The sequence below is a fragment of the Erinaceus europaeus genome, chromosome 2 (genome assembly GCF_950295315.1).
Source record: "Erinaceus europaeus chromosome 2, mEriEur2.1, whole genome shotgun sequence".
Lineage (NCBI taxonomy): Eukaryota > Metazoa > Chordata > Mammalia > Eulipotyphla > Erinaceidae > Erinaceus > Erinaceus europaeus.
In genome coordinates, this window is record NC_080163.1 from 88241901 (window position 1) to 88386079 (window position 144179).

The 144179-nt window shown below is 41.0% G+C and overlaps 1 long non-coding RNA gene across 1 annotated transcript; it reads left to right on the forward strand.

Annotated features, from left to right (window-relative positions):
* The first annotated feature begins 62349 nt into the window (after nt 1-62349).
* LOC132536951 (uncharacterized) lies at nt 62350-66187 on the forward strand. The gene is made up of 4 exons (XR_009548476.1): nt 62350-62473; nt 63839-63923; nt 65712-65853; nt 66031-66187. It is a non-coding gene; the product is annotated as an uncharacterized LOC132536951 (long non-coding RNA).
* Nucleotides 66188-144179: the final 77992 nt, after the last annotated feature.

Below are 144179 nucleotides of genomic sequence, written 5' to 3' on the forward strand. Positions count from 1 at the left end.
GCAATTCTAGGTCTTTTCTCATTCCAGATAACATCGCTAGTTTTATTGTTCTCCTCTGCAAGGTATCTACCCAGCTGAACACAAATGCAAGCTGAATCACCACATACTCTGCAACTACAGCACCATAGCTTTCCCCCTGCAGGTGGGGACTGGGGACTTGAACCTGGGTCCTTATGCATTGTAACATATGTGCTCAACTAAGTGCATCACCACCTGGCCCTGAGACTAGTTTTCATAGGGTCCTCCCCCCCCCCTGTAGTTGTTGGTGTTGTTGGATAGGAGCCCCTTGCAGGTGGGGAGGCAGGGGCTTGAATCAGGATCCTTGCCTGATCCCAGTCCCTGAGCTTCACGTCATGTGGCTTAACCAGGTGCACTACTTCCTGGCCCCCATGAATCTAAATCTTAAAGGAATCCAGACACTTGAGAAATGTACAAGTACTACTCTAACTGAAGTTGGAGGTCATCATTTGGTATTTAACAGCTGATAAGTACAGGTAGAAACAGAGGAGGCTTAGAGGCTGTTCTAAGTTGAACTAACTTCACAGACTGAAAGGTGAGTTTTATAGAAATGTTTGTCAAGTATCCTATAGGATTTTTACAGACTTTCCTTAAGTACTATTTGTCTATATATGTGAAGAATTTTTTCCTGAATGTCTCTCCAGAATTTGAAAGTAGTAGGTGCTCAGTGTGCTTTCATAGAATGAAAGAAAACTGGGAGTGGGGTCAAGGATGACTTGGCCACCTATCTTGGAGCTAACTCTATAGGCTCCAAGTCTATGAGAGGTCATATGTCATTTTTACTTAGAGACTTTTCATTTTATTTTATTATTATTATTATTATTATTTGAATAGGACAGAGAGAAATTAAGAGGGGATGGGAAGATAGGGAGGGAGAGAGAAGAAAGACATCTGCAGACCTATTTTATCACTTGTGAAGTGACGCCCCTGCATCTGGGGAGTCCCAGACTCGAACCTGGATCCTTGAGTGGGTCCCCTTGCTGCTTTTTTGCCTCCAAGGTTCCTGGGGCTTGGTGCCTGCACTATGAATCCACTGCTCCTGGAGGCCATTGTTTCCATTTTATTTGGTAGGACAGAGAGAAAATTGAGAGGGCGAGGAAGATAGAGAAGAGGAGAGAAAGATAGACATCCTCAGACTTGCTTCCCTACTTGTGAAGTGACCCCCCCACACACACACACACGCTGCAGGTGTGGGGGGAACCGAGTGCTTGAACTGGAATCCTTGAGCACGGGTCCTTGAATTTTGTACTATGTGCACTTAATTCGGTGCACCACTTCCCAGCCCCCAAGGTTTTTTTTGTGTGTGTGTGTGTGCCTCCAGGGTTATGGCCAGGGCTAGGTGCCTGCACTAGAATCCACTGCTGCTGGAGGCCATTTTCTCCATTTTGTTGCCCTTGTTGTTTATTGTTATTGTTGCCATTGCTATTGTTGGATAGGACAGAGAGAAATCGAGGGAGGAGAGAAGATAGAGAGGGAGAGAGAAAGACACCTGCAGACCTGCTTCACCACTTATGAACCCCCCCAGGTGGGGAGCCAGTCACTTTGCACCATGTGTGCTTAACCTGCTGCACTACCGCCTGGCCCCCAGTCCTTGATTCTTACTGTGTGTGCTTAGCCCAATGTGCCACCGCCTGCTTATTTTGGGACTTTTTTTTTTGCCTCCAGGATTATCACCAGGGCTCGGTGCCAGCACTACAAATCCACTGCTCCTGGAGGTTATTTTTCTCATTTGTTGTTGTTGTTGCCCTTATTGTTGAAGTTGTTATTGTTGTTATAGCTATTGTTGTTGATGGATAGTACAGAGAGAAATCGAGAGAGGAGGGGAGACAGAGAGGAAGCGAGAAAGATAGACACCTGCAGACCTTCTTCACCGCTTGTGAAGCGACCCCTCTGCAGATGGGGAGCTGGGGGTTTGAACAGGGATCCTTTCGCCGGTCTCTGCACTTTGCACATGTGTGCTTAACCCGCTGTACTATTGCCCCAGCCCCCAACTTTGAGACTTTTAAAAGAACTAAAGAAAAAGGGCTGAGTAGTGGCACACTTGGTTGCATATCCATGTTACAGTGTTCAAGCCCCCATTCCCCATCTGTGATGGGGAAGCTTCATAATGGTGAAACAAGTACTACAGGTATCTCTCTTCCTCTCTCCCTATCTACTCCCCACTTCCGGTTTCTCCTTCTCTAGCCAATGAATAAATAAAGTACTTAGGAAAGAGAAAAAAAAAGAACTAGGATGAATGTTAGCATAAACATTGAGACTTTAAGGAAAACTACAGATAGAGGACAGTGTTGCTTTCAGTATTTTGATGTGAAAATCACCTAGAAAGTGTTTTGCAGATTCTCTGAATTGTGTCCAATAGGGGCCTTGATTATTCTAGGCAACTGAGTTTTCCTTTTTGGACTGACAATGAGAGCTTTTTGTTCTGTGCCAATACAAGCAACCATCCTGAAGCAACTACTGTGAGTTTTGGCTTAGAGTATCAAGGGGGAATCTTTCCACAGCATAAAATTCTCACTACTTTACAGGGCGAATTTTCACAGAAAACTAAATGTGTTATAGAACAGGGATCCTTTCGCCCATTGTTGCACTTTGCACCATGTGCACTCAACACTCCCGTCATTTATAAGTAATAATTGAAAATAAAACACTCCTGTCATTTTAATGAATAATTGAAACTTGGGGCCCAGAGGTCAAAGGGAAATGTAAATCACAGGAATGATCTAAACAGATCCCGCTGTCTGCAGTAGTCAAGTTGCAGGCATCAGACAGACCCAATCTGTGCATGGGGTCACTTCCTGGACTTTTCTCCCTTCTTCTCTGGAACAGAGATTATCGCCAACTTCATTCACACTAGAATTTGGCATTTTCTGTTTGTCGGCTACTGCATCAGCCAACATTGGAGCCACTGAAAGCAAATGTAAAGCTTTTGGAGAATTGAGAAGCTCCCACTGTGAAAAGATGAGCATGATTCAGAGGTCAACCCCTGAATGCAGCCCCACACTCATAATTCGCTCCTTTATTGATCTGCCTCCCTAAGCTTGCACCCTCTTATTTGCAGTTTCAGTTCACTGTCTTTATTTTTATGATCCACCTTGCCAAAGACAAATTAGTCTGAGGAGTTATAATATCCTCTTTTACAAACTTCACTGCTTCTTAGAACATTAAGGATCTCTTACTAGGGTGAACTGATGCGACTGGAGCTTGAGCTTGCCTGGCACCAAACTAAAGGGGACCGACCATCAAGAAAATAAGTTTTGATTGAAATGGAAGCTATTTTTGGAAGACTTGCTAATGAGTTTCCTATGGCTGCTAAAATATATTACCACACACAAAAAGTTGGTGGCTTTGTTGACACTTTGGATGAAGAAGTCATAGTACATGTACACAGTACGATGCTACTCAGCTATTAAAAAAGGTAGTCATTTGCAACACTGTGGATAGACCTGGAGAATATCATACTTAGTGAAATAAGTTGGACAGAGAAAGACAAACACCAAATGATCTTAACTCATATGATATTTAGAGAAACCATACAAATGAATGAACTAAAGGAAACTTTTAGCCTATAGACCAAAATAGTGGTTACTAGAAGGGCTCATCTGGGCAAGCTGCTATACCACAGTTTCTTTATGATGATAGTACTTATCTCCTGGGTTTGCTGTGATGGCTAAGGGAGGTAATGCTTTTGAAGCTCTGAGCATAACAGCTGAACCTTTGGAGGTTCATCTGGTTGAGCTTATCATATGTTGATGTGGTTGTGTACCTATGGCCTTCCTGGAGTAGTGCTGGATCCTCATATTACATGAGATAGTAGGGTCCTGGGAATATCTCTTAGGAATTATAGAATAAGACTGACACTTATACAGAAAGGAAATCTGTATAATCTGGCAAGAGTGAATAGTGGCAGAAAGAAGGAGGAGGAGGAGAAGGAGGAGAAGGAGAAGGAGGAGGAGGAGAAGGAGAAGGAGAAGGAGAAGAAGGAGGAGGAGGAGAAGGAGAAGGAGAAGGAGGAGAAGGAGAAGGAGAAGGAGAAGGAGAAGGAGGAGAAGGAGAAGGAGAAGAAGGAGAAGGAGAAGAAGGAGAAGAAGAAGAAAAAGAAAATTCAGGAAGGGCTTCCCTGAAAAGATGAGGTCTGAACTGAATACTGAGTTAAGGTTTAAAGTTCTTAGAACATCAACTGAGTTGAAACGTTAATATATTCATTTCCTAGGACTGCAATAGCAAATTATTGCAAACTTGGTGGCTTATAACTACAGAAAATTGGCCTGGGGAGCATAATGGTTATACAAAAGATTTTTTTCTGCCTGAGACTCTGAGGCCTGAGGTTCATTCTCCAGCACCACTGTAAACCAGAGCTGAGCAGTGCTCTGGCTGGTGTCTCTTTCTCTGCCTCTCTCTCTCATTAAAAATAAATAAAGTATTTTTTTTTAATTACAGGAAATTTTGGGACAGAGAGATAGCTCATTAGGTAGGGCAAATACCTTCCCATATGCTCAGCCCAGGTGGGAATTTCAGCAGCTCATGGAGAAGCCAGGAAACTCTGGTTTATGCTCACTCTCGCCCTCCCTCCCTTCTCCTCTCCCTCCTTCTTTTCCTTTCTCCCTCTTTCTCTTTGAATAAAAATGTGAACATAGGAGTAATCTCCTGTGAGATGCCCCATTCCCACAGGAAACAAATAAACCACATACATTTCTTTTCTCAGTTTTGGAGACTTTTAAGTCTGAAATCAAGATGTCAGAGGTGTATGAATCCTCTGAAGGCTCTAGGGGGAAATCTGGTTCTATATGTCCTTTAACTTTTAGTAAGCATTCCTTGGTTTGTGGCAGCATAGTCTGATCTCTGTTTCTGCCTTCTCATGACTGTCTATGTGTCTCTCCTCCTCTTCATCCATGTTTATTTTTAAAAATATATTAATTGTATTTAGGGCCCATCAGGGTACTCCAGGATGATCTTCTCTAGGGACCCTTAACTTAATTACGTGTGTAACAATTCACCTCTCTAGTAAGGTCACATCTTTAGGTTCTAGATGAGCGTATCTTTTAGGGAACTACCATTCAATCCACTACTAGAAGAAGTAGCATGGGGGGCCGGGGGTGGTGTACCTGGTTGAGTGCACATGTTACAGTGTGTAAGGACCCAGGTTTGAGCCCCCAGTCCCCACCTGTATGGGAAAGCTTTGCTAGAGGTAAAGTAGCGCAGCAGGTGTCCCTCTCCTTTTTTTTTTTTATCACTCCCTTCCCTCTCCATTTCTAGATGTCTCTATTTAATAAAAAATTAAAGATAATAAAATAATGATAATTTAAAAAATAACATGTAAAGCTAGGTGGCAGAGGTGCTGTTAGTAAAGGGATTGACATGAAGAAAATCTAGGGCATGAAATGGCTTTCTGGTTTTGATAATCAATCCTGTGGAATATAGTCTTACTAGGCATATGAGAGGCATGGTTGAGGGGCAGACTAGGCACCAAAGAGCTTAATGTTATTATGTCACAATGGTTCATGTAAAGATGATGAAGTCTTGCATGAGGGTTACAGAAGGGCTGAACTTGTTTGAGAGAGAAAGTCAGCAGGCCTTGGGGAAGAATTAAGCATGACAGGCTAAGAATAAGGAGAATGGCTTCTGGATTTCTGGTTTGGGAATTAATTTGCTGGGTGGCCCCATTCATTGAGATCAGCACTAAGGATAATTGTGCTAAGTTGTACTCCTCTTATCCTATGGTTTTGTCAATCTTTCCTTTTTATAAACAAAAAAATTAAAAAAATCAATAAGGTCATGGGGGTGAGCTCAGGGTAATGGGTACTGGGGTGTAGGGGCAAATTTTGTACATGTCAACCTAAAAGTTTATGTAGACAGCTCACAAGTAGATGCTCAGAAGGTTAATGGAGACAGGAATGAAAAGGGTAGCATCAGCCTGCAGGAGCTCATAGACCATGACAGTGAATGAAATCATTTTGATGAGTTTTTAAGAAAAGTACAACACTTCTGTGGGTACTAAGTGCTCTGTAAATTCTTGTTCACTTAATACCCATAATGAGAACAGGGATTGTGTTTATTTTGTTTATGAGAAAACTGAGGTGTGGGAAATTCAAAGGCACTGAACACATAAGGCACATACCCATTAGGAGATAAAGCCACACACAAGCTACTGTTGATGTAAAAACACCACCTGGTCTTGTTATAACTTTGAGAAGTCATAGGAAAGACTTCTTTTTTTTAATTATATTTTTTTTATTTATTTATAAAAAGGAAACACTGACCAAACCATAGGATAAGGGGGGTACAACTCCACACAATTCCCACCACCAGAACTCCATATCCCATCCTCTCCCCTTATAGCTTTTCTATTCTTTAACCCTCTGGGAGTATGGACCCAAGGTCATTGTGGGATGCAGAAAGTGCAAGGTCTGGCGTCTGTAATTGCTTCCCCGCTGCACATGGGCATTGACAGGTCAATCCATACTCCCAGCCTGTCTCTCTCTTTCCTTAGTGGGGCAGGGTTCTGGAGAAGCAGAGCTCCAGGACACATTGGTGGGGTTGTCTGTCCAGAGAAATCTGGTTGGCATCATGCTAGCATCTGGGACCTGGTGGCTGAAAAGAGAGTTAACGTATAAAGCCAAACAAGTTGTTAACTAATGTCATGAACCTAAAGGTTGGAATAGTGCAGATGAAGAGTTGGGGGGGTACTCTGTTTTTTAGATAGCTAGTAGGCATAGTTTAGTTATATTCCAAAGGACCTTACTATTTTTTTTTTTTTCTTTTTCTTTTTCCCCTGAGCCTGAAGTCTGATATTCAGGTGGATCCAAGTTATTGTCTGGGGAGATGATGTCATGGTTGTAAAAGGACCATAAAATTGGATCAGGGAAGAGAGTAGCTCCCTACTATGGGGAAGGGGTATAAATATTGTTGACTGTTAACCCCATGGATTTGATCTGATCTGGGGCCCATATTCACCTTAGGCGCCTGTATTTCTGCCAGTTTGTGGCCTCTTCTTTTTATGTAGCACAGCTTGAGTTCCTCACTCCTTAACTTTTTATTGACTCCAGAATAAACTCTGCAATCAGATTTACAAGGTTTTATTTGAGCAAAGGTAAGGAATTTGGGAACAAAGAGACCTACCTAGGTGTGCTGAGGTTCTTCCAGGTGAGCATAGATTTGGACCCATCCAGGGTTGTTTGGCGCCCTCTACTGGTTGGGCCTATCCAGCTATTTCTAAAACAGAAACTACCTGAAGGGAGTTGGGTGGTAGTGCAGGGGTTAAGCGCACTTGGTGCAAAGCGGGCACGTGGTGTGAAGTGCAAGGACCGACTTAACCATCCGGGTTTGAGTCCCTGGCTCCCCACCTGCAGGGGTATCGCTTCACAGGCAGTGAAGCAGATCTGCAGGTGTCTCTCGTTCTTTCCCCCTCTCTGTCTTCCTCTCATCTCCATTTCTCTCTGTCCTAAGACAACAATAATAACTACAACAACAATAAAAAACAAGGGCAACAAAAGGGAAAATAAATAAATATTAAAAAATGTCTTAAAAAAAAAGAAGCTACCTGGAGTTCAGCTTTGAATCAGTTCAATCTTTCTGGCTATCATTTCATGAGTAAGTTGGGAGGCTTAAGAGAAGATATCAAAAATAGGGAGTCAGAACAGCCACAAGGTTGCCCCTAGGCCACTCAGATGTGAAATGAAATCTAGGGGCATAATGTCCTGGCTGGACCTCAGCTTGGTCTTTGGTCCTTAACACCTGGCATATTGAAAATGCTCAATAATATTTTGTGGACAGGAGAGAGGGCAAAAGGAAGAGAGATAGCCAGGGTTTAGCTACTGTTTGCTCAGAAAATGGCAACACAAGATTAAGTGAAGTGGAGCTTAGTACTATAGCCCTTCTCATCAGAATGGTCAGTCAAGGGAGTCTGGCGGTAGCACAGCGGGTTAAGCGCACGTGGCGCAAAGCGCAAGGACCAGTGGAAGGATCCTGGTTGGAGGCCTGGGCTTCCCACCTGTAAGGTAGTCCCTTCACTGGCAGTGAAGCAGGTCTGCAGGTGTCTTTCTCTCCCCCTCTCTGCCTTCCTCTCCTCTTTACATTTCTCTCTGTCCTGTACAATAACAACAACAATAATAACTACAACAATGAAAAACAAGGGCAACAAAAGGGAAAATAAATAAATATAAAAAATTTAAAAAAAAAGAATGGTCAGTCACACAGGTATTGTGGGTTGTATGTCACTTGAGGGATAAATAGATGTCTGTATCTTGACACCAGAGCCTTGTGGGCCACCTAGATTTGTTTAGACTGTAAGTAGGATTCCTTTTGCTTGACAGAGTGGAGCAGGGGTTACAGGGAGATGGGAAGTATAGGTTATAGAAAGGAAAGCATTTCTGCCAGTGACCTTTTATTATTTTACTTAAAAATGTCCTTGAAAGATCTCTTTTTTTTTAGTTGAAGCAACTACAAGGGCTTAACTAAAAGTGACTTATCTTAACCTATGATATCAATCTTCTCCTGATACATCATTTCAAGCAGCTTACAATCTTGTCTTAAAACACTTATAGCAGACCAGTAGATAGCTTACCCAGTTGAACATACATGTACCAGGACCCAGGTTCAAGCCTCTGGTCACCACATAGGATCACCACTCAAAGGGGAAACATTACATGTGGTAGAGCAATGTTGTAATGTCATATCTCTCTCTCTCCCATTTTGAAAAAAAAAAGAGAGGGAGGGTTCTGCTGAGAGTGGTAGAGTCACATAGACAGAAAGACCCCAGAGAAATCCTGATGGCAATAAAAATAATTATAGTTTTTTACTCAAATCACTGAACACCTTTTTTTTCCCCACCAGGGTTATTGCTGGGGCTCAGTACCTGCACTATGAATCCACTGCTCCTGGAGGCCATTTTCCCCATTTTGTTGTCCTTGTTGTTATTGTTATTGCTATTGTTGTCATTGCTGTCACTGTTGTTGAATAGGACAGAGAGAAATCGAGAGAGGAGGGGAAGACAGAGAGGGGGAGCAGAAAGATAGACACCTGCAGACCTGCTTTACCATCTGTGAAGTGAACCTCCTGCAGGTGGGGAGCCGGGGATTCCCACTGAAGTCCTTAGGCTTAACCTGCTGTGCTACGCCCCCTCCAACACCTTCTTTACTTACCCACCTTTCAACAGGCAATTCTTATACTTTTATTGCCTTTCTTATCCTAGTAAATCCAATCTACCCTTTATCACCCTGTTCTGCTTCCCAGAACTATTGACTCTTTTTTCTTTATTTTTTTAATCTTTATTATTAGATAGAGACAACCAGAAATCAAGAGGGAAGAGGGAGGTAGAGAGGGAGAGAGACAGAGAGACACCTGCAGACCTGCTTCACCACTTGCAAAGCTTTCTCTCTGCAGGTGGGGACCAGGGGCTAGAACCCAGGCCCTTATGTATTGTAACATGTGCACTCAACCAGGTGTGCCACCACCTGGTCCCAAACTATTGATTATTTAAAAATTATATATATGTTAATCCCTGCTGTATAATCAACCCTTGTGATTCTGATCTCACTGCTAATGCTAGGTGCAGGTACAGTGAAGAAAGCCTTATCTCAAGCCTTCTTATCTTTAATCTCTCTCTCTTTTTCTTTGCCAACCCCAGCAAAGATCTTTCTATCTTAAAAATCAGATAATGTCGCTTTCCCCATCAGAATTTTCCAGTGACTCCACTGGCTCTAGGACAAAACCTGAAGTCCTTGTCCTCAAGTCTTCATAGAGGCCTCTGCTGAACTGTTGTCACTCTTACTCCCTCTGCTCCAACAATGCTGACCTGCTGGCCATGCTCTCTTAGGCCATGCCTAAGACATCTCTCCTTTCTTTGTGTCTCTAGCAAATGCTCTCTTAGCTCAGATGTGCCTTATGAAAGACCCCCAAGGAGATGCTGCAGCCTATCTCCAGTGCTTTTCATTGTGCTTCCAATATAGTGACTACCTTATAGCATTTTTACTTGTTAGCTTGCCTGGCAGTAACCTCCTAGGGAGCACAAAGCACATCTGTTCCCATTTATATTCCATGTTCCCCATCCAATTTATTTCTGGTGCCTGAATAATTCTCAGGGATTATTTTAAACCCCAAAAGTCCTTGTAGTTCCCTTCTTGTTTCCCTTTTTCTTTCTTATTTTCTACAGCAAATACTACCTCTATGTCAGGGTGCCAGAGGGACTGTCCCACATTATAGATCTGTTTCTCTCCCTGTCTCTTTATCTCCACCCTGCCTTAGTTGCCTTTTCTCAAATCTCCTTCCTGAAAGAAAATTTTCTTCCCTCACGTCATATCTTTACTTTTTCTCCATTCTCTATACTAACAGACAGACACCCACCTTGTCCTGTTAAAATAGACTCTAAGGGGCCAGATAGCACAATGGGTTAAGTGCACATAGTATGAAGTACAAGGACCACAACAAGGATCCTGGTCCAAGCCCCTGGCTCCCCACCTGCAGGGGGGTTGCTTCGCAAGCAGTGAAGCAGGTCTGCAGGTGTCTGTCTTTCTCTCCCCCTCTCTGTCCTTCCCTCCCCTCTCAGCTTCTTTCTGTCTTATCAAACAACAACAACAGCAATAACAATAATACGATAAAAAATGGCCACCAGTAGCAGTGGATTTAGTGCAGGCAGCAAGCACTGCACTTGGAGGCAAAAAAAGACTAAAGTCCTTTGGTCAACCCCAGCTCTAGGTCTGGGTCAGAAGGATGTGTGTGTGTGTGTGTGTGTGTGTGTGTGTGTGTGTGTGTGTGTGTGTGTGTGTGTGTGTGTGTGTTGTGTTTTTAACAGAGCACCACTCGGTTCTCACTGTTGGTGGTATCAGAGATCAAAGTTGGGACCTCTCACACACAAATTCTCTACTCTACCACTATATTTTCATCTTCCTGTTGTGGGAAGAGGAACCTGGGACTAGAAATGGACACGTTCTTCTGACCTGGCTTTGCCCTCCTTGCTGGTTTCATCTTAGTTGATGGGCCTTTTGTTTGCTGGGGCCAACCCTTGTAATATTTCTTTTTTCTAGTTTGTCTTGGTTTCAAGTTCCTTCTTCAGACATTGAATTACCAGGAAGGAAAGGAAGAGAGTGGCATAGTTCTGCTGAGAACAAAATCTTTGTGAAATCCTTTGTTCCTTCTGTCAACAGCATGTGGGACCCACAGACTGTACTCCTCCAGCCCTTTCTTTGCTCTCACTTTCACAGCTGAATCTCCTCCAGAGACCAGTGATAAAAAAAAAAAAAAAAAGAAAAAAGAAAAAAGAAAGGAAGAAAAGAAATGTATATGTTGCACCAAAATAAAAGACTCTGGGGTGGGTGGGTGGGTGGGGGGAGAATACAGGTCCAAAAAGGATGACAGAGGACCTAGTAGGGGTTGTATTGTTATATGGAAAACTGGGAAATGTTATGCAAGTACAAACTATTGTATTTACTGTTGCATGTAAAACATTAATTCCCCAAAAAATAAATTTAAAAAAGGAAAGAAATGCATAGCTTCCACCCAAGTTTTCATGTTTCTCATTAAAAAATAAAATGTTGTTGCCATTAGTGTTGTCACTGCCTGATGATGAATTCACCACTTCTGGTGGCCTTTTTTTTCTTTTTCATTTAGAGACAAAGAGACATGGTGGTGGGAATAGACGAGAGAGAGAGAGAGAGAGAGAGGAAGATGCGCTTATAGTACTCCTTCACCACTGGTGAAGTATATCTCCAGCAGGTGTGGGCTGGGCGCTTGAACCTAGGCCCTTGAACATAAATCCCACATTTTTTGTGTTTTTTTAAATATAATTTTTATTTATAAAATGGAAATATTGACAAGACCATAGGATAAGAGGGGTACAACTCCACACAATTCCCACCACCAGAGCTATCCCCTCCCTTGATAGTTTTCCTATTCTTTAAGGTGGAAGGTCTGGCTTCTGTAATTCTTTCCCCGCTGAACATGGGAGTTGGCAGGTTGATCTATATTCCCAGCCTGCCTCTCTATTTCCTTAGTGGGGCAGGGATCTGGGGAAGTGAGGCTCCAGGACACATTGGTGGGATCATCTGCCCAGGGAAGTCAGGCTGCCATCATGGTAGCATCTGGAACCCAGTGGCTGAAAAAGAGTTAACATTTAAAGCAGAACAAATTGTTGACTAATCATGATCCTAAAGGCAAGAATATTGCTGATGAAGATTTGGGGCTTCTGTTTTGGAAAAAGCTAGTAGGTCTGATTTAGGTATATTCCAAGGGACCCATGATTTTACTAGTTTTTGCCTGAGCCTGATATCTAATATACATGTGGACCCAAGTTATTGTCTGGGGAGATGGTGTCATAGTTGGAAAAAGGGCTAGAAGGCTGGATCAGGGAAGAGAGTAGCTCCCAAATATGGGAAAAGTGTATACATATTGTTAAATTTAAACCCCATCGATTTGATCTGGGGCCCATGTTCAGCAGAGGAGCCTATGTGACCTCTGAGATGCCTATTTTTTATGTATATTGATTAGGGAAAAATGACCCTCAGGCAAAGAAAAAAATGATATGTTTAATGAATTTACTTGCTTGATATGCCTTACATATCATTATAATTATACTGAATTTAGTTGATCTCTGGTAGAAATTTATTGAAAAGGAATGAAATCACACTTAATTGGAATTATTCTAGAAAATATTCACTTTAAGGCTGATGAAGCCAGTGAAGTCATTGCAGAAAAATAAGAAGAGTATAAAGGTGATGAAATCACAAAGTCTTAAGTTTTCAATCTTAAGTTTTCTTAAGGAGAGATTTTACAAAACTGAATTCAGCCCAATCTGCTTTTATATCTATCAAGTGTGATGATACATAAAGTTAGCATTTAAAATACTTTTAAATATTTTAGAACAAAGGAGCTGACAGGGTACATGAGAAAGAACTACCAAAAAAAACATTATTAACCATAAATGGGAAATGAGGACAATAGCAGTGTTATAGGCTGAATTGTGTCTTCAGAATGATATGTTGAAGTCCTGTCCTTCAGTCCTAACATTATTTGGAAAAATGGTAATTGCAGATATAATTAAACAAGACTGGGTTAACTGCACATAGTACCAAGTGCAAGGACTGGCATAAGGATTCTGGTTTGAGCCCCCGGCTCCCCACCTGCAGGGGGGTAGCTTCGCAAGTGGTGAAGTAAGTCTGCAGGTGTCTATCTTTCTCTCCTCCTTTCTGTCTTCCCTTCTCATCTCAATTTCTCTCTGTCCTATCCAACAGCAGGAACAGCAACAACAATAACAGCAACAGCAACACCACCAACAGCAGCAACAGCAATGAAAAAAAAAAAAAGGCAGCCAGGACCAGTGGATTTGTAGTGCATGTACCTGAGCCCAAGAAATAACCTTGGAGGGGAAGAAAAAAAAAAGAGAAAGAAAGAAAGAAAAAAGGAAAGAAAGAAAGAAATGAAGAAAAGAAGAGAAAAAAAAGAAAAGAAAAGGACACATCTGGAGAGTATTAAGCTTAGTGAAATAGATCAGAAGAAAATAACCATCATGTGATTTTACTCCATGTGTATTATATATAGAAAACAAATGGATGAATTAAATAAAACAGAAATAAACTTTTAGACTGTAAGACCAGTTTGTGGCAAGCAGAAGAGAAACAACAAAAGAGAGTAGGTAAATTGCTTACAAGGAGTCTGTTCTATGGTAAAAGATAGGATTGGACTTTCAGTGGAGAACTTCACGTAGAAAATACACATGTTGATTTATAATGAAGCATACCTGAAAATTACATGTTATAATTCAGTGTTACTTCAGTTAAAAAAAAAAGAAAGGAATAGGTGATGTGAAGACATAGGAATCGTGTGATGCAGCAGTGGTGGAGAAGACAGAGTTAGGCATCTGCTGGTTCAGGAATGACCAATATTGCTGGCAAAACCAGAAACAGAGAAAGCATACCTGGCCACACCTTGATTTTGAACTTCTTACCTCTGGAACGTGAAAGAATAGCTTTCTGTTGTCTTAAGCAGCTTGTGGTAATTAGTTACAGCTAGAATATAGGTAGGAAATTAATATCTGACATTACATGCTTCTTCTAAGCATATGACGTTCATGCTTATTTTACTTTGTTTATGGCAATATTCTTGTCAACTCCCCTCATGTGAAGGAGGAATTAGTAGTAACTAACCCAGGAATGCTCAGGTTGCAATGGAGGGAATTTAATTCTTGTAAATCATGATCAATCACTATAAAAAATGATCTTTTGCCAGTGATGGCCTGCAATGATTAGGTAGTACTCATTCCTGAAAGCATAGTGTACTCACTGATTTTACATATATTCAATGAAAACCAATTTGCCGATATTTAGTTTTATAGAAATAAGATTTGCCAGTGGTCAGTCCATTGAATTCGCCACATTTGCTTATTTGCCAGATGTAGTATTCAAATTGAATCACTTTCATAGGAAACAGGGTTTGCTGGAAAGGTATAATTAGTAAATATATATAATATGTATTTTAATTTTTTACTGGGGAGATTAATGGTTTACAGTAAATACAGTTGTTGGTACATGTGTAAAATTTCTCAGTTTTCTGCAAAAACTCTCACTCCCAGCCTTGCTCCTCCTCCACCATCATGCACCAGGACCTGAAAGGCCCCCTTCCCCCAGAGTCTTTAAAAAAAATAAACACACACACACACACACACACACATAATTGAATAGAGACAGAGAGAAATTGAGAGGAAAGGGGGGATAGAGAGGGAGAGAGACAGAGAGACACCTACAGACCTGCTTAACCATTTATAAAGCTTTCCCCTTGCAGGTGGGGACCAGGGGCTTGAACCAGGGTCCTTGCACACTATAATGTGTGCAATTTACCATGCTTGGCCCTCTCGAGAGTCTTTTACTTTCGTGCAGTATACCAAACCCAGTCCAAGTTCTGCTTCGTGTTTCCCTTTCTGTTCTCATTTCTTAATTTCTATCTATGAGTGACATCATCTCATATTCATCTTTCTCTTTTTGACTTATCTCCCTTGACATGATTCCTTCAACCTCTATCCAAGATGAAATTTAAAAAAAAGATGACTTCATCATTGTTGTATGCTTTACATTGTTGTATGCTTTACATTGGGTTGTTCTAGCTCTCCCCCTGCCAAGAAAATTGGATCAGTCCTGCTAGTTTTCGCGGGCCCACTTGGCCCCGCCCCAAGGAACCCCGAGAGGGTTCCAGAGTTCCAGAGTTGCAGAGATCGAGAGCACTTGGTGCTGCTGCAGGGGAAAGAGGCAGCAGAGTTCTGTTTGGTGATTAGTTTGGTTTAGTTTATGAATCGTCGTTCCTGAATAAAGAAATACAGCTTCCCTGCCCAGCCGTATGTCTCTGGTCATCTCTGTTACCCACCCGTGAAGCTAGCCCGGCCAGCTGGAGCCTCCGAATTTTAACAACAAATGGCGCCCACGTGGACCTGACCTGCGCATCTCTCAGATAAGTGAAGACAATTTGGCTACCTATGTACTATGGCCTTCTCTTCTGCTTGTGAAGAGATCTCCAAAGGCCTCTGCTCTTTCTTCACGAGACTGTTTTGCTGTTTCTGGAACATTTATCTCTGGACCACTCTGTTGTTTCCACTCACTCGGGCGAACTCAGAACAGCCAGTGAGAATAGCCAGCGGGTGGGAGGAGAGGCGCGGAGCTGCTGTTTCCACCTGGCTAAACAGCCAGCCAGCCGGCTGCGCCCAGACAACCCAGTGCACCGCGCCCACAGCCCCGCAGCCCCACAGCCTGCAGGAGGCCGACGCCACCACACAGGAGCCCGATCCCAACACACTGGAGCCCGATGCCAACATGCTGGAGCCTGATGCCAACACACTGGAGCCCGATGCCAACATGCAAGAGCCCAAGGCCAACACACAAGAGCCCGAGGCCAGCCCACAAGAGCTGGCTGTCCACCGCGTGGCTCGCTGCTCAGCCACTGCAAGCAGGGCAGCAGATATGACAGGGCCATGGGGCTGGGCCGTGGCAGCCTATCATGGCCGCCACCCCTGGGCACCTCGGCCCGCGCCTTCTACAAGGCTGGCCTGCCCGCCCTTGTGCTATGAATTCTGGACAGATCCCGAACCTCCCAGGCTCCCTGCTGAAACTGGACATCCTGGCAGAGATCCTCAGCTCCGGTCTGAAGGCAGACGAGCTAGAGTATGCAGAGATTCATGCAGAGATCGCAACCTGCAATTCCTAGTGTTGTATGCTTTACATCGGGTTGTTCTAGCTCTCCCCCTGCCAAGAAAATTTGGATCAGTCCTCCTAGTTTCACGGGCCCACTTGGCCCCGCCCCAAGGAACCCCGAGAGGGTTCTAGAGTTCAAGAGTTGGAGAGTTGCAGAATTAGAGAGTGCTTGGCGCCGTGGGGGAAAAAGGCAGCAGAGTTCTGTTTGGTGATTAGTTTGTCTTAGTTTATAAATCGTTGTTTCTGAATAAAGAAATACAGCTTCCCTGCCCAGCCGTATGTCTCTGGTCGTCTCTGTTACCCGCCCGTGAAGCTAGCCCGGCCAGCTGGAGCCTCCGAATTTTAACAACACCTAGAAGTGAAGCTGCCTAAGAGACCACCACTGGACAATGCACCCCCCCAACAACTAAGACAGTACATATCTAAATTCGTGTTTGAAATGACATGTCTTCGTAACAAAGGTTTCTCTCTTTATGCATTAATGACCATGTTTATGTGTATGTTTAAAGTTTGGTAAACAGTAACTTTAAGGCTAAATTCTTACTAGTCAAAGTTAAATGAAAAAGGTTTTGAACGTAATTCTCATAAAGATAAAATTAACTTACACTTAAAGTCTGAGGTAAAAATTAGTTAACAATCAATATATTTTAACTAAGTTGGTCTAAACAAAAGGTTAAATAGACTTGATATGTAAAACTCTCTATTACCTTCTCTATTAGAAATGGTAGATCGCACAATGGCTATGCTAATTATTCTCATGCCTGAGGTTTCCTTTCCTGCGCACACCTAGGGTATGACTCCATCTTGAATGGGTGTAGCAAAAGGTTAAAAGACGTTGTTGATATGTAAGTCTCAAATTCCTTCTCTATTAGAAACGTTAGATTGTGCTGTGGTTATGCTAATAACAAGTTTTGTTTCATAGTAAGTAAATTGCAGCCAGCTGCCTTTGGGACTCTAGGACGTTCCCCACCCCCATGCAAATGCCTGTCGAGGCAAGTACGCCCCCCCAGAGGCAAGAAATGTTTTTTTTTTAAGCTGATAAAGTTTTTCCCACAGAGGCAAGAAATGGCCCCCTCAGGCCTTCCCTTGGCAGCACACTGGTTCTTGTTACTTGCTTACATGTTTCTCCATGTTTGTGCCAGTTTCTTTTTTTAAAAAATGCCTGTACGATATAGGTTTCTGTTCACCCCACACCCTTGATACTGTAGTCATTTAGTTAAAAAGAAAAGGGGGAATTGTTGTATGCTTTACATTGGGTTGTTCTAGCTCTCCCCCTGCCAAGAAAATTGGATCAGTCCTGCTAGTTTCACGGGCCCACTTGGCCCCGCCCCAAGGAACCCCGAGAGGGTTCCAGAGTTCCAGAGTTCAAGAGTTCAAGAGTGCTTGGTGCTGTCGCGGGGGAAAGAGGCAGCAGAGTTCTGTTTGGTGATTAGTTTGGTTTAGTTTATGAATTGTTGTTCCTGAATAAAGAAATACAGCTTCCCTGCCCAGCCGTATATCTCTGGTCATCTCTGTTACCCACCCGTGAAGCTAGCCCGGCCAGCTGGAGCCACCAAATTTTAACAACACATCACAATAGCTGAGTAGTATTCCATTGTGTATAGATGACACAACATTTTCAGCCACTCATCTGTTGTTAGACACTTAGGTTGCAATTTCCATGTTTTTGCTATTACAAATTGTGCTGCTATTTTGGATGGGTGTGTTTGGTTCCTTAGGATATATCCCTAGGAAGGGAATTGCAGGGTCATAGGGTAGGTCAATTTCTAGTCTTTTGATTTTTCTCCAGACTTCTCTCCACAGGGGTTGGACCAATTTACATTCCTACCAGCAGTTAACCTTTTTTTTTTCATGCAATTCCAGGAAATTAGCTTCATGCATCCATGGTACTGTTACGTAGCATTCCAGGCCTGATTTCTTGTTTGTTTATTTGTTTTCTTATTTAAAGAGAGATAAACATTTTAACATCATTCCATCATCCACGGAGCTTCCCTTGATGCTATTCTTGGTGCTTCTATGTGGTGTAGGGCTTGAAACCAGGGCCTTGTACATGTTAAGGCAAGGTACCTGCTCTATCAAGTAATTTATCTTCTGGCCAGGCTTTTCATTTACTTTTTCAATTTTGTCTCGAAGTAAGTTTCAATTTTGTGAAAACCAGCCACTATAGGGTAATATTATCCTCTTGTGGAAAAAAAAAAACTAAAAAGGATCCTGTAGGTTTATGATCCATAATTTATCACCAGGAATTCCAGCTTTAGGGATTTAGTTGCAATTCTTTCTGCTAAATTATCAATTTTTCTTTGCCTGGAATTATTCCATACATCAGTTTTAGAATCTTTTCACATTTTTTGAAGTACTTCATCTACTTTTTTAAAATTTTTATAACATTTATTTCCTTTTTGTTGCCCTTGTTGATTCATCAGCTTTTATTGCAAAAATTCTAGTCATTATTAGCAACATTTAAAAAATATTTATATATTTATTCCCTTTTGTTGCCCTTGTTGTTACAGGTATTATTGTTGTTGTTCTTCATATTGTCGTTGTTAGATAGGACAGAGAGAAATAGAGCGAGGAGGGAAGACAGGGCAAGAGAAAGACACCTGTAGACCTGCTTCACCACTTGCGAAGGTCCCCCCCAGCAAGTGGGGAGCCAGGGTTTCCAACCCAAATCCTTAAGCCAGTCCTTGTGCTTTGCGCCATGTGCACTTAACCGGCTCCGCTACCACCCCACTCCCTATTAGCAAAATGTTACAATTGTATTGTTTTCCTATTGCCTTTGTGTTTGTTTATTTTATTTTTATTATATCCACATTTAACTTAGTAATAATTGTTTAATGGGGGGCCGGGAAATAGTTCAGCCAGTAGATTAACACACTTAATGTGCACAGGGTTTGGCCCACCCACCACAATGGAGCACCCCTGCACAGGAGAAGTTTCATGAACCCTGAAGCAGTGCCTCATGTCTCTCTCCCCCTCTTCCCCCTTTTCCCTCTGGGGAGAGAGAAAAGAGAAAGACCATGGGGAACTGAAATTGTATAGGAGTGGAACACCAAGGATAACCCTGCCAGCAACAAACGAAGGTTTGCTTTTACAATTTCATGATTTAAAAAAAAAATTAATTTATTTATAAAATAAAAATGTCAACAAGACCATTGGACAAGAGGAGTACAACTTCAAGCAATTCCCACCACCCCTTCCCTTGAAAGTTTTCCTATTCTTTATCCTTCTGGGAGCACAGACTCAGGATCATTATGGGGTGCAGAAGGTGGAAGGTCTGGCTTCTGTAATTGCTTCTCTGCTGAACATGGGCGTTGACAGGTTTAATTTTTATTCTTTATTCACTGTTCTGTATTTATAGTATAGGTACATTAAATTTGAGACCTCAATCATATTTTTTTTAATGATAATAACAGGGTATCACCAGTTTGACAGATCTTTAACCTACTGTTAACTGAAAAAAAAAAACAACAGAAAGACTTAAGAAAAACTAGATTTTTCAGGTGAATTTATTAAAGAATAAAACTGAAGTCTAGAGCCCAGGAAGATCTTGAATCCTGAACCTGTCCTTATATTGCCCTAAGACAACTGGTTGAATGATTAGGCTCTGGAGAAGAGCTGTTACACACTGTGTGTACATGAAAGGGGGTTACCACTAGTACTTAAAGAATTCTACAACACAGGGGCAATTAGACAGCATTAATCATGTTAGTGCTATCTTTGCATTGAGACAGCCAAGAAGGTCATTTCATTTTATTTTTCTATCCCAGTACCCTGTTCTTTTGGGAGCTGGAGTTCCAGCATCTTAAATTTGCAATTCTCTGTCCTTCTTTGATGGCTGATTTCTTAGACTGCTCCTTCACAAAGTCAGCAAGTTTGGGGAGCTACCTCCTAAGATAAGTTCTAACTTATAACTCATATGTCCAAGAAAGGTGATGGTTTCAGGTTTTTTGTTTGTTTTCCAATTCATTATTACCATCTAGATCTTTCTACAATCCACTGACAATCCATATATCCTATTTTTCTCTGTTAGAACCAGAATGTTGGGAGAACAGAATAGGGTACTCTAAAGAATTCCTGCTTTTCACTTTCCCATATTAGGGAGCTACTCTCTTCCCTGATCCAGCTTTCTGGTCCTTTTTCAAGCCATGGCATCATTTCCCCAGACAATAACTTGGACTCACCTGCATATAAGACTTCAGGATCAGGGGAAAAAACAAAACAAAACAAAACAAAACAAACCTAGTATAGCCACAGGCCCTTTGGAATATAACTAAAATATGCCTACTAGCTATCTACAAAATGGAGGACCCCCACAAGTCTTCATCTGCATTATTCCAGCCTTTAAGTTCATGATTGTTCAACAATTTGTTTGGCTTTGTATGTTAACTCTCTTTTCAGCCACCAGGTTCCAGATGATAGCAGGATACTGACCAGACTTCCCTGGACAGACAACCCCACCAATGTGTCCTAGAGCTCCGCTTCACCAGAGCCCCACCCCACTAGGGAAAGAGAGAGGCAGGCTGGGAGTATTCTTCAACCTGTCAATGCCCGTGTTCAGTGGGGTAGCAATTACAGAAGCCAGACCTTCCACCTTCTGCATCCCACAATGACCTTGGTCCATACTCCCAGAGGGTTAAAGAATAGGAAAGCTATTAGGGGAGGGGATAGGATATGGACATCTGGTGGTGGGAATTGTGTGGAGTTGTACCCCTCTTATCCTATGGTTTTGTCAATGCTTCCCTTTTGTAAGTAAATAATAAAAAAAGAATTCCTGCTTTGCTATGCATGCAACCCAGATTCAAGCCCAGACCACACTGCATTGGGAAAAGCCTAGATGCTATAGTCTCTCTCTCTCCCTTCCTCTGTCTCTCTGTTTTTATTTATTATTATTATTACTATTATTATTATTATTATATTATTATTATTAGTAGTAGTAGCAGTAGTAGTAGTAGTAGTTTACCAAAGCACTGCTTAGCTTGGCTTATGATAGTACAGGGGATTGAACCTGGGGCTTGGGAGCCTCAGGCATGAAGATCTCTTTGCATAATCACTATGCTATCTGTCCTCCACCAGCCACTCTCTCTGTTTCTGTCTGAAAAAAAGTTGTTCTGCAGCAGTGAAGCTCTGGCGATGACAAACAATAAGACATTATTTTAAAGGATTGAAAAGTAAAATAAATAAATAAAGTACAGTTTCAACAATAAATTCTGTTACTTTGATAGTTTCATTGCTTTGTGTGTCTATTTGGTAATATGAGTCTTAATTTAGTAATAATTAAAAAATAGTTGTCTTATACCAGACACTTTGTAGCTATAAATTTCTTGGGTGTTTCACCTTTAAGATTCTGGGTTTTTAAAAATATTTATTTATTTATTTATTTATTTATAGGCTCTTGCTCATACACAATTTTCACATTTCTAATCTAACTTCTTATTCTTTTTATTTCAGGAAGTGAGAAAGACAGATAAACATTACTACACAAGAACTTTACCTGGTTTTGTACTCCTGTGTTAGTACCAGGGCTCGAACCTGGGCCATGTACAAGGTAAGGCATATACCCCGCTGACTCTGTCTCCTACTCCTAGGAATCATTGTGATCATGATCTCCTCCTTCTTCTTTCCATCTTTCCTTTTTTTTTTCATAAAAATACAGGCTACCTATTTTTTATCCACAACTATTCATTCAATAATTTTTAAAAAAAATTTCTTTATTGGGGGATTGATGTTTAACATTTGACAGTAAATACAAGAGTTTGCACATGCATAACATTTCTCAGTTTTCCACATAACAATAAAACCCCCACTAGGTCCTCTGTCATCCTTTTTGGACCTGCATCCACCCCAGAGTCTTTTACTTTGGTGCAATACACCAACTCCAGTTCAGGTTCTACTTGTGTTTTCTCTTCTGATCTTATTTTTCAACTTTTGCCTGAGAGTGAGATCATCCCATATTTATCCTTCTGTTTCTGACTTATTTCACTTAACATGATTTCTTCAAGCTCCATCCATGATGGGCTGAAAATGGTGAAGTCACTGTTTTTAATAGCTGAGTAGTACTCCATTGTGTATATATACCACAGCTTTCTCAGCCACTCATCTGTTGTTGGACACCTGGGTTGCTTCCAGGTTTTGGCTATTACAAATTGTGCTGCCAAGAACATAGGTATACACAAATCTTTTTGGATGGGTGTGTTGCAACAGTGCACAAGGGTTCCTTTGACCCCACAACCTCTCCAGCACTTGTTGCTGCTATATTTTCTGATGTATGAAATTCTCACGGGAGTGAAATGGTATCTCATTGTTGTTTTTAATTGAATTTCTCTGACAGTCAAAGACTTGGAGTATTTTTTCATGTGTTTGTCAGCCTTTTGGATCTCTTCTATGGTGAATATTCTGTCCATGTCCTCGCCCCATTTTTGTATGGGGTCATTTATTTTCTTGTTCTTGAGTTTGGGAAGCTTTTTATATACTTTGATTATTAAACTCTTGTCTGGTGTATGGGATGTAAAGATCTCCCATTCTGTGAGGGGTCTCTTTGTTTGGGTATTGGTTTCTTTTGCTGTGCATAAGCTTTTTAATTTGATGTAGTCTCATAGGCTTATACTTGCCTTACTCATCTTTGTAATTGCATTCGTTTCATTGAAGATGTCTTTAAAATTTATGCAGAAAAGAGTACTGCCAATATTTTCCTCTAAGTATCTGATAGTTTCTGGTCTAATGTCCAAGTTCTTGATCCACTTGGAATTTACTTTTGTGTTTAGTGAAATATAGTGGTTCAGTTTCATTCTTCTGCATGTTTCAACCCATTTTTTCCAACACCATTTGTTAAAGAAGAGACTCTGCATTCCCCATTTAATAGTCTGGGCACCTTTGTCAAAGATTAGATGTCCATAGGTGTGGGGGCTCACTTCTGGGTGAGTTTTATTCCACTGGTCAGTGTGTCTATTCATGTTCCAATACCAACCAGTTTTGATGACAATGGCCCTATAATATAATTTGAAATCTGGGAGTGTGATGCCTCCAGTTCTGTTCTTTCTTCTCAAGATTGTTTTGGAAATTCTAGGTCTTTTCTGGTTCCAGATAAACATTTGTAGCAGTTGTTCTATTCTCCTAAAAAATGTGGTTGGGATCTTGATAGGGATAACATTAAATTTGTATATGGCTCTGGGTAGTATATTCATTTTGATGTTGTTAATTCTTCCAACCCATGAACTTTGTGTCTTTCTCTATTTGCTTGAGTAGTGACTCATAATTTTTAGTATACTAGTCTTTCACTTCTTTGGTTAGGTTTATTCCTATTCACTTAGTGTGGCCCCCCTGTAGACTAGGCCCATGAAATTTGGCCTTTTCTCCGAATTCAGATGGAGACAAACCCCAACTCAACCTTGAATTGAAGTATTAAAGATGTGGATCCAGGGGCTGGGTGGTGGTACACCTCGTTGATCGCACATGTTCCAATGCTCAAGTGGATCTAGGTTCAAACCCCCAGTCCCCACCTGCAGTGCAAAAGCTTTGCAAGTGGTGAAGCAGTGTTGCAGGTATCTCTCTGCCTCTCTCCCTATCACCCCCATTCCCTCTTGATTTCTGGCTGTCTCTATCCAATAAATAAGTAAAGATAATAAAAAATAGAAAAACGGAGTCGGGCAGTAGTGCAGCAGGTTAAGCACACGTGACGTGAAGTGCAAGAACAAGTATAAGGATCCCGGTTCAAGCCCCTGGCTCCCTACCTGCAAGGGAGTCACTTCACAAGTGGTGAAGCAGGTTTGCAGGTGTCTATCTTTTTCTCCCCCTCTTTGTCTTCCCCATTTCTCTCTGTCCTATTTAACAATGATGGCATCAATAACACCAACAATAACTACAACAACAATAAAAAAACAAGGGCAACAAAAGGGAAAATAAATACATAAAGATAAAAAAACAAGTATGGAGTCATAAATTGGAAAGAGCCTTGGTCCCTAGAGGTGATCCTCCCACCCCAGAGGAGAGCTTCCTGCCAGTCAAGAACACATGCTTTAGATCAGACAAAAGCAAGCAAGAAATTTTTGTTGTGTAGTAGAGCACCAAAGGAAAAATCTCTGGGTGGAACCCTGCCCCACTAGGGAAAGAGAGAGGCAGGCTGGGAGTATGGATCGACCTGTCAATGCCCATGTTCAGTGGGGAAGCAATTACAGAAGCCAGACCTTCCACCTTCTGCACCCCATAATGACCTTGGATCCATACTCCCAGAGGGATAAAGAATAGGAAAGCTATCAGGGGAGGGGATGGGATACGGAGTTCTGGTGGTGGGAATTGTGTGGAGTTGTACCCCTTATCTTATGGTTTTGTCAGTGTTTCCTTTTTATAAAAAAAGTAAATCTCTGGGTGGAGGGTGAGAGTGTATGCTCAGCATCACTGAGTGGGTGCAGGGGGAGGATGGGATGGGACACAGTCTTTTGGTAGTGGGAATAGTGTTCATGTACACTCCTATTAACTTTTAGTCACAGAAATCACTATTTAATTAATATGAGAGGGGAAAAATTGATTGGATGTCTCAAACTTTTTAATTCACAGGCCATAGGCTGAGTCTTTGAAATGTTGACTCTCCTAAAAGCTTAGACCAGGGAGAATAGAAGCAACCAGTGGTGTTACTCTATAAGACACAGCTATATACAAATAATGTCAAAGGATATAAATTATGGTGATATTGTGTATGATATAGCAAATCCTAACAATAAGATTTTCAAAGTTAACCCAATTGCCAAATAATGTAATTATAGCAATAACTATCTATTGCCTTCTTAAACCTTAAGACAGGAGGAACCTCCCGCTTCCTCTAGAGAGCCTATATTCCCGCCAGTTCTGGAACCTCTATGGTGGGGCTCACTTTCCTGCATCCTTCTCTCAATTTATACCAAATGATATTGCATCTGCTGACCACAGCCTAATCAACACAAGGAGTACCACCTCAGTATGCTTCACTTCAGACTGTGTCCAGAGACATCAGCTGTGAAATGTCAACCTTTCAGCCTCATTACTTGGATGAGACCTTTCCTTTCTCAAAGAAAGGAAATTCCATTTAGGGTGGTTCATTTCCCAACAAAGTCCCAAAACCTAGATATAGACTAGGTCCCATGAGATAGGGCATATGTTCACATGCATCCATAAATTAGGGCAAAATATATACCTGAAAGTAAAAGTGCACAATAGTCTGCAGTGAGTCAATATATGTAGCAAGCAAGTAGAAAGACCTAAAAAAACACCATAAAGTTCCTGATGAAATTGTTTCTATTTAAACGTAGATAACCTCTTCACCTACTTCCTAGTATACTTCCCTCACTCACTCCAAAGCTAACCTTATAAAAGTAGGGACTACAAAAGCTGAATAAGGGTAAGAGACTGGCATACTTTAATGATGACTCTTTAGTCACTATCAGGCCACCCATCAGCTAGGGCCCTAGTCAGGGAGTCCTGACATTCCCAAACAGACATGATTGGCTTAGACCTCAAATAAATCCCTCTCTCTATTGTTACTGATCATGTCTATCAGGAACAACACAATAGACCCCTTTGTGGGCCCCTATAGGACCTTGCCCTCAATGTGGATCAACAATGGTAGAGAATGTTCCATCCTCTGAAGGGAGGTTGGACAACATACTCTATCTTCCACCTGAGGAAGATGGGTTTTGAAATTGAGGCAGCTTGGAACATTTCTACTTATGACCACAGAATGTGAGCTCAGATCTACAGGGATGCAGAGGTCACATAAGCTCCTAAGCTGAATATGGGCCCAGATCAGATCAAATCGATGGGGTTTACAGTCAACAATATTTATACACTTTTCCATACTTGGGAACTACTCTCTTCCCTGATCCAGCATTCTGGTCCTTTTTTCCAGCATCATCTCCCCAGACAATAACTTGGGCCCACCTGCATATTAGATGTCAGGCTCAGGAAAAAAAAAAAAAACATGAGTATATTCATGGGCCCTTTAGAATATAACTAAAATATGCCTACTATCTACAAAATGGAGACCCCCCCCAAATCTTCATTTGCACTATCTAGCCTTTAGGTTCATGATGAGTCAACAATTTATTATGCTTTATATGTTAAGTCTTCTTTCAGCCACCAAATTCCAGATACTACTGTGATGCCAACCGGAATTCCCTGGGCAAATGACCCCACCAGTGTATCCTAGAGCCTGGCTTCTCCAGAGCCCTGCCTCACTAGGGAGAGAGACAGGCTGGGAGTATGGATCGAATTGTCAACACCCATGTTCAGCAGGGAAGCAACTACAGAAGCCACATCTTCCACCTTCTGCATCCCACAATGACCTTGGGTCCATACTCCTAGAGGGACAAAGAATAGGAAAACTATTAGAGGAGGGGATGGGATACGGAGTTGTGGTGGTGGGAATTGTGTGAAGTTCTACCCCTCTTATCCTATGGTTTCTGACAGTGTTTACTTTTTATAAATATAAATTTTAAAAAGCAGCAAAAAAAGAGAGAAATTTCCATTGTGTCAAAGCAATGACATTTAAGGATTGTTACAATAGCCAGTCCATTCTGACTATAATGTAAAGATTACAGAAACGACTGGTATAAAAAAAATTGGTCATCTTGGGTCCATACTCCTAGAGGATTAAAGAATAGGAAAGCTATGAGGGGATGGGACGGGATACAGAGTTCTGGTGGTGGGAACTGTGTGAAGTTGTACCCCTCTTATCTTATGGTTTAGTCAATGTTTCCTTTTTATAAATAAAAAATTTAAAAAATGGTCATTTAGTGAACAATATTTTAAAGGTGTTATTCCTTTGTCCATCTTGATAATAACCAAACTTAAAATTTTTTTATATTTATTTATTTTCCATTTTGTTGCCCTTGTTGTTTTACATTATTGTGGTTATTGACGTCATTGTTGTTGGATAGGACAGAGAGAAATAGAGGAGGGGAAGACAGAGAGGGGGAGAGAAAGAGAGACACCTGCAGATCTGCTTCATGGCTTGTGAAGTGACTCCCCTGCAGGTGGGGAGCCGGGGGCTCGAACCTGGATCCTTATGCAGGTCCTTGTGCTTTGCACCACATGTGTTTAACCCGCTGTGCCACCACCTGACTCCTGATAATAACCAAACTTTATTGAATGTCTATTCCAGAAATTATCTGAATTTTGATACATTTTAATTCATCTAATAATCACCACTGTCCTCTGACATAGATAGTATTTCTCTTTTTATAGTTGGTGAGACTGAGGTAGAGATGTTTACATAAATTAACTCTGGTCACAGAGCCAGTAAATAATAGAGCTAGGATTCAAAGAAGGTACTCTGGCTCTATATTCCCTTCTCATTAATTCCCATTTAGTGACTATAGAAATTTCATATGAGCATTCCAGTGCATTCGAGACCACATTTTTGGTTACTGAGTTAAAAGGTTTAATTGTGCAACTCAACAACCTCATTCTGAAAGTAGTTACCTGATCCTAGACCTGGAGATCTGGGAAGGTGAGTTCCTTACTTCTGCATAGCCTGTAGCTCTATGGATTTTTTTTCTACCCTAATGGAGAAGCAGGTGAAAGGTTACAATAAAGTGTCCTGTGAGTCGTTGCTGCTGCTGCTATGACACCCCCTCCCAAGTTATTTATTGACCTTTGATTTTCACTTCTGGAGCCGTGACTAAATTTAGAAGGTCAGTGTGACCTTTCAAATGTTGCTTCAAGCCAACTTGGTTAGCATTACTGAGCTGTCCAACATAGGATACCCCAGCTTGTGACTCCAGTCTATCACTTACTGAACCACCACGTCCTGTCTTTCAGAAACCTTTTTTGGATGTCACAAGAAAATAGGCAGCATCCAGCAATGTAAGTCACTTTTTTTTTCTCATTAAATGTTGCCCAAGAAGTTATCTTCAGGGAACAAAATAACATTCAAGCCAGAGACGTTGTCTTCAGCTTACTTGACCTATAAGAAATTCACTACTGACTTGCAGTAAGTTTTTGTAGTTCCATGTGAAATCACTTCCTGTGCCTCAGAATTGAATATATAAAGTGTTTTATTATGAAGCATTGGGATAGAATGTCAAAAAAAAAAAAAGCTATTTAGGACATGGAGGAGAAAATGCATTCTAGAAATGTTGAAATGTTTTATAAGCAAGTATGGCCTGTTCCCATGCAGCTATAACTTGCTTGACTAGCATTTTTCCCAATGGCTAAATTGTGTGATGGTGCCAAGAAAATCAGTTAATGAAAATCATATGAGTAAGGTGTGGTGTCACAAATCAGTCATTACCTACCTCTTGCAATAGGGACAAACTGGCAACTTCTCAGGAGGCTCAGATGTTGTTATCTTTGACTGAAGAAGCCCAACCCTTTCCATAAGAAGCTGTGTCAGAGGGCAACGCACGGAGGAAACCTCTGGGTGGCTCCTTGCAGTGGGGTGACTGAGCTGCACACGTAAACTGTCACACCACCCAGCATGTCCTATCGATGTGATAGTTCTGAGAGAACTGAGAATCTTACCCAACTGACTGTATGAACTTTCTGTTTGCTACTGTGAAATCACCACAGATTTAGTGGCTTAAACTGGTCCAAGCTAATTTTAGTAGTATTGGAGGGCAGATTTTCGAAATCAATTTCTGTGACCTCAAGTCAGGTGTGGATAGGTCTGGTTCCTCCTGAAGGCTCCCAGGAAGAATCTGTTCCCTTGGCCTTTGTGCAGTTTCTACTGGCCACTTGTGTTCCTTTACTTGCAGCCTTTTCCTCTGTCTTCAACATCATCATCATACCATCATCTTTTCTTCTGTGGTCATGTCTCCCTCTGCCTTCTTGTTATAAAGGGCACATGTGATTACACATAGAATTCACCCAGATGATCCTGTATAGTCTCTCCACCTCAAAATCTTTACCTTATTTTATTTTATTTTTTATTATTTATTTGTAAAAAGGAAACACTGACCAAACCATAGGATAAGAGAGGTACAATTCCACACAATTCCCACCACCGGAACTCTGTATCCCATCCCCTCCATTGATAGCTTTCCTATTCTTTAACCCTCTGGGAGTGTGGACCCAGGGTCATTGTGGGATGCAAAAGGTGGAAGGTCTGGCTTCTGTAATTGCTTCCCTGCTGAACATGGGCATTGACAGTTCGATCCATACTCCCAGTCTGCCTCTCTCTTTCCCTAGTGGGGTGGGGTTCTGGGGATTCAGAGCTCCAGGACACATTGGTGGGGTTGCCTGTCCAGGGAAGTCTGGTGGGCATCATGCTAGCATCTGGAACCTGGTGGCTGAAGAGAGAGTTAATATATAAAGCCAAACAAGTTGTTTACTAATCATAAACCTAAAGGCTGGAGTAGTACAGATAAAGAGTTGGGGAGTACTCTGTTTTGTAGATAGCTAGTAGGCATATTTTACTTATATTCCAAAGGGCCCATGACTATACTCGTGTATTTTTCCCCCCTGAGCCTGAAATCTGATATTCAGGTGGATCCAAGTCATTGTCTGGGGAGATGATGTCATGGATGGAAAAAGGACCAGAAAGCTGGATTTAGGAAGACAGTAGCTTCCAAATATGGGAAAGGTGTATAAATATTTTTGTCTGTAAACCCCACTGACTTTATGTGATCTAGGGCCCATATTCAGCTTAGGAGCCTATGTGACCTCTGCATCCCTGTAGATCTGAGCTCACATTCTGTGGTCATCAGTTGGAACATTCCAAGCTGCCCCAATATCAGGACCTGTCTTCCTCAGGTGTAGCATAGAGTATGTTGTCCAACCTCCCTTCAGAGGATGAACATTCTCTACCTTTGCTGATCCAAGTTGAGGGCAAATCTTTACCTTAATTACACCTGTAAAGTCCCTTTTGCCATTTTCAGTGACTTTCACAATTCTGGAGGTCATGACATGAATATCTTTGGAGCCTATTTTTCAGTCTCTACATTGGGTCATGGCATGTTGCCCCATGGTTGCCAGATCACTGCCCCACTGATTATGCCCAGGAACATGCAAGGGCAGATTAAGGCTAGGGAGACAAACTCTTACTTGGGCTTTTGAGAATCTTTCAGCTGCACTGGGTGTGAATATCTCTTTCTATATTGTTGCCATTAAACCTACAGCACACTTAACATATACGGAGGCTCACATTCACATATGTGTATTTAAACATAATAAAGCTAACAAAAGATCCTGCAGAAATGCAGTTGGGTAACTTTTAAACCCACTGAGGTTGTTGTTGGGATCACCTTTCAGGATTAGCATTACAGAGACATGCTTCATCATGATGGGACAGATGTCATACTTGTCCCGATGACCTGAAGACAACTTTTACAATAGGTACTTTGTCAATAAGCCAAGCCCCAGAGGTTCTAGGACTGGGAGAAATAGGGATTTTACAGAGGAAGAGGAAGGTTCCTTGCTGCCTTAGAGTTTAAGAAGGCAAATGATTCTTAAAGTTTTACAGACCACTAGGATCTGGGATTCAACCCTCATGATAGGACCCCTTCCATCTAGACGAACAATCTTATGATGAGACCTTCCTTCAGCCAGACAGCTTCATGATGGGACCCTTTATGTCATCTACATGACTAAGTGACTGAACCCCTTCTACCCTACAGGCCCTGAACGCCAGCCTCAGATTAAGAGGGTTTTTTTAATTTGTTTGTTTGTTTTGAGACATGAGTCTGCCATCTTCTCAGATTTGACTAGCACCTAATTAAATCTGGTTTTCTCACACTAATTCTTAACTCTTGGTTAATTGGCCTTCTGAGAACTGAGCAGTGACACTTTGATTTGATAATAGGGTGGCCACTAGGCTTGCCAAGGACATCAGCACTGTGACTGGAGGGCTGTCAGGAGGAGGAGAGTGAAAAAGAAAAGAGCCTGATGAAGTTAATTTATTTTCTTACCCAAAAATTCCAGGAGAAAATGCAATGGTATTTAAATTCTTTGATAATACCCAATGCTCAATAACAATATTAAACATTTAAATGAAATATTTTGTGTCCAACCAAAATTCAGGATGACAGGGCTCTCTGTCCTTAATTTTAATCTGACACTGTATCTAAGAAACAAGTGGTATCTTGAGAATGATTTCTCTCCTTTCCTGGGAAACTTCATTTCAGTCCTAAGTTTGGTGTAGGACATCTGGGATCTGCTATGCTAGTAACTCATGCAAATCCGGAACACTGATTATTTTTAAATATTTATTTATTTATTTGCCACTAGGGTTATTATTGGGACTCAGTGTTTATACAATGAGTTCACCACTTTTTATTTTTATTTTTTCCTATTCTAATAGAGATAGTAATAGGATAAGAGAGAAGAAGAGGGAGGAAGAGTAACACTTGTAGCTTGCTTCACCATCCATGAAGCTTCCCTCCCTGCAAGTGGAAACTGGGGGGCTTAAACCTGGGCTTTTATGCATGGTAATTTAGGATATTTATGTTGCACCACCAACTTTTCCAAGCATCAACTTTCAACATTTGACATGGTTTTTATTTGTTTTGTAAACATTAGTGTGGAAACAAGGCTGTGCTATTGAACATGTTGGGTCAAAACCATCAGGAGCTCTTGACTTTTTAGAATGACTTTTTCTCTCAGAAGATTGTTCTGCCTATGCAACTAACTAGTCTGTAATCTTGACCAGTAACTCAGGTCAGTCAGAGTGTTGTTGGTTTCTCAGTCTGAAGATGACTGGGGTGTTGCCTGGATAATTTGTAAAGGCCCTTTCCAAATGAAAGTCTCATGATTTACCTTCTCTAGCAAACAACATTCCTTTTTCCCACAGTATATTTCCTCTCAAAGGTCAAACCAGCAATTATCCCTACTCCCTTTAACCTGCATGTAAGGCATGAATAATTCAGATGTGGGCTTGCAAAATGGCAGTGGAGTTATCCCTTTGGGCAGTTCTGTTGTGACCCACATAACTAGTGTTCAGGTACCACCAAGGTTACCAAGGACAGATATTAGTTCCTTTCACCTTTAGCTTCTAGCCTCCAAGAAGTCTAAATAATAACCTGTTGCACGATACTATAACATAATTTATATAATTCTAGATACCAAACAATCCTGGAGTTCAGCCTCTTCCTTTAACAGTGAAGGAAACCAAGGCTCACAGAAATCACCTACTCGCCCTCAGGAGCATGCTGAATGGTGCAGAGCAAGACTAGAGCCCTGTTCCCTGAATGCTGGCCAAGCTCTTTATCTTTTATTGCTTCTGTTTTGCCAAATGATAAACCTGTCCCCCACCCCCTTTCAGAAATGCCTAAACACTGGGGAGTCGGGCTGTAGCGCAGCGGGTTAAGCGCAGGTGGCGCAAAGCACAAGGACCGGCATAAGGATCCCGGTTTGAACCCCGGCTCCCCACCTGCAGGGTAGTCACTTCACAGGCGGTGAGGCAGGTCTGCAGGTGTCTATCTTTCTCTCCTCTCTGTCTTCCCCTCCTCTCTCCGTTTCTCTCTGTCCTATCCAACAACGACAACAACAATAATAACTACAACAATAAAACAACAAGGGCAACAAAAGGGAATAAATAAATAAAAGAAAAAAATTAAAAAAAAAAAAAAAAAAAAAAGAAATGCCTAAACACTGGAATAAGGTATTCCAATCCAAAACTGCAAAGAAAAGGGCAGGAACAGCTTCAAATACCAGATAAATTATACTTCCAGGCAAAGAAGGTGAAAAACAACAGACATGGACACTACATATTGGTCAAAGGATCATTCAACAGGAAGACATGACCATCATCAATATATATGCTCCCAATATTCCTGCATCCAAATATATATATATATAAATATATATAACCTTAAGGGAGACACTGATAACAGCATGGTATTAGTTGGTAATCTCAAAAAACCACTCACAGCAAGAGATTGATCATCAGGACAAAACAAAATGAAAAAAAACAAAGAAACAGAGGCCTTAAATGAAGTCATAAATGAGGTGAACTTAACAGATATATTCAGAACCTTTCATTTTTCAAAAAAAAGAATATACATTCTTTTCAAGTTCACATGGAACATTCTCAAGGATTGACCATGTGTTGGGACACAGAGGTAGCCTTAATAAATACATAAATATTAAAATCATAGAAAGTATCATTCCTGACCTTGAGGTGGTGAAGTTAGAAATCAACCACAAAGAGAAACAAAGATATACATCCAAACTATGGAGACTGAACAGTGCACTTCTGAATAACACCTGGGTCACTGAAAAAATAAAAAGAGAACTTAAAAATTCCTTGGAGAACAATAAAAAATAAAGAGAACCACTACCAGTCTGTGGAATGCAGCAAAAGCTGTCCTACGAGGGAAGTTTATAGCAACCCAGGCCCATATTAACAAACAGCAAAGATCTCAAGTAAGCTACCTAACGTCACAACTGAGTCAACTAGAAAAAGGAGCAACTAAGAGACCCAAAATTCAGTAGGAGGAAGGAAATAGTTAAAATCAGAGCTGAAAATAATGAAATAAAATCCAGAAAGGTGATCCAGAAGATTAATGGAACCAAGAACTGTTTCTTTGAAAAGGATAAATAAAATAGATAAACCACTGACTAGACTCACAAAAAGAAAGAGAGAAAGCTATGATAAAAAAAAAATCAGGAAAAAAATCAGGAACAAGAGAGATGAAATTACAACTGAAGATGAAATAAATTGGACAACCTAGAAGAGATGGATGCATTTTTAGAACCATACCACCTGCCAAGCCTAACCCAAGAGGAAACTGATGGCTTAAACAAGCCATCACTAGTATAGAAATTAGTATAGTCATCAAAAAATCTTCCCAGGAATAAAAGCCCAGGCCCAGACAGCTTTACTAACAAATTCTACAAGACTATCAAAGAACTAACACCTGTTCTTCTCACACTATCTCAGAAAATTGAAGAAGAGCAAACACTACCAAATACATTCTGTGAGACGAATGTCACTTTGATCCCCAGAGCAGGAAAGGATTTTACCAGAAAAGAAAACTATAGACCTACATCCCTGATGAACAATGATGCAATGATCCTCACCAACATCTTGGCAAATCAAATCCAACAACATATCAAGACTGATTCACCAAGACCAAGTGGGATTCATCCCTGGGAAACAAGGATGGTTCGACACCCACAAGTGAATCAATGCATTCTCATTTCAGTATAAAAAAGAGGAAAATCACATGGTCATATCAATTGATGCTGAAAAGGCATTCAACAAGATCCAACACCCATTTATGATAAAGACCCTCCAGAAACTGGGAATAGAAGGAACATTCCTCAACATAATAAAGACCATTTATGACAGACTCACAGCTAACATCATTCTCATTGGGGTAAAACTATCTCCATTATTATTAATTATAGTTCTTGCAGTCCTCACCACTGCAGTCAGACAAGAAAGATATATTAAAGGCATACATACTGGAAAAGAAGAAATCAAACTATCACTCTTTGCTGATGACATAGAGGGGGTCCTAGAGGACCCCAAAGAGTCCACCAAAAGAGCTACTAGAAATAATTTGTAAATTCAGCAGAGTAGCAGGAGACAAAATCAATAGGAATAAACTTGTGGCCTTTCTGTATATAAACAAGGAATTTAGAGGAAAAGGAAATAAAAGTCTCAATCCCATTTACAGCCAAAGCCCAAAAGATAAAATACCCTGAGGTGAATCTCACAAAGAAGGTGAAGGACAAAAACTATAGCACATTGCTAAAAGAAATAGAGGGCACACAAAAGTAGAAGAACATTCCTTGTTCCAAGATTGGAAGAATAAAGATTATTAAAATGGCCTTTCTACCAAGAGCAATATATAATTTTAATGCAACCCCTATCAAGATTCCAGTCGTATTTTTCAAGCAAATCAAACAACTTGTCCAATAATTTGTGTGGAACCACAAAAGTTCATACATTGCCAAAGCACTTCTGGACAAAGAGGAAAAATATGGAGGTGTCATGCTCCCCAACTTCAGTTTATACTACAAAGCAATAGTAATAGTAATCAAAACAGCATGGTACTGGAATAAAAATAGACATTTAGATCAGTGGAGCACAAATGAAAGCCCAGAAATGAGCTCACAGATATACAACTACCTAATATATGACAAAGGGGCAAAAACCATTCCATAGGATTAGGAAGGTCTCTTCAATAGATGGTGCTGGGAAAATTGGACAACTATATGTAGAAAAGTGAAACTAGACTAACACCATACACCAAGGTCAAATCAAAATGGATTAAAGATCAATATACCAAAATTAAAAAAAATTATCTTTATTTATTGGATAGAGATAGCCAGAAATTGAGAGGGAAGGGGAGATAGAGAGGAAGAGAGACAGAGAGGCAACTACAGCACTGCTTCACCACTCATGAAGCCTTCCCCCTCAGGTGGGGAGACCAGAATTTTAAAAAAATTTTATTTATAAAAAGGAAACACCTACAAAAACCATAGGCTAAGAGGAGTACAATGTTGGTATGCTTCTAAAAACCCCTTCTTTTTCATTTGGTTTAATCCTCCCTGCTTAACACTGCATTCTATTTACATAACACTGTATTCTATTTACATAACCTCTGTTAACAAGCACCACCCTCCCTCCAGGGCATTGGTGGTTCAGTGGTAGAATTCTTGCCTGCTCTGCCCCCTCTCCTTGTCATACCCTGATTTTCACCAGTCACTTTTCTCTCCACCCTCTCTGTGTCACATCCTGTTCCCACCCTACTGGGCTAGTATATTTATAAGGACAAGATTGTCTGTAGTTTTTAGTTTAGCTTAGCTTGGTATAGATTGCGCTGCGTCCTGCATGAATAAAGAGATACTGAGTACAACCCAGCCATGAGTTCCGGGTCGTCTGTTACCTGCCCGTGAAGCCAGCCTGGCAAAAACAACAGTACAACTCTACACAACTCCCACCACCAGAACTTTGCATCCCATCCCCTCTCCTGATAGCTCTCCTATTCTTTACCCCTCTGGGAGTATGGACCCAGGGTCATTATGGGATGCAAAAGGTGGAAGGTCTGGCTTCTGTAATTGCTTCCCTGCTAAACATGGGCATTGGCAGTAGACCAGAAATTTATAGAAGAAAATGTCAGTGAAACTGCAGAACCTTCACATCAAAGATGTATTTGGAGACTCAGCCCTCAGGACATGGGGAATTAAAACAAGAGTAAAAAATGGAATTTCATGAAACTAAAACGCTTCTACACATCAAAAGCAAACTACATGAGGATAATCAGGCAACCCAGTAAATGGGAGAAGATATTTTCATATTACACATCATACAAGCAACTGCTATCAGACATCTAAACAGAATTGGTACAGATCTAAAAATAAGCAAAAACAACCCAATAAAAAACTGAACTGAAGAACTAAACAGACAGTTTTCTTTTTTTATCTTTTTGATATTTATTTATTTCCTTTTGTTGCCCTTGTTTTGTTGTTGTAGCTATTATTATTGTTGTTGATGTCGTTGTTGGATAGGACAGAGAGAAATGGAGAGAAGAAGGGAAGACAGAGAGAAAGACAGATACCTGCAGACCTGCTTCACCACCTGTGAAGCAACTCCCCTGAAGGTGGGGAGCCAGGGGCTCCAACTAGGATCCTTACCCCAGTCCTTGTGCTTTGCGCCATGTGCGCTTAACCTGCTGTGCTACCACCCAACTCCCAACAGACAGTTTTCTAAAGATGAGATACATGTGGCTCACAGACACATGAATAAATGCTCCATTTCACTTATCATTAGAGAAATGCAATTAAAATTACATTGAGATACCGTCTCATACCTGAGAGAATAACTTGCATCAACAAACCAGGAAATGACAGGTATTGGAGAGATTGTGGAGAAAAGGGAACTCTGCTACACTGCTGGTGGGAATGCAAGCTGGTACAGACAGCCCCTTTGGAAGAGTGTATACATAGTGCTTAAACTAATAAAAATGGAAGTACCCATATTATGACCCGGCAATACCACTCATAGGCATTTATCTAGTAGACACTTAAACACTGATTCGAAAGGACACATTCACCTCTATTTTCTTAGCTCTATTATTCACAATAGCCAAATAGTGGAAGCAGCCTAAATGTCTATCAACAGATGACTGGCTAAAGGGGTTATAGGACATATATTCCAAGGAATACTACTCTGCAATCAAAAAGATATGTCCTTTGTGACAAAAATGGGTGGAACTAGAGATGATTATGCTTAGCAAAATAAGAGATGCAAGACAACCACAAGATGGTTTCACTCATGTGGAATCTAGAGATCTAATTAACATGAACTTGCCAAATGCAAACAAACAAATAAAAGCAAGCACACTTTCTAAGACTGGTGAGAACTGTGGTACTTAATCTTTGGGAGATGGAAGGGTGGGGATATGGAACTTTGATGGTGGGTGTGTTGTGAAACTATACATTGCAATCTTACAATCTTGTAGCATACTATTAATAACAAAAAACCCTGAAAAAAAGTCATGGGACATATACTTAATGGATTACTACTCAGCAACTAAAAAAACTATATTGTGTCCTTTGGAATAAAGCTGATGTAACCTGAGGTAAAAGGAGAAAGAGAATGAGGAGGAGTAGTTGGAGAGGGAGGAGGAGTAGTTGGAGAGGGAGGAGGAGGAAGAGAAGAAGCAGAAATGCCTAAACATACTTTTGGGGGAAGGTAAGAAAGGGCTTTCAAAGTAAGGTCTTAATATTCACTCAGACCCAACGCAATCAAAAGGACAATTTAAGCTGATCTCCCTAGAAATGCCAGGTTGAAAAAAAAAAATCTAGTGAAGTTCTGATCTGTGATTTTTTTTATTGTATCAAATGACAAAATTTATAAACCCTGGAAAGCATGGGGAGAAAAATTCAAAAGAAAATTCTTGGGGATGGAGCCAAGATGGCGACTTGGAGGCAGCTACTGGTGTGAGCTCCGACAACAGCAGCTGGATAGGTAGGATATTACACTGTCAGTAGGACAGTGAAAAAGGGGTCCTAAATGTGACACCAAGGAGGTGACTATACCTCAATCTTGGGTTAGAAAACAGAGGAAAAAGAAAGGAAATCTTCTGATTTTTCCTGAAGCGCACCCCCCTCCCCAACCAGACCCCAGGGGCTGGAGAGCTGCTACTAGCAGGCTCCCTGCTGAGCTTTTTTCTTTACCAAGATTCCTGGCTCAACAGGGGTGCTATTCCAATTCTTTCCCTATTTGATTTCCTTCTTTCTCTCTCTTTTTTTTTTTTTTTTTACTAAGTGGAAGGACCTCTAGTTGAGTAACAAAATATCTGACCAAGAAGAGCATCACCCCTGCCTGGGAAAGACTACCTGAGGGTTTTTTAAAATTGGTTCTTTGCTTAGGCTTCCTGAGCTAATCCTGAGCCTGCCAAGCTGCAGACTGACTGTTAGGGTTTTTTACTCTATTTATTTTATTATATTTATTTATTTTATTATTACTATTATATATACACGTGTGTCCCTCTCCCCCTCCTTCAGGTTGACCAAAATTAACTGTTATTGTTTTTTCCATTGCTAGGTGACTGGCTGCCCTGTCTATTGTGAGAAGAACTTGTCTCATTCTACCTCTTCCATCCACTCCCCTTTTTTCCTCCTCCTAGCTAATTAAAAAAAACAAACCTCTTTAACTGCTCTTTTTTTTTTCCCTTATCTTCTTTTCTTCCCTCCTCCTTCTTCTGCTTTCTGAATTCACTGATACTCTCTTGTGAATTATTTTGGGGAAGAAATCTGACTCAGAATGCACTCGCTGTGTGTGTCTCTCTTCTCTACTTCCCTTTCTCATCTTGCTATCCCTAGAATTTACAGTGGACAGTAGATTTGCATAATTGTCTGTTCTTGCTTTCCCTTTTTTCCTTTCTCTTTCTCAATTATTTAGATTTGGTTGCTATTTTTTCTTGGACCAGAGGTGTTATTTGGCTAACTGCTATTGGTTAAACTGCATCAATCCTTGCTTCAGTTACTATTGTTGTAATTTCTGTGGCTGGTGGCTTCATTTGTCATAAAGGTGTTTAGCATATCATGGCTTGTACTCAAGACACAACAGCTGAAGAATGACAGAACAGAAAAATAAAAAACACATCAATAAAAAAAAAGGTTAGATCAAGAGCAAATAAAACTGCAATCACAATGAATCAAGAGAGGGTCCCAGAAGAAAGTCCAAATCAGTCAGAAGTAACCATAGATAAGAAAAGTATGCAAGCAATAGTAAACTTAATAATCGCAGAAATGAAGACAACTATGGAGGAAAGAGCTATCTGAATTAGGGAAACAACAGATGAGACCCATAAGGAAAATACTAGCTACCTTGAGGTAATCCGAGAACTGAAAGCTGAAATAGCTGAACTAAAAGGTCAATTAGCAGAACAAGCTAATACTATAACTGAACTGAAGAAAGAAGCTGAGGGAAGAGAAAGCAGACTAACAGAAGCAGAAAACAGAATTAGCCAGACAGAGGATGAGCTAGAGAAAACTAAGACAGAGGTAAAAGAGTCCAAAAAGAGATTGAGAGACAGTGAAAACAACAACAGAGACATATGGGATGATCTCAAAAGAAGTAACATTAGTATCATTGGCCAACCAGAAGAAGAAAGAGAGGAAGGGGAAGTAAACATTCTAGAGGAAATAATAAAAGAAAACTTCCCAGACCTGAATAACAGAAAGGACATTAAGATTCAAGAGACCCAGAGAGTCCCAAACAGAATCAACCCAAACCTGAAGACACCAAGACACATCATAGTTACAATGAAAAGAAGTAAGGATAAAGAAAGGATCCTACAGGCTGCAAGAGAAAAATAAAAAGTAATGTGCAGGGGGAAACCCCTAAGATTATCAGCAGACTTCTCCACTCAAACTCTAAAAGCCAGAAGAGAATGGCAAGATATCTATCAAGCTCTGAATGAAAAAGGGTTTCAACCAAGGATAACGTATCCTGCTAGACTTGCATTCAAACTAGATGGAGTCATCAAAACCTTCTCAGACAAACAACAGTTAAAGGAGGCAACCATCACCAAACCTGCCCTGAAAGAGGTTCTAAAAGACCTCTTATAAACAAGAACATCACCATAATACTTAAGATATATCAGAGCAAATAAAAAATTATTGAATAATGACACTACAATACATTAAATCCATAATATCAACAATGTCAATGGCTTAAACTCACCCATTAAAAGGCACAGAGTGGGAAGATGGATCAGAAAACACAACCCAACCATATGCTGCTTGCAAGAATCCCACCTGACCCAACAAGACAAACACAGACTTAAAGTGAAAGGATGGAAAACTATCATACAGGGTAATGGACCACAAAAAAGGCAGGAATAGCTATTCTCATCTCTGACACAATAGACTTTAAATTAAATAAAGTAATAAAAGATAAGGACAGTACATAATGATTAGAGGATCAATCAACCAAGACTATATTATAAGTCCATCATCATCAAAACAGCCTGGTACTGGAACAAAAATAGGCACACAGACCAGTGGAACAGAATTGAAAGCCCAGAACTAAACCCCCACACATATGGACATCTAATCTTTGATAAGGGGGCCCAAAGTATTAAATGGGGGAAGGAGGCTCTCTTCAATAAATGGTGCGGAAAACTGGGTTAAAACATGCAGAAGAATGAAACTGAACCACCTTATCTCACCAGAAACAAATATCAACTCCAAATGGATCAAGGACCTGGATGTTAGACCAGAAACTATCAAATACTTAGAGGAAAACATTGGTGAAACACTTTCCCACCTAAACCTCAAGGGCATCTTTGATGAAACAAACCCAACTGCAAAGAAAACTAAAGCAGAAACAAACCAGTGGGACTACATCAAATTGAAAAGCTTCTGCATAGCCAAAGAAACTATCACACAAAGAGACCCCTCACAGAATGGGAGAAGGTCTTCACATGCCATACATCAGACAAAAGACTAATCACCAAAATATACAAATAGCTCAGCAAAAAAGCAAATGACCCCATTCAAAAATTGGCAGAGGATATGAACAAAACATTCACTACAGAGGAGATCCAAAAGGCTAACAAACATGAAAAACTGCTCCAGGTCGCTGATTGTCAGAGAAATGCAAATTAAGACAACATTGAGATACCACCTCACTACTGTAAGAATGGCATACATCAAAAAGGACAGCAGCAACAAATGTTGGAGAGGCTGTAGGGACAGAGGAACACTTCTGCACTGCTGGTGGGTATATAAATTGGTCCAGCCTCTCTAGAGAGCAGTCTGAAGAATTCTCACAAGGATAGACATGGACCTTCCATATGACCCCATAATTCCTCTCATGGGATATACCCCAAGGACTCTCTAACACCCAACCAAAAAGATATGTGCACACCTATGTTCATAGCAGCACAATTTGTAATAGCTAAAACCTGGATTCAACCCAGGTGCCCAACAACAGATGAGTGGCTGAGAAAGCTGTTCTTCTTCTAGCATTTGCCCTTCTTCCATAGCCAGTCAACAGCGTCAGGTTGAGCCTGATGTAAAGTTTCGAGATGTCCTTTGAATCTGGAGAGGTGGCAGTCGTTGACTATGTGGGTCATAGTCTGTCTGTAGCCGCAGGGGCAGTTCAGGTCATCTCTGGCTCCTCAGCGATGGAACATAGTGGCGCACCAGCCATGGCCTGTTCGATAGCGATTGAGAAGGGCCCAATCATAACGTGCTAGGTCAAAGCCGGGTTGACCCTTGCAGGGGTCTGTGATGAGGTGTTTGTTCTTTACCTCAGCTGACTGCCAGCTCTGTTTCCAAGAGACTGGAACAGAGAACTTCAGTGTAGGCGTAGGGGACCAGATTGGGTGACGAGACGTCAAGCGTTGGACAGGGTGGGCGAAGATATCTGCGTATATTGGCAGGTCCGGTCAAGCGTAGACGTGGGAAATGAACTTAGATGATGCTGCATCCCGAAGAATATCTGGTGGGGCGATGTTGCTAAGAAATGGCAGCCATGGAATCGGGGTGGAACAGATGGTTCCAGAAATTATCCTCATGAAGGAATATAATTTGGAATTGACCAAGTGGACATGGGGGCTACAGAACCATACTGGGGCACAGTATTCTGCAGTGGAATAGCATAATGCCAGAGTTGATGATCGTAGTGTGGAAGTGCTCGCGCCCCATGAGGAGCTGGCCAGTTTTGCAATGATGTTATTCCTCGCGCCCACCTTTGCTGCAGTTTTTATGAGATGTTCATGAAATGACAGAGTGCGATCGAGAGTAACACCAAAATAGACTGGCTGGGCTTCATGCCGGATTCTCGTATCGCCAAGCTGCACATTAAGCTCACGCGAGGCCAAGGCATGGTGTAGATGGAAAACAGATGATACCGTTTTTGCAGCTAGGGATTAGTCGCCATTTTTTACAGTAATCAGATATCAGAGACATGTCTTTCATGAGTGTTTCCTCGAGGATGTCGAACTTGGATGCCTGAGTTGCACAGCAGATGTCATCGGCGTAGATGAACTTTCTTGAAGAAGTTTCTGGGAGGTCATTGATGTAAATATTAAATAGCGTAGGAGCCAGAACAGAGCCCTGGGGGAGGCCACTTGAGACAAGTCTCCATCTGCTAGACTTGTCACCCAGATGCACCCGGAATCTTCTGTTTTGGAGAAGAAACGATATAGTGTTGGCCACCCATGGAGGCAGGCATCTTGAGATCTTGACTAGGAGACCACAGTGCCAGACCGTGTCATAGGCTGCTGTGAGATCAACAAAGACAGCACCTATCTTTAAATTCTTCTGGAATCCATTTTCAATGTAAGTTGAGAGGGCCAGGGCTTGTTTGCAGGTAGATCTTCCTGGGCGGAAACCGGCTTGGGCGGGTGATAGGAATTTCTCTGTAAGATGAGAAATATGTGACAGAAGCAGCCTCTCAAGGAGTTTGTAACACAGGGAGAGGAGAGAAATTGGTCTATAGTTGGCGGCCAGTGTTGGGTCTTTCTTTGGTTTCAAAACCGCTATAATCTTCGCACGACGCCAAACTTTGGGCATAGACTCAGATTCCAAGATGTGGGACAGGAATGAAGCGAGCCACTTCTTTGCCACGGGACCCAGGTTAAGAATGAGTTCTGGGGTGATGTTATCATAGCCAGCAGCTGTTCCCGGTTTAACCCTCTTCAAAGCGTCTTCCAGTTCAGACAGTGTAAAGGGAGAGAGTTTTGGAGATGGACAAGATAACCGGAAGTGGGATGACCACTCATGGGAAATTTCTTTTCCAGACTGGGTCGATCTTAGCACGTCCAACTTGAGTTAGGTGACTGGCCACTGAGTTTGGAGATATGGGAGGATGGGAGACGGGAGGGGGTTGGCTACCGGCACCCAGTCTGTGAAGAAGCTTCCAGGGCTTCCTACTTGAGTGGGTGAAGTTCAGACTTTCCGTGAGTTGTTGCCAGCGGGCTTGGCGTGCTGCATCCAGGGAGGCAATGAGATGGCTGTGATATATATATGAATACTACGCAGGTATTAAGAACAATGAACCCACCTTCTCTGACCCATCGTGGATGGAGCTAGAATAAATTATGTTAAGTGATCTAAGTCAGAAAGATAAAGATACATATGGGATGTGTCACCCATGTTCAGCGTGGAAGCCAAACCTTCCACCTTCTGCCTCCCACAATGATCTTGGGTCCATACGCCCAGAGGGTTAAAGAGTAGGAAAGCTATCAGGGGAGGGGTTGGTATACGGAGGTCTGGTGGTGGGAACTATGCGAAGCTGTACCCCTCTTATCCTATGTTTTTGTCAATGTTTCCTTTTTTTTTTTTTCCGATTTTTAGAAATGTTTTATTTTCCATCAAGTAGACAATGTTTGCTTGCCACTGTCTGATTTTATTGGAGAACAGCTTAAGACCACTCAGTAGTTGTCCCTACCCATTCAGTGGCCTGAGCAGTGGGAGCTGCGGACCAGTCTTCTGTGGCAGGTTGAGCACTCCAGTCTTCAGTAGGGAACTGCTGATGGGCAGAAGAGGGCACCTGCACGCCTTCAGACCAGTCTGCAACCTCAGGCTGGGCTGGGGTGAACTCTGGAGCTGGGGCGGTCCATTCGCCCTGGAATGCCTTCTTGGTCACAGCGTCTTCAGCAGCAGCCTGTTCTTCCTTTTCGATCTCCTCAGGATCTCTGTAGAAGTACAGATCAGGGGAGTCAGGCGGTGGCGCAGCGGGTTAAGCACACATGGTGCAATGCACAAGGGCTTAATAGAGCCGGGCTCCCCATCTGCAGGGGAGTGGCTTTACAAGTGGTGAAGCAGATCTGCAGGTGTCTAGCTTTCTTTCCCCTGCTCTGCCTTCTCTGTCCTATCCAACAACAATGACATCAATAACCACAACAATGTTAAACAACAAGGGCAGCAAAATGAAAAATAAATAAATAAATATTTTTTAAAAATTAAAAAAAAAAGAGAAGTACACATCATGCAGGACCTCCCAGGGGTATTCACGGGAGATAGTGCCACGCATGCGGAGAACTTCAAGGGCCAGCATCCACCACATGAGACCCACTGAGTGGGCTGGGCTCCCTTGTTGTTGCAGGGAATGGCAATGTCCACATAGCGCAGAGGAGAGTCTGTGTTCCACAGAGCGATGGTAGGCAGGTTAATGTAAGAAGCCTCTGTGAGAGGCTGGTGGTTGGCCCTGGGGTCAGTAACCAAGAGAAGTCTTGGCTCCCGGAAAGCAGCCTGGATCTGGTTAGTGAAGGTTCCAGGAGTGAAGTGACCTTTTTTCTTCTTATAAATAAAAAATTTTTTGAAAAAAGAAAATTATTAGTGTGGGTTGGGCGGTGGTGCACTGGGGCTAAGCACACATAGTACAAAGCGAAGGGACCCGCTCAAGGATCCTGGTCCAAGACCCTGGCTCCCCACTGGCAGGGGTGGCACTTCACAAGTGGTGAAGCAGGTCAGCAGGTGTCTATGTGTCTCTCTTCCTCTTCCCTTCCTCTCTTTGTCCTATTCAGTAAAAATAAAAAATGGCCTCCAGGAGCAGTGGGTTCATAGATAGCCCTAGAGGCAAGAAAGAGAGAAAGAAAGAAAGGGAGAAAGAACGAAAGGGAGGGAGGGAGAGAGAGAGAGAGAGAGAGAGAGAGAGAGAGAGAGAGAGAGAAAGGAAGGAGGGAGGGAAGGAAGGAAGAGAAAGAATCCAAGAAAGAAAGAAAAGGAGGAAGGAAGAGAAATCTCTAGCTTCAGAGGTTGTGAAGTTTCACTTAAGCAAGATGAAAAAGTTTTTGCGATCTCAAGCACAGAGTGACTAGAGTTAACAGTATTGTTACTGAGTATTTGGAATGTGCTAAGTGAGGGACTTTGAGTCTTCTTACCCCAGAATGCAACCTTTTATCTCCAACAGTGGTCCTGTGGGCTCTGTTTGAGGCCCTCTCTACTTGGAGAACTGTTACAATTTAGGCATGGCTAAGTGAAGGAGATTGAGTAGGAGAACTCAAGTGGTTGTTTTAATTTGAGATGGCATTCTGATTGTTTGAATGCAGTTTCTTTCCATCTTGGATTTGATATGTTGATCATAAAATCCACTTGAAGTGTGCCAACAAAGCAGAGACATCTGGAACCCTGATGATCCAGCCCACGGTTAAATGTTAGTTGGCAGTGGGTACTTAGGAAAACATAACTGTGTGGAGACAATGTGTGGAGCTGTCAATAATTAGCTTTATTACAGTGTTAATCTAATAGTTCATATGCATCAAAACATTAAATTATACACTTTTGAAATATGTAATTTTATATATCAACACAGTAAAGTTTGAAAATCGTCTTAACCTTGAATTGTTGTACCTCACCACTTTCATCACTAGGTGGCTCCCTAGTTAGCAAACAGTATCCAGAGTCCCTACATGTCTTAGGCGTGAAGGTGGGTCAAGTGTCACAACAAATTTTTTTTTTTTCTTTCTGATTCTTAAGGAAGAGCAGGAGGACAAGGGTGTACCTTTTTGAACAGGCTTTGTGTTCTGTCTGAATCATTAGTTGAACACAAAAGTGGCATCATCACTGAGCTGAAGAGACTGACTATGATTAGAATGAATAGAATGAATGTGAAAGGAACAATGTCAAAACCTCATCTCCACTACAGATAATGAGCATGGCCTGGAATAGAGACATAACATGATTAAACTACAACATGGGCCTCTGGAGAGAGGATGAGCTGATGCATGACCTGGTAAGAACTGTCTCACACCTACGCTTGGGTTCACTGTTGGGCCTGACCTGTGGAAGCAGTTGGAGATGGTGTGGGATCTTTGTAGGGTTTCCTCTTTAACAATGTGAATCATTTTTTTTTTGTTACTTAATGTCAAATTTCTAGGCCTCCCCAGTAGCTGCAGTCCAGAGTACCTCCATTGCCAATTAATGTTTAACCATGGGTCTAGTAGCTGAATCACCAGGGCCCTGGATATGCTTCTGCTTTGTAGATACATTTGAATGGATTTCATAATACATCAAATGTAAGATGAAAAGAAAGTGCATCTGACTAATCAGAATGTCACTGGAAATTAATAATCCCCCTCCCCATGAGTTTTCTTACTCAATCTCCTTCCCTTAATGACTCCTAAACTAAAAGTTCTCCAGGTATACCTGGCTTCAAACAGAGCCCATAGCATTATTACTGAAAATAACCTTTTATTTATGCATTGTGAAATCACTACATAATCAGTGAAGTAGTCCCATTTGGGCCTTAGAGAAGAAACCCCACCCCTTTGAAATTCCATATGCTAGAGTATCTGTTTTGCATAAAATGTGATAGCACTACTATCTTCAGAGAATTTTATTGTACCCTCAATAAAGTAAAATATGAACTGTCTGAAGTAGTATCTGACCCATAGTGTTAATGCACAGTCTCTCTATTATTCACACCCCTGAATCTCTCTTGCAGTTATAAAGAGTCACTGTTCCCATCTTCTCTCCCAGCCAGAGCAGAATATTTGCATGGATGAGAAATAATACCATGAGCATGGCTAGGTGGCATGTGCCAGAAGAGTACAAGTTTCCTGCCTTCGAGAGCTTGAAATCTAGTTAAAGATATAACACAGGCATGAAAACAAAAAGTTATACTGGGGCTCTTGGAGCTGTGGCTGCTGAGGGATTGAGAATACTTCAGAATAGGGCTTAAGGGATGAGTGATTTACCAAGTGGATGAGGGATGTGTGGTGAGCAGGCAATATATATCAAGGAATGAAATGTGAAGCACAGGGCAGCTCAGTGTTGCTGGAGAGTTGAGGATATATGGATATTGCAAGGTCATATGGGGACCGCCAAAGGGGTCCATTATGTTGTTGCTGATGGAGAGGACCAGTGATAATGGGAAGAGGGATCTATTCGAGGTCCAGGCTAATTGTGTTTGGAATTCACCATTTTTAATAGATGAGTAGTATTCCATTGTGTATATATACCACAACTTGCTCAGCCACTCATCTGTTGTTGGACACCTGGGTTGCTTCCAGGTTTTGGCTATTACAAATTGTGATGCTATGAACATAGGTATACACAAATATTTTTGGATGGGAGTGTTAGGTTCCTTAAGCTATATCCCCAGGGGAGGAATTGTAGGATCATAGGGTAGGTTCATTTCTAGCCTTCTGAGAGTTCTCCAGATTGCTCTACACAGGGGTAGAACTAAATGCTACTCCCACCAGCAGTACAGGAGGGTTCCTTTGACCCCACAACCTCTCCAGCTTTTGTTGTTGTTACCTTTTTCTGATGTATGACATTCTCACAGGAGTGAAGTGGTATCTCATTGTTGTCTTTACTTTCATTTATCTGGCATTCAAAGACTTGGAGCATTTTTTCTTGTGTTTGTCAGCCTTTTGGATCTTTTCTGTAGTGAATATTCTGTCCATGTCCTCCCCCCATTTTTGGATGGGGTCATTTGTTTTCTTGTTCTTGAGTTTGGCAAGCTCTTTATATATTTTGGTTATTAGACTCTTGTCTGGTGTATAGCATGTGAAGATCTTCTCCCATTCTGGGAGGGGTCTCTTGGGGTATTGGTTTCTTTCGCTGTGCAGAAGCTTTTTAATTTGATGTAGTCCCATAGGTTTATTCTTGCCTTAGTCATCTTTGTAATTGGATTCATTTCATTGAAGATGTCTTTAAAATTTATGCAGAAAGAGTTCTGCCAATATTTTCCTCTAAATATCTGATAGTTTCTGGTCTAACATCCAAGCCCTTGATCCACTTGGAATTTACTTTTGTATTTGGTGAAATATAGTGGTTCAGTTTCATTCTTCTGCATGTTTCAACCCATTCTTTCCAACACCATTTGTTGAAGAGACTCTGCATTCCCCATTTAATAGTCTGGGCACCTTTGTCAAAGATTTGATGTCCATAGGTGTGGGGCTTACTTCTGGGCTGTCAGTCCTATTCCACTGGTCAGTGTGTCTATTCATGTTCCAGTACCAAGCATTTTTTTAGGTCTTAAATTACCTTTATTTATTTATTGGATAGAGACAGACAGAAATTGAGAGGGAAGGGAGAGATAGGGAGAGAGACAGAGAGACACCTGCAGCCCTTCTTCACCACTCGCAAAGCTTTCCCTTGAAGGTAGGGACTGGAGACTCGAACCTGAGTCCTTGCACACTGTAATGTGTGCACTCAACCAGGTGCACCACCACCAGACCCCACCAAGCAGTTTTGATGACAATGGCCCTATAATACAATTTGAGATCTGGGAGTGTGAAGCCTTCAGTTCTGTTCTTTCTTCTCAAGATTGTTTTGGCAATTCTAGGTCTTCTCTGGTTCCAGATAAACATCTGTAGCATTTGTTCTATTCTCCTAAAAAATGTGGTTGGAATCTTGATGGTGATAGCTGATGCTGAGGAATTATTCTGATGCAGTCTCTGCCCCCAGGTTTTACCATGTCCTGCGAAATCCTAGCAGTGCCCCCTTCAACCAATCCTGCCCCCACATGTCACCCCTGGTTGTTGCGCAATAAAAGCTCTCTCACTTCCTGGATCTTGCTCCGGACCTCCTCTCTCTCTCTCTCTCCTCTCAGCGGCGCAGCCCGACACCTGGCCACAACCTACAGATAGCATTCAATCTGTAGATGGCTCTGGGTAGTACATTCATTTTAGTGATGTTAATTCTTCCAACCAGTGAACATGGAATATCTTTCCACTTCTTTGTATCTTTTTATAATTCCTTGAATAGTGACTCATAATTTTCAGTATACAAGTCTTTCCCTTCTTTGGTTAGGTTTATTCCTAAATATTTTATTGTTTTTGTTGCTATAGTAAAAGGAATTGATTTCTAGATTTCTTCTTCCAAATTATTATTTGCATAAAGGAATGCTACTGGCTTTTAAATGTTGATTTTGTAGCCTGACACTTTACTATATTTCCTGATAAATCCTAAAAGCTTCTTGCTGGATTCTTTAGGTTTTTCTGTGTATACTCTCATGTCTTCTGCAAATAGGGAGAGTTTGATTTCTTCTCTTCCAGTCTGTATCCCTTTAATTCCTTGCTCCTGCTTGATTGCTATGGCAAGAACTTCCAACACTATGCTGAATAGTAATGGTGATAGTGGGCAGCCCTATCTAGTACCTAATCTGAGGGGAAATGGTTCAAGTTTTTCACCATTGAGTATGATGTTGGCTGTAGGTTTGATATATATAAACTCCACTATCTTCAGGAATTTTCCATCTATTCCCATTTTTTGTAGTGTTTTGATCATAAAGGGATGTTGTATTTTGTCAAAGGCTTTCTCTGCATCTATTGATATAACCATGTGGTTTTTGGTCTTGCTTTTGTTGATGTGGTGGACCACATTGCTTAATTTACCTTATTTATATTAAACCAACCTTGCATGCCTGGGATAAACCCCACTTGGTCATGGTGAACAGTCTTTTTAATATACTGCTGTATCCAGTTTGCTAGAATTTTGTTCAGGATTTTAGCCTCTGTGTTCATCAAAGATATCAGTCTGTCGTTTTCTTTTTTGTTTGCGTTCCTGTCTGCTTTTGGTATCAAAGTGATGTTGGCTTCATAGAAGCTGGAAGGGAGTATTCCAGAGTCTTCAATCTTCTGGAAGACTTTTAAAAGTAGAGGTATTCTTACCTGAATGTTTTGTAGGATTCATTTGTAAAACTATCTGGTCCAGGACTTTTATTCTTAGGCAAGTATTTTTAAATTATTATTTCATTTATTTAAAAAAGGAGACATTAACAAAACTGTAGGATAAGAGGGGTACAACTCCACACAATTCCCACCACCAGATCTCCATATCCCATCCCCTCCCCTGATAACTTTCCTATTCTTTATCCCATTGGGAGTATGGACCCAAGGTCATTGTGGGACGCAGAAGTTGGAAGGTCAGGTTTCTGTAATTGCTTCCCCGCTGAACATGGGCGTTGACTGGTTGATCCATACTCCCAGCTTCGGCAGGTTTTTAATAACTATTTCAATTTCTTTGGCTGTGATTGGCCTGTTCATATCTTCTAGTTCCTCTTTATTTAATTTTGAAAGTTTGTAGGTATCTAGAAATTCATTCATTTCTTCCAAGAGAAGATGGGAATACAGAGAGGTAGAGAAAGATAGACACCTGCAGACCTGCTTCACCATTTGTGTAAGCAACCTCCCTGCAGGTGGGGAGCCAGGGGTTCGAACCAGGATCCTTGAGCCAGTCCTTGCACTTTGTTCCAAGTGTGCTTAGCCTGGTGCATTACCACCCAGCCTTCCGTTTTCCCATTTTTGAAGACTTTGCTTTCAAACTCTTTCCTCACTCCTATCACTAATTCCTCAATTAGCATTTGGATGTTGACCTAATTTTTTTACATTAATTCATATTTTAATATTTTTCTTAGTTTCATATCTGCCAGCTCTTATTTATTCAGCAATTACTATTTTCTTTTTAAAAATGTTTTGTTTATAAAAAGGAAACATTGACTAAACCATAGGATAAGAGGGGTACACCTTCACACAGTTCCCACCACCAGAATTCTGTATCCCATCCCCTCCCTTCCCCTGATAGCTTTCCTACTCTTTAACCCTTTGGGAGTATGGATCCAAGGTCATTGTGGAATGCAGAAGGTTGAAAGTCTGGCTTCTGTAATTGTTTCCCCACTGAACATGGGTGTTGACAGTTCAATCCATACTTCCAGCCTGCCTCTCTCTTTCCCTAGAGGGGAAGGGCTCTGGGGAAGTGGAGCTCCAGTACACATTGGTGGGATTGTCTGTTGACCTAATTCTTATGTGCTTCTGCCTTTGATGGTTTTTTAGCTGGGTTTTTATCCTGGTTCATTTCTCCTGTTTCCTCTGGTTTTAACTATTGTATATAGTATGTTATGAGTTCCCTCTCCCTGTACTTTTCAATCTACTGATCACTGTTGCCTGGATTGACTTTTGTCTAATTAGGGTACTTAGAGAGTTCACAGTTGTGGAAATTAGCAGTTGTTTCAATGTTATCTCAATCCCTGAGTTGAAGCACAGTGACTGTTAAAGCTTCTTTTGTTTTTTTCCCCCCTGTAGGCTATGGGAGCCTGACGGCTTTTTAACTATAAGCAGGCTTTTTAGTTTAATCACTCACTCCAACCAAGAGATAAATCAGAGTGGGGGAGAGGTAACACTGTGGTTATTCAAAGAGACTCCCATCCCATCCCCTGAGGATCTAAAGCCCTAGGTTCAATTCAGCTTCTCTGTCAGTAGCCAGAACCAAGGTGGACAGCACTGCTTGGCCCAGTGAGTTTCCAGACACATCCTGTTTATACTCTGTAGGTTGTGGTAATTATTTACCATGTCTCCCAATTCATCAGGAGAACAATGTGGAAAGGCTCCAACTATACAGCCCTGCCTCCAGACCACTGGGGTGTGGATATTCTCCTGAGTTTCCTGGCCAGTTCTCTGCCCCCAATGTCAGCCCAAGGCCTCTTCCCTGGTGCTCCAGTCTCTGAGGCCAGTAGCAATGGAGACTCACAGTTGCGCTTGGTGAGTCTTAGGGGAGTCATCTCCTCCCCTCAGCAGTCTCTTTGTTGCAGGTGACACCTCAACAAGCAAACTGTTTGGGAGTAGATATGGGCTTTAGCCCCAAGAATCTCTCCTTAGGCTCCTCTCCGTCCATGAGCCACATGTGTTTGCATCCACTAGTGATTTGGTGGGTTCCCAAAATGGTTCTGATCCTGTCTTGTTGTGGTCCCAGGTGATCTTCTTTGATATTCCTAGTTCACTGGGGAGAGGAGAGTGAGGTGTAATGTTCTACTGCACCTCAGATCCTGCTTCCCTCAGCACTGGGAAGCCCTTTGGGTTTCCCTTAAAATGATAACACCCCACCATACCTGGGAACCTGCTTTTCCTCTGGTATCTGGCAGCCCACTGGGGCTTCTCTGAGACAGTAGGAACCTGCTTTCCCTGCAGTAGTTTCACGTGTGTGTGTGTGTGTGTGTGTGTGTGTGTGTGTGTGTGTGAAAAGAAATTCCCCCCAAAACCTGGAAACTAAACAACATGCTTCTGAATAACACATGGGGTCACTGAAGAAATCAAAATAGAAATTAAGACTTTCCTTATTATCAACAAAACTGAAGAAACCAGTTATCAGACCCTATGAACACAGCAAAAGCAGTATTGAAAGGGAAGTTTGTAGCAATACAGGCCCATATTAATAAAGAGGAGAAATCATTAGTAAACCATCTAACAACCCAATTGAACCAACCAGAAACAGAGCAACAAAGAGATACACAGGTCGAAAGGAGACAGGAAATAGTTAAAATCAGAGCAGAAATCAATGAAATAGAAAGCAAGAAGATCATCAAAAAGGTTAATGAAACCAAGTGCTGGTTCTTTGAAAGAATAAATAAAATAGATAAGCCACTAGCTACACTCATTAAGGGAAAAAAGAGAAAGCTATGTGAAAATCACTCAGAAACAAAAGAAGATATATTACAACAGACAAGACAGAGATACAAAAAATCACTCAAGATGCTATGGACATGTACATGTGCTGGCACTCCCGCAGGGTGATTCTCAGCAAGGAAGGCAAGCGACCACTTCTCCCTCACTCGTTCAAGAGACGCAACTGTTGGGAACATGTGTGAGCCTGATAGAGCTTAGGGAGAACCACCCCCATCTTTGGATGGAGGTCTGAGAAGATAACCTCTTGGTAAGTCTCTCTCAACCGAGGTGAGCATAAGGGGGGAAACTCAGACTTGGTTCTTTCCTTCTTGACTCTCAGGCCCACAGATACCCCAGTACTTCCCTCCATTAACTGCAGGCCACATGGCCACAGATTCACTCATTCAAAGTCACCTTCTGATCACAGAAGAACACACCTTATCACACACTTCATCACACACCTCAGACCCCAGACAAGAGAAATGCCAAACTATATGGCCTTTTGATATCCATCTTCTCTCTGTCTCACCCTACGGGTTTAACCTCTATGCTTCTCTCAAATACCTTTGGATAATTAAGTTGCTTGTGTTATGGAGAATAACTGTCTTATATCTCATCAATTCCTGTCATACCAGCCCCCTACCTTGGGGGCATGCTGACTGTTAAGAAACCTGTAATTTCTGTCATATTTCAACAATAATTAACTTCATTGCTTTTCTATTTAACTCATGTCCACTTTGCTAATAAACGGACTCTAGGATTCTGGGACTCAAGGACTCAGATTCTAGATTCACGCTAAGAGTCCCCTGGTGTCTTTTACTTCGTGTCACCCCTGTTGTGAGCGAGAAAGAACCAGCCCATTACCTTTCCCCTGGAGGATACCCTGCCGGAGAAGGAGACACCCCGAAATGCAACGACATAGGCAAGAGACACCAGGGAGAATTGGAACACTCTCATTTATTGGCAGGTGGACATGGGTTTAAATAGAGAACCAAACAAAGAACATTTTTCAAATATGTCAGAAATTACAGGTTTCTTAAAGGTCAGCTTGCCCCTATGGTAGGGGGCTGGTATGACAGGAATTGATGTGATACATAAAGGTCAAGACAATTATTCTCCATGATGCAAGCAACTTAATTATCCAAAGGTATCTGAGAGAAAGATAGGGGTTAAACCAGCAGGGTGAGATAGAGAGAAGATAAACAAGGCTTGATAGATATCAAAGGCCATAAGGAAACAGAGTTTGGAGTTTTTCTTGTCTGGGGTTTGAGGTGTATGATGGAGTGTGTTCTAAAAGTGAGGTGATTGTGTGAACTCTGGGTGACTATGTGAACTTTGAATGAACCTTAAAGCAGACAGCCATGTGGCCTGCAGTTAGCGGGGAGAAACTGTGAGATCTCTGTGGGCTTGAGAGTTTGATAATGGCAAACTGAATCTGGGAGACTGTTTCCCCCTTTGCTCATCTCTGTGAGAGAGGCTAACAAGGGGGTGTCTTTCCCAGACCTCCATCCAGGGATGGGGGGAGTTTTCCCTAAGCTCTATCAAGCTTACGCATAGTCCCACATACATGGAAATAAATTCAACAACCTGGAAGAAATGGACATATTCCTAGAGCCATACCAATTGCCAACCTTGACACAAGAAGGAAATAAATTTAACAGGTCAATCATTAGTGCAGAAACTGAAGTAGTAATCAAAAGTATCCCCAAGAACAAAAGCCCAGGTCCAGATGGCTATACTAATGAATTTTATAAAATATTCAAAGAAAAGCTAACACTTATTCACCCCTGGGAAACAGGGATGGCTAACATCCACAAGTCAATGCAATCTACCATATCAACAAAAAGAAAGATAAAAATCACATGATCTTATCAATTGATGCAGAAAAAGCACTTGATAAGGCCCAACACCAATTTATGATTAAGACCCTCAAGAAATTAGAGGTGTAAGGAAAATTCTTCAACATAATAATATATGACAAACCCATGGCTAACATCATGCTCAACAGGGAAAAACTGAAAGACTTCCCTCTAAAATCAGGAACAAGGTAAGGATGTCCACTCTCACCATTTCTTTTTTTAAATTTTTATTTATAGAAAGGAAACACTGACAAAAACCATAGGATAAAAGGAGTACAACTCCACACAATTCCCACCACCAGAACTCCGTATCCCATCCCCTTCCCTGATACCTTTCCTATTCTTTTTTTTTCAGTTTCTTTTTTTTTTTTTAATTATTTAAGAAAGGAGACATTAACAAAATCTTAGGATGGGGGGGTTACAACTCCACACAATTCCCACCACCCAATCTCCATATCCTATCCCCTCCCCAATAGCTTTCCCATTCTCTGTCCCTCTGGGAGCATGGACCCAGCGTCGTTGTGGGTTGCAGAAGGTGGAAGGTCTGGCTTCTGTAATTGCTTCCCCACTGAACATGGGCGTTGACTGGTCAGTCCATATTCCCAGTCTGCCTCTCTCTTTCCCTAGTAGGGTGGGTCTCTGGGGAAGCGGAGCTCCAGGACACATTGGTGGGGTCTTCAGTCCAGGGAAGCCTGGCCGGCATCCTGATGGCATCTGGAACCTGGTGGCTGAAAAGAGAGTTAACATACAAAGCCAAACAAGTTGTTGAAGAATAATGGACCCAAAGGTTGGAATAGTATAGATGAAGTGTTGGGGGGTACTCACTGCAAACTCTAGTGTACTACTGCTTTCAGGTATATATTTGCCCTAGTTCATGGATACGTGTGAACATATGTTCTATCTCCTGGAACCTAGTCTATATCTAGGTTTTGGGACTTTGTTGGGAAGTGAACCACCTGGGATGGAATTAGAGAATACTATGAAAGGAAAGGTCTCACCCGAGTGATGAAGCTGAAGGGTTGTCATTCCACACCTGAAGTCTCTGGACACAGTCTGAAGTGAAGCATGCTGGGGTGGCACTCATTGTGTTGATTAGGTTGCGATAAGCAGATGCAATCTTATTTTATAAGAATTGGGAGAAGCATACGGGAAAGTGGGCCCTACCCTAGGGTCCCAGGACTGGGGGAAGTTTAGGCTCTATAGTGGAAATGTGAGGTTCCTGCTGTCTTAGGGTTCAAGAAGACAATGGATAATTATTGTTATCATTACATTATTTGATAATTGAGTTAACATATAAAGCCAAGCAAATTGTTGACTAACCATGAACCTAAAGGCTGGAATAGTTCAGATGAAGATTCGGCGGTCTCCGTTTTGTAGATAGTTAGTAGGCCTATTTTAGTTATATTCCAAAGGGCCCATGACACTCTCACCATTTCTATTCAACATAGTCCTAAAAGTCCTCACCATTGCAACCAGGCAAGAAAGAGGTATCAAAGGAATCAGATTGGAAAGAATGAGGCTAAATTATCATTATTTGCAGATGATATGCTGTTATACCTAGAGGACCCCAAAAATTCTGCCAAAAAAAAAAATCAGTACACATAAATCTGTGACATTTCTTTATACAAAAAAATGGGCCAGAGGAAAGGGGTCTCAAGGAAGCAATCCCATTTACAATTGTATCCAAAAAGATAAAATACCTAGAAATAAATCTAATAAAGGAGATGAAGGACCTTTTCAAGGAAAACTATAAGACATTGTTAAAATAAATAGAGACTGACACAAAGAAATAGAAGAACATCCCCTGTTTATGGATTGGAAGAATGAATATCATTAAAATGGCTATCCTGCCAAAAGCAATCTATACATTCAGTGTGATCCCTGTCAAAAATCTCAGTGACATATTTCAAGGAAATTGAACAACTTATCTAAAAAATTGTGTGGAATTATAAAAATTCATGAATAGGAAAAGCTCTTCTGAGGAACAAGAAAAACAAATGGAGGCATCACAATTTCTGACTTAGTTTATTTTACAAAGTAATAATAATTAACGGTTGTTTGGGACAAAAATGGACATATGGATCAATGAAGTAGGATAGAGAGCCCAGAACTCCAGATGAAACTGGAGGTGATTATGTTAAGTGAAATAAGAATCAAAAGGCAACTCCAGATGGCTGTATTCATATTTGGAATATAGATAACTAAAGCAACAAGCATGCACAAATATAGTAGTAGGAATGTTCTTTAGACTTCTAAAAAACTATAGTAGTTATCAGAGTGGAGGAAAAGGAGCACAGAAACTTTGGTGGTGAGTGCAGCGAGTTGTGCACACATATATCTGAGTGTGAAACTATAACCCTGAAGTCATTTGTTGTTGTTGTTTTTCTATTTGTTTTTGTTTTGTTTTGTCTTCAAGGTTACTGATGGGGCTCAGTGCTAGCACTATGAATTCACTGATCTTGGCAGCCGTCCTTTCCCCATTTTGTTGGCTAGTACTGCAAGAAGTTGAGAGAGGAGGAGGAGAGGAGTTGGAGAGAGAAGGACAGCTGTAGACCTGCTTCACTGCCTGTGAAGCATTCCCCCTGCAGGTAGGGAAGTCATGGGCTCAGACCCAGATCCTTGTGTGTGTCCTTACACTTAGTACTATGTGCATTTGACCAGGTGCACCACCTTCCGGCTCCCTTCTGAAGCCCGACTTTTGTAAACTACTGTTAAATCACTAATAAAAGTATTTTTTTTAGAATAATGTAAAAGTTAGCCAAGAAGTAATGGGAGTGAGCATTCACTAGATGCAGGTACCACAAAAACAAAGAGAAAGGAGGGAGAGGGGATAGGAGGAAAGCAGGAAGGCATGAAGGAAGAAAGGGAGGAAAAAAGGAGAAGAAGGGAGGAATACATTCCTAAGAAGGCTAACATATACTCTAGTATAGCCTCCAATTGACTATATACTTTTTGCTTCAACATTAGTTCATCTGTTTCAGGAAGTGAGCAAGGACCAACGCAAAGTCTGAGAAAATGAAGCACACATGTTGGGAAGGGCAGTGCTGAGGAGGGGGACTGGAGTATAAATTGAATTCTTCCCTTGCCTGGGACAGCATGAAGCCTTGAACCCCAGGAAAAATGTAAATACACTGTCCCTAGCAGGGATGACATCAACTAGATTTGCTATTTAAAACTTTTTTTTCTCTGTGTAGATTTACACCTCCTACCTCCTCTAAATACAAAGAATTCTTTCACGTGAAAGCATCATTTATTTACCCAGCTTCATTGTTTTTCACTCTTATCACTGTCCAAATATGATTTCCCATGGTAGCAACCAATGAATGGGAGTAACTTTGTTCTTTTTATTCATACACCTTTCCCCATGTGTTGACATAGTCCAAATATTTATTACTTTAATGGCTCTATATTCTCTTAGATGAATGTAATGACAATTATCCCAAAGATTGGGCACTTAGATTATAATTGTTATTATGAAAATTGAAACTCAAAACTATTTTTTTCATTGAGTTTGCATCTTTTTGTCAATAGTAACTGTCTTTATCTGCTTGAAAATGTTTAGTGTGTTGTTTCTTATTACAATGCTAAAACATGGCCATTGTAGATGTTTTAGAAATTATAAATGATGTGGCATGATTATAACCTACCTGGGGCACAACTACAGACTTACCTTTTATCTGTCCAGTGAATTATTTAATATCTTGCTCACTCTAGTTGAGCCTTATTTTCTCTGAATTGTTTAATAATCACAGGGATTCAGAAAAACCCATTCTTTTTTATTATTTATAAAAAGGAAACATTGACAAAACCATAGTATAAGAGGGGTACAATTCCACACAATTCCAACCACCAGAACTTCATATCCCATCCTCTCCCCTAATAGATTTCCTATTATTTAACCTTCTGGGAGTATGGACCCAAGGTCATTGTGGGATGCAGAAGGTGGCTTGTATAACTGCTTTCCCACTGAACACGGAGGTTGACAGGTAGAGCCATACTCCCAGCCTGCCTCTCTCTTTCCCTAGTGGGGTGGGGCTGTGGGGAAGCTGAACTCCAGGACACATTGGTGGGGTTCTCTGTCCAGTTGGCATCATGCTAGCATCTGGAACCTGGTGGCTGAAAAGAGAGTTAACATACAAAGCCAAACAAATTTCTGACCAGTCATGAACCTAAAGGCTGGAATAGTGCAGATGAAGAGTTGGAGGGGGGGGGGGGGGGTCCTCCATTTTGTAGATAGTTAGTAGGCATATTTTAATTATATTCCGAAGGGCCTATGGCTATTCTAGTTTGGTGTTTTTTTTTCCCCCTGAGTCTGAAATCTGATATGCAAGTGGATCCAAGTTATTGTCTGGGAGAAAAATTCATTCTTACTCCAACTGCAAAATGCAAAGTTGGAACACTTAAGCAGTCCATTGGGTATTCTGTTGTGTTCTCTCTCTCTCTCTCTCTCTCTCCCTCTCTCTCTCTCTCTCTCCCCCTCCCTTCCCTCTCTCGCCCTCTCCCTACCTCCCTCTCTCTGTCTCCCTCTCCCTATCTCCCTCTCCCTCTCCCCCCTCCCTCCCTCCCTCTATTTGCCTCCAGCATTATCACTGGGGATCTGTGCCTGCACTACGAATCCATTGCTCCTTAAGGCTGTCTTTTTCCCATAGTTCTTACTTTTGTTGTTGCTGCTGTTGTTGTTGGACAGGACAGAGAGAAATTGAGAGAGGAGAGGAAGACAGAGAGGGGAGCGAAAGATAAACACCTGTAAACCGGCTTCACCGCCTGTGAAGTTACCCCCCACACACACACACAGGTGGGGATCCGGCTTGGAATCGGGATTCTTGCGCTGGTGTGTGCGCTCGCACTATGTGCATTTAACCTGGTGTGCCGCCGCCCCCCAATTCTTTCTTGCTTAGTCTCTTCCTGTATTTCTTTCTTCCTCACTTTCTTCTGGCTTCTTCCCTTTTTCTCTCTCTCTCTTCTTTCCTTCCTTCCTTGCTTCCTTCCTTCCTTCCTTCCTTCCTTCCTTCCTTCCTTCTCTCCTTCCTTTCTCTCTCATTCTCTTTCGACACTGCTCAGCTCTGGCTTATGGGGTTTCCTGGGATTGAACATGAAAGCTGTCTGCATTACTATTATGTTGTTTCCCCAGTTCTGTCCTATTTTTTTCATTGGTCATACAGTAACTGCAGAAAATTGTTTCGAGGGTTGGGAGATAGCTCAGCAGGTAGAGTGCGCACATATCTGTGCATGTGGTTCTAGGTTCAACTTCTGGCATCGCCTGGGAGCATCATAGATAGTACCGAGGGAACTCATTGAATAGTGCACGAGTGAGTTGATGTTGCTTGTTCTCTTTGCTTTCTTTCTGGATTTCTCTCTCAACACTCTCCTCCTGCTTAAGGATATGAATCAAAAACTGGCTTATGAGGGCTGGGAAGTGGCACTCCCCACAGAGTATACATGTTGCCATGTGCAAAGACCCAGGTTCAAACCCCTGGTTCCGCACCCCCCCCCACACACACACAGAGGGGAAGCTTCATGAGATGTTGATCAGTACTGCTGGTCTCTTTCTTTCTCTCTCCATCTCTATCTTCTTTTTCCCTCTTAATTTCCTCTGTCTCTATCAACAAAAGCAAGGGGGAAAAAGTGGGGGAAATTGCCTGGAGCCATGTTGTGTTCTTTTTGTAGGCACTGAACCCCAGCAATAACACTGGTAGTAATAAAAAATAATAGAGAAAAAAGACCTGTGCTTTGGAGGACACTTGGTAGTATTATGCACGTATAAGGCCCTTGGTTAATTTCCTGGCATGGTATTACAAAAAGAACATTGGCAGCGTCGGGTGGTAGCACAGCAGGTTAAACGCAGGTGGTGCAAAGCGCAAAGACCAGCGTAAGGATTCCGGTTCCAGCCGGGGGCTCCCCATCTGCAGGGAGGTCGCTTCACAAGTGGTGAATTAGGTCTGCAGGTGTCTTTCTATCCTCCTCATTGTGTTCCCCTCCTCTCTCCATTTCTCTCTGTCCTATTCAACAACAACAACATCAGTAACAACAACAATAATAACTACAACAATAAAAAGGACAAGGGCAAAAAAGGAATAAATATTTTAAAAATTGGCTTAGATCTCTGTGTAACTAGATTCATGAATCAGTAATAGTAGTGTCCACAATCAGGCTTCCAAGGCCACTACATTTCACTTTACTTTTTTTGTTAACTCATGAAGTTAACCATTGTTTCTTTCAAAAAAAGAAGCTAAGTTTAAAAGGTTGTCCTACCCTTGGTGTCAGCTATCCCTCATGGAACTACTGAGTCCATATACAGACTCTGTATCCCCAGGTCCCAATTACTTACCCAATAAATTGGAGTGCTCTCAATTCACCTGGAATGCTTTCATTTAGTTATCCCTTAGAAGGCAGCTTTACATTGATTGTCTTTCTTTCCTATCTGCACCCAGAATTTTAACCACCTTTAAAACTTACCCTAAAGCCTGCCACTTCCCATGTGTTCAGCTAGAGTTGGATAACGGTAGCAATTCTGATATTCAAGTTCTCTGGGAGAATTGTTTTGTTTTTTGTTTTTTTTTTAGATTTTAATTTTAGATGGGGAGAGAAAGAGAGGCACCCCATAGTACTGAACCTTCTTTCAATATGGTGGAGGGCAGACTTGAGCCTAGGTTGTGCACTTGGAAAAGTAGCACACCATCCAAATGAGCTATTTAACTGGCCCAAGGGGGAATTTCCCTTTTCTGGTATTAAGTACTAAAACAATGAACACAACCCTTCTTCCCTATTCTCCCTACACTAGACATGGGCATACTATCTGGATCTATAGCAGGCACTATGTGACCATGAAATGACTATCATGAGACAATGTAAGAGATTTGCAGAGAGTCCCTGAATATTAATAACCACCTGAGTCTGAATTCATTATATTTAAGGGACTTAAACTAGGCTTTCTGCTCACTTCTGGTAAAACTCATTTTTAACAGATAGCTTTGTGATTAGGAACAAAATTGCAATAAACAACTTACAGTGAAATCTTTGTACACATTTTCATTTATGTGGTAAGTTCACATAAGCAAAATTGAGAAGGTCTAGGAGATAGCTCATTCATCACAGCACATGCCTTATCATGTGTGAATCTCTGGGTTCCAGTGCTGACACCACATGGGAGCTCACTGGGAGAAGCTTCACGAATGGTGAAGTAGTTATATGGTATCTCTTCCTCTCCCGAATTCTCTCTCTGCTTCTCTCTTCTTCTTTTTTCTCTCTCTACATATACTTGAAATGGAAAGAATGAAAAACTCCTCCCAGGAACAATGGAGTCACACACAGGGCCCCAGCAGTGCAAAAAAGAAATATTGAAAAGAGAAAGAAAATTGGGAAATGTTGTGGGCTGAGTTGTGCTCCCTCCCTCCTAATTTATATGTTGAAGTCCTAACATTCAGCACCTCAGAATATAGTTGTATTTGGACATAAGTTCTTTATAGAGGCAACTAGCTAAAATGAAATATTTAAGATGTACCATAATCTTACAGGACTATTTTCTTCTTTGCAAGAAGAAATTTGGACACAAGTATGAACAAGTGCAGAAGAAAGACCATGTAGAGAGACAAATAGATGGTCATCTATAACCAAAAGAGAAACCCAAGAAACATCTAATCTTGCTTTTGGACTTCAAGCCTCCAGAAATGTGAGAAACTGGTTTTTTGTTGTTCAAATTGCCCAGTCTGTGGTAGTTTATTACCTAGTGAACTAGTTCAGGGACTGAAATCATTTTTTTGTATCAGTAAATTAAGAATAAATATATTTGCTTATAAAGTAGTTTGGAGGATAAAATTAAGGGATGCATGATACAGGGTACAAATAGTAATTAGATTTAAGTCAGTTTGTTAGTAATTGACAGAAAGACCAAACAGACCAGGCTACTCAGTTTTTGCTATTAATATTGTCACATGTATAATCTTTTTTTTTTCCTAAGGAAAGATATTAAGGTTCCTTTCCTTTCTTTCTTTTCCTTTCCTTTGTTTCTTCTTCGTTCATTTTATTCATTTTACCAGAACACTCTGGCTTATGGGGGAGCCAAGGATTGAACCTGAGACCTCAGTACTTCAGGCATGACAGTTTTTCTCATAACTACCATGCTATCTTCCCATCCCACACATGCAATTTTGATGTATTTTATCCTCTTGACTTTGGGGATCTGAGCAAGGTTATAATCATCTGCTGAGCATGAGCAAGAGGTGAGCATGGTGGTTACCTTTATATATTTATTAATTCATTTGAGGCCTAGCCCGGAGATTTGATCTGAGTATTGATAATGGTGTTTGCCTCCAGGGTTATCACTGTGGCTCAGTGCCTGCACTGTGAATCCATTTGTCATGGAAACCATTCTTCCCATTTTGTTGCCCTTGTTGTAGTTGTTATTGTTGTCATAGCTGTTGTTGTTGTTGGATAGGACAGAGAGAAATCGAGAGTGGAGGGGAAGACAGAGAGGAGGAGAGAAAGATAGACACCTGCACACCTGTTTCACCACTTGTGAAGCGACCCTCCTGCAGGTGGGGAGCTGGGGGATCAAACCAGGATCCTTACACTGGTCCTTGAGCTTTGTGCCATGTGCATTTAAGCTGCTGCACTACCGCCCAGCTCCCAGACCATCTCTTACTTGGGTTTGTTTGATATGTTCCTCCTGGTTATAGTGGGCCTGGGCATGGAGAGGAAGACCACAGGGACAAAACACCCTATTGATATCACTGCATCAGGGACTATTGTCCTTGCTGAGGTGTCCTTGACAAGGTTTGTAGGAAGCAGCTTCTCTACCTTAGTTTCTGGAATGGGGACTTTATATCAGCACCAGCATTCAAACTGCAAGCTAAATCCCCAGTCGGTGTCATGGGCATCCTTGAGGTCTTCATGGCCTGGTGTCCAGGCTTCTCTGCCCTAGAAATAATCTGTAGTTTGCACACACCCTAAACCTACTGGGACTATGCCAGCGCAAGAACTTGTTTTGACACCTGCCTCTTTGATGACCTGTAGTAACCTTTTCCCATGTTCCCAGGACCTGCCCTGTCCCTGAGGTAGCACCACTCCTTGCTGGTGGAATAAAGGAGGTGCTTCCTTGGTCCTAGAGGGAGCCAAGTTGGGTAAGTCTGCATGGCCTTTACTTCTGGAAAATTCTATAATAAAAGAAGAGAGAAGAAGAAAAAAATACCCAACTCATACATTTTTTAAATTAAATTAAATTAATTTTTTTTATCTTTTAAAAAATTTATTTTCCCTTTTTTTGCCCTTGTTGTTTAACATTGTTGTGGTTATTGATGTCGTTGTTGTTGGATAGGACAGAGAGAAATGGAGAGAAGAGGGGAAGACAGAGGAGGGAGAGAAAGACAGATACCAGCAGACCTGCTTCACCGCTTGTGAAGCGACTCCCTTGCAGGTGGGGAGCTGAGGGCTCGAAATGGGATCCTTACGTGGGTCCTTGCGCTTTGCACCAAGTGCACTTAACCCTCTGCACCACCGCCCAACTCCCCAACTCATACATTTTAATGTCCTTTTGTTTTATTTGACTTAGGCTAGTTGTATAACTATTTTCATAGTTTAACAATCTGGCAGAGGAACTCTAAAAACAAACAAACAAACAAACAAAAAGAGCTAGAACAGATTTAGTTGACTGCCTCTCCCATCTCCCCCTAATATTCAATACCTTGATTTGTTTTAGTGTAGATTTCAAGTAATGAGATTTAAGGGCACAGAGCAACAGGAAGTTTACTGTTGAGAAAAAGAACCCAAAAACTTATTTATCATTTATTTGATAACTTGCCCTTAATAAAACACAAGCACTTGACACTTCATTATTCAATTTATTCAGTAAAAATTTGAGTACCTACTAACTACTGGTTAACAAAGTTATACCTGAACCTAGAAATATGAGTGTTTTGTATCCAGAGAGAGAGAGAGAGATGGCTATTATTTAAATAACCAGACAAATAAATGGATGCAATTACATTCCATTATAGATTGAGATAAGTATTCTAAATGAAAAGAGCACTATTTTATGAGTAAGACTCAGTAAGAGTTTGATCCTTTTTATACCTTAACTGGCAACTGGGATTCATTGGGATCTGGACCAAAAACCTTTACTTTCCTACTATCACTGAGAGGGAAGAGAATCTGGAGAACACCTGAAGAGGTTGGGTGCTGTTTCTTTTATTTGAAAGGGAAAAGGAAATAGGAATGGCATTCAGAAGTTGTAATAAATATAAATGTGGCTTAGAAAGGAAGTGAAGGCAGGATCTTTAAAGTGAGTAAGAACAGGCATCAGCGGGGCAGGGTGGTGGCACACCTGGTTGAGCACATGTGTTACAGTGCACAGGGATCCAGGTTTGAGCCCCCAGTCCCCACCTGCAGAGGGAATGCTTTGCAAGTGGTAAAGTAGTGTTGCAGATGTCTGTCTCTCTCTCTCTATCACCCCATTCCCTCTCAATTTTTGGCTATCTCTATCCAGTAAATAAAAATAATAAGAAAAAATTAAAAAAATAAAAAAAGAGAATAGACATCAGCTTCTACATGGGGCCAACCATCTTTGCCCAAATGACCCATGTGCTTCTTTGGTGCATGACATTTCATTTTCTGGATTAAAAGTTTTAAATACAAAGGGAAAAAACTTGTGAGAAATACCTATAGTTTGGGGGGACTTTAACAATGGATAAAATTACTAATTTGACTCATAAGTTAAAAAAAAGTCATGGAACATATACTCAATGGAGTACTACTCTGCAGTTAAACAAGGCTATATAATGTGTCCTTTGAGACTAAACAGATAGGGCTGGCAGTGACTATGATTAGTGAAATAAGGAAGGTGTGGGGAAAACACAGCACCTTCAGTACTGTTGATCTAAGCTGGCTCTGTTTTCAACGATTGAAACACCCAGAACAGTTCATGGTGTTCTACAAACAGATGTCCGTCTCTGAAGGCAAACCTTAGAGTGAATGAACTTTATACTGGCCATCTGGAAACAAGCCACAGATGACTACCTGTCCTGGGAAAGGTCCTTGAAAGCAGTGACAATAAAGGTTGGTCATAAGCATAAGTTACAAGGTTCAACTGAAAAACATATAGTTAGGATTAAAGGTCACTTCATGCTTCTTTGTCTTGCAGGAGCAAAATTCAATCAAGTGCCTTCAGTCTTAGAGACAGTTGGTCCTCCACTGGCTTTTCATGTTCATTACTTGTGTCTCTTCCCTTGTTAGACCCAGAAACAGAAAACAACCCAACAGGAAGGAAGTGAAGGACAACTACAGAATGATTTTACTCATGAGTAGAATAAAGAGAATTGAAACACATAAACTTGAGTATATATTCAGCTCGTATCTGTGACCTTGGGAGAACTATGATGGTCACTGCTGGAGGAGGGTGGGGCACAGAACTTTGGTGGTGGGCGTGGTGTGCAAATCTACCCCTGTTATAATATTGTAAGTCATTATTAGATCACTAATAAAAAATGGGACTGGAATAATTAGGTGAAAACAAGAAACTGAATAGTAATACTTTTTTTTTTAAGCTAGTAAGTCTCCATATTGTATATATGGTGATATTTGAACATCAGACTAAGATTTCTGTTATTTCCCAATCTCTATTCAGTCCTCACATGTTGAATACCAACACTACATGCAACTCACAAACTGAGACTTTGAAGTAACCAACTGTTCTCAGAGCACATACTCATCCACTTAGGGGCCTGCTGGTTGATACAGCCCCCCTTCCCCTAACTATTTCTAAGAAAGAGTCAGGGACACCTGCTGAATGTGGACCCAGCTCTGGCAGGGAGATTTGTGGGGGAGGCAGTGGGACTGCTGACTGCTTACTAGGTAAAAGGCTGTAATAATGTCCTTCGCTCAAACTTTTCTGAAAGAATGTAGTTAACTAGCTGAAATCAAAGTTAATTATTCACCAACAGCTAAAATGAAGGTATACAACCTTTGCTGTGGCCCATTTATAGTACATAGTAGGGAAAGAGACAACAATAACATTTAAACCAGTCAATGTCATCAGACTGTATTACTGCCATAGCATTAGGTTCATTTCAAATAGTAAATTATATTCTCTCTCTCTCTCTCTCTTTTAACACTGTCCATGTTCTTCTATTGAGTCAAATATTCAAACATAAAGAACACAGGGTATAAAGAAAATTTGAGTGTATACTGCCCGTTATCTCCTTTATGTGCACATGATTAAAGATTATTATTATTATTATTATTATTATTTTAGAGAAGTTTAGGTTTAGTTCATCCAGCAATTGCTAGAGAGTTTAGGATTTCACTGACTGATAAAATTTCAACAAAAAAAAAAAAAGGATTTAGAAATCCTAAACTATCAACTTGATTTTATCACTCTCATTTTGTCACATCTGAAGTGAACATAATCTATCAGTTTATCAGTGGTGTGTTAAAAATAGTTTTAGAAAACTCACTATATTTGGGGGGAAGGTTTCTCACTTCTGTACTGAACTGTGAAAGCTGAAACCTTATATACAGTCAGTTCTTGTGCTAGGATTTGAGAACAATTAATTCAATCCATGCCTGCCCCCTCTGCCCTCCACCCCTTGTCTTTTACAAGCATGGAAGCTGAAGGCCAAAGTGACTGCAGGTGTTGTCCAGTCAGAGAACATCCCTCACAGCTGGAACAGAAGTCTGGTAAAGGCCAAGTATTTTTCTTGTTAAGTGTACCATCTTTTTTATTTTTCAGTTTTATCTATTTTATTTTACAGAGAGAGTGATACAGAAAGACACAGAGAGAAAGACCAGAGCACTGCTGCTCACGTATGAGTGATGCTGGGGGTGGTGCTGAGGGATTGGATTAGGGACTTTGGAGGCTCAGGCATGAAAGTCTTTTTGCATAGCCATTATGCTGTCTCCCCACCCAAGGTCAAGTCTTTTGATACCACATTCAATGTCCTTGTGCTCTGTCTTGATTCCATCAGTTCCTACAGGAGCCAGAGAGGGCAGGCACCCACCACCTTGTTTACAGTGATGGACAATGCACTGCTCTTGAGCAGCTGGAGACAGAAAAAGGCCTGGGAATACCTTGGTAGCTCTTTATCTCCTTTCAATATCATTCTGTCTCTGTCGAATAAGTAAAATAATTTTAAAATGCCATTGAGGAAATAATGGCTTACAGGACAGTTGTTAACTCCTAGACACAATTTCTCAACTCCCCATGTAGGTGTCAGCATACTGCTTGTCATTTACCAGTGAGTTGGACTTTAAGGGTATAAGGTGAAAATAAGTCAGATGCAGAAAGTATATTATTCATATGAGGTATATACAAAAAGCAAACAAATAGATGACTAAATAAAACTATAATAAATCTTTTCACTATAAGACTATTTAGGGGTTACCAAACTAGATGGGAGAAAGTAAGGAATGGGTGTACACCATAAGTGGAACAAGGAGAATATGCACGTTGAAACTTACATAATAGTATAATGAAATGTTACTTCAATAAAAAATCGCTGATTACAAAATTAAAAAAAAAAAAGAATTATTCCTCTCCTCCCCCTCAGACATGCGTTTAGCCTGAGCAAGCAACTGGAATTGCCCTTGGGAAATGTTTGTGTGTCTTTCAACTAAGTATGTTCACACATTAAGGACATGATGACAAGAAGTGGCCCAGATTGGTACCATGCAATCTGGTAAAATATACTTACCATACTAGTGTAACCTTTTAAAAGAGTGGCATTCAGGACATTCACATAGTTGTGTAATCATCACCGTCATCCCTGGGACTTGCTCATTCTGTCCAATTGAAATTCTGTACCCTCTATATGTCAGCTTCCCATTTGTGTGCATGCTCATACATGATCGTATGTACACACACACATACACACACACACACACACACACACACAGCCATCCCCACCAGTTTCTAGAAATTCCCAATCACTGCACTGAACCTGTGAATTTGACTTGTCTATGTACCTCACATTCATATTCTTGTTGCTTTGGACAGGTTTTTGGTGGTAGCTTGAGACTGAGTGGGCTGAACTTTGTAATGTTCACTCTGTTAACTGGTAGTGATCAGCCCCTGTGGTGGGCCCTGGGTGGTTTCCTCCAGACACGTGGTTGTTTCTGCAGGTAGTCATTTTAAAGAGTTGTGTCCCAGGGACTGGGCAGTAACACAGTGAGTTAAGCGCACATGGTACAAAGCACAGGGACTGGAGTAAGGGTTCAAGCCCCCAGCTCCCCACCTGCAAGGTTGTCACTTCACAGATAATGAAGTAGGTCTGCAGGTGTCTATCTTTCTCTCCCTCCTCCTCTCTATCTTCCCCTCCTCTCTCTACTTCTTTCTGTCCTATCCAACAACAACAACTATAACAATTACAAGGGCAACAAAATGGGAAAAATGGCCTCTAGCAGCAGTGAGCAGTGGATTCATAGCGCATGCACCGAGTCCCAGCAATAACCACAGATGCCAAAAAAAAAAAAGAGTTCAATCCCACCACAGGCAAAGAGGTACCATAGACTGGGGAAAGTAGGGCCTTTCTTTCCAATGCTTGTGCACCATTCATCCCAAACTGTTGAGCTACATGGAGACTCTGGCTAGTGGGCTGTGCAGTGGCAGTAGGAAACCTGCTAGTCAGTGTTCTGACTGACCAAGCCTAGGGTACTAATGCTAAGTGCCCCTAGTGCAAGCAGTGTTCTGCACGTGTGGTCCTTCAGTATCCTTTAGTCATCAGTAAAACCTGACTTACAGCTAATTGCCTCAGCTGAGTTATGGGAATGAGAGGGGATTTTTCTTTCATGAGACTGAGTGAGATTCTCTTTTTCCTATTATTGTTGTTAATGAGAAAATTGAACCTCACATTTATGGAGGAATACGTTCTAGGTGGTCAGATCAATGTTAGTCAAGTTGTTATTAGAACCTAGACTTCAACTTCTCTATCCAGAGCTCTAGTAGAACAGGCTGCTTACTTTATGCAAACTATGATATTTCCAGGAGGATTTAGTCTGTATTCAATAGTTTATATGTCACTTGATTTTTCAAAACACTATTGTAGTAGCTACTATATACTGTAAAGGCCAGAAGTTAGGATGCTGAGTGCTAAGGTGCTGATTTAGTACTCACCAGCCTCCTGATGGGGCAGCTCAGCTCCAATAAATACAAATCCCGGCAAATGATATTATGTACTTCCTAGATGTTAAAGAGAACTGAAAATAGTTTAAGTAAACTGTATATGGTTCAAAATCTATGTAGACAAGGAAGTAGATATTTTCAGCTGGGTGCATCTTAAGTGTAAATAAATATAAAGAAAAAAATTAGTGGCCTAGGAGGTGGTATAGTGGTTGAAGGATATACTCTCAAGTGTGAGATCCTGAGTTTGATATCTGATATTGAATATGTCAAATGATAATCTGGTTCTCTCTCTCTAGTAAATCAATCATATGCAATTAAAAAGAATTAGTGAGGTTGTCAAAGTAGCTCATTTGCGAGGATGCCTGCTTTACCATTGAGGCAACCCAGGTTTGTAAATGAGATTGGAAGAGTCAGTCACAAGCCTGCTTTCTTTCACCCAGTGTGACAGGATAGGTCAGAGTTCACCACTCGGTCCTACATGCTGCAATAAGAAGACTTACAATCCCTGAGGATGTTCACTCTGCCATTCTCTATCCAGGACCAGATGTGTGTGTGTGTGTGTGTGTGTGTGTGTGTGTGTGTGTGTGTGTGTGTGTGTGTGTGTGTGTGTGTGTTTGGAGGGGAAGGCAACTATTCACTATCTAGGACCAGATGTGTGTGTGTGTTTGGAGGGGAAGGCAACTATTCACTATCTAGGACCAGATGTGTGTGTGTGTTTGGAGGGGAAGGCAACTATTCACTTCAGCTTGTATGAGGACCCCTGGAAGGTGAACATACAATCTGGTCTCCACTAGCCTGTCACTAGCACCTGCTTTTGACATTAATATTGTGTTTCCTGTAGTTAAGGCTGTAAAAGCAGGAAATGTACTTTTGATGCAGGGTTTGGATCTTCTGCCCACCCCTTCTACCTTTCTGTCTCTTACCAAGGTAGGATTTCTCCTTAAATTCTATCTCCTTTTCCTTCCCAGACCCAGTCACTCTTGGCTATTTAAATAGAGAAAAAACTTGGCAGCTATACAGTATAATTTAATTTGAGAATCATGGCCTAAACCAGAAGCCTGCCTAATGTGTTAAAAATTGCCTATAATAGCCAAGTGCCTTCTATTTCTCTAATATCACAAGATAAAAGGGCAGCAATTTCAGTCCTATCTCTACTAACTACAAATATTCCTACCAAGGCTAGCACACTAAAATGGCATAATTCAATCATAAATGTGTTTGTCAAGCCCTTTCCAGAAGAAGGTTAAGTAACCAATAACATGATTTCATAGTGAGGTAGAAATGAAGCAAGCAGGAACATTAATGATTGGGAAAGTCTAAAATTGTGAACAATGTATCAAGAACACAATTGCAATACTGTCTTTGAGTCTGGGCCTGACTCTCTGGGGACTGTAGAAAGTCATAGTGGAAAAATAAGAAATCTGACAAAGGGATAATGTTGCAAGAGATCATGAGAGGAAATGAGATCATGGAAAGGGATTTTGAGAGGGAATGATGGTGATTTTCTCTCTACTGGCAACATGGTCACTACCAGAACTCTGGTCTTTTCATCCCAGACTTATCTTCCATTTCTGAAAAGGAAAGGACAGACTAGAGGAAGAGAGGAAAGAAATAATGAAGGCCAGCAACATTCACAATAGTAATGCAAGCTTTCACTCACAAGTGATGTTTCCAGACAGGTGAGTAGACATGGTAGAGTTGACACCAGACCACTTGCAAACTACGTTCAGATACATCTGGGGAAATCTTAGTGATCTATGCCCACTAAGTTAGGGTGAAATTGAATTGGAGGAGGAATTCTGCCAACCTGTAGACTAAATAGTCTACCTTCTCTGAAAAGACCAAATTTATGAATGTCTAAACAGATTGATTAGGAAGAAGAAAAAAGGAGAGGAAGGAAGGAAAGAAGGAAGGAAGGAAGGAAGGAAGGAAGGAAGGCAAGAAGGAAGAAAGAGAGAAAGGCAACACAAATGACCAATGTCAGGATTGAGGAGCAAATACAGATTCTACATACATAAAACAACATATGCATATATCAATAATGCATCTTGACCAAGCGAAGTTTTTGTCTTTGTAAAGCTGGAGCCTCACTTTGGTCTTTTTCATATGAATGAGGATAAAGAGGGGAGATATCACAACTCTGGAGTTTCTTCTAGTGCTTTAGCATCTTCCATGATGCCAGGACATAAACCTTCGACATTTGGCACAAGGCAAGGCATGGACCCTACCTGCTGAATTATTACTTGTTTTGACTTTGATCAAATGAAGTTTATACAGCAACTCAAGTTTGGTTTAACATCTGAAAGTTAATTAATACAATTCATCATGTCAATACATTTGAAAAGAGTTCCTCTGCTTCTGTCCTTGGAGACAGGGATTAAAGATAAGGCCAAAGCCATGCACTTCACCCAATGAGCCACCTCCAGATTTTTTTTTTTTTTGCTACCAAGGTTATTGCTGGGGCTCAGTGCCAGCATTATGAATCCACTGCTCTTGTTGACCATTTTTCTTTTCTTTTCTTCCCTCTTCCTTTCTTCTCTTTTCCTTTCTCTTCTTTTCTTTTTTCTATTTTGTTGGATGGGACAGAAAAAAATTAAGGCAGTGATGGGGTGGGGGAGAGAAATATAGAATAAGGGAATAAGCTGGTGGTGCACATAGTACTAAATAGAAGGACCTGTGCAAGGATCCAGGTTCAAGCCCCCAGTTCTCCATGTGTGTGTGTGGAGGGTGAATGCTTGACAAGCGGTGAAGCAGGTCTGAAGATCTCTCCCTCCAGTCTCAATTTATCTCTGTCTTATCCAAGAAAATGGAAGGAATGACCACCCGGAGCAGTAGATTTGTAGAGCTGGCACTAAGACCCAGCGATAACCCTGGAGGAAAAAAAAATGATAGACTGGTGTCTCTTCCTCTCTCTCTTTGTCCCTACCTGAAATTTATAAAAAGGAGTCTGCCAGAAGCAGTGTAAAGTCACAGCAAAACATTCAAAACCCAATAAGAAGATTCTATATCTATTTTTGGGGTATCTCTCTCTCTCTCCGGTGGGGTGGTCTCCAGGGGAAAGGTAACAGGCTGGTTCTTTCTCCACGACAGGGGTGACACGAAATAAAAGACACCAGGGGACTCTTAGCGTGCCTAGAATCTGAGTCCTAGAATCCCAGAATCCGTAGAATCCGTTTATTAGCAAAGTGGAAATAAGTTAAATAGAAAAGCAATGGAGGTAATTATTGTTGAAATATGTCAGAAATTACAGGTTTCTTAATGGTCAACATGCCCCTAAGGTAGGGGGCTGGTATGACAGGAATTGATGAGATACAAGACAGTTATTCTCCATGACACAAGCAGCTTAATTATCCAAAATCGGCTGAAAATGGTGAAGTCATCATTTTTAACAGCTGAGTAGTATTCCATTGTGTATATATACCAAACTTGCTCAGCCACTCATCTGTTGTTGGACACCTGGGTTGCTTCCAGGTTTTGTCTATTACAAATTGTGCTGCCAAGAATATATGTGTATACAGATAATTTTGGATGGGTGTGTTAGGTTCCTTAGGATATATCCCCAGGAGAGGAATTGCAGGATCATAGGGTAGATCCATTTCTAGCCTTCGGAGAGTTCTCCAGACTGTTCTCCACAGAGGTTGGACTAATTGACATTCCCACCAGCAGTGTAGGAGGGTTCCTTTGACCCCACAGCCTCTCCAGCATTTGCTGTTGTTACCTTTTCTGATGTATGACATTCTCACAGGAGTGAAGTGGTATCTCTTTGTTGTCTTTATTTGCATTTCTCTGATAATCAGAGACTTGGATCATTTTTTCATGTGTTTCTCAGCCTTTTGGATCTCTTCTGTGGTGAATATTCTGTCCATGTCCTCCCCCCATTTTTGGATGGGGTTATTTGTTGTCTTATTGTTGAGTTTGGCAAGCTTTTTATATATGTTGGTTATTAAACTCTTGTCTGATATATGGCATGTAAAGATCTTCTCCCATTCTGTGAGGGGTCTCTTGGTTTGGGTAGTAGTTTCTTTTGCTGTGAAGAAGCTTTTTAATTTCATGTAGTCCCATAGGTTTATGCTTGCCTTAGTCTTCTTTGTAATTGGATTAGTTTCATTGAAGATGTCTCCCTCTCTTTCTTCCTCTGGTAAGCCAATAATGCGTATATTGTTTCTTTTGAAGTCATCCCATAGGACTCTGTTGTTGTTTTCAGCATCTCTTAATCTCTTTTTGAGATCTCTTACTTCTTTTTTAGTTGTCTCTAATTCGTCCTCGATCTTGCTAATTCTGTCTTCAGCCTCATTGATTCTATTCTCTCTGCCCTCTACTGTTTTCTGGAGTTCATCTGTTTTGTGTCCCTGTTCTGATACTATTTTAGCTTGTTCAGCTAGTTGTGTTCTTAGCTCAGATATTTCAGCTTTCAGCTCTCTAACAACTTTGAGATAGTTAGTGTTTTCTTCCAGTTTCATTTGTTGTTCCTGTATTTCTGATTACAATTCTTTCAAACTCTTTACTAACTCCTGTGATTATTTCCTTAGCTAATGTTTGGATGTTGAACTTGTTATTTTGTGCTTCACCCTTTGGGGGGCTTTTAGCTGGAATGTTATCCTGGTTTGTTTCTCCAATATTTCTTCTTGTTGGTTTACCCATTTTATATATTATGTTATGAGTTCCCTCTCTTAGTAGTTTTCAAATTACTGATCACTATTTCCTGGATTGACTTGTGTCTAAGTAAGGTATTTAAAGGGTTCACAGTGGTGGAAGTTAACAGTTGTTTCAATAGTATTTTAATCCCTGAGTTGGAGCTCAGTGATTTAAAAGCCTCTTTTTTTTCTCTCTCTCTGTAGGCTATGGGAGCCTGAGGGCTTCTAAACTATAAGTAGGCTTCTTAGCTTAATCACTGACTCCTGACCAAGAGATAAGGCAGGATGTGACAGAGATAGTCCAGTGGTTATGAAAAAAGACTTTCATAGCCCCACAGCTATGCCACTGAGGTATAGACCTTCTCCTGAATTTCCTGGTTAGATCTCTGTCCCCTGGTGTCCCTCCCTGCTGCTGCTCCAGATTCTGAGGGCAGTAGCAGTGGAGACTCAGAGTTGCACTTGGTAAGTCTCTGGGGAGTCCTCTCCTCCCTTCAGCTGTCCCCTTGTTGGTGGAACAGACTGGAGGTGGTGTCTCAACTGATAAACCGCTGGACTGTTACCAGCCACTTAGTCTCTCCCTAGGCTCCTCTCTGTCACCAGCAATGTGTGTTTGCACTCACCGGTGATTTGGTGGGTTCCTGTAGTCATTCTAGTCCTGTCTTGTTGTGGTCCCAGGTGGTCTCCTTTGGTATTCCTAGTTGATCCAGGACTGTATATTCTTTTATATGAAAGATCAAAGGGTTTCTGCATTCCTTCCTGTGTGAGCCCTTTAAGCACCTCCAAGATTACAGGTACTGGTGGAAGGATGTGTTCCTTGTTCATTACCTCGTCTCTAATAGTTCTGGCCATACAGGGTGATCAACACAGAAGGCAGCTTCTGTACCAATAGTGAGGCAGGCTAGCCTGCTGTGGAGGGACCACTTATTTCTACTGCCATGTCAATGAAAATCCAGAGGAGCTTGTTGAACATAAGACTGATCACTTCCTCTAGGTCAAAGTGGTGAGGATTGGAAGAGCTCAACTGGAACCAATACAGTGTCTGAAATGTCTGCTACACACCCTGAACCTCACTATATTTTTTTCAGATTTATATAAATTTAAATTGCTACTTAGTGTTCCCTTTGTTCCTGAGTTCTTTCTGGACTCTGACAAGAATCATTAACAAGATAATCCAAAGCACTTTCCTAAGTAATATTGATATATAAAGTTCCCAGACTGACTTTCAGCAGACAAAAATAAGATATAAACCCAAGCATGACATTATGAAACTCTAGAACTCCTAGGAGAAAGAGATCTGAGATTAAAGGATCAAATTTAAATGTCACTACGTTTTTCAACAGAGACACTGGAGATTAGAAAACAAGAAAATATTGCCTTCATTTTTTTAAAAAAAATATGAATAGATAGCTTTCCTTTTCTTTCTAGAATTTATTTATTTATTTATTTATGAGAAAGATAGGAGGAGAAAGAGACAGAGTCAGACATTACTCTGGTACATGTGTTGCCAGGTATTGAACTGGGGACCTCATGGCTGAGAATCCAGTGCTTTATCCACATCACAATCTCCCAGACCACTACTTTCTTTTTTAGGACACCTATCTTGGAATTCTATGTGCAGGCTAAATCACTAGATATGTTAAGACTGAATGAAAGTATTTTAGACAATGTATTTTAGACAATGTATTTTAGTATTTAAAGACAATGCTATAAAATTCTATATCCCATGTGACTTCATCAGGAAGCTACTAAAGGAAATGCCCCCCCCCAAAAAAAAAACAACAAATGGGGGAGTAAGCCAAAAAAGAAGGCGCAATATACAGCAAGTAGTAGCTTCACCACAAGAGAGAAGTGAATGGAATTTCTATTATGGTGAAGGGAAGTTTCACAATGTCAGTCTTTCCCCAACTGTTGAAATAAACAGCGTAAACTGTCATGTGACTCTGGAAGATTCCTTTTATAAGATCAAACCCCTAAAATATGTGCTGCTTTGGATGTCTTGAGAGTATGTTTATATAACTGAATGGGAGTTTATGTTTGAATTAATGATAAACACTCCTAATAGTAATGATGATAATAACAGTAGCAAAATACTATTTTTGTTGATGTTATTGTGCTGTCTCCCCAACCACTTATTTTCTAATTTTATCCTATTCTTTTTAAAAATATATTTATTTATTCCCTTTTGTTGCCCTTGTTTTATTGTTGTAGTTAGTACTGATATCATTGTTGTTGGCTAGGACAGAGAGAAATGGAGAGAGGAGGGGAAGACAGAGAAGGGGAGAGAAAGATAGACACCTGCAGACCTGCTTCACCGCCTATGAAGTGACTCCCCTGCAGGTGGGGAGCCGGGGGCTTGAACTGGGATCCTTATGCAGGTCCTTGCGCTTGGCGCCACATGCGCTTAACCCACTGTGCTACTGCCTGACTTCCTTTTTATCCTATTCTTGATGTACTCAGGTGAGAAAGCATTCAGCAGGAGGAGTATATCAATCAGCCTAGTAAAAAAGACCTATAAGTGATGTGAAGAACAGACAAATTACAATCCCCAAATGAGCCCAAAGAAACAACTACTAAGTACATGTGTGTAATGAGCCTCTATAAGAACTGAAAAAATTTCAAGGAAACAACAAATTAAAATACAATTTCCAACTCCCGCCCCCCCCCCCCCCCCCCCCGACTTTCTAGTTAGCTTTTCTCAAACTTGTTGCTACGGCTGGGGTTTCAGTGATCAGGGCCAACTTTTTCAGAAAAAGAGTGAAAGACACCACCGAACTGAAGCTTCCCAGAGTGAGGTCATACCACGGACACTACCATTCAAGTTATCTTACCAGCTCAGTTTTCCCATTTTCTGTTAAGACTCTAGTTTCATGGTAGAGTCAGTCAAACTTTGGTAACACCCAGCTGTAATTTGAGCTGCTTTGTCTAGAAGCAGGCACCATCAAGCTTGTTATTTGTATTGCTAAAAGCTAGAGAACTGAAGAGACATAGATCTAGGATACTCCTTTACTTAATATCACAATCTCAGGGAGTCCTGCCCTCCCCCCACAATGCCTCTTGCAGCATGTTGTTGTGGGTATTTAAACTGTGAAAATCAAATGTGTGGTTTCTGTAAAAGCAATTATAGTAGTTTATTGGCATAAAAATTAGATTTTTTCTGTGGTTTACTTACAAGCCACTTCATATTTATTTTTAAATCTGTATGCTGCAAAATTCATACTAGTATATATACAGTTCCATGAGTTTTAACAGCTGTATAGATTCATGTGACTCCACAACAATCAGGATACAGAACAAGTCTATCTTCACAAACTCTTACTTGGGCTGCTTCCTATCTAATCCCTGGAAGTAACTAATCTGTTCTCCAGTCATAAAGTTTGCCTTTCCCAAAATGCTCTATAAATGAAATCACTAAAAATCTAACCTTATTTACCTAGCTGCTTTCAATTTGGCATGCTATAATTGAGAGTCATGCATGTTATCGTGTCATATATGAACATGCACACAACCATGTACATATGTGTACATATAAGCTCTTCATATTGAAATAACATAGAGTCACAGGAAGTTGCAAAGATAGTCCTAAGTGATCCTCTGTACCCTTTGTCTCAGGCTCCACCAATGTCTACATCTTACATAACAAACTTACACAACAAGATCAGGGGCAGGAAATTGAAATCAACACCATATTCACAAGCACATATTCATGTAACTAGCTTCTCCACCAACATATACAATTATTTCATCATCACAAAGAGGATTCCTCACCAGTGGCAACCACTGGTCTGTTTTCCACTTGTATAATTTTGTCATTTCAAGAATGTTGTATAAATTCAATCACACAATGCCTTTGAGAAGTTGTATTAAGTGTTCATTCCTTTTAATTACTGAGGTGTGCACTGACTGTATATTTAGGAGTTTGCTTATACCCTTATTGATGGACATTTAGATTACTTCTAACATTTGGAAATTGTGAATATAGCTTCTATAAAAGTTTGCTACGGAGCTTTGTATGAACATACGTTTTTATTTCTCTTAGTTACTATCTAGGAGGAGAATGATTGTGTCGAGGGCCGGCAGTCGCGCACCCAGGTAAGCACACATATTACCAAGCGCAAGGACTAGAGTTCAAATCCCTGCTCCCCATCTTCACGAGATTCACAAGCAGTCAAACACGTTTGCAGATGTCTATCTTTTTCTCCCTACCTCCACATCCTCTCTCAATTACTCTCTGTCCTATCTAATAAAGTAAAATAAAAACTTAGGAAAAAAGAAAAAATGGCCACCACCAGGAGTGGTGAATTCGTAGTGCCAGTACCAAGCCCCAGCAATAACCCTCGTGGCAATAAAAATAAAAGAATGATTTAGTCATACATACAGTAAGTGAATGTTTATAAGAAACTGCCAAAGTGTTGTGCAAAGAGACTTATCACCTGCATCCTGAACAGCAATGTATGAGGATTCAAATTAGTTGTTCTTCATCCTTGTTAGCGCTTGACATTTTTCAGTTGTTGTTAACTATTCTGATAACTGAAAAGTGCTATAATTTGCACTTAGCAAGATAGATCTGGAATAAGAATGAAAAACTCAGTTTGAATAAACATTATTTTGATTTCATAGCATATTACTACTTCATATGTTAGTATTATTACTTACTAGTGAATTAAAGACAGGCCACAAATAATTAGAGGCCCAACCCCTCTAATATGTTCAGTTATAAAGAATTAACAACTACTGTTGTCAACTTAACCCTATGTTAAGTGAGAGAAATTAACCTAGTCCTCATTAGCTACTTGAAATTAGAAAAGCAACTTTTCAGGCCAGCAAAATTACTCACTTAGTGCATTGCTTTCTTTCTTTTTTCTTTTCCATTTATTTATTTATTTATTTACCAGAGCACTGCTCAGCTTTGGCTTATGAATTGAAACTGGGACTTTGGAACCTCAGGCATGAGGGTGTCTTTACATAACCATTAAACTATCTACTCCTGCCCAAGAAAGACTATAAGAAGACTATTGGTGGGAGTCTGGCGGTAGTGCCTCAGGTTAGAAACACGTGGTGCAAAGCACCAAGGACCCCAGGAAGGATCCCTGTTTGAGGGCTGGGCTCCCTACCTGCAGGGGAGTCGCTTCACAGGCGGTGAAGCAGATCTGCAGGTGTCTTTCTCTTCCCCTCTCTGTCTTCCCCTCCTCTCTCCATTTCTCTCTGTCCTAACAACGACGACATCAATAACAACAACAACAACAATAATAATAAAGGTCAATAAAAAGGGAAAATAAATAAATATTAAAATTTTTTTAAAAACTATATTATTGGTGCTGACCATTTGTGATTATCTACAAGAATAGAACCTCTAGGTGAACAATGGTTTTACATTATTCCAGACACCAACAATTTGACATGTTTGAGGACAAAAGAAACAAACCATGAATGAAAGGAAGGGGATTAAGGAACCTTAGTTATGTTTGCTAGAAAATAGTTTACATTGTATATCTTATTTATGTGTTAGAAAATCGACTAATTCATTTGACTAGAAAGTAGCCCCAACAATATTCTGGTAGTTTTTGCTCACTAGCTTTTTTTTTTTTTTTTTTTTTTTTTAAACTTTATCTTGGGGGTTGGGCGGTGGCGCAGTGGGTTAAGCGCATGTGGCGCAAAGCACAGGGACCGGCGTAAGGATCCCGGTTCGAGCCCCCGGCTCCCCACCTGCAGGGGAGTCGCTTCACAGGCGGTGAAGCAGGTCTGCAGGTGTCTATCTTTCTCTCCCCTTCTCTGTCTTCTGTCTTCCTCTCCTCTCTCCATTTCTCTCTGTCCTATCCAACAACGAATTGCGTCAACAAGGGCAATAATAATAACCACAACGAAGCTACAACAAGGGCAACAAAAGGGGGAAAAAAAAATGGCCTCCAGGAGCGGTGGATTCATGGTGCAGGCACCGAGCCCAGCAATAACCCTGGAGGAGGGAAAAAAAAAAAAAAAAACCTATCTTAATAAAACTAGCAATCGGGAGTCGGGCAGTAGCGCAGCGGGTTAAGCAAGGACTTGAGGAAGGATCCCAGTTTGAGCACCCGGCTCCCCACCTGCAGGGGAGTCGCTTCACAGGCAGTGAAGCAGGTTTACAGGTCTTTCTCTTCCCTTCTTTGTCTTTCCCTCCTCTCTCCATTTCTCTCTATCATATCTAACAACAATGACATCAATAATAACTACAACAATAAAACAACAAGGGCAACAAAAGGGAATAAATAAATATTTTAAAAAAAAACTAGAAATCACATGTGGAGTGATGGCAAAATAATAAAATGTCTTGTGGAAAATTTAATACCATTTACCATGGTATTAAACTTACCTAAAACTTAAAAGACAATAAAGTGAGAATTTCTCATTTTCAGCTTCTCAGCTTGGCCATGTTTGAGAGTAGCTAGATATCAGATATCACACTGTTCTTTCTTTTCACTTACCTTTTCTGGGTTCTCTCTCACTTAATGTCTAAATGTTAAGAGGGTTCAGTCCTTGGTGCTTGAAACTTGCTAATCACTTACTACATAACCTCATTGAAGCATAATGCTAAGGTTAAAAAATAATAATAACTTTGACCTAAAACTATGGAAGTTACAAATCCTTTTTAAAACTCTCTGGGAATGTGTAGAAAAACTTTTGAAAACCATTGTTCTAGATAATTAAGATCATTGGGGGCTGAGCAGAAGGACCCAATTAAGTATCCCAATTCAAGTCTCTGGCTTCCCACCTGCAGGGGAGTCACTTTACAATTGGTGAAGAAGAACTGGCAGGATATATTCAGAGTTGTGTTTTTTTTTTTCTTTAACATTATAAAAAAATCATCTTTATTTGTGTGGAGTTGTACCCCCCCATCCTATGATTTTGTTAATGTCTCCTTTCCTAATTAATAAAAATAAAAATAAAAAAAGAATATGCAGTGACATGAAAAGCAAAAAAATCATCTTTATTAGATAGAGACAGTCATAAATTGAAAGTGAAGGGTGGAGATAGAGAGGGAAAGAGACAGAGAGACACCTGCAGCACTGCTTCACCACTCGCAATGCTTTCCCCCTGCAGGTGGGGACCTGGGGCTCCAACTGAAGTCCTTGCATATTGTAAAATGTGCGCTCAATCAGGTGTGTCACCACCTGACCCCTATTCAGAGTTCTTAATGGAAAAGACCTCCACCCAAAAATAATTTGTATCTAATAGATTATCTAATCAGGTTTGAAGGAATCATGAACTTTTCAGGTAAGCAACAGCTAAAGGAATTCATTACCACTAAACCATCCCTACAGGAAATACTAAAGGGACTCATATGATATGATGATATAGAATGACTTCAACCATACAAAGAAAACAAAGAAAATAAGCAAAGCCAAATGAAGACTATGGACTCAGATGGAAGAACTAAAGTAAATAAAATGTTATAGGGGTAAGGCTATGATCCATTGGACCTTGGTGGAATGGTATTGGTACTTTAGTGGGACAACACATTTTGAGGAGGTGAGAGATTGTACTTCTAAAACATTTACAGGCATGTGTAGCTAGGTCACCTCTAATAAAGCTTGTTAACTTAAAATGTATTTTTCAGTAGGTACTAAATGGCTTACTTGCAAAGTATATGCTGTTGTTCTCTTAGTGTAATGCTGTAGCCAATACAACAAACTTGTTTCTTAGGTCACTGTATCTGAGGTCAGGCTGGTCGAAGCCTGTTTAGGTCTCATGCCTGAGGTTCAATCTCTGCATCACCATAAGCCAGAGCTGAGCAGTGCTCTGGTTAAAAAGAAGAAAGAAAGAAAGAAAGAAAGAAAGAAAGAAAGAAAGAAAGAAAGAAAGAAAGAAAGAGGAAAGTAAAGGAAAAAAGAAAGAAAGAAAGAAAGAAAGAAAGAAAGAAAGAAAAAGAAACTTGTTTAAGGATCAAATAGGTGTCAGAAATTTGACCAGCCAGGGAGAGCTGTGGAGGCACAGGTGAAGAGTAGACCCAGAAAAGGATTCAGAGACTGGCAGTCACATCATTTTAAGGCTAAAGGAACAAGAACCATAAGGGTGTCAGCAGATCAGAGGCTGCTGCCTGCTGGGAAATCAGAAGTTCAGGGAACATATGGCTGGGTTAAAGAAAAGTCATACATAGGTCACATGTCACCCAAGCAATGAGCTAAACATTTTGTAGACGTTCAAAGTCATACTGATATCCCTTAGGAAATAGATGCGAGGCATCACTGGGTTCTTGAAGATGAATCAGTCTTACTCCAGTAAGAAATCACACTTCCTTTTGAGATAGCAGCCAAGACCTGGAAGAGACTTCCAGGACCACAGCTTGGGGAGCTATGGATGTGATGTAGTGTGGGGGCTGTGGCCAGGTTCAGAGAGGAAGAAGTGTATTTACTAGCTGGCTCTGGGTAGAAGAAATCCCACCTTAATTCTCTCCTACTCTCTCTCCGTCCTAAGTTTACCTACTGGAAAGTTTGTCTTCTTCCTGTAGTTTTGGGGTGCTCTGTGAACCCAAAGAGTTTAGGATAAAGATACCCATTGACGGGGGCCAGGCGGTAGCGCAGCGGGTTAAGTGCACATGGTGCAAAGCACAAGGACTGGCATAAGGATCCCAGTTCAAGGCCCTGGCTCCCCATCTGCAGGAGTGTCGCCTCACAGGCGGTAAAGCAGGTCTGCAGGTGTCTGTCTTTGTCTCTCCCTCTCTGTCTTCCCCCTCCCCTCTCAATTTCTCTCTTTTCTATACAGCAATAGCAATGGCAATAATAACAATAAGGACAACAAAATGGGAAAAATGGCCTCCAGGAGCAGTGGATTCATAGTGCAGGAATTGAGCCCCAGAGATAACCCTGGAGGCAAAAAAAAAGATACCCATTGACTTCAAGGAGGCCTCCTCTCTAGTTCCATGCAGTGCTGACCTTTCCTGTGCATACCACACAGTTCACATACTGTTCTTGAGGAGAGAGGCAGAGGTGACAGCATTACGTAAGAGGAACCTTGGGGAGAGAGGTGAGTGGTAGCACAGTGGGTTAAGTTCACATCGTGCTAAGTGCAAGCACTCACATAAAGATCCCAGTTCAGCCCCTGGTTCCTCACATGCAGGTAGGTCACTTCACAAGCGGTGAAGCAGGTCTGCAGGCATCTTATCTTTCTCTCCCCGTCTGTCTTCCCTTCCTTTCTCCATTTCTCTCTGTCCTATTCAACAACAACAGCAATGACAACAGTAACAACAACAACAATAAGCAACAAGGGCAACAACAAAAGGGAAGAAATAGCCTCCAGTAGCAGTGGATTCATAGTGCAGGCACTGAGCCCCAGCAATAAGCCTGGAGGCAAAAAAAAAAAATTGGGATGGTGTCTCAAGGGAAAGTCTGAAGTCAGGCAACTCTATATCATCTCGGTCAGTGTATGATGTGGAACAAACTGAAGATACTGATAGGTAACAACAGATGACGTGACCTCGCAACACCTCAGGATAGGGAACAGGTGCCCCTCCAGGTGGAGGAACTCTCCAGTATTTGGAGGGAAGAGAGGGTACGAGTCACAACAATTTAAAGGGTATACATTTCTTGAGTGAGACAAACTGATCCAGTTTTTAGAAGGCAGTTATGGTAATGAGGTAAATGTCAGAGGAAACCAGCAGTACTGGTTGTTGGTGGTGAGACTGGTTTAGAAATACACACATCCCACAGGCCCCACCCTCCCACTTTTCCCTTACTCCTGTAACAAGAGGGAAGGGACTAGATTTCCTCTCAGAAGAGCTGGGTAAGCTGTATTTGTGGTGGTGCAGCAGGAAGAGCCATCTTAAGGAGAAGCCAACATTCCTTTAAAAATGTTCATATGATACAGCTTGGGAGGTGATTCAGCAGGTAGAGTTCATGCTTTGCAAGCCTGAGGTCTGAGATTGAATCCCCAGCATTGCATAAACAGAATAGTGAACTGGTCCTCCCATTCAATTGTTTTAAAAATTTTTGGAAAATGCTCATACTGGATGACATGATGGTCTCCTCTTGGGCCAAATGACCTACCCAGGAGGAGGGATAAGATGTTCAGGCTCTAGTTTCCTGGCCCTAATTCTGTGTGACTTCATGAAAGCAATTTTTTCCTGAGGCCAAAAGCAAATGACAACTATGTTTCTTTTTTGGAGTTTGGTGGCTGGAATTTTGCAGAAGAAATAAAGAGCAGCTGAATTTCTGTTTTTTTTTTTTTCGTATGCACCCTCTTGATCAGATCACAGCTATAGCTTGAAGGACCTAGGAGTAAATACTTTAGCTTTTATGAATTTGAAAGGATATATGCACTCCTATGTTCATGGCTACACTACTCACAATAACCAGAATATGTAAGCAATCTAAATTCCCCAAAACAGATGACTAGATAAAGAAGTTACTACTCTGCAGTTGAAAGATGCGATTGTGTCCTCTGAGACAAAAAAATGGATTGAACTGGAGGTGATAATGGTTTGTAAAAGAAATAAAGAAGTGAAAGACAGCTACTGGACAGTTTCACTCATATGCAGAATACAGATAACTAAAACAAATGAACTTGCAAAAGAAAAAAAAAAGGATATGCAAACAGCCTCTTAGACCTTGTGAGAACTATGGGTTGTGCGCGTACACAGTATATTGGTGTGAAATGATACCCATGAAAGCTTATAGTATTGTAGACCACTGTTTAATCACTAATAATTAAATATTATGAAAAATAGTTCAGGTTTTGTGAACTGAAGCACCCATTCTCTGTCTCAGCTACTCCACTGTGCTGCCATAGTATGAGGGAAAGCAGACTAAGACAGACTAAGACAGTACCCATACTGGAAATATTTCTTTTTCCTTCTCTCCCCTCCCCCCCATCCACTTTCTTCTCTGTCTCTATCTTTATCTCTCTTTCACTGTCACTGCTAGGGTTAGCACTGACGTTGGCCTCACAATGATTCTACCACTCTAGTGGCCAGTTGTATTTTTTTTTAATTATGATTGAAATAAGGCAAAAGAGGGAGAGAGGGAGGGAGAAAGAGAGATACATCCAGTCAACCACACTGCTTGTGAAATTTCCCCCATACAGATGGGGGGTGGGGGGTTGAACATGGGTTCTTATACATGTAGTCCATGTTGTGTCACTGCCCAGCCCACATGAAGTGTCTCTAAAGTGTTCAAGTATTTCCTGTGAATCTCTCCCACTTCCTCCATCAGAGTAGTTGGTGATTTGTTCTTTAAAGGTTGTTAACTCGGTGACTTAGCATATATTAAGTCCAAGCTTACCATAAAATAATTTTCCTGTATTTTTAATTCTTACAGTCTCATGGGGGTCAGAGCAGACCCTCCAGGTTGATGCCCTTCTTGGCTTTCAGGGAATGCATCAAAGAAGGAGCCACCTTCTCAGTTACCCCCACCCCAGCCTCATGCCTGTCCTCACTTCCAAGTTTAGGAAAAGAGATATCTACCAAGTAGATGTGTGGCTCGAAGTACCTTTGATCTGTACTGCTGTAGCTTTTCTTGTTCTTTAGCATTTCCTTTTTTTTTTTTTTTTTACACTTTAAAATTTTTTTACTCCCTTTTGTTGCCCTTGTTTTATTGTTGTAGTTATTATTGTTGCTATTGATGTCATTGTTGTTGGATAGGACAGAGAGAAATCGAGAGAGTAGGGGAAGATAGAGATGGGGAGAGAAAGATAGACACCTACAGACCTGCTTCACCGCCTGTGAAGCAACTCCCCTTCAGGTGGGGAGCCAGGGCTCAAACCGGGATCCTTATGCCCGTCCTTGCGCTTTGCACCAGGTGCACTTAACCCAATGCTCTACCGCCTGGCTCCCTCTTTAGCATTTCCATGAGAAGATGAGCAATCTCCCAGCAAGGACTATTTTCTAACAAAGGCAGAATCCACCTGAGCAGAGTCATCTTGGTTGGTACCCCAACTGGAAGAAGACACAAGCTCCAGGGCAGCGTGCTAGGAAGTTGAGACTGGTGATCAGCAGAAGCTTTCTGCCTCTCTGTCTCCCGCCGCCCCAGATTTCCTTTTACTGTAATTGTCCATGGAAACCTGGAGTCAGGGGAATTTGCAGGTGTCTCCATCAACTCTCTTAATTTGGGTAAAGTTATGGCACAGTCCTAGCAGTACCAACCCCATTTTAACATTCTCCAAAGAACAGGCATCTCATGACCAAGTTCAGCTTTCTGGACTTCAGAAACTGTTGGTGTGTTGGAATAGCATTCAAAATTGGTCTTTCCTCTAGTCAACGTCCATGTTCAGCGGGGAAGAAATTCCAGAAGCCAGACCTTCCACCTTCTGCAACCCACAACGACCCTGGGTCCATGCTCCCAGAGGGATAGAGAACGGGAAAGCTATCAGGGTAGGGGATGGGATATGGAGATTGGGTGGTGGGAATTGTGTGGAGTTGTACCCCTCCTATCCTGTGGTTTCGTTAATTTATCCTTTCTTAAATAAAAAATAAATTTAAAAAAATTGGTCTTTCCTTTTTGGCATGCAAACAGTTCTGAAAGTTCCACAAATCAGCTTTTAATCTATCATTTCTATGGTTATGTGCTGTTAATAACAGGTGGAATTCCTTCTAAATTAAGGCCCTGGCCTAGTATTAAAAGTCTACTTGGTTTCGTTTTTGTTTTACGAAGTAATGTTTGGTTTGAAGTGATCTTGGGCAGGGAAGGCTGTGTTTGAGCAATTTGGTCCTCCTCCTCAAACTTTCCTTTTTCAAATTATAGGATATTCTTTCTTTTTATTTTATTTTATTTTTTTTGCCTCCAGGGTTATTGCTGAGGTGCCTGCACTGTGAGTCCACTGCTCCTGGAGATTATTTTTTTCCCTTTCTGTTGCCTTTGTTGTTTTATCGTTGTTGTGGTTACTATTATTGTTGTTGTTATTAATGTTATTGTTGGATAGAACCGAGAGAAATGGAGAGAGGAAGGGAAGACAGAGAGGGGGAGAGAAAGACAGACACCTGCAGATCTGCTTCACTGCCTCTGAAGCGACTCCCCTGCAGGTGAGGAGCCGGGGGCTTGAACCAGCATCTTTGTGCTGGTCCTTACGCTTCGTGCCATGTATGCTACCACTTAACCCCCTGTCCTTTATTTTTAAAAGAGAGCCCCAAATATATGAGAGACAGAGAGAGAGAGAGAGAAATCCTCCCAGTGATTATAGCAAAAGGCAATAAGGCTCTACACTTCATGGGTCCAAGGTCAACAGGCACCCAGGTCTGATTCTTTTTTTTTTTTAATTTTATTTATAAAAAGGAAACATTGACAAAACCATAGGATAAGAGGAGTACAGCTGCGCACAGTTCCCACCACCAGAACTCCGTATCCCATCCCCTCCCCTCATAGCTTTCCTATTCTTTAACCCTCTGGGAGTATAGACCCATGGTCATTGTGGGTTGCAGAAGGTGGAAGGTCTGGCTTCTGTAATTACTTCCCCATTGAACATGAGCATTGACAGGTTGATCCATACTCCCAGCCTGTCTCTTTCTTTCCCTCGTAGGGTGGAGCTCTGGGGAAGCAGAGCTCCAGGACACATTGGTGGGTTTGTCTGTCCAGGGAAGTCTGGTCAGCATCATGCTAGAATCTGGAAGCTGGTGGTTGACAAGAAAGTTAATATACAACCCAGGTCTGATTCTAACTATCCCCAGGGATATAAATCTAGACTTTTCATGGTTCTCTACTGACTATTAATTTTTTACAAGTCATTTTTTACTTGTGATTAATAGTAGCTTACAAGATTGTAAGGTACAGGGTACCATTTCATATCCTGCCCACCACAGAGTTCTGTGCTCCCACCCTTCCAATAATCATCATCATTCTCACAAAGGCTTAGGGATTGTTTGCTTCTGGTGTTTTTCTTTTCTTTCTTTCTTTTATTTATTTTCTTTGCAAGTACATATGTTTCAGTTCCCTAGATTCTACATATGAGGGAAACTATCTGGTAGCTGTCTTTTTTTTCCACCTTAAGGCATATATATATATATATATATCCAATTTTAGATACATAAGTTATCCATTTTGTGACATTTTGCAACCACCTTATTATATAAAGGAATGGACTAAATCCTTCAATGGTAGTATTAATTTGTTATCATATATCTTTTATGTTTTCCTTTACTGTTTTCTTAATTCTTAAGATCCACCTATAAGTAAGATCATTTGATATTGGTATGGGTCTTTCTCTTGTTGGCTTGTCTCACTCAACATGATGCCTTCAACTTCATGATGCCTTCAACTCAACATGATGATATTGCAAAGGAGATTACCTCATCTTTTTAATAGCTACATAGTATTCCATTGTGTATATGCACCACAACTTCCTTAACCATTCATTTGTCCTTGAGTATCTGGGTTGCTTTAAGTTTGTGCTATTACAAAGTGTGCTACTCTACCACACCTATAGACATCTAATCTTTGACAAAGGGGCCCAGACTATTACATGGGGAAAGTAGAGTCTCTTCAACAAATGGTTTTGGAAAGAATGGGTTGAAACTTGGAGAAGAATGAAACTGAACCACTATATTTCATCAAATACAAAAGTAGATTCCAAGTGGATCAAGGATTTGGATGTTAGACCAGAAATTATGAGATACTTAGAGGAAAATATTGGCGGAACTCTTTTCAGCATAAATTTTAAAGACATCTTCAATGAAACGAATCCAGTTACAAAGAAGACTAAGGCAAGCATAAACCTATGGGACTACATCAAATTAGAAAGCTTCTGCACAGCTAAAGAAACTACTACCCAAACCAAGGGACCCCTCGCAGAATGGGCGAAGATCTTTACATCGATACATCAGACAAGAGGCTAATAACCAAAATATATAAAGAACTTGCAAATCTCAACAACAAGAAAACAACCCCATCCAAAAATGGGGGAAGGACATGGACAGAATATTCACCACAGAAGAGATTCAAAAGGCTGAGAGACACATGAAAAAATGCTCCAAGTCTCTTATTGTCAGAGAAATACAAATAAAGACAATAATGAGATACCACCTCACTCCTGTGATAATGTCATAAATCAGCAAAAGTAACATCAGCAAATAAATGCTGGAGAGGTTGTTGGGTCAAAGGAATTCTCCTGCACTGTTGGTGGGGATGTAAATTGGTCCTACCCCTGTGTAACACAATCTGGGGAACTCTCAGAAGGCTAGACCTACCCTATGAACCTGCAATTCCTCTCCTGGGGAGATATCCTAAGGAACCCAACACAACCATCTAAAAAGATCTGTGTACACATATGTTCTTGGCAGCAGAATTTGTAATAGCCAAAACCTGGAAGCAGCCCAGGTGTCCAACAACAGATGAGTGGCTGAGCAAGTTGTGATATATGTATTACTCAGCTATAAAAAATGGTGACTTCATCGTTTTCAGCCGATCTTGGATGGACCGTGAAAAATTCATGTTAAGTGAATTTATTTTCACCTAACGCAACAAGACAAACACAGACTTAAAGTGAAAGGATGGAAAATTATCATTCAAGCCAATGGCCCACAAAAAAGGGCAGGGACAGCTATTCTCATATCTGACATGATAGACTTTAAAATAGATAAGATTAAAAAGATAGGAATGGACACTACTTAATGCTCAGAGGATCAGTCAATCAAGAGGACTTAACAATTATTAATATCTATGCACCCAATGAGAAGCCATCTAAATACATCAAACTTCTACTGAAAGAGCTACAGCAATATATTAACAGTAACACAATCATAGTAGGGGACTTCAACACCCCACTATCTCAACTTGACAGATCATCCAGGCAGAAAATCAGTAAAGACATAAGGGAGCTAAATGAAGAGATAGATAAACTAGAACTATTGGACATTTTCAGAGTCATTCATCCCAAGAAACTGGAATACACATTTTACTCAAATCCACATGGATCATTCTCAAGGATAGACCATATGTTAGGCCACAAAGACAGCATCAGCCTATTCAAGAGCACTGAAATCATCCCAAGCATCTTCTCAGACCACAGTGGAATTAAACTAACACTTAACAATCAACAAAAGATTAGTAACAGTCTCAAAATGTGGAAGCTCAACAGTACACTTCTTAACAACTTGTGGGTCAAAGAGGAAATCAAGGAAGAAATCAAAATGTTTCAAGAGTTCAATGAAAATGAAGACACAAGCTATCAAAATATTTGGGACACAGCTAAAGCAGTCCTAAGAGGGAAGTTCATAGCTATACAAGCACACATTAGGAAACAAGAAAAGGCACAAATAAACAGCCTGATTGCACATCTTAAAGACCTAGAAGAAGAACAACAAAGGAATCCTAAAGCAACCAGAAGGACAGAAATTACTAAAGTTAGGGCAGAAATAAATAACATTGAGAATAGGAAAACCATACAAAAGATCAATGAAAGTAAATGTTGGTTCTTTGAAAGAGTAAACAAAATCGACAAACCTTTAGCCAGACTCACAAAACAAAAAAGGGAGAAGACCCAAATAAATCGGATAGTAAATGAAAGAGGAGAAATCACAACAGACACTGCAGAAATTCAACATATCATGCGAGGCTTCTATGAACAACTATATGCCACCAGGCTAGAGAACCTGGAAGAAATGAATGATTTCCTAGATACCTACCAACTTCCAAAACTAAGTAAAGAGGAAGTGGATAACATGAACAGGCCCATCACAGCTAATGAAATTGAAACAGTTACCAAAAATCTTCCCAAAAATAAAAGTCCTGGACCAGATGGTTTTACAAATGAATTCTACAAAACTTTCAAAGAAGAACTAATACCTCTACTTTTAAAAGTCTTCCAGAAGATTGAAGACACTGGAATACTCCCTGCCAGCTTCTGTGAAGCCAACATCACCCTGATACCAAAAGCAGACAGGGACACAACCAAAAAAGAAAACTACAGACCAATATCTCTGATGAATATAGATGCGAAAATATTGAACAAAATTCTAGCCAACCGGATACAGCAGTATATCAAAAAAATTGTTTATCATGACCAAGTGGGGTTTATCCCAGGCATGCAAGGTTGGTTTAATATACGTAAATCAATCAATGTGATCCACCACATCAACAAAAGCAAGACCAAAAACCACATGGTCATATCAATAGATGCAGAGAAAGCCTTTGACAAAATACAACATCCCTTTATGATCAAAACACTACAAAAAATAGGAATAGATGGAAAATTCCTGAAGATAGTGGAGTCTATATATAGCAAGCCTACAGCCAACATCATACTCAATCGTGAAAAACTGGAAGCATTTCCACTCAGATCAGGTACTAGACAGGGCTGCCCACTATCACCATTACTATTCAACATAGTGTTGGAAGTTCTTGCCATAGCAATCAGGCAGGAGCAAGGAATTAAAGGCATACAGATTGGAAGAGAAGAAGTCAAACTCTCCTTATTTGCAGATGACATGATAGTATACATGGAAAAACCTAAGGAATCCAGCAAGAAGCTTTTGGAAATCATCAGGCAATACAGTAATGTGTCAGGCTATAAAATTAACATTCAAAAGTCAGTGGCATTCCTCTATGCAAACACTAAGTTAGAAGAAATTGAAATCCAGAAATCAGTTCCTTTTTCTATAGCAACAAAAACAATAAAATATCTAGGAATAAACCTAACCAAAGAAGTGAAAGACTTGTATACTGAAAATTATGAGTCACTACTCAAAGAAATTGAAAAAGACACAAAGAAGTGGAAAGATATTCCATGTTCATGGGTTGGAAGAATTAACATCATCAAAATGAATATATTACCCAGAGCCATCTACAAATTTAATGCTATCCCCATCAAGACCCCAAGCACATTTTTTAGGAGAATAGAAAAAATGCTACAAATGTTTATCTGGAACCAGAAAAGACCTAGAATTGCCAAAACAATCTTGAGAAAAAAGAACAGAACTGGAGGCATCACACTGCCAGATCTCAAACTGTATTATAGTGCCATTGTCATCAAAACTGCTTGGTACTGGAACATGAACAGACACACTGACCAGTGGAATAGAATTGAGAGCCCAGAAATGAGGCCCCACACCTATGGACATCTAATCTTTGACAAAGGGGCCCAGACTATTACATGGAGAAAGCAGAGTCTCTTCAACAAATGGTGTTGGAAACAATGGGTTGAAACATGCAGAAGAATGAAACTGAATCACTGTATTTCACCAAATACAAAAGTAAATTCCAAGTGGATCAAGGACTTGGATGTTAGACCAGAAACTATCAGATACTTAGAGGAAAATATTGGAAGAACTTTTTTCCGCATAAATTTTAAAGACATTTTCAATGAAACAAATCCAATTACAAGGAAGACTAAGGCAAGTATAAACCTATGGGACTACATCAAATTAAAAAGCTTCTTCACAGCAAAAGAAACCACTACCCAAATCAAGAGACCCCTCACAGAATGGGAGAAGATCTTTACATGCCATACATCAGATAAGAGTTTAATAACCAACATATATAAAGAGCTTGCCAGACTCAACAACAAGACAACAAATAACCCCATACAAAAATGGGGGGAGGACTTGGACAGAATATTCACCACAGAAGAGATCCAAAAGGCCGAGAAACACATGAAAAAATGCTCCAAGTCTCTGATTGTCAGAGAAATGCAAATCAAGACAACAATGAGATATCACTTCACTCCTGTGAGAATGTCACACATCAGAAAAGGTAACAGCAGCAAATGCTGGGGTGTGGGGTCAAAAAAGTGTGGGGTCAAAGGAACCCTCCTGCACTGCTGGTGGGAATGTCAATTGGTCCAACCTCTGTGGAGAACAGTCTGGAGAACTCTCAGAAGGCTAGAAATGGACCTACCCTATGACCCTGCAATTCCCCTCCTGGGGATATATCCTAAGGAACCCAACACATCCATCCAAAAAGATCTGTGTACACATATGTTCTTGGCAGCACAATTTGTAATAGCCAAAACCTGGAAGCAACCCAGGTGTCCAACAACAGATGAGTGGCTGAGCAAGTTGTGGTATATATACACAATAGAATACTACTCAGCTGTAAAAAATGGTGACTTCACCGTTTTCAGCGGATCTTGGATGGACCTTGAAAAAATCATGTTGAGTGAAATAAGTCAGAAACAGAAGGATGAATACGGGATGATCTCACTCTCAGGCCGAAGTTGAAAAACAAGATTAGAAAAGAAAACACAAGTAGAACCTGAAATGGAATTGGAGTATTACACCAAAGTAAAAGACTCTGGGGTGGGTGGGCTGGGTGGGTGGGGAGAATACAGGTCCATGAAAGATGATGAATGAAATAGTGGGGGTTGTATTGTTAAATGGGAATCTGGGGAATGTTATGCATGTAAAAAAAAAAAAAAGTAGAAACGCAAAGCAGAAATTGACTGAGTTTGGAGTATGGCACCAAAGTAAGAAAGCAGAAGTACACTAGAGTTTGCAGTGAGTACCCTCCCTATCACTTCCTCTCCACTATTCCAAGCTTTGGGTCCATGATTGCTCAACAATTTGTTTGGCTTTGTATGTTAACTCTCTTTTCAGTCATCAGGTTCCAGATGCCACCAGGATGCCGGCCAGGCTTCCCTGGACTGAAGACCCCACCAATGTGTCCTGGAGCTTCCCCAGAGACCCACTCTACTAGGGAAAGAGAGAGGCAGGCTGGGAGTATGGACCAACCAGTCAACGCCCATGTTCAGCGGGGAAGCAATTACAGAAGCCAGACCTTCCACCTTCTGCATCCCACAATGACCCTGGGTCCATGCTCCCAGAGGGATAGAGAATGGGAAAGCTATCAGGGGAGGGAGTGGGATATGGAGATTGTGTGGTGGGAATTGTGTGGAGTTGTACCCCTCCTACCCTATGGTTTTGTTAATTAATACTTTCTTAAATAAAATAAATAAATAAATAAATAAAATAAAGAGTCATCATTAAAGTAAAAAAAAAAAAAAAGAAAAAGAAAAAATCATGTTGAGTGAAATAAGTCAGAAACAGAAGGATGAATACGGGATGATCTTACTCTCAGGCCAAAGTTGAAAAACAAGATTAGAAAAGAAAACACAAGTCGAACCTGAAATGGAATTGGAGTATTACACCAAAGTAAAAGACTCTGGGGTGGGTGGGTGGGTGGGTGGGGAGAATAAAAAAAAAATTCATGTTAAGTGAAATAAGTCAGAAACAGAAGGATGAATATGGGATGATCTCACTCTCAGGCAGAAGTTGAAAAACAAGATCAGAAGAGAAAACACAAGTAAAACCTGAAATGGAATTGACGTATTGCACCAAAGTAAAAGACTCTGGGGTGGGTGGGTGGGGAGACTACAGATCCAAGAAGGATGACAGAGGACCTAGTGGGGGTTGTATTGTTAAATGGGAATCTGGGAAATGTGATGTATGTACAAACTTGTATTTACTGTTGAATGTAAAACATTAATTCCCCAATAAAGAAATAAAAAAGTGTGCTACTATAACATAGGTATGCATAGGTCTTTTCAGATCGATGTTTTTGTTTTCCCTGGGTAAATCCTTAGGAAAAGGATTGCTGGGTCATACGGTAGGTCCATTTCTAGAGTTCTGATGAATCTCCAGACTTTTTTCCTACAGGGATTGGGCCAATTTTGAGCCCCACCAGCAATGTAGGAGAGTTCCTCTCCCATCCCAGTTTCTCCAACTGTTGGCGGTGTTTCTGTCTTTTCTAATATGTGACATTTTCACAGGTGTAAAGTGATATCTCATTGTTGCTTTTATTTGCATTTCCCTGGTCATCAGTGACTGTGAGTGGTGTTTGTTTATTTGTTTGTTTTCATATGTCTGTTAGTCCTTTGGATTTCTTCTTTGGAGAAGATTCTGCTCATATCCCCCCCTCCATTTTTTGATGGGGTTGTACAGAGTACTTTGTACAAAGTCATTCCAAGACAAAGGTGTCCCCAGGGAATCAAGACAGACCCAGAATAGCCTCAACCCTACGTCATTCTGGCTGCCCTGACAACTTCCTAGGGATAGGCTTTGAGGCAGAGCCCTCTGGGCCACTATGGGTCTCACTGTGGAGGACACTCCTCAGCCACGGGTGTTGCCTTCAATCATTGCTGCCTTCAGGAGGGCCTGCTGAGCCCAGAGCTCACCAACTATGCATGTCAGAGCTCCCAGAAGCCCTGTCTTTGAGATGGATGAGGAGCTGACTCTATTTTAAGAAACTGAAATGCTTCATATAGTCAAAGGATAGGATTCAAATAACCCACCTGTGGGAACATGATTAAGAATCAGCAGTAAGGTGGAAATCTTCAACTTTAGGTAGATGAACTAATAGAGATGTAGAAAAGAAAAAAAAAAAAAAGACAACTTGCCTCTTCTTGCAGGTGGTGACCTATGTGCATGTGCGACCAGATGTGGCTATTTGTGGCACCTGCGTGGAGAGCATATGACCCATGCACCTGGGACAGGAGCATTTCTAGGATAACCAGTCCCTAGAGTGAGGTTGTTGCATGCCCAAGTTTGAGTCTGAGTCTGAAGAGGTCTCACTTTTTGGGCTTGGTGGCTGGATTTTTGCAAAAACAATTAAGAGTAGTTTTTGGCATGCATTCCCTTGATCAGGTGACAGAAAGCTTTCCACAGAGGACCAGAAAGTTAAAATTTTAGGTTTTATGAACCAAAGCATGCTACTCTACCCTGCTGGCACAGTGCGTTGATAAACAGTCATAGATGAAGTATAAACAGATGAACTTGGCCCTGGGTATAATAAATCTTTATTTACAGAAGCAGAGGGTAGGGGCTTTGTTGTGGCCCACCTGGTTGAGTGCACACATTACAATGCACAAGAACCCAGGTTCTAGCCCCCGGCCCCCACCTTCAGGAGGAAAATTTCATGAGTAGTGAAGCAGTGCTGCAGGTGTCTCTGTGTCTCTCTCCGTCTCTATCTCCCCCTTCCCTCTTGGTTTCTGGTTGTCTCTATGCAATAAGTAAATAAAGATAATAAAAAAATAAAAATAAAGTAGAGGGGGGTAAGGGACTGGATGATGGCACACACAGTGTAGTGTGCGAGGACCCTGGTTCAAGCCGCCCAGTCTCTATCTGTATGGGGGAGCTTCACAAGTGGTAAAGCAGTGCTGCAGGCCTTTCTCTCTCTCCCTCCCTCTACCCCTCTCTATTTATTCCCCTATCTCCCCATCCTTCTCAATTTCTCTCTAGTCTCTATTCAAAATAAACAAATAAACACACACACACACACACCAGAGGGTAGGCTCAGTTTTAGCCTGCAAGCTGTGGTCGTCCACTTTTGCTGTGAACTCAAACAGATGAGAAACTTTACCCTCCTATTCTATTATCAGGTGATGTCTGGTTCATTCATGCATCTACTCAACAAATACTTACCCAGAAGTCTTTTATTCTGCCAGACTTGCAAGTTGAGGATATAATGGAAAACAAGATATGCAAAGATCTCTGCTTCATGGAATTGACAGCGAAGCAAGGAGACCAGATGAACAGAGGTTGAGGAGGGGTGTGAGGGGGGAGGTAAGGAGGTGCCTGGGGGTGGGGTCATAACTAATTTATTTTTTATTTTAGAAAAAGTATTTCAGGACATTACTTATGTTAAACATATAATGGGTTTACTATCGTGGCTTTTTAGAAAATATTTTTATTAATGAATTACAAAAGTATAAGAGAACAGGGGTATAATTTCATTGTTCCCACCATCAGAGTTCTCTGTTCCCATCCCTCTCCAGAGGAGATAGCAGTAGTTGTCCCAAGGTCACAGATATGGAATATATATATATATCACCTATCTCTATTTTTCCTCATTTTTATTTACTTCTTCAGCACTGCCTTCACTTTCTAAGTCCTATCTACACCTATTACTACTTTTGAGTGTACTTCCTTTTTCTTCTTCTCTCTCACATAAGAGAAACAGTGCCTGACTTCTGGTGTTTCCCAGATTCTCTTCTCTTTCAGTGGTGGTATAAAAACAAGGATTCCTGATGACAAACATTTATAGTTCCAATAGAATTAGGGTTCTTGGAGCCAGCTTGTGGCACACCTGGTCAATTACACACATTATAATTTGCAAGGATCCAGGTTTAAGTTCCTGGCCACCACCTGCAGGGGGAATGCTTCAAGAGTGGTGAAGCAGGGCTGCCAGTGTTTCTCTATCTCTCTATTCCTCCTTCCCTCTCAAGTTCTCTCTGTCTCTATCCAATAGTAAATAGTAAAAGAATAAGAATTGGGGTTCAGAAGCTTCTGGTAACCTTCCCCTAACCGTCCCCCCACTTTAGACATATGGACCAAAATTATTTTGGGGGTGCAGAAGGAAGGAGTTCTGGCTTCTGTAATTGCATCTCCACTGGGCATGGATGTTGGCTACTGGATCCGTACTCCTAGCCTGTTTCTATCTTTCTCTAGTAGAGTAGGGCTTTGGAGAGGTGTGGTTTTGGGACATGTTGGCAAGATTAACTGACCAGGGAGCTCAGGAATGGAATTGTAGTAGCACTTGAAACTCAGTGGCTGAATGAAAGGCAGTAAGATATAAAACAGGACAAAATGTTTAATAAACCAGAGCAAATGGTAGGAATAGATTGAATTAAAATAGGTATCCTGGGGTGGAAAGAAGTCAATTTTAGGTATGTTCCTATAGGCCCAAAACTTTAGTAATCTTTTCTTGAACTTGATAGCTAGTGTGTAGGTGGGCTAGAAAGATTGTCTGAGAAGATGGTGTTAGAGTAGAGAGTAGAACTTGAAAGCTAGAGTAGGGCAGAGAATGGCTTCAAAATTTGGAAAATATATATGCACACACACACACATACACTTAACTGTCACACTGATCTGACCCAGGGCCCATGTATATTCCTATTTAGTGCAGGAGCTGTATAACCTCTGAGTGCTTATCAGTCTGAAGTCCATGATCACAGCCAGAACCTTTCAGGTTGCACTCATTTCAGGACCAGTCTTCCTTGAGTGGCAGAGCAGGATGACCCACCGTCCCTTGGAGAGTGAGGCAGTTCTTACCATGGCTAATTTATAGTGAGGGTAAGGTCCTCTAGAGGGCCACAAAAGGGTTTATGATGACACTCCTGATTGAAGTGACCAGTGAGGTCATATTAGTTCTTATAGTCTTTCAGAAAGGTTCTACCCTACACCACTAGGGAAAGATAGAATCAGGCTGGGGGTATGGATTGATCTGCCAATGCCCATTCCATCAGAGAAGAATATAGAGGAAAGAAGAAGAGCCAAGATTGTGGGGCACTTTAGTAGTAAGAAACTGGAGAGTAGAGGAGAAACCAGCAAAAGAAAATAAAAATGGATGATGAAGGCCTGGCAAAATAACACACTTGGGTAGTGTGCCTGCTTGCCAGGGGCATGAAAAAGTCCCAGTGCTGAGTTAGTTTCCCCCTTAAATCTGTCTCTTCGTCTCTGTCTCTTCTCACTCTGAAAATCCCAGAAACAAAGAGTCAGGGAGGAAGGAGTCAGGCAGTAGTGCAGTGGGTTAAGCGCACATGATACAAAGAGTCAGGGAGAAAAGAGAAGGGAGGGAGTCAGGCAGGAAGAAAAGGAAAAAAAAAAAAACTGATAAATTAGGCAGAACCAGCAAACAAACTAACCAAGAGAGTGTAGATGTCCTACACGTCAAGAAGAGAGACTAAATCAAAGAGGGAGTGGTCTACTTTGATTAATAATGTTTATTGATCTAGAATACAGTGTGAGATGAGCACTGAGTGTTGGCCACAGGATTTAACAATATGGTGGCTATTGCTGATTTTGATGAAAGCATTTTATGTAACTGGGAAGCAAGGCTCAGAGGGAATGGAAGAATAGGAACCGGGTACAGCAATTACTGAAAACTATTTCAGGAAGTTCTGTTAGAAAGAATTCTGGGACCAGCTTAATGAATGTGCTATCTGGAAGGGTAAATAAAGTTAAAAGAAGTTTTTGTTGTTTATATGGGAGAAGTTACTGCCTGTTTCTGTAGTAGGCATGATATGCTAAAGACCAAAATTTAATAATGAGTTGGATAGTTTAACATTAGAATACTGGACTTGCATGGATGAGATCCCAGATTCACTCCCCAGCACCAAATATTTCAGAGCTGAATGATACATGTGCCTCAGTGCTCATTTGTGCCTTTTCTCTCTGTCTTCCTCTCTTTCTCTTTCTCTCTCTCTCATATAAGTACCATATACTGATTGTGCCACTAGAGTCTCTCTCTCTCCCTCTCCCTCTCCCTCTCCCTCTCCCTCTCCCTCTCCCTCCTTCTCCCTCTCCCTCTCCCTCTCCCTCTCCCTCTCCCTCTCCCTCTCCCTCTCCCTCTCCCTCTCCCTCTCCCTCTCCCTCTCCCTCCTTCTCCCTCTCCCTCTCCCTCTCCCTCTCCCTCTCCCTCTCCCTCTCCCTCCTTCTCCCTCTCCCTCTCCCTCTCCCTCCTTCTCCCTCCTTCATCCCCCATAAAATGAAAATATTTATTCTCCCTCCTTCTCCCTCTCCCTCCTTCTCCCTCTCCCTCCTTCTCCCTCTCCCTCCTTCTCCCTCTCCCTCTCCCTCTCCCTCTCCCTCTCCCTCTCTCTCTTTCCCCCATAAAATGAAAATATTTATTCTCTTAAAAAATGATAATGCTGAAGATATGGGGAAGATATATCTAAACAGATATCCATTAGGGAATGAAAAACAAGGAATCTAGAACAAAAAAAGTAGCCATTTTACTATTACAGAGTTGCTTAGAATCCTTCAACTTTGGTCATTAAGTAGTGTTGAAAACTAGAATATAATGTGTGAGAGCAGGGAAATAATTGAATGAATCCTGAAATTACTTGGGCTTCCTATATGCTTGACACTTTCTGGAATGCAGGAAAAGGAAGAGGAATTAAAGTATAGCAAGGTGGTCTTGCTGAGTTGAAGGGGTAGAGGTCACCACTTGAAAAGCCTAAGACATCAGCAATCATGGAAAAGGTACATAAGGGCTCTTGAACCACTGGCTGAATACTAAACTGAGGATACCTTGAATTAATCTTCATAGCATTAGGTAAGAAAATAACTCTGAGGAAATTATGAACAGAAGAATTCCCAGAGCTCAGAAGTGACTAGGATATACTTGAATTCCCACCAGTTAGAATAGAAAACCCTTGTTGAAGAGTCTTTAAAAGAGACCTTAGGAGAGTCACATATTACTGGTAAGGATTAAGCATTAAGCCTAAAATAAAGTTTACTCTAGACTTATCCTAGCAAATCTTAAATGCACAATGCAAAAAAGGATCAAGTGAGTTACTTACTTGCCAGTCAAATGTCAATATTATTTTTAAAAAGATAGTGATATCTAAACTGTCAATAAATATCAAATAAAAATTTTATCTATATGGAAGAGGAAAATGTGACCAATAACTAGAAGAAAATAAGTCAACAGAGCTATTTAGATATGACAGAAATGATGGATATAGCAAACAAAAACATTAAAATACCTGCTATAACAGATCAAGAGTTAAATAAAAACATGAATATGCTGAAGAGAGATAGAAGGCCACACATTTATATACTGACATAACTTCTGGAACTGGAAAAAAAATAGATAGAAAATTAAAAAAAAAAAAAAAGAAAGAAAAGAAAATTCACGGAAAAGACTTACCTGAAGACTAGATTATAAGAAAGAAAATACAAGTTATTTGAAGATAAATCAATAGAAATTATCCGAACAGAAGCACAAGAGGGAAAAAAAAAATCCTAACAGGGTGGGGAGGAAGAAATTGTGTCTCAGTGACCTGTTTAACAATAGCAAGTAGTCTAAAACATTTAAGGTTAGAAGTAGAGTTTGGGATAAAAGGGATGTGAGAAAATATTTGAACAATGATTGAAAGTTTTTCAAATGTAAAACAAACTCTAAGTCCATAGATCTATTGAATTTAACTCACCTCAAACAGGATAGACAATAAAGAAAATTAAGCCAAGGCACATAATAATCAAATGTTAAAGATGTACAATAAAAATAAAAGTATAGAAAAGTATAGAGGGGTTGGGCAACGGCACACCTGATAGATTGTGCCTGTTACCATGCACAAGGGCCTAGGTTCAAGCTCCCAGTCCCCACCTGCAGGGACAAAGCTTCATGAGTGACGAAACAGAGGTACATGACTCTCTCTCTCTCTCTTTCTCTCTCTCCCTCACTATTCCCCCCTTCCACCTCAATTTCTCACTTTCTCTATCCAAAGTACATACATACCCAGCCCATTTGTCTAAAAATGGCCAGGGGGTGGGGAGTTTCATGCAGAGTAACAAACATAAGAACTTGAAAACAATTTAATGACACCTTTAATGTGCTGAAAGAAAAAAAAAATCTGTCAACCTCAAATTCTATATACAGAGAAAACATGATTTAAAATGAGACGAAATTAAAATACATATAGGTAAAAGCTGAGATAATTAGTTAACAGTAAACTTGTACTGTAAGAAATATTAAGAGATAGTCTTTAGGCTAAAGGAAAATGATAGCATTGGATTTATGAAACTTTAATGAAAGTTGGATTTATCAAAAGGAAAAATAAAGAGTTCCAGAAATGTTGTGTATGTAATAATTTCAGTAGCAAGGGAAATGATTCATCTTTTCTAGTTTGAACTTATTTTTCCTCCAGGGTTATTGCTGGGGCTCAGTGCCTGCACCATGAATCCACTGCTCCTGGAGGCCATTTTTTTCTCTTTTGTTGCCCTTGTTGTTTTATCGTGTTGTGGTTATTATTATTGTTGTTGGATAGGACAGAGAGAAATGGAGAGAGGAGAGGAGAGAAAAATAGACAACTGCAGACATACTTCACCGCTCGTGAAACGACCTCCCTGCAGGTGGGGAGCCCGGGGCTCCAACTGGTATCCTTCCACTTCTTGCGCTTCGTGCCATGTGCACTTAACCCACTGTGCTACCAGCCGACCCCCTAGTTTTAACATTTTAAATTAAAGGGACTTTGGGGTAGCACACCTGTTAGAGCGTACATGTTACCATGTGCTGCAAGGACTGGTTCAAGTCCCCAGTCCCTACCTTTAGAGGGGACACTTTACAAGTGGTGAAGCAGTGCTGTAGGTGTCTCTCTTTCTCTCCCTCACTACACCCCCACCACCTCAGTTTCTCTCTTTCCAATAAATAAATGACTAAAAAAAATAAAAGTTGATTGCTTAAAATGAAAATGATAGCAATGTATTATTAGGCTTATATCATGCAGAAGTATGACAATAAAAAATATGGACAAGAATGGCAAAAATGTAAAAACATTATTACAAATGTTTCTGTTTGTTTATTCATCTAGTAGTATAATCTTTTTGTAAATCCTAGGATAACCACTAAAAACCACTCCCAAAATATATAAGTAGTTTTCAATAAAAGAAATAACACTCTAGGGCTAGAGAATAGGAAAGCTATCATGGGAGGGGGTGGGCTATGGAGATTGGGTGGTGGGAATTGTGTGGAGTTGTACCCCTCCTACCTTATGTTTTTGTTCATTAATCCTTTCTTAAATAAAAAATTTAAAAAAAAAGAAATAACACTCTAAAATACAATAAATTCAGAAGAAGAAAAGCCAAGAACATATAGTGTCAATAAAAATCAAACTTCAATCTATCAAAAGAAAAAAATAAAAGAGTTCCAGAAATGCTGTGTGTGTGTAATAATTTAAGCAACAAGGGAACGGATCTTTTAGAAAAAAAAAAAAAAGATAATGTATGCTTTATAAATTGGCTTCTGTTAATATGGTTTTCCTGTCACATTTAGAGTCTATAAACACAGTTTCACAATTGTAAATGGCATCCTCTGTTCATCTATGTGTGTGTTCAGCAAATAGGTGTCTTCTCAGTGCACTAGATTTTTTGGTTGATGACAAGACAGTGCTCTCAGAGTGTGGCCTGTGAATCACTGCATCAGAGCCGACTGGAGGCTGTTTCAAATTCATATTTCCCTGGCTTTATCCCACATCTCCTGGCTTAGCAGTTCTTGAGAAGGGGGCCCAACAATGTGTATCTTATCAAGTTGCCTGTGTGAACCTTTCCTTCACTGTGGTTGGGGATCCCTGCTATGATGAAATCCATTTCCTCAGGACCAGATCTTTGTCTCAGAAGAGCTACAACCTGTCTTTTCTGTAACTCTGCATGAAGGCAAGTGTAAAATAAGTTCTCATAGGGATATGCAGATAGCTTCTGAATTTCTCACAGTATATATTTCTTTTTGTTAGTATTTTAAAACATGAAAGTGACCTCAATATTTGAAAGTCCTCAGACATCAACCACCTGTAGTATGCTTTTCATGCAAGTGTGTTAAAATGGGCCTTTGTCTTTGCCATGGATGGTCTTGCTGTGGTAGAGGCTCTAGAGATTGCAACCCCAAACCTCCATTCCAGAGGAAAAGGCTTACTCCCACTGCCACCAGGTGTGCTGCCTGCAGCCCACCCTTCCCCACTAACCCCTCAGGAAATTGACCTTGATGGAGGGAAGCCATTTTGCCTGAGGCCTGCAGCCTTCCACAGGGCAGTCTGCATCCAGTGACTGGCTGCTTGCTGTCAGGGTAGAATGTCTTAGTCCTCATATTCTAACTCCGGATAACTCTGAAAGGTGAGGGCTTCATAGCTCCTTATGGATTAGCTCCTTATGGATTGGCAGAAGCCTTTGGGGAGTCTAAATCACAATCCAGATTTTTCTTTTGTCCAGACTTGCTCCATTACCTCACTGAAGCCGACTCTGACAGCAACCCTCATTTCTATGTCCTGTCTGCTAATCTCCCTTCAGAAACTGTTGCCCAGGCAACCCAGCCTACATCATTTATCTAACTCTCCCAATTAAGAGGATCCAATTGTTATGAAACTTCTGCAGGGATGTTTCTAGTTACTGTATTAGAAAATGTGAGAGCCAGGATTTATACTCAGGCATTCTGGTTGTGGCATCCCTACTCTAAACTACCCAAACATTTTGCTTTTGTGGTTTCTCCATTCAATTCTCAGATTTCATTTTTTCCCAAGTGGATTTCTCACTGTTTAAAAATCATTGCTTAATTTTATGCATAACTCTCAAATATTACTCTCAAATATATATACTCTCTCTCCATATATATATATATATACATATATATGTATATATATACTCTCAAATATAACTTTCAAATCACATTTGCAAAAGTGATTTGCAAATTTTTGAAGTAGACTCCTCCAAAATGACTATTAAAATATGTCTTTGTAGAACTGGAAGCCTAAAGTGTAATCCATCTGCCCCAAATCTAGCCCTCCCTAAATTTTTATGAAACAAAACAGTGCACCTGCCTGGCATTCTATAGGTAAAGGTAAGTAAGGAAGGTAAATCCTCCAACACAAGCCGTATGAGATTTGCAGACAAGAGGGATCATTCTTCATAAACCCTGATTATTATTTGCTGTCCCCACCTCTGCTGGGCAGTGGTCCATAAGCATTCTCAGGTGTGAGCTCTCTCTCCACCAGACTAATATGTAGCATGGGCCCTACACCACTTTCAGAGGCCATCAGCTACAGGAAGTTTCTTTTGAAAAATTTATTATCGAATTATGAGATGGAGACAGAAAAGCAAAGAGACAGAGTGAGAGAAACCAGAGCACTGAAGTTTCCTCCAATGCAGTAGGGGAAGGGCTCAAACTTGGGTTTGCACTGTCAAAACAGCACACTAACCAAGTGAGCCTGATACATGGGTGAGAGTGTGTCCAGGAAGTCAGGATGGCATCCTGGTAGCATCTTCAATTTGGTGGCTGAAAAGCAGTAAGATATAAACCAGAACAAACTGTTTTTAATAATCAGGTATCTAAAAGTAAGAAAAAAGCAGATGGAACTAAGGGTCTTTGTGTGGGAAGAAGCCAGGAAGTCTATATAGGTATTTTACAAGAGGCCCATGACTTTAGTAATTTTTGCCTGAGCCTGAGAGCTAACATGCAGGTGGGCTAAAAGTATTATCTGGGAAGATGGTGTCAGAGTTGGGAATAGGTCTAGAAGCCTGGATCAGGTGCAGAGAGTATCTCCTAAATATGGGAAAAGTATACAAACACCACTTATTATAAACCCCATTGATCTGACCTAGGGCCCGTGTCTACTCACATTTAGCACAGGAGCCTGTGTAACTGCAGTGTCACTGTCAACCTGAGTTTGCACTCCATGGTCATAGCTAGGAACATTCTAGGCTGTACTCACTTCAGGACCAGTCTTCCTCGAGTGGCAGAGTATGTTGACCCAGCCTCCCACCGGAGAGTGGGGCAGTCCCTAACATTGTTGTTCTACATTGAGGGCAAGGTCCTATAGAGGTCCACAAGAGGGTTTATGATGTTGTTCCTGATGGAGATGACCATCAGTGATGGTGGTAAGAGGGATCTGTTAGAGGTGTTGGCCCATTATATCTATGTGAAAACTTTAGGATCCCCTGGCTAGAGCCTCAGATGATGTGGTGGCCTGCTAGTGACCAAAAGTATGCCAGTCTCTTGCCCTTGACCAGCTTACTTTTTCTGACAAGGTTAGACTTAGAGTGACTGGGGGAGGTGAAATAGGGAGTAGAAGAGGAAGGTATCTAGGCCTAAGTAGAAAATATTTGATTAAGTACTTTATGATGTTTTTTTTAGGTCTTTCAACTTGTTTGCTGCATTTATTGAGTCTAAGTCTACTAACTGCAGACTATTGTGTCCTTTTTTTATGTTGTTCTTGTTGGAGATGACCACTGACAGTGGAGAGAGGGATTTATTAAAGGTGTAGGCCCTCTGTCTCTCTGAGAGAAAAAAAAAAAAAAAACAGCCCCAGAGCTATGAAATCATAGTTGAGAGCCGCCTCCATCCTACCTCTGACAAAATAAATAAATAAATAAATGGTTTAAAAACATATCCTTCAAAACAAATCATTTCTTTTTTTAAAAAAATATTTATTTCCTTTTTGTTGCCCTTGTTGTGTTTATTACTGTAGCTATTGTTGCTGTTGATGTCGTTCATTGTTGATAGGACAGAGAGTAATGGAGAGAGTAGGGGAAGACAGAGAGGGGGAGAGAAAGACAGACACCTGCAGACCTGCTTCACCGCCTGTGAAGCGACTCCTCTGCAGGTGGGGAGCCAGGGGCTCGAACCAGGATCTTTCCACTGGTCTTTGTGCTTTGCGCCACATGTGCTTAACCCACCGCACTACCGCCCGACTCCCAAAACAAATCATTTCTAAGACTTTGTGAGAATTATGGTAGTTACTGTTGGGAGCATGAGGCACAGAACTTTTGGTGGTGAGTGTTTTGTGCAACTATACCCTGTAATCTCATAACCTCTTAAACCACTATTAGTCACAAATTAGAAAAAAAATGCCTAGGAAAAAATGCTTGTTTAGGGCCAGAAAAAATTATACGTCAATAAGATTGTTTTTAAAAGAAATCAGATAAAAAAGGAAAGTTAAAATGGAAAAGACCAGAGGGATATTTCTGTCCTGTGTGGAGTGTCTGTGATAAAAAGGGTTAAAGGGTTGGTGGGAAACTCAGCAGGGTGCTCTCCTGTGATTCAGGAGAATCCCCAAAAGAAGAATCACCCACTCCACTAGGGAAAGAGAGAGAGAGGCCGGGGGTATAGATCGACCTGTCAACACCCATGTTCAGCGGAGAAGCAATTACAGAAGCCAGACCTTCCACCTTCTGCATCCCATAATGACCCTGGGTCCATACTCCCAGAGGGTTAAAGAATAGGAAAGCTACCAGGGGAGGAGAGGGGATACAGAGTTCTGGTGGTGGGAATTGTGTGGAGTTGTGCCCCTGTTATCCTCTGGTTTTGTTAATATTTCCTTTTTATAAACAAACAAATAAATAAATAAATAAATAAATAAATAAGAACACCTGATCACTGACTCAGAAGAGAACTGTGACACCATCTTGTTGGGGTTCTGATCACTTAAAAGCACTGTCAAGGAAACTGCATGTTGAATACAGCAGAGTCCAAAGATGGGTAGAGGGAGGGGGGGTAGACAGTAATGCATCTGGCTGACTACATGCCACAGTACCCAAGGACTCAGATTCAAGTCCCCAGTCTCCACCTGTAAGGGAGACACTTTAGGAGCAGTGAAGCTGTGCTGTAGGCTTCTCTCTGTTTCTCTCCTTCTCTGTCTTTCCCTTCCCTCTCAATTTTTCTCTGTCTCTATCCAATAAGTATGATATGATCTCATAAAAAACAGAGATAAGAGACTAGGAGCCTGGAAGAGAACAGCCCCCCTTTCAAAAAAGCATACTGAACATTTGGGAGCTTGTGTGTCAGAGAAGTTAGTCTGCACTGGCTAATACATTCAGAGGAGAAACTACTACTGCATAAATAGGTTTCATTACTAATTTATGGGTCTCTTCTGCGCTCCCATTCTCCTTCTCCTCCTCCTCCTTCTTCATCTTATTTCTAGAGTACTGCTCAGTTTTGGCTTATGGTGGTATAGGGGATTTAAGCTGGGTCCTTTGAACCTCAGACATGAGAATCTGTTTACATAACCGTTATGCTATCTCCCCCTGCTTCTGGGATCTTTTCCTTCAGTTTGATTTCAAACTCCTTTGGAGCATCTCTCTCTCTTTCTCTGTCTCTCTATCTCTCTCTCTCTCTTCCCCTTCCTGCTTCTACCCCACTTTCTTTCTTATATCCTGGAGTTGCGTAAGTAGATATTGTGATAATCCTGACATATAAAACTCTTATGTGCATTTACATTATAATAATCCCAGCTGATGCAAAGGCGCCAATTTACTAAACAAGTAAGAGCAGGGGCCAGGTGGTGTAATACCTGGTTAAATGCACACATTACAGTTTGCAAGGATTCAAGTTCAAGCCTCTAGTCTCCACCTATAGTGGAGAAAGCTTCAAGAGTGGTGAAGCAGGGCTGCAGGTTTCTCCCTGCGTCTTTCCATCTCTATCTCCTGCTCCCTTCTCAATTTCTCTCTCTCTCTCTGTCTCTATCTAATAAGTATAAGTAAATAAATTAAAAAAAAAACAAGTAAGAACACGTGGCCACAAGATAGGTTCTGTCTAAATCAAATGCCCGTAATGTAACTATGATGTGTGAGCTAATATTAAACATCCTGTAAGAGCAAAGCTAAGCCACTTTGGGGACTCTGCCCATGGCTGAGAAATCTCAGGTTGAACTTTCGAGGCCCTCACCCAAGAGGAGTCGTCCCTCTTTGCAAACAGAAGCTGCAACCACAAGTCTTCTGAGTCAGTGGCATAGTTCATATCCCTTCCTTCACCCTGCTAACTGAATGATATGTGTCTATTGCTGTAATGTGGACTCTTCCCAATCAAGTCATATTGTGATTGTATGCAATAGGCTTGAGTCATAAGTGAAACTTGTCTATAAAAAGAAAGCAGACAGCATGCTGGTTACAGAATCTGATCTAAAACCTAGAACATACTGAAGTTCTGAGATTTAGTAGATGCTGAAAGACTGATTCCATAAGCTCCCAGTGGTTAAACACAGAGTCCTTGTGATTTGTTTCCTAGGTGGAAATGGAAAAATAAATATGTTCTAAGGCAAAATAGTTGAGGAAATATTTTCTTTGACAGGGTATTAGAGATTCACTAAGAGATATTAACAAGGAAGTCAAAAGGTTCCATTGCAGGAGCTTAATAAATATTTGTTGATTAACAAATTGATATGCTAATTCAAGCAGAGAAGGAATTTTGTTGTTTTAAAATCATGGTTTCTAATTGCCCATTCGTGATTTAAAAAAAAAATGCTTTGTGCTCCTCTAAGCAACCACATCAATTGCATAATTCAAACAAACACCCCAAAGGATCTAATGTGTCTTTTGGCAACCAAAGATAGAAGTCGCATTTAAGTTTCTTTCAAACACTTTTTTTTTTTTCTTAACCAGAGCTCTGCTCAGCTCTACCTTAAGGTGGTATCAGGGATTATACCTGGAAACTCAGAGCCTTGAGTCTTTAGCATAATCACTATATTATCTCCCCAGCCCTCTTTTAAACAGATATTGATGATTGCTTTTAGTTATTGAGAAAATATTCTTTTCCTTCCCTTGCCTCTTTCCTTTCCTTTTTAGATAAAGACACAGGCAAAGATACAGAAAGAGTAAAAGCAACCACAGCATCAAAGCTTCCTTTAACGTAGTGGGGGCCAGACTTGAAGGTGGGATGGACACATGACCAAGTAGCAAACTATCCAGATGAGCTATTCTGCTGACCCAGTGACTGAGAAATATATGACCCATGCCCTGCCCTTGACAAAACAGGTTTAAAGCCTTGATCTCCTGGGATGGTCAGGCAGAATTCCTGACCCACAGGGGGGTAGTTCATTCCTAGACTATGTTTACCACGCTGTTCAGTGGAGCCTGAAGGATGATGGTAGAGGTTTTCAAAATAGAAAGAATGCAAGATCCTTTCAAAAGTGCAGCAATCAGGAGAACTATTAATTCTGAAACTGAGCAATTTCCAGTGCTAACGAAAAATTGGGATAATAATTAGAAGATGTCTTCCATTCAACACATGCCAAATCATTTTCTATTCAGCCATATCCAAAATAAATTTCATTCAGTGTACTCAAAAATGTTCATTCTGCAAAAAAAAAAAAAAAGTCTCCCATTTAGCAAGGAAACCTACCCTCCCCCCCACCCCCAGTCAGTTGTTCCCATTACATCAGGAAGGCCTGGAGGTCATTTGATGCTATTTGCTCAGCTAAGTTGTCCCCACCACATTACCTAAAATACACTCCATCCAAACTTGAATTATGAAAAGTTTAAATAAGTCTATGCAAGTAGAAATACAATGGGAAGCATTTCAATTGTGTAAATTCCTCCAACTCTTTCTAGTTTGTCCAGAATGGAACAGCAAAATCAGAGTGCTGATCTAGTGTCATTTAAGCCAAGTGGGACCTCTTTTGGGGTGGCTACCCCACAGTAGTGATAAACTCCCTCCAGGCCTTGGTCAGTGTGAGTAGCTGGCTTAATATAAATACCAAGCATGTGGTCCGGGAGGTGGCGCAGTGGTAAAAGCTTTTTTTTCAAGCACGAGGTCCTGAGTTTGATTCCCGGCAGCACGTGTGCCAGAGTGATGTCTGGTTCTTTCTCTCTCCTCCTATCTTTCTCATAAATAAATAAAATATTAAAAAACAACAACCAGGTTGGGGGGTCTGGCGGTGGCGCAGTGGGTTAAGCTCACATGGTGCAAAGCGCAGGGACCAGCATAAGGATCCCGGTTTGAGCCCCCCACTCCCCACCTGCAGGGGAATCCCTTCACAGGCGGTGAAGCAGGTCTGCAGGTGTCTATCTTTCTCTCCCCCTCTCTGTCTTCCCCTCCTCTCTCCATTTCTCTCTGTCCTATCCAACAACGAATGACATCAACAATGGTAATAATGATAGCCACAACGAGGCTACAACAACAAGGGCAACAAAAAGGGGGGGAAAAACCTTTGGGTCCATGATTGCTCAACAATTTGTTTGGTTTTGTATGTTAACTCTCTTTTCAACCACCAGGTTCCAGATGTCATCAGGATGCCAGCCAGGCTTCCCTGGACTGAAAACCCCACCAATGTGTCCTGGAGCTCCGCTTCCCCAGAGACCCACCCTACTAGGGAAAGAGAGAGGCAGACTGGGAGTATGAACCGACCAGTCAACATCCATGTTCAGTGGGGAAGCAGTTACAGAAGCCAGACCTTCCACCTTCTGCAACCTACAACGACCCTGGGTCCATGCTCCCAGAGGGATAGAGAATGGAAAGCTATCAAGGGAGGTGATGGGATATGGAGATTGGGTGGTGGGAATTGTGTGGAGTTGTACCCCTCCTACCCTATGGTTTTGTTAATTTATCCTTTCTTAAATAAAAAATAAATTAAAAAAAAAAGATTAAATGAGGGGGAAAAAAGGGGGGGAATGGCTTCCAGGACAGGTGGATTCATGGTGCAGGCACAGAGCCCAGCAATAACCCTGTAGGGAAAAAAAAAACAAAAAAAACAACCAGGCATGGGCTTTTGTGAGTGATTTTCTAACTGAAGTGTTCTAATTTACACATCCATAGTTGTAATAGTTTAACGTCTTTTCTATCCTGTGACAACATGATCTATAGCTGTGACTGGAAATGTGCTGTAAATCACTATGGAATGGAGTCAGATGCAATAGAAAAAGGACTCCTAGAATTGTCTGTGAGCCATGGTGCATTAAATTCAGAGAAAAACTGCAAAATGAGAGGAACTGGGAAGCTTTTAAGAGCATCACTAAAACAAGAGCATACTGCTACCATTGTCAATTTGAGAACATATGCCTTCAAATAGTTTTGTGATTGTTACTCGAGGAAAATTAAACATTGAGTTAGGAAGTTTTGAATGATATAGTTCTTTGGGAATGCAGTTGTGTATAAGCATTTTTCATGTAAACTTTTAGACTTCTTATACATCTTCTAGATTACAATCTCTTTAAAAGGAAGCAGAATATTAGACATCAGGCTCAGGCAAAAACTAGTAAATTCATGGGCCCCTTAGAATATATCTAAACTAGACCTACTAGCTTTTTCCAAAATGGAAGCCCCAAATCTTCATCTGCAATAGTCTTGCCTTTAGGTTCATGATTAGGCAACAATTTGTTCTGCTTTATATCTTAACTCTTTTTCAGTCACCAGGTTCCAGATGCTACCATGATGCCAACCAGACTTCCCTGGACAGATAACCCCACCAACGTATCCTAGAGCCTCACCTCCCCAGACCCCTGCCCCACTAGGGAAAGAGAGAGACAGGCTGGGAGTATGGATCGACCTATCAATGCCCATGTTCAGCAGAGAAGCAATTCCAGAAGCCAGACCTTCCACCTTCTGTACCCCATAATGATCCTGGGTCCATACTCCTAGAGGGATAAGGAATAGGGAAGCTTTCAGGGGGTGGGGTGGGGGGGATGGGATACAGAGTTCTGGTGGTGGGAATTGTGTGGACATGTACCCTTGTTATCCTATGGTTTTGTCAATATTTCAATTTTATAAATAAAAATTAATATATAAAAGAGGTAGCAGAAATCATCTGTCATTTTTGTATCCTACATTCCAATACATAATGACAACAGTAATAAGTGTGACATTGTGAGAGTAGTTTATAATGAATAATTATCTTAATTTAGCTTCCTAATGACTGTATAAAGTGAGTTTTTTAATATGCCCCCTCTTTTTTTTAGCCCAGAACCCAGAAGGATAAAGAGAGTCACTGACCTGTTCTTGTCACTCGGCAAGAAGTAGTAAGTGAGATCTTGGAAATGGAAAACTCTAGTTTTGTGAATGGGCATCTAACATTTGATCCACTCCCAAATTCCAAGTGTGTTTCCTGCTTCTGCATGTAGGTTAGTTCTAACTTCTCTACTGGCCCTCCCGAATTGCCTGTAACTGTGGTCTCATACCTGTTTCCCTACAGAATCACTTAACTAAGATAACAGTTTCACTTGGGGCTTGCTGGTGATCAGGAAGCGTCCCCTGTGTGCAGTGATGCTCGGTGCATGGAAATGTTACACTAGAGACCAGTGAGGAGAGAAGGGGCACATGCCATGTCAGAGCACAACAGACCATGCCATAGCTACAGGTCCCAGCGAGAGCAGAGAGCCAGCCAGGGGACAACACTATGTCCCACCATGCTTCATCATGTGACCTTGGACAAGCTCTTTAACCTCCTTGGGCCTTAATGTTTTCATCTACAATATGAGAGTAACTTTTATTGAATAGAGATAGAAATTGAGAGGGAAGGGGAAGATAGGAAGAGAGATAGAGACCCCTGCAGCACTGCTTCATGACTCGTGAGGCTTTTCCCCTGCAGGTGGAGGCCAGGGGCTTGAACCTGGGTCCTTGCACACTTTAATGTGAGTGCTTAACCAGGTGTGCCACCACCAGGCCCCTGTCCAAACTACTTTACAAGACTCTTGTGGATGACAGAAATATTTTCTAACAGTCATCTAGGGTAAGATACTCACAAAGACTTAACATGGGCCTTTACACCCCAACAACAGCTCCACCCAACCTAGTTCTGTACATGAACAAGCAGTCTATTCAGACCTTATTGTTTAGGTTTTTTTTTTTAATGTTCTATGAGGACTTTACTGGAATTTCATGTTTGCATGATTCTACCATCCTCAGTGGGCTCTCTTTACCCCTCTTTCCTTTTCCATAGAGAGAAAGAGAGACACAAAGATAACAGAGCCGCCATAGCACAGTTCCACTGATCATGAACCTTCCTCTTAGCATGGTGCTGGAGGCTTAAACCCAGGTTCACACGTGTGATCAAGTGTGCGCTCTGCTAAGTCAGCCGTTTCCTAAGCCCAGAGATTTAGTCAGTTTATTTATTAATTTGGATTTTTTTTGTCATCCTTGAAGGGATAGATTCATGAGTGGCAGTGATACATGGTGGGATTTGCTCATGGGAAGAGAACAGCAAGCTGGATTGTGTGACTCATTGATTCTGACTGCCTGGGGTGCTGTGCTGAAAATGAGTGCTATCTAAGGTCTGGCTCAGGGGCCTTGCTAATACCAGATCATACACACAGACACATGGGCACATAGACACAGACACAGCTGCACTCTTCCCTGGGACACACCCTTGAGACCGTCTTGTCCAGCAGCTTATGGCAACCAACCTTCTTTGTTTTGTTATAAGCACTTCAGAACTGTGTATAAGGCAAAGTGTTACATTAGTCAGTATTAACCAAAAGTGTGTGTGTGTGTGTGTGTGTGTGTGTGTGTGTGTGTGTGTGTGTGTGTGTGTGTGTCTATGTGCCCGTGTGTCTGTGTGTATGATCTGGTATTAGCAAGGCCTGGTTGTTACAAGGAACAGAGCAACAAGAATATTTCCTAGATTGAGAAGAACCTACCTGAATGTGATAGGCCCCGGGAGAAGACACTTCTAGGTTTTTGCTAAGAGCAGGAGTAGTCTGGGAAATAGAAGGAGGACTATGCAGGTTGCTGCTTCACTAAGAGTTAATATATCAACAGTTGTTGAAAACCTAGAAGAGAGCAGGTAGTTCTAGGAGATCTTGGAAGTGGATGGAATGTGTGCCCTTGTGGCAGAGGTAGGCCCTGAGCTCTGAGACCCATTCTCAAGAGCATGTCTCCACTCCTGGGTGGGGGTGGGGGGGAGTCTGGCACAAGATAGGTCAGAAATTGATCTGGTTGGCAAGAGACAAAAATGGACATTCAAGTTTAACAAATACTGCAGGAACTCAAAAACAAGGCCAAAGATGGGGTTCACTTTAGAAAATAAAGCAAGACTATACAAGGCATACATAGCTCAGAAAATGGTGTCAGAATACTGGGTAAAATCCACCTGACAATTTTAGTACAATAGTAGACAATATTGCCCCAATATTGATCAAAACAGACTATTTGATCTCAAAGGTCTGGGCTGTTTCAAGTGAATATTACTGGGTCAAAGGTGATGGCTGCTGACCAGGCAGAACTCACATCAACTTTTAGCCCAGTGCTCTTTCCTACTAAATACTTATTTGTTAGTAGTTTTGCAAAATCGGACATGCTTCACCCTTTTACCTAAAGACTCAAGTGAGTGGAAGGGTAAGGAGGTAGTTTGGACTTCCTCCTGCTAGTTTGGGAAAGCAGTAGCATTTGCCCAAGTGTGTTGAATTAACTCAAACAAGGAAGTCATTGTCCTTGGAAAAAGATCATTCTCTGCCCAAGCTTCAAGTTCTTCATCAATTGTTGAAAAATGAGCTCTTTGGGAGCATAACGTTCCTTTAAAAACCCAAGTCAGTGTAGCCGGGACTAACTTCTTTGTCATTTTGGAGGTTAGTGGCTGGTCTTTCTAGTAATAACACAACCTGTGTCTCAACAAGTTCTCTTAGAGAAGTGCAGCAAGGCTAAAATTCATTGATGGACTCATGTGCCTGAAATTAACTGGATCAAGTCACATCAGACTGAGAGTAGGGAAAGTTGTCAAGAGCTAAGTGGAGAAAATAGATGAGATATAGTTGCTTGCAACTGGACATTCTCACTCCTGGTTCTACTGCGGGCACACCAGCCTTCTGCACCCATGGGATCAGACGCTCAAGCTGGACTCATTTCTGGGAGTCCTCAGGGAATTACCCTCTGGTCAAATTCAGTAGGCCAAGGTCATGGACAGTGGTGCACCTTGCTGCACACATGCTGCTGTCAGCAAGGATCCCAGTTCAAGCCCCCAGTTCTCACCTGCAGTGGGGAAATTTCGTGAGCAGTAAAGCAGTGTCTCTCTTTCTATCTTCTCTATTTCCCTTTCCTCTCTCAATTTCTCTGTCCTGTCAAACAAAATAATATTTTTAACGTAACTGTAGGCAAGGAAGCAACCATACCTACTAGGATGAGTACGGTCCAGTACAAAATTTCAAGGATCCTGTGAACTTTCTTCAGGGAGGATGGTACTTATTTCCTACACAGGTTTTACTCAACTGGCACTTATGTGTCTTGCTTAATGTTGCCAGCTAGCAGATAGCAGAGTAAGAATTCAAACCCAAGCATCTTGAGAGCAAAGCTAATGCTGTTTATATGACACTAGGCAACCTGCTTCTGAGAGAAGCACTAATTAACTAAGCTCAGGAGAATAGGGTTGTACACTAGAGCCCACTAGACCAAGGCCAAGAGTTCAGCAAAGACAATTTAGGTCTTCTCTACCCCCTGCATCCCGCCACCTCTTGTCTTAACCAGGGAGACCACTTGAGGTAGGGGAAAGTTGGCATGGGTCAAACCAAAAACTAGCTCACCATGGGGGAAAAAGGGCATGTCAGATTCAAACTCTCATGTGATGCTGGGCTTCAGACCCAAGGCATTATGTCTGGTAAAGCACATACTTTATTAGGTAAGCTATCTTTGGCCCCAGAACATAAATATCAAAAACAAACAAAATTATCCTGGTTTCTGGGTAAATTGTATTGATATACTCACACATGAAGAAAACTGCACAAAACACACAAACATTCTCAAATTGAGCATGACCATGTAACCAGTACCTGGATCAGAAAATAGGAAGAATAGCCGGGAAAAGGGAAGTTACACACAGAGAGAGTCTTGTACACAGGGAAGATGATGTAAAGACACCACAGAGAAAAGATGGTGAAAATTGAGATTGAAATTATGCTGCCATAGTCAGGGGATTATGGGGTTAGCAGAAGCTAGGAGGAAGTTCAGGAATATTATCTCTTTTGATAGAGTACAGATTGTGAGACAAACAAGGTTTCTGTTGTTTGAAACCACTTGTGGGAGAGCCAGGTGGTGGCACAACCCATTCTGTACAGAAGCTACTGTGTGAAAGGACCTGGGTTCAAGCCCCCCAGTTCCCACCTGCATTGGGGAAGCTTCGGGAACAGTGAAACAGTGCTGTAGGTGTGTCTTTTTCTCCCTTCCCATCTCTTTCTTTCCTCTCGATTTCTCTCTGTCTCCCTCCAATAACAAATAAATACAGTATTAAAAAATAAAAAAGAAACCACTTGGTTTCTGGTTCTTTGTTACAGCAGCCCCAGATAGGGTGTGTCTTCTTTACTAGGCAGTCAGTGAGATTTGGACAGAGAATAGAAAAGCAGGCCTCCGCTCAGCCTAAGGTCAACAAACGGGAGGTGAAGAGCTGGGAAACAGGGGAAGGGTAGGACATGGGCCTGATGGTAAGGGACAGAAAGGCCACAAATATCCAACAGACTAAGTTTTGGGCCTCCTCCCCAGCCCCCACTGTACCCATGTCCTATGCCACAGTCTCGACCCTACCTTTTAGGTCTCTACATCATCACCTGCAAAATGATATTTTACTTTATTTTCTCCTTCTTTCCTCCTCATTCTCTCTCTCTTTTTTTATTGCCACAAGGAATATGACTGGGGCTTGGGGCCTACATAACAAATCCACCACTCCAGGTGACCTTTTTTTTTTTTTTCTTTTCTTTTTATTTATTTACTTGATAGGGCAGAGAGAAGTTGAGAAAGGATGGGGATAGAGTGGAGGAGAGGAAAAGAGACAATTGCAGATGCTTGACAGCTCATGAAGCAACCCCAGCCCCAGAAAGGGACTAAGTCTTGAACCTGGGTCCCTGTGCACTGAACATGTTCCCTCTGTAGGATGCATCAGTGTCTGACCCCAAAATGAACTTTTCAAGTGAGGCTTGTCTGATGCTCAACTGGTACTCCATGCCCCACTGATCTACAGCATTCTCAGAGGGCTGAATATCAGCTGAAGTTAAGGAAATAGAACTTGTGATTAAATGGGGACCACAGGGAGTCAGGTGGTAGTGCAGCAGGTTAAGTGCAGGTGGCACGAAGCACAAGGACTGGCATAAGAATGCCGGTTCAAACCCCGGGCTCCCCACCTGCAGCAGAGTCGCTTCACAGGTGGTGAAGCAGGTCTGCAGGTGTCTATCTTTCTCTCCCCCTCTCTGTCTTCCCCTCCTCTCTCCATTTCTCTCTGTCCTATCCAACAACAACAACATCAACAATAGCTACAACAACAATTTTTTAAAAAGAAAGAAAAAAATGTTTAAATGGGGACCACAGAAACATTTCCAAGGTAACTATTCATTTGCAAAGCTTAATTAAGCAATTAGAAAATGCCATGCCGCTCAGCATTTTCTTCTAACCAGGTTAAAGTCATTGATAAATATGAATGGAGGCATGAGTGAGTGGTGAGTGCTAGGTCCTAGGTGGACATAACTAAACTAATTAAGGCCAGGTGCTGATGTTCAATTTAAAAGAAGAAGCAGAAAAAAAAAAATCATGGGAAGCAAGAGGCTCAAAGGAAAACAATTTTGGATTGGTGAGAGAACAGATTTGTGCAGAGGGATTCAAAATAATATATAATTGGCAAGTTCTTGTCAACTCTGCTACTTTCATTCCTGGCAGAATTATATGTTAGTTGTATAAATGGCAGTAAATAATTATTGGGTTTGCAAAAATTACATTCAGACGGAGAAGCCAGTGTCCTGTGGGAGCTCTTGCTTCTGAAATATCTAGATTTGGAAACAGGATTTGCTGCTTCCAAAACTGGCATCCCAGTCTGCAGTCACTTTGAATATTGCTCCAACCCTCTACCCAGAAACCTGTGTGTACAAAATGTGTGGGGTGGGGGGGACAAGGGGAGTGGACAGAGCTTAGCTTTTGTTTAAACTGGAAACTGGGACTTTAGAGGTTATCTCTGCAACCTCCCATTCAAATAAAAAAGTTAGAATATGACCAAGTAATAGGACTGTCCCTCGAATTCATTCAACATACCTTGAGCTATAACACAAACACTTTTCCTCCTTTTAAAAAAATTATACTTTTCATGTAAAATATCTAGAACTTATGATAAAAAACTGTCAAGGAAACAGAATATAATGAGGATACTTGGCTTTGAGAGATGATCAAGAAAGGGCTCTTTGAAAAAATAAAGTTGAAGGGGACCGGGCAGTGGTTCACCAGGTTAAACGCACATAGTACAAAATGCAAGGGCCCGTACAAGGACCTGGGTTCAAGCCCTCAGCTCCCCACCTGCAGGGGGTTCCTTCACAAGCGGTGAAGGTCTGCAGGTGTCTGTCTTTCTCCCTCTCTATCTCCCCTCCTTCTCTCCATTTATCTCTCTCCTATCCAATAAAATAGGAAAAAAAAAAAAAAAAAAAGGCCACAGGAGCAATAGATTTGTAATGCCAGCACCAAGCCCCAGCAATAACCCTGAAGGCAAAAAAAAAAGAAAGAAAGAAAGAAAGAAAGAAAGAAAGAAAGAAAGAAAGAAAGAAAGAAAGAAAGAAAGAGAAGTTGAAGTTTAGTAGCTAAATAGCTGAGAAGAAACTAGCTCGTTAAGTGAAGATTAAGTGCAAGGCCATTCTGAGCTGAGAGAACAGCAAATGCAAAGGTCCCGCAGTGGGAAGATTAGATATCTGTTATTGAAGTAGAAGCAAGTATACAGAGAAAAACCTACAAGGATCCACAAATACCATAGAAAGAAATTAGTCAAGCATCATTATTTTATACTTTCTAAAGTTTTAGGATTTGTTACCATCCCAAAAATCTCAAAGCAATTCCATGAGAGGGGGGAACTGAACTCTAAACTCTGGACTATTCTATATTACCAAGCCCTCCTTTTAACCAATCAGAGCAACCTGAGTTTATGCTATTTATCTTCTTCTAAAAAGTAAGTGATCCTGTGTGCCACACAAGTAAGCTGCAGGTTTATTTATTTTCTTTTTTTTTTAATTATTTCTTTATTGGGGGATTAATGTGTTCTAGTCAACAGTAAATACAATAGTTTGTACGTGCATAACATTTCTTATTTTTCCACACAATACAACCCTGACTAGGTCCTCTGCCATCCTGTTTCAGGACCTGAACTCCCCCCACCCACCCATCCCAGGGTCTTTTACTTCGGTGCAATGCACCAACTCCAGTCCAAGTTCTGCTTAATGTTTTCTCTTCTGATCTTTTTTTCCTAAATTCTGCCTGTAAGTGAGATCATCCATATTCATCCTTCTATCTGACTTATTTCACTTAACGTGATTTCTTCAAGCTCCATCCAAGACGGACTGAAAATGGTGAAATCACCATTTTTACTCTGAAAGTGTCCAATAGTTCTAGTTTATCTATCTCTTCATTTAGCTGCTTCATTTCTTTGTTTATTTTATGGCTGGATGATCTGTCAAGCTGAGGAAATGGGGTGTTGAAGTCCCCTACTATTACTGTGTTGCTGTTAAAATATTGCTGTATGTCTTTCAGTAGATGTTTGACGTATTTAGATGGCTTCTCATTGGGTACATAGATGTTGATAATTATTAAGTCCTCTTGATTGATTGATCCTCTGAGCTCTAAGTAATATCCATCTCTGTCTTTTTAAATTTTATTTATTTTAAGGTCTATTGTGTCAGATGTGAGCATAGCTGTTCCTGCCCACCCACCCCCCTTTGTGGTCCATTGACTTGTACGGTAGTTTTCCATCCTTTCCCTTTGAGTCTGTATTTGTCTTGTTGAGTCAGGTGGGTTTCCTGTAGACAGTATATTGTTGGGTTGTATTTTCTGATCCATATTCCTACTCTGTGCCTTTGAATAGGTGAATTCAGGCCATTAACATTTATTGATATCAAAAACTGAAGATATTTTAATGCCATTCTTGTAAATTTTTAGAGTGTTCTGATATATGGCATATTTATGGTGGTCTGACTGTTTATAGGAGACCTTTCAGAACTTCTTTCCGGGAAGGCTTGGTGATAGTTGATTCTTTCAACTGTTGTTTATCTGAGAAGGTTTTTATGCCTCCATCTGGTCTGAATGACAGTCTAGCAGGATACAGTAGTCTTGGATGAAAGCCTTTATCATTGAGCACTCAATAGATGTCTTGCCATTCTCTTCTGGCCTGTAGTGTTTGTATGGAGAAGTCTGCTGCTAATCTTATGGGTTTTCCTCTGTAGGTGACTCTTTGTTTTTTCTCTTGCAGCCTTCAGGATCCTTTCTTTATCCTTATTCCTTTCCATTCTAAATATGATGTGTCTTGGTGTCTTTAAGTCTGGGTTAATTCTGTTTGGGATCCTCTGGGCTTCTTGAACCTTTATGTCTTTGATGTTGTCTAAACTAGAGAAGTTCTCAGCTATTATGGCCTGAAGAATGCTTTCTTCCCCTCCCTCTCTTTCTTCCTCTGTTAAGCCAATAATGCGTATATTGTTTCTTTTGAAGTCATCCCATAAGTCTCTGTTGTTGTTTTCAGTATCTATTAATCTCTTTTTGAGATATTTTACTTCTTTCTTAGTTTTCTCTAATTCATTCTCAATCTTGCTAATTCTGTTTTCTGCTTCATTTGTTCTATTTTCTCTCTCCTCTGTTGTTTTCTGTAGCTCAGCTATTTTGTTATCCTGTTCTGATATTGTATTAGCTTGTTTAGCCAGTTGTGCTCTTAGCTCAGCTATTTCAGCTTTCAGTTCTCTACCTCGAGATAGTTAGTGCTTTCTTTCAGAGTCTCATCTAATTTTTCTGCATTTTTATGACAATTCTTTCAAACTCTTTCCTCACTCATTTGATTAATTCCTTAGCTAACATTTGGATGTTGATCTCATTTTTCCATGTTTCTACCTTTGGGAGGCTTTTAGCTGGGCTTTTGTTCAGGTTCATTTCTCCAATGTTTCTCCTTAGTTTAATGATTATTATAGTGTGTTATGAGGTTTTTCTCTCAGTACATTTCAGTCCATTGATAACTCTTGCCTGGATTGACTTGTGTCTAAGTAAGGTACTTAAAGAGTTCACAGTTGTGGAAATTAACAGTTGTTTCAATGTTATCTTAATCCCTGAGTTGGAGCACAGTGGCTGTTAAAGCCTCTTTTGTCTTTTTTTTTCCCTGTAGGCTATGTTATCCTGAGGTCTTTTTACCTGTAAGTAGGTTTTTTAGCTTAATCACTCACTCCTAATGAAGAGTTAAAGCAGGGTGGGGGAGATATAGCACAGTGGTTATCAAAGAGACCCCCACACCCTAAGGATCCAAAGCTTTGGGCTCAATTCAGTTTCTCTGCCAAGCCAGCCATCATTGCTGGGCCCTGTGAGTTTCTAAACAAATCCTATGTATAGTCTGTAGGTTCTGAGGCAATTATTCACCATGTGCTCATCAGAAGAACAATGTGGAAAGGCTCCCACTATACAGTGGGGTGTAGATCTTCTCCTGAGTTTCCTATTCAGTTCTCTGTTCCCAGAAGTTAGCACAGGTCCTCCCCGCTGCTGCTGCTGCTGCAGTAGCAAAGGGAGACTCACAGTTGCATTTGGTGAGTTTTAGGGGAGTTGTCTCCTCCCTTAAGCAGTCTTTTTGTTGCTAACACAGTCTGGAGATGGCTCCTCAACTGGCAAACTGCCAGACAGTTACCAGCCACTCAGGAGTAGATGTGGGCTTTAGCCCTAGGAATCTCTCCTTAGACTCCTCTCTATCCACGAGCCACACGTGTTTTCACTTACTGGTGAATTGATGCATTCCCAATGTAGTCCCAGTATCATCTTGTAGCAGTCTCAGGTGATCTTTGATATTCCTTCTTCTTTAGAGAAGTTTCTTAACTGGGTTGAGCTGGAGGTCTGGGCAGAGTTGTGGTCTCTGGATGCTCTGGTGATTTAGTGGTTTCCCAAAGTAGTTCTAGTCCTGTCTTGTTGTGATCCCAGGTAGTCTTCTTTGATATTCCTAGTTGACCAAAGAGAGAGATGCAGCTGCTGCTACTCTGTAACCCTGCCTCCCCAAGCTGCAGTTTAAAAGTGGTAAGAGAGGTCATTTTATGTTGTTGCTTTCATTCATTCATTCATTCATTCATTCATTCATTCATTCATCCTTCTGCTCATTCATCAGTAGAGAAGCCCATGTGCCCATAGCCTGCTTCTTTTCCTGCAGCTACACCTTACTGTTCTTACATCCCATTCATTTATCTGTGTTTTCTTCTGGGCTCAGAGATCCTAGAAGTGGTTGGGATTCATCCTATATAACAAACACCCCAGTGCTTACTTACCCCAGCACATAAAAGGTATTCAATTAATAGTCACTGAAAGCCAAATGAATGACTGAATGGATAGACAAGTAAAGGAAGGGTGAATATCCTTAGGAGAATTCCATTGTGAGGAGGCAGTCCTACATTCATATGTGCTCAAGTCTTGTTCCAGACATCATCAGAAAGGCATGAGTATGTCATTGTGTGCATTCTCACCATTAAGGACCATTTACATTGAAAAAGAAAGTATCACCAGTAACTATGTTTATAATGGTCATGAGACTCACAAATATTTGCTAAACTTTATTTCTTATTTTCAGTAGGTAGGATCTATTTATATGATTTTAAAGAGGTACTTTGTAGTCTTTCTACTAACTGCCCTGGCTATTCTATTTGCTAAGTCCCACCTCATTCATGAAAGGGAGGACAACCACAGGGACTTAGCCCCAGCCTATAGCTGTTGTCTAGGAATAAATAGTCATGCTGACCCCTTTTACTTTCAAATATATATCATTTAGGTTTGTTTTTCTTTAAGTATGCAGTTACCTTATTTATAGTTGATCACTTTCATGATTCTCTTCAGACTTCCTTTTTAAAAAATATTATTTATTTACTTTGGATAGAAACACTGAGTGAGAAGGGGGAGATGGGGAGAGAGAGAAAGAGGGATGGAGAGACCTGCAGCACTGCTTACTACTTATGAAGCTTCTCCCCTTTATGTGGGGACCAGTGGCTTGAACCCAGGCCCTTGCTCACTGGAATGTATGCATCCAACTAGGTGCAATACCACTCATCCCCTAAACTCCCTTTTAAAGTAGAATCAAGTTAACAAGAATTAAAATGCACCTATTTTATCCCCCTTTATGTATTATTTTTAATTCCTCCTATTTCTCCTTAGCAACCTGGAGCCCTTTCCGTAAGAGAACACAATCCTCAAATTCCTCTTTCTCTCTTTCTCTCTCTCTCTCTCTGTGTGTGTGTGTGTGTGTGTGTGTGTGTGTTCATGTGAATGCAGGTGCAGCTGCAGATGCATGGCCCTACTACATATATAACTATGTCTTAGTTAATTATTCTGCTACCATAGAAGTTGGGTTATTTTTATCATTTACTTGTAAGGAACTGTGATTCTAGAAAAAAAAAAAGTACCCTGAAGTATGATTGCTGGGTTAAATGGCAAATGCATCTGCAATTTATAGATATTGTCAACTTCCCTCCAGTGGGAGCAGGGTGGTGACATTCTGTGACTCTAAAACAAGGCATGTGGGACTCTGTTTTCCTGCCAATGTGTTCTCAAATGTCTCACCAACTAGATGACTTGATTCAAAATTAGAAACTGACTGAGAGGAGAATGTTCTTGCCTTACCTCATCCTCCAAACCTATCATGCCTACCTGGACCTGCCAAAGAAATGCTAGTATATTATTATGTTGTTCCAATAAGGCCTTTAATGCAAATTATTTCATCAGTATTGAAAATGTTTCTCTCATGAAAATTTTCAAGTAAATCTCCTAATGACAAGATATGGTTACTGACTAGCAGCACTTCTTGAATCAAATGCATAAGGAACTATTAAAGATCATTTTGTTTTAATCAACATTGTTATTAGTGATTTCATAGGGTTTTACAAAATTATAAGATTACAGGAGAATAATTCCACATCACACCCACCAACAAAACTCTTTAACCCACATCCCCATCAATAACCACCAAAGTGAGAGATTATTCTGTTAATGAGAAGTTGGGGTTACAGCAATTAGGTGGATAGCATTTGTGCAATACTTACCAATCATTGTAATTTTCAAACCTTTTGGGCTAATGAAGTAAGTTAACTGCCCACGTCCTACTGTAAGAGTGGCCTTGCCTAGTATAAAGGAAACAAGCCCAATTAGAAGCCGGTAGAATAAAGTTACTATTTAAATCATTAGTAAAGTATTTACCAAACTCTACTTCTTGGACCACCTGCATCTGAATCATCTGAAGTGCTTATAAAAGCTTTGATTCCTTCCCCACTTTGGGGGGAAAGATTCACATGTAGTGTAGTAGTGCTCCTGATGTCTCTCTGTCTCTCAGTCTCCACCTTTCCCTCTTGATCTATGTTTCTGTTTCATAAAATAAAATGTTAAAAATTAAAATTACAAAAAATAAGAGTTGATTCCCGTGGAAAGGAGTAGGAGTCCTGTGCATGGTAGTGGGCAAGGACTGAAGTTGGAGGTGAGAGAGCTTTGCAGATACCTATCAATGTGTTAGCAATTGTACTGTAAATCATTATCCCCACACTCCATAAAATGATAAGAAAAAAAAGTTGATTCCAGGACAGCACTTTACATCTGCTTAGTGTCTCTATCCCACATGTTACTTTTCTGATAATTACAACTGAGGTCTGTAATTACTTACCCAGAACTATGTACAATGGGACCGATATCTGCAGGAATGTCCTAACTCCCTTCACTGATTTCAGAGAGATTTTCCTTCTGCCTGCCTTCCTGCCTTCCTTCCTGCCTTCCTTCCTTCCTGCATGCCTTCCTGCCTTCCTGCCTTCTTTCTTGCCTTCCTTCCTTCTTACCTTCTCTCCTTCCTTCCTTCTCTTCTTCCTTTCTTCTTTCCTTCTTCCTTCCTTCCCTTCTCTGTTTCCCTTCCTTTATTTACTGCCGTATGATTTTTACAAGTATTTTATTATAAATTTCAAACATAAATGAGAGAGAATAATACAATAATCTTCATGCATCTACTATCAACTTTAGCAATTATTAGCTCATAACCAATTCTGCTTTTCTGTATTCTCACCAGCATCTCCCATCTCTGGGAATTCCAGAGTATAATACTTCACCTGTAAACATATTTTAGTTTGCACCTGGAATTCTTCCTGCTCCTATAGAGGATAAACTTATGGGAGAGGAGGCTTGACAATCCCAGAAGTGGGTAGAGAAAGGGTTTTTATTTATTTTATTATCACCTTTGAATTTCTTTGTTTGGTTGGTTTTTAGTTAGAATATATATCCTTGAGCAGTCTGGAGAACACTCAGAAGGCTATAAGTGTACCTACCCCATGACCCTGCAATTCCTCTCTTGAAGTTATAGCCTAAGGAACCAAGAACAATCATCCAGAAAGATTTGTATATACCTATGTACACAGCAGCACAATTTGTAATAGCCAAAACCTGAAGCAACCTAGGTGTTCAACAAGAGATGAGTGACTGATAAGTTGTGAGATACATATATATATATATATATATATATATATATATATATATATATATACTATTCAGCTATTGAAAATGGTGAATTGTATTCCACCTTTTTCATCACATGTTGGATGGAGGTTGAAGGAATCATGTTAAGTGAGATAAGTCAGAAACAAGAGGATAAACATGGGGTGATACCACTCATAGACAGAAATTGAAAAATAAGAACAGAAGGGAAAACACTAAGCAGAACTTGGACTGGAGTTGGTGTACTACACCAAAGTAAAAGACTCCGGGGTGGGGGGTGGAGGGTTCAGGCCCTGGAACATGATGGCAGAGGAGAACCTAGTGGGGGTTAAATTGTTATGTGGAAAACTGCAAAATGTAACACATGTACAAACCATATATTTTACTATTGACTATAAACCATTAATTCCCCAATTAAAAAACACTGTAAAAAATAACACACAAAGAGAAAATATATTTGTATCCTTTATTAGGGAAGGGGAATGGTTTATAATACACTTGTTGATACATGGGTACAACTTCTTTAATTTTTTTTATTTATAAAATGAAGATATTGAAAAGACCATAGGAAAACAGGAGTACAATACCACACAGTTCTCACCATCAGAACTCCCTATCCCACCCTCACCCCCAAAGCTTCCCTATACTTTATCCCTCTGAGTGTATGGACCCAAGATCATTATGGGGTGCAGAAGGTGGAAGATCTGGCTTCTGTAATTCCTTTCCCACTGAACATGGGTGTTGGCAGATTGATACAAAATCCCAGCCTGTTTATGTCTTTCCCTAGTGGGGCAGGGATCTGGGGAGGCAGGGTTCCAGGACACATTAGTGGGGTTGTCTGCCCAGGGAAGTCATGTTGACATCACGGTAGCATCTGGAACCTGGTGGCTGAAAAAAGAGTTTAAATAGAAAGCAGAACAAATTGTTGAATAATCATGAACCTAAAGGCAAGATACTGCAGATGAAGATTTGGGGCTTCCATTTTGGGAAAATTTAGTAGGTCTATTTTAGTTATATTCCAAGGGGCCCATGACCCTACTACTTTTTGTGTGAGCTTGACATCTAACATGCAGGTGACCTAAGTTATTGTCTGGGAAGATGGTATCATAGTAGGAAAAAAGGACTAGAAATCTGGATCTAGGAAGAGAGTAGCTCCCAAATATGGTAAAAGTATTCAAATATTGTAAACTGTAAACCCCATAGATTTGTGAATATTTAACTTTTAATAAGAGAGTACTTCTCTGAAAGACACACATGTTCATCAAAGTCAGCATGCTTAAAAGTGAGATGAAGACTCTCTGCTGGGGAGATAAACCAACTTTAAGTAATTCAAGTTAAACGGAATTTACTTCTTCTTCTAGCGTTTGCCCTTATTCTGTAGCCAGTCAATAGCGTCAGGTTGAGCCTGATGTAAAGTTTCAAGACCTCCTTTGAATCTGGAGAGGTGGCAGTCGTTGACTATGTGGAGCATAGTCTGTCTGGAGCCGCAGGGGCAGTTCGGGTTGTCTCTGGCTCCCCAGCGATGGAACATAGCGGCGCACCGGCCATGGCCTGTTCGATAGCGATTGAGGAGGGCCCAATCATAACGTGCTAGGTCAAAGCCGGGTTGACCCTTGCAGGGGTCTGTGATGAGGTGTTTGTTCTTTACCTCAGCTGACTGCCAACTCTGTTTCCAAGAGTCTGGAACAGAGAAGTTCAGTGTAGGCAAAGGGGACCAGATTGAGTGACGAGACGTCAAGCGTTGGACAGGGTGGGCGAAGGTATCCGCGTATATTGGCAGGTCCGGTCGAGCGTAGACGTGGGAAATGAACTTAGATGATGCCGCATCCCGACGAATATCTGGCGGGGCTATGCTGCTAAGAACTGGCAGCCATGGAACCGGAGTGGAACAGATGGTTCCAGAAATTATCCTCATGGAGGAATATAATTTGGAATCGACCAAGTGGACATGGGGGCTACAGAACCATACTGGGGCACAGTATTCTGCAGTGGAATAGCATAATGCCAGAGATGATGATCGTAGTGTGGAAGCGCTCACGCCCCATGAGGAGCTGGCCAGTCTTGCAATGATGTTATTCCTCGCGCCCACCTTTGCTGCAGTTTTTATGAGATGTTCGTGAAATGACAGGGTGCGATGGAGAGTAACGCCAAGATAGACTGGCTGGGCTTCATGCCGGATTCTCGTACCGCCAAGCTGCACATTAAGCTCACGCGAGGCCGAGGCATGGTGTAGATGGAAAACAGATGATACCGTTTTTGCAGTGCTAGGGATTAGTCGCCATTTTTTACAGTAATCAGATATCAGAGACATGTCTTTCGTGAGTGTTTCCTCGAGGATGTCGAACTTGGATACCTGAGTTGCACAGCAGATGTCATCGGCGTAGATGAACTTCCTTGAAGAAGTTTCTGGGAGGTCATTGATGTAAATATTAAATAGCGTAGGAGCCAGAACAGAGCCCTGGGGGAGGCCACTTGAGACAAGTCTCCATCTGCTAGACTTGTCACCCAGATGCACCCGGAATCTTCTGTTTTGGAGGAGAAACGATATAGTGTTGGCCACCCATGGAGGCAGGCATCTTGAGATCTTGACTAGGAGACCACGGTGCCAGACCGTGTCATAGGCTGCTGTGAGATCAAGAAAGACAGCACCCGTCTTTAAATTCTTCTGGAATCCATTTTCAATGTAAGTTGAGAGGGCCAGGGCTTGTTCGCAGATAGATCTTCCTGGGCGGAAATTTACTAAAAGGATATTTACTAAATATCCTTTATATTTAGTAAATTTACTAAAATTTACTAAAAGGATGCAACAACAACAAAAGCTTGTGAGCCTCCAGAGATAAGTGGTAGTGTGGAGTTCACAGGTAGAGACTGGAACATTAATGATCAGTGTCATAAGTGAGTAGAATCCTGTGTTTTTTGTTTTGTTTTTTTTAACTCTCCCCTCCACCCACCCCAGAGTCTTTACTTTGGTGCAATATACCAACTGCAGTTGAGGTTCTACTTGTGTTTTCTTTTCTGATATTGTTTTTCAATTTCTCCCTGAGAGTAAGATCATCCCATACTCATCCTTCTGTTTCTTTTTTTTATATATATTTATTTTATTTATTTATTCCCATTTGTTGCCCTTGTTGTTTTATTGTTGTAGTTATTATTGTTGTTGTTGTTGTTGGATAGGACAGAGAGAAATGGAGAGAGGAGGGGAAGACAGAGAGGAGGAGAGAAAGATAGACACCTTCACCGCCTGTGAAGTGACTCCCCTGCAGGTGGGGAGCCCGGGTTCGAACCGGGATCCTTATGCTGGTCCTTGTGCTTTGCGCCACCTGCGCTTAACCCGCTGCGCTACAGCCCAACTCCCCATCCTTCTGTTTCTGACTTATTTTACTTAACATGATTTCTTCAAGCTCCATCCAAGATGGGCTGAAAATGGTGAAGTCACTATTTTTAATAGCTGAGTAATATTCCATTGTATATATTCTGCATTGTTATTTCCATCTAGAATGCTGTTTTTGTGTTTATACTTGCCTTGTTCAATGATCTTATAACTTCATATTACCCTTAGTAGTAGTTTTCTATATGTAGTTTTTTACTTAATTAAATTTACTTATAAAATAAAAAATGGAAAATACAGACAAAACCATAGGATAAGAGAGGTAAAATTCACACAGTTCCCACCACCAGAGTTTTATATCCCATCACCTCCACTGGAAGCTTTCCTATTCTTTATCTCTCTGGGAGTATGGACCCAGGATCATTACACGGTGCTGAGGTGGAAGGTCTGGCTTCTGTAATTACTTCTTTGCTGAACATGGGCACTGGCAGGTCGATCCATATTCCCAGCCTGTCTCTGTCTTTCCGTAGTGGGGCAGGGCACTGGAGAGATGGTGTTCCAAGACACATTGCTGAGGCCATCTGCCCATGAGAGTCAGGTTGGCTTCATGGTAACATCTGCAACTTGGTATCTGAAAAAACAGAGCATAAGGATCCTGGTTGGAGCCCCCGGCTCCCCACCTGCAGGGAAGTCACTTTACAGGCAATGAAGCAGGTCTACAGGTGTCTGTCTTTCTCTCCCCCTCTGTCTTCCCCTCCTCTCTCAATTTCTCTCTGTCCTATCTAACAATGATGACATCAATAACAATAATAATAATAATTACAACAATAAAAAAACAAGGGCAACAAAAGAGAAAATAAATTTTAAAACTCTATAAATCAGAACAAATTGTTTAATAACCTGAAACCTAAAGGCAAGAACATAGCAGATGAGATTTAAGTTTCCCTTTTGGAAAAACTAGTAGATCTATTTTAGGTATATTCCAAGTGTCCCATGACTTTACTAATTTTTGCCTGAGCCCAATAGCTGAGATACAGGTGGACCAAAGGTTTTATCTGGGGAGGTGATGTAAGGGTTGGAAAAAGTACTAGAAAGCTGGATCAGGGAAGAGAGTATCTCCCGAATCTGGGAAAAGTATATAAATATAGTTAACTTTAAACCCCATCGATTTGATCTGGGTCCTATATTCCGAGCATGAGTCTGTGCAAACTCTGCATCCTTGTAGGTCTGAGCTTGTATTCTGTGGTCATAGAAAAGAACATTCTAGGCTGCACTCAATGCCAGACCCATCTACCTCAAGTGGTAGAGGATTTTGGTCCAACCTCCCTTCAGAGAATGGGCAGTCCCTACCATTGCTGATCAACATTGAGGGCAAGGTCCTATAGGGGCCCACAAGGGGGCCATTATGTTGTTCCTGATGGAGATAACCAGTGACAGTGGAGAGAGGGATCTATTAGAGGTCTAAGCCTATGATGTCTTTGTGGGAATCCCAAGATTCCCTGAGTAGGGCACCAGGAGCTGAGGTGGCCTGAAATTAAGCCACAGAGCCATTAAAGTATGCCAGTCTCATGCCCTTATCCAGCTTTTATAGTCCTTACTTTGACTGACAAGGTTAGCCTTGGAATGACTGATGGAGTGAAATAGGAAGTAGGTTGCCAGGCTGGCATCACAGGAGAGAGACCAGGAACTCGTGACAGCATGGTAATACAATTCTTTATTCATGCGGAAGCCCCAGAATTGGGTGTGAGCACAGCAGGTTAAGCCACGTGGCGCCAAACCATAATGGCCTGCATCTGCCTCTCTGTCTGCACACCTGCCCTCCTCTAGGTCAGGACACAGAAAAAGAAAAGCCAGAAACAGAAGTGACTTTTATAGGGCAAAACCGGAAGTGGCAAGTCTGAAATGGAAATGGCTAGAAAGAGGGGGCGGAGAAAGGAAAAAGGCACGCTGGGAACTTCCTTAGCAACTGTTGTGATGGTTTTAACTGGTGGGATTAATGTTACCCTGCAGGCACGGTGGGTCTCAAGGTAGAAAGAAGATAGATCAAAGGAATGGGTGGGGAATCTTTCAGGCAAAACAATGATTATGTAAATAGGCCATACTCTCAGCAATGCAGAATGGAGCAGAGCGGGGAGGGGGGCTGCCTTAATGTCCGACATCTCCCCCTTTCTTTTTATCTAATGGCCATAGTATCAGGAATGCAGGGTGTTTTGTGAGGCAGGGAGTCTGATAGGGTGAGGCACACCTTTGGGGTTACTACTGTCCCTCCTTGCTCAACCTCTCATTAGAGAGACACTAACAAGATAGATGTATCCCTCAGGTTCAAGCCCTGCCAAGCTCAACCACATCCTCACAATTTCCCGACAGTCGGTGAGGAGAGTATCTTTGTCTAATTTGAAACTAGTTGATTAAGTACTTTATGTTGTCTTTTTTTTAGGTCTTTCTACTAGCTTGTTGCAATTATTGGGTCACTGAAAACTATTGTGTATTTTTGCTTTAAGATATGGATATATTGTTCCCTAACTTATGGATACATGTGTACATGTGCTCTGTATCTTGTGCCCTGGATCATATCTAGGTGTTGGGGCTTTATTAGGAAGTGCACTACCCTAATGGAATTAAGGAGCCCTATGAGCTAGGAACAGTCTCACTAGAGTACTAGAGCTGAAGGGTTGACATTGCAGGCCTATCATCTTTGGACACAATCTGAAGTGAAGCATGTAGAGGTGGTACTGGTTGCACTGATTAGGTTGAGATCAGCAGATGGAGTATCAACTGGTATGGGTTGAGAGAAGCCTGTTGAAAAATGAGCTATGCCCATAGGTTCCAGTACTGGGAGGCTTACTGTTAATACATTTCCAATAATAACTTTTGCTTTTTAAATATTACTTCAACTATAATCTTAGACCAGAGAGACCAAAAGCAACTAGTTGAGTTACTACATTTGGTTGAGCTATATATAAATAGCATTAAATGACATAAATCATGGTAAGGTTTTATGGAATACAGAAAATCCTAACAATGGGACTTTCAAAGTCAACCAAATTTCCAGTTATTCTGGTTATAATAATAACTATCTATTGCCTAAGACAGCAGAAACCCTCCCCAGTTCATGTGTCTCACTTCATAACATATTTATTTATTACAGTGGCCTGGAGCCATGCCTGCAATACCTCTGAGGTATTATCTGTATCTGATATCTCCACTCTGACAGTTAATATCTATCTCCTATCTCTTTGAAAATAGTAGCAGCATAGGATTGACTTCTCTCTGGTTCTGACCAGTGCTTAATCCTATTGACATGTATTCACACTCACCAGTGATTTGGTGGGTTCTTGAAGTCGTTCCAGTCCTGTCATGTTGTGGTCCAGATGATCTCCCCTGGTATTCCTAGTTGACCCAGGAGAGGAGGAGAGGAGAGAAACACAGCTGGTAGCCCCGCCTCCAGAAACCTCCAGCAGAGGCATTTTTTTGTTTTGTCATAATCAAGATTTTTTCTTTTCTTTTTTAAAATTTATTTATTTATAAAAAGGAAACACTGGCAAAAACCATGGGATAATAGGAGTACAACTCTACACAATTCCCACCACCAGAACTCCGTATCCCATCCCCTTCCCTGATAGCTTTTCTATTCTTTAGCCCCTCGGGAGTATGGACCCAGGGTCATTATGGGGTGCAGAAGTTAGAAGGTCTGGCTTTTGTAATCACTTCCCTGCTGAACATGGGCATTCATAAGTTGATCCATACTCCCAGCCTGTCTCTCTCTTTCCCTAGTGGGGCAGGACTCTGGGGAGGCAGGGTTCCAGGACACATTGGTGGGATCATCTGTCCAGGGAAGTCCAGTTGGCATCATGATACCCTCTGGAACCTGGTGATTGAAAAAAGAGTTAATATATAAAGCAGAATAAATTGTTGACTAATCCTCAACATAAAGGCTGGAATATTGCAGATGAAGATTTGGGTCTCTGTTTTGAAGATAGCTAGGATGCCTATTTTAGTTATATTCATAGGGCCCATGACTATACTAGTTTTTTCCCGAGCCTGACCTCTGAGATGCAGGTAGATCCAAGTTATTGTCTGGGGAGATAATGTTATGGCTGGAAAAAGGGCCAGAAAGCTGGATAAGGGAAGAGAGTAGCTCCCAAAAATGGGAAAGGTGTATAAATATTGTTGATTGAAGACCCCATTGATTTGAGCTGGGTCCCATTTTCAGCTTAGGAGCCTATGTAACCTACAGAGGCATTTCAAAAGAGAACAATGTTGAAGACTTCCTTATGCACAACAGGAAAAATCATTTAACATTCTGGAAAGCCATTTGATGTGCAAATTTTCAGAGATCATCAAAAGATGTTTGGACAACATAGTTGTCATAGCAATTCACTTTCTGGGAATCTGTCCCTAGAGAACAAAATCAGTCACACACAAAGGCTAGACTTTCTCTAAGTATATTGAAGCCTTCTCATGGCAAATTTTTGAGATAAGTTAAATATTCAAACAGAATGATTTAAAAATCTATTGTACAGAAGAAATGGTTTGTCAAAGAATGAAATAATGGAGAGGTATATAATATGCAATAACTATATATATTTATGTTATTTTAGTGCATCATATAATGTATACTGCGTATAATATTAATTAAATGTAGACAGCTAATGAGATATTATAAAATGAGAAAAATAAGTTTAAAACTGTAAATACCAGGGAAAACTAAAGGTCCAGTTACAGATAAATAAATACATACAATATGGTATAAACATACAGTGGATCAACATAAAAAACAAAAAAGTAAAATTATGATACATGTTACAATGCTAATGAATTTTGCAAATATGATGTTAAATTAAATTGGTCAAATACAAATTCATAAGTACTGTATGATTTCATTTACCTAAGAAACCCAAAATATTTTATATTTCTATATGAGAAAAAATGGAATAAAGGAAACAATTATGAAAAATAATGCTGACTTAACCTGGACTTTTGCTTGGCAGAAACTCATATCCCATGATGGGCTTAGACCTCTAATAGATCCCTGTCTCCACTATCACTCGTCACTTCCATCAAGAATGTTTCCAGCCATGGCATTGTCTCCCAGACAACAACTTGGAACCACCTGCATATCAGATTTCAGGCTCAGGGAAAAAAAAAAACTAGTATAGCCACAGGCCCTTTGGAATATAACTAAAATATGCCTACAAAATGAAGTGCCCCCCCAACTCTTCATCTTCACTATTTCAGCCTTTAGGTTTACGGTGGTCAACAATTTGTTTGGCTTTGTATGTTAACTCTCTTCAGCCACCAGGTTCCAGATGCTAGCATGATGCTGACCAGACTTCCCTGGACAGACAACCCCACCAATGTGTCCTTGAGATCTGCTTCCCCAGAGACCCACCCCCCTAGGGAAAGAGAGAAGCAGGCTGAAAGAGAGAGCATGGATCGACCTGTCAATGCCCATGTTCAGCTGGGAAGCAATTACAGAAGCCAGACCTTCCACCTTCTGCATCCCACAAGGACCTTGGGTCCATTCTCCCAGAGTGTTAAAGAAAAGGAAAGCTATCAGGGGAGGGGATGGGATATGGAGTTCTGGTGGTAGGAATCGTGTGGATTTGTAACCCTTTTATCCTATGGTTTTGTCAATGTTTCCTTTTTATAAATATATATATATCCTCTTGTGAGTCACTCCATGTGAACTTGGCCTCCCTAAAAGTAGCAAAGGGAGAGAATGTCCCAATTTCCAAAAGAAGGCTGGGTCATCCTACTATGCCACTTGAGGAAGACTAGTCATAAAATGAGTGTAGCCTAGAATGTTCCCAGCTGTGACCACGAACTGTGATCTAAGACCAACAGGGACTCAGAGGTTACACATGCTCCTGAGATAAATGTGAATATATATGGGCCCTGAATCAGATTGATAGTGTAAACAATTAATTTTATTCATAGGTTTTCTTCAAGTTTGGAAGCTACTCTGCCTGAATCCAACTTTATAGCCCCATTCTCAACTCTGATACCATTTTCCTAGACAGTATTTTTTTCCAACTCCATGTTAGCTCAAGAAAAAACTATGAAAGTCATGGGCCCCTAAGAACATACCTACAGTAGACTTCCTAGCTTCTTTCCATCCTAAGATCCCTATTCTCATCTGTTCTGTTCCTACTTTTTGGTTCCTGTTAATTAATTGTTTTGTTCTGCTTTATATCTTACTACCTTCCAGCCACCAAGTTGCAGATGCTATTATGATTCCATCCTGAACTCCCTGAGCAAATGATCTCATCAAAGTGTCCTGGAATCTCACCTCATCAGAATTCTACCCCAATAGGGAAAGATAGAAATAGACTGGGCCAGGGGGGGGGGGTCGGCAGTAAAGCAGGTTAAGTGCACATGGTGCAAAGCACAAGGACCAATGGAAGGATCCCAGTTCAAGCCTCCGGTTCCCCACCTGCAGGGGAGTCACTTCACAGGCGGTGAAACAGGTTTGCAGGTGTCTGTCTTTCTCTCCCCCTCTGTCTTCCCCTCCTCTCTCCATTTCTCTCTGTCCTATCCAACAACAATAATAACTACAACAATAAAAAAACAAGGGCAACAAAATGGAATAAATAAATTAAATTAAATTAAATTTTTTTAAAAAAGAAAGAAATAGACTGGGAGTATGCATTGACCCACAACACCCATGTACAGTGAAGAAGCAATTAGAGAAGACAGAACTCCCACCGTCTGCACCCAATAAAGAATTTTGATCCATACTCCCAGCAGGGGAGAAATGCACTTAACCTCGTGCTTCTAAGACCCCTTCTGTTTCATTGGTTTAATCCCCCCTGCTTAACACTGTATTCTATTTACATAACCACTGTTAACTAAGCACCACCCTGCCTCCAGGGCATTGGTTTAATCCTCATTGTTTTGCATGTTTTTTCCTTCTCCCCACCCCCTATCCTACATACATCCTCTTCGAACCTGACACTTCCGCCTCAGGATATATAAGGACAGGATTGTGATTAGAGATAGCTTAGATTGCACTGCATTCCACATGAATAAAGACTGAACTGCATACCACTCAGCCATGAGTCCCCCTGGTCGTCTCTCTCTCCCGCCCGTGAAGCTAGCCCGGCATAAAATAAAATAGATTCCTAGGCCAAAGTTTCCAGAAGTAGTATAGCATATTTCTAGCAAAGATGCTGGATCTCATCTTGTGGGGTCCTCATCTTTCAAGGAAGGAAGCACTGTGATTCTACCTGTGCCTGCCTAGAGCTGAGAGAAGGGGGTGGATGAGGGTGCATGTCTCTCTGGCGGCATGATCAAGAAAACTAAAGTCACATCAAAGTCCACATACGGACCCTAAGCTCAGTCTAGATTAGACAAAAATGAACAAAAACTTTAGGGTCAGTCAGTTTTTGAAGGATAGAGAGGAACTGTAGAAAGAGGCCTCTGGGGATAGTTTGCATTGTAAGCCCTGACATTCTCATTTTTACTATGTTGTAAGATTAGCAATCAAATAGGGGAGATGAGAAGAGTCAGGAAGTCTACTAAACTTTGCCTGATATTTTCAGATCAGTTTTTATGAGTTTCTAGAAATTGGATTGCTTACTATAAGTAGAAGAAGGGTCAAAACAATTATTCAAAGCTATTGCAAGATTATTTTTAAAGGCACAAAATCCTGATACCAGAAAAGAAAACTCCATACCCCACCTGCAGGGGAATTGTTTCACAGGCAGTGAAGCAAGTCTGCAGGTGTCTATCTTTCTCTCTCCCTCTCTGTCTTCCCCCCTTCTTTCCATTTCTCTCTGTCCTGTCCAACAATGACATCTACAACAACAATAATAACTACAACAATAAAAAAGGGCAACAAAAAAGGAATAAATAAATAATAAAAAAAGAAAACTCCATACTCCCAGCCTATTTATATCTTTCCCTAGTGGAGCAGGGGTCTGGAGAAGTGGGCTTCCAGGGTACACTGGTGAGGTAATCTTTCCAGTAAAGTCAGGTTGGCATCATGGTAGCATCTTCAACTTGGTGGCTGAAAAAGCATCATGATATAAAGCAGAAAAAATTGTTTAATAATCAGTAATCTAAAGGTAAAACTATAGCAGATGAGATTTGGGGTCTCCATTTTGGAAGAGGCTAGGTCTATTTTGGTATATTCCAAGGAGCCCATGACTTTACTAATTTTGGCCTGAGCCCCACAGCTAACAAACATGCAGGTGGACTAAAAGTATTCTCTGTGGAGATGGTATCAGAATTGAAAATAGGATTAGAAAGCTGGATCAAGGCAGAGAGTAGCTCCCAAACATGGGGAAAGTATATAAATATTGTTAATTATATCCCCATAAATTTGATCTGGGGCCCATATTCAGCACAGGAGTCTGTGTAACCTCTGCATCCCTGTAGATCTGAGCTTGCACTCTATAGTCATAGCTAGGAACATTCTAGGCTATACTCATTGCAGGACCAGTCTTCCTTGAGTGGCAGAGTATGTTGACCCTACTTCCCTTAAGAGAATGGGGAAGTCCCTACCAATGTTAACCCTCACTGAGGGCAAGGTCCTATAAAGGCCCACAAGAGAGTCCACTATGTTTTTGTTTTTGTTTTTTACCAGAGCACTAGTCAGCTCTGGCTTATGGCGGTATGGGTGATTGAACCTTGGACTGGGACTTGAGAGTCTCAGGCATGAAAGTCTCTTTGCATAACCATTATGCTATACCCCCACTCTTCACTATGTTGTTCTTGATGATCAGTGAGTGGGCAGCAAACAGTAGAAGAATAAGAATCAGTGAGTGGAGAGAAGGATTTGTGAGAGGTCTAAGCCCAACATGTCTATGTGGGAATCCCAGGATTCCCTGACTAGGGCCCTGGATGATGGGGCAGCCCGGTAGTGACCAAAGGAGCCATCATTAAAGTATGCCGGTCTCTTACCCTTATTCAGCTTTTGTAGTCCTTACCATGTCTGAGAAGATTAACCTTGGATTGTTCAAGGGAGGTGAACTAGGTAGTAGTTAAGGAGGGTATTTAAGTATAAGTAGAAACTATTTGATTAAGTACTTTATGGTACCTAATTAAAATGTATCTTTCTTCAGGTCTTTCTACTTGCTTGCTGTACTTACTGAGTCACTGCAAACTATTGTGCACTTTTACATTAAGGTACATATTATCCCCTTAACTTATGGATAACATGTGTACATATGTTCTGTCTCATGGGTCCTGGTCTATATGTAGGTTCTGAAGCTTTGTTAGGAAGTGCGCCACCCAATATATATGAGGAGTCCTATGAGCTAGAAACAGTATCACTAGAATACTAGAGCTGATGGGTTGACATCCCATGCCTGGTATCTCTGGACACAATCGGAAGTGAAATGTGTCACGGTGGTTCTAGTTGGGTTGACTTGGTTGAGCTCAGCAGCTGTAGTATCAAGTGGTATGGATCTAGAGAAGTGTGCAGGAAAATGTGCCATGCCCCAGAGGTTCCAGGACTGGGGGAAATACGGGCATTATAGATAATGGGGAAGGTTCCTGCTGTCTTAAAGTTTAAGCAGACAATACATAGTTATTATTGTAACCAAGTTATTTGGGAATTTGGTTTACTTTGTAAATCCCATGGTTAGGATTTCCTGTATCATACAAGACTTTATCATGATTGATGCCATTTAATGATATTTACATATAGCTGTATCTTATATAGTGATACAACCAATTGCTTCTAGTCTCCTTGGTCTAAGACTATAGCTGATTTAATATTTCAAGTAGTCATTCTTAGATATGTATTAACAGTTTAATCCCATTGTTAAAATTCAGTCAGGTTATCAATTTGAAACCTTAAGTGTTTAGATTGAAGGGATATATACTAAGAACTGAGGTCCATGCGTCTAAAAATTCAAGACTTTCAATCTATTTTCCCCTCTCATATTGATTAAATAGTGATTTATAAGATTATAAATTAATAGGAGCATATATTAACACCATTCTCACCATCAAAGGTCTGTGTCCCTACCCTTACCTCACTATAATAAAGCTGAAAATCTACCCTTACCCCTGACCCAGAGATTTTTACTTTGGTGCAATACTCCAAATTCTGCTTTGCTTTTCCCTGTCGGTTCTTTCTCAACTTCTGTTTATGAGTGGGATTTATCCCATAATTGTCTTTCTCTTTCTGATTTACCCCACTTAACATAATTCCTTCTAGCTTCATCCAAAATGGGTCAGAGATGGGTTGGGTTCATTATTTTTAATCACTGGGTAGTATTATACTGAATATATATACCACAGCTTTCTCAGATATTCATCTGATGTTGGACAGCTGGGTTGCTTCCAGGTTTTAGCTATTACAAATTGTGATGCTATGAACATAGGTGTACATATATCTTTTTGGAGAGGTGTGATTGAGTCCTGAGGATATATCCTGAGGAAGAATTACTGGGACATAAGGAAGACTATTTCTAGTCTTGTGAGGGTTCTCCTGACTGTTTTCCACAGAGGCTGGACCAATTTATATTCCCACCAGCAGTGCAGGAGGGATCCTTTGTCCCCACAACCCCTCCAGCACTTGTTGCTTCTGTTGTTTTTGATATATGACATACCTCACAGGTGTGAGGTGGTATCTCATTGTTGTCTTTATTTGCATTTTTCTGACAATCCTTGGCCTGGAGCAATTTATCTTATGTCTGTTGGCTTTTTGTATCTCTTCTATAGTGAATATTCTGTTCATATTCTTTCCCCACATTTGGACTGGGTTATTTGTTTTTTTGATGCTGAGTTTGGTGAGCTCTTTATATAGTTTGGTTATTAGCCTCTTGTCTGATATATGGCATATCAAGATCTTCTCTTCATTCTGTGAGGGGTCTTTTTGTTTAGGGATGGTATCTTTTGCTGTGCAGAAGCTTTTCAATGTAATGTAGTCTCATTGACTTTTTTTGTGAGTATTCCAATATATTTTATATTTTAATTTTTGTTTATTTTTAAAAAATTTTATTTTTTTATAAAATGGAAATATTGATGAGACTACTGGATAAGAGGGGTATATTTCCACACAATTCTCACTCCCCAGAGCTCCATATCCCATCCCCTCCCTTGATAGCTTCCCTATTCTTTTAAAGTATTTATTTATTTACTTTATTTTTGAGAGCGAGAGCCAGAGAGATACACAGAGAGAAACACCAGAGAACTGATCAGCTCTGACTTATGACTGTACAGGTGACTGAACCTGGGATTTTAGAGTCTCAGGCATGAGAGTCTGTTTGCATAACCATTATGCTATCTCCCCTGCCCGCTTCCCTATTCTTTATCTCTCTGGGAGTATGGATCCAGGATCATTATGGGGTACAGAAGGTGGAATGTCTGGCTTCTATAATTGCTTCTCTGCTGTACATGAGTATTGGCAGATTGACCCATTTGTTTTTTATTTAATCTTCCATGAAATTGGGTTTGTGTCATCAAAGATGCCTTGAGGTTTAGACGGGAAATTTTCCACCAATATTTTCCTCGAAGTGTTTGATAGTTTCTGGTCTAACATCCAGGTCCTTGATCCATTTGGAGCTGACTTTTGTTCTTGTGAGATAAAGTGGTTCAGTTTCATTCTTCTGCATGTTTCAGCCCAGTTTTCCCAGCACCATTTATTGAAGAGAGCTTCCTCCCTCCATCACAGTTGTGAATCTTAACAGTTGTTTCAACACTATCTCAATCCCTGAGGTAAAGCACAGTGACTGTTAGACCTTCTTACGCTATTGTGTTATTTATCTTCCCTGCAGGTTATGGAGACTGGGGACTTTTTAATTGTAAGTAGATTTTTTTTAGCTTAATCACTCACTCATGACCAAGAGATAAAACAAGGTGGAGAACAGATATCACAATGGTTATGAAAACAAAACAAAAAACAAAAAAACTCCTGTAAATTCAAAGTCCCAGGCCTAGTCCCCCACTCTACCACCAGCCACAGCGAGCTGAGCAGTGCTTTTGGCCCTGTGAGTTTCTGAATAAATCCTGGTTGTATTCAGTCAGTTCTGAGGCGATTGATTACTCACCAGGCTTCCTAATGTATCAGGAGAACAATGTGAAAAGGCTCTTACTACATGTTGCCACACCTCCAGACTCCCTGGAGTGTAGAGTTTCACCTGTGTCACTCAGCCAGTTCTTTGCCCCCAGATGACAGTATAGGGTTTCCCTGATGCTATTCCAGTCTCTGTGGGGCAACAGTAATGGAGACTCACAGTTGTAAATTGGTGAGGTTTAGGTGATTTTCTCCTCCCTTCAACAGTTCTTTTGTTGATAAAACTCAGACTGGAGTTGGTGTGTCAACTGGTAAACTGCCAGACTGGTATCAGCCACTCCTAAGTATGGTCTTTTAGCCTCAGGAATCTCTCCTTAAGCTCCTTTCTGTCCATGAGCTACACATGTTTACACTCACCCATGGCTTGGTGGGTTCCTAAAGTGATCTTGCTGCATTCTCAGGTTATCTTCTTAAATATTCCTAGTTGATGGGGAGAGCAAAATGCACCTGCTGCTACTCCATAGCCACACCTCCGGAAGTCTCTCCTTCCTGAAAAATGATCTCAAATCATTTCTTCTTGGATCTATCACGTCCTTAACAGAAAGCATTTTAAAGTAAGAGCTAAATAATACAGAGATCTATTGTTTTTCTTTTCTTTTTTTATTTTTGACTGTGTCCCATCACATCATCCCTCCCCTACCCCCGTGACGCCGAATATCCACCCTCACCCTCAACCCAGGGTTTTTACTTTGGTGCCCTACTCCAAATTCAGTCAATGAGAAAGAAGAACAGAAAGGGAAACTCTAACGATCTGACTAAATTTGTCTCTCTTTTTCTATACCAGAGTGGGCACCAACTGTTTTCCTTAGCTTCTCCTGTTGATTCAAGACACTTAGAAGGCAATCTAAATGCTAATGACTGATTGTTGAAACAAATTATGCTATTTTTTCTTCAGGATCACTTCTTCTGATCTATTCACCTTTCCATTAATGGATCTCTTTTGTAAATTTGCCAGGAGCTTTGAGATAAAAACAGAAAGATAAGTAAACTTAACAAGTAATGTGTGAAGCTTATTTATATGAAATCATTTGAGAATAAGATAGTATATAATACTAGATACCATATATATATATATATATATATATATATATATATATATATATATATATAATTGCAAAGGGAAGAGATCACTGTGTTCTAAAGAGAAGGTTTAATAAAGATGAGGATTAGTTTTTAAAACTGTTAAGCTAGAACAATAAAGAGGAAAAAATTTCATATATGGGGAATATAATGAACAGAGGCTGAACTCATAGTAACAGTGACACTGGGTTTTCATAAAACACACCTATCATGTGCCTTGTACCATGCCAGGTCTTTACACATATTAATTGTATCCAATTCCCACAGTAGCCCTGGAGTTGTGAAATGGATATATATATATATATATATATATATATATATATATATATATATATATATACCACACCAGAGCACTGCTGAGCTCTAGCTTATGTCCGTGTGGGGGATTGAACCTGGGACTTGAGAGCCTCAAGCATTAAAGTTTCTTTTCATAACCATTATGCTATACCCCCACTGTGAGATGGATATTTTACAAATAAAAAATCTCAAATTTGGGCAAGTTTTAGTAACAGAACATTATTTCACCTAGCTAATTGTCTTCTGGTTTCACACAGATGTCGAAAAAAGGACAGCAATACTATCATCATGGATTTCATATTGTTGAGGGACAAGGTACCACCCAAAAAAATAGGAGTGGTTACAGGTGTGACTTGGAAAGCTGGAGGCAGGGCTTAGGGGGGTGTTTTTTTTTTCCCTTTTGTTGCCTTTTTTTTTTATTATTGTTGTAGTTATTATTGATGTCATTGTTGTTGGATAGGACAGAGAAAAATAGAGAGAGGAGAGGAAGACAAAAGGGGAGAAAAAGATAGACACCTGCAGACCTGCTTCACCGCCTGTGAAGACTCCCCTGCAGGTGGGGAGTCGCGGGCTCCTGCCCAGGGGTAGAACTGGGGTTGTTAACACCAGTCCTTGCACTCTATGCCATGTGCACTTAACCTGCTCAGCTACTGCCCAACTCCCAGGGCTTAAGTTTTTAAAAGTTAGACCTTTGAGCTCACTCTTTCTCTCTCTCTGTCAGGACCACCATGTAAGTGTTAAATTGGTCCTTTTATTCCTCCCCTTCTCATACTCTAATATGTGAATGTTCTCAATTTTCCCGAATAAAAGTTTAAAGTGCCTGAATAATCATGCTCTCTCCTCAATTCTTTGTTAAGATAATGATTGACAAACTTGTTAATGTTGGGGGAACAAACACCAGCTTCCCCCCCCCCCAGCCATAACAATATCACTGCTCTCAATTATACTTAAATTTTCTTCACTACTTCGCTCTGATTCTGTTATGAGCTATATATGACTGTTATTTGGAGAAAATACTGGGGATAACTGCCTGTCCCAGACCATTTTATCAGTGATTCTTTGAATAATATTTCCTTCACAAAGCTTCTCTAGTTACATTTCTCTGACTACTGTCCTGGTTAAGCATAGAACATACGTGATTATTTCCCATCTGTGCCCTTCCCAGACATAATAGCTTTCTTGTCCATCTCAAGTAATAAGTTTTGTGCACCAACCAGCAAGCTAGCTCACCTGCATAGGATGCCTGACTTGTCATGCACACAACCCAGACTCAAGTCAAGTCTCCATCACACTGGAGGAAGCTTCAGTGTGTCTTCCTCTAACTTTTCCCCTACCTCTTTATTTATTTAAAATATTTTATTTTTATTTATCAAATAGAGACAGGGAAATTGAGAGGGAAGGGGGAGAT